Below are 141000 nucleotides of genomic sequence, written 5' to 3'. Positions count from 1 at the left end.
GCAAGGCCTCCATAAAGAGGCTTTTAATTTAACTCTAATAGGGAGGTTATTGTATGTTAAATAAATACTAATTGATTATTTAATATATATGCGTTGAGGGTTAACTGCTATGTAATGAGCTCCTCTCCATTAGTGGAGCTGCTAAACGTCAATTAATATGGGTTTTATAATCAATTGATATTTAACATGCCCTAACTTCCCTGTTTAGACTTAATGGGTCAGCATTTCTGAAGCGGCCAATGCCAATAGTTTCTTTTAAAAATTAAAAAATATTTGTTGGAAGATTTATAACAGGATGGAAAGTTATGAATCTATTAAAAGCTCAGCAAATCAGCTCCACAGAACTGGACGCAGCAGGGTTAGTCTGTCTGATGCCAAGACCTGCATGTACCAGAAAGCTCTCAAAATGGGAGAGGGAAGACGCATGCCCTTAACTTCTGTGGGACTTGAACCTTTTTCTATAGACAGTTTCCCAGAAAATGCTCTGTACTATATCAAGGCTTTGTAGTGTTACGCTCTCTCCTTACTCAGAACATTAAGCAGTATATGGCATAGAGCTGGGCTTGGCCCCTGTGTGATCCTGGTTTTACTGTCCAGTTGCACTTAGATACACACTAGAAATGGGATATGGAATGCCCCGGTTGGAAATGACTGCAAGACGAATACTAGGGACAAGATTTTCAAGGATGACCAGGGGATTTAGACACACAGCTTCCATTTGTTTTAATAAGCATCATGTCTCTAAATCTCCCAACTGCCTTTTTAAATGTCTAATGGCTAAGACTTTATTCCCTTTGCCTCTCCTCCCCAAACACACACAGATAAATCATGTGCAAGCTGTTTGTGGTGTACACCAGGGAGAAAACAAGGAAGTTTCTAATGAAAGGAGTGATCATAACACATTTACAACTATTTCTTACTAACACTATTTCTTTTTTAATTTCTTTACTGGCAGCTTTCAGCCAGTTTTTGTGATGTGGCAGAGTTTAGCTTTGCTTGCCAAAAATTCAGGCTGGGAGAGAACATACACAGAAGTACAGGATCTTTTCCCATCTGAGAGCATCTTTCTCAGGTTTGCCCTCTCTTGTACACAGCTAGACCCCTGCACCCTAGCAGGCCACTCCAGAAGCTAAATGCTCCCTTTAAGTATTACTGTATTTCTAATCAGCAGGGCTGGGTGCAGGATGATGGATTCCCATTTCACTGTTCTCACTCTGGTATGCAACAGCACTTATTAAAGGCGACTCGATCACTTTGCCATCGTGGCATGCAGCTCATCCTACCCACACTGAAACAGGTCAGTCCATACAGATTGTCTAACCAATACTAACATTGCAGCCTAAATCCCCGTCTAGACAAGGTCCCCGTCTCCCATGCTTGCTTAGTAGGTTTTGTAAAACACGTGGCTGCTTTAAGCAATAAAAGACGCTGTGCAGAGCAGATGAAAGCATGGAAATACCTTCTCTCGCTGCATTTGTGCAGTGCTAAGACAATGGAGCTTAAAGCATCATTGCAGCTTTCAGGCAGTGTTATGATGCAGATAATAAAGATGAAGAAAGAACAAAGAGGAGTACATGGCCAGATCATGGCTTGAAGTCTACAGGCTGATTTATGTCATCTGAGGATCTGGCCCAGTTAGATCTAATTTTAACATCCTTGACAAATTCCCCTTAACAGCAAACTGTCAAAAGGGAATCTTTTCTCCGCCCCTCATCCTTCCATCTCCATGAGCTGTTCCCTGTGACAACACTGTTCTCCAGCAGTAATTGGCAGTATCATTCTATTATCACTTATTCTTAAGGCCTGAGGATTTCATTCCTTGCAATTTTCCTGTTGTACAAATTCATGTCTATTAGTTTAACACATGTGCATGCATTTATTCCCTGTGAGTGTGTGCATGTGTGTCTGGGGAGGAAAACAGTACTTAAACCTGAAAGGGCCATTGTCTTATAAAAAAATCTTAAGGAAGCAAAAGAGCTAATTACTGATGACATGTAGTTGTGACTTGCAGTAGGAGGTGCCTCTGGCGTCTCCAGCAAACAGTCTCAATTCTCCTTATAAGCATTTTAAATGGATGATGATCCTAATGAACTTAATAGCATCACTATCCAAGGACAGCATCAACTCATTGCCATCCTGTATTTCGCAGAAATAGCTTCTCTTTAAACAGTGCGCCCCTGCTTTGAACAGTAATGGTTTTTAAAAGTGTCTTAGCACACAAAGGCAAAATCTTTTTTGAAACAGGGTGGAATTGGTTGGTGATTATCACTGAAAAGCTGGCAGCCACCAGCTAACCTTCTAACAATGAAATATGGGAATTTACCTTCATGCTTCAATGCTTGCTATTCAGCTGTCTACCAGGGTCTAAATCAATGATTCTACACCCTCCACTCAAGGTTTCTCTTTCAAATGCTGCAGATATGACCTTAAGTTCATCATCTAAACAATGCAGTTCACGTTTAATTTCATTAATCTAAGATCTTCCATAAAATTGCAATATGGCACCATACCTTTCAAGTACCTTCATTAAAATCCATGTTATTTCTAAATCCTATGCATATCTATGAGGTCATATGGTGTTTTATTAAAATGGATTTTTGAAAGGCTCAACTCTTTTATCACCAATTGTCATAAGGTAGTTTACAATAAGAAATTTTGTAAAAAGAAATCCTCTCCTATCACTTAGGTGATGAGCAGATCACCTATTTCTGCAAATTACCCCCTTTCCTACTTTTTAGCCTTTTTCCAGGGATTTTATATGGGGGGGGGGGGGGGGGAAAGAAATTATTAAACCCTCCTTATTCCTGTGTTTTCCACTGTTTACTCTGCCTAGTGCAGTTACCCTTTTGAAATGTGTCATGCCATTCAGATCCAGTGGACATTATTTCCAAGATTTTCCCCCAGATGTCTATAGGGCACCATGTTCTCAAACCGCACATTGAAGTTTTTTGCTATTCTTGGAATAATACATTGGCACAAATTTATTTTTCTACTGCATCCCTTTCTCTATCTCTTGTCTATATTATATATGACTTGGCATTGTGATAACACTTTGGAAAGCCAGTTGGAGCAGGGACCTTATGATAGTAGATGCCAAGAGCACAAAAGACAGACCCGGCCCCCCAGAGCCCCCTATCTCGCACTTCCCACCCATTTAGAGCAGAAGATATTCAAAGGAAAGAATTTTCCTCTTTATTTTGTGCTTGCTGCAAGCAAACTCAATTTGTGCAGTAAAGTTCTTACATAATTCAGGCTTATGTGCATAATAATAATAGCAGTAATGCAAAATAAATAGATTAATCATCTTCCTAATAAGTGTGCCCTGATTCTGCAAAGGCCCCGTGCACAGCTGCTTTCCTGCACCCCAGATGCCTGCAGACTCCAGACCCTCCTCCAGGCCGTTTGCTCTTGACAGGATTATTTCCAGGACCAGGAAACTAAATCATCCTGCCAATACCTGAGCTTACCTGAGCCCTGCTTGACTCTGGGCATTCGCAGACACCCCCAGCTGCTTTAATAAGCAACATCACAGGAGGGAAGGAGGGCTGAGCCCCCTCAGGAAGCATCTCAGATGTGGGGCACATTCCCCTAGCCTTGCACAGGAGTTGCCAATTCTGCCTCTTTATTAACACTTGCTTTATGCCCTTCCTGTAATGAAAAGCAAAATAAAGTGCTACGCTCCACCATTTATTGCAAAGCCACCAAAATCCGCTTCCATAAGAAATCAAAGCAACAACAAGTTCCTTAAAACAAGGATATTTTATGTGTCTCCCTGTGAACTGGGGAGCAAAAATACCAGAAAAGACTGGGAGTAAAAATCTTCTGGAGCATCATAGAGACTTAGGAATACCCACCTTGCTTCCGAGTGACACGAGCACACCTGGAGGCACCCAAGTGCTATGAAACACTCAAGTCAAACTTTAAATTCCGTCCCTACCTACACATTGAGGCAAACCCGCAGAGTGGTACTGCTGTCCCACCCCCAGCAGTCAGGGCGTCCCACCCCACGCTTGGTGTGACACCTCGGGGAATCAGGCAACAATCCCAGCCTCCCATGTTTTCCCTGGGCTTCACTGCACTTCTGGTGGTTTCCACCAGTGAAGTTCACAAATCTGGAGCCTACTGAAGCCACCGGAAGACCTCTCGGTGTGTATGGGCTTGGTTTAGATCTCATACTTTAATTAATTGCAACTGAGGCTGCATTGGAGCAACCATTGCTCCCTCCTTAATTAAACTTGCCACTTAAGTGTAAGTTCAGCGCCCGATCTATCGATCTCTTCTGGAAAAAATAGATCCCTGGCAAAATCTAATGCAAACATTCAAGTACTTAGAAAGGTAAAGAGGACACAAGCGACGATATCTGTGCCCAGAGAAAAATGATGTTCCACAACGTTTTCATCTCTTAAGCTAAATATTAAGCAGCCTGAAGAGACAAACCTGTCCTGTGGTCCTGCCCTCATCCTCTGCACTATTTTACTGAGGCTCCAGCAGGAGACACTGAGACACTGCTATTGAGATGTCATTTGTGACAAACCTTCCACAGTTAATATTGGTTGATGACTTCAACCTCGCCTTCCTTCATCCTTCCATAAAAACATACCCCGGCTGCAGTACCACGCTTACGGTGTAACATTACTCTGAAGAAGCAATTACAGCGAGCAGAGCAAGGAACTAAAGACAGGTCACCTAAATGAACTGAGGGAAAAGTACATGAGAAAACAAGAAAATGTCTTCATCACTTTTCAGGCTTCAAATTGGAAAAACAGGGATCAATACAGTAGAACTTCATTTAATGGTGTGAAAAACAATCCACCCCAAGACAGGCAGGAATCACTTATTGCAAAACAAACAGGCCAATTAGAGCCGGGCAGGGCGCAGCGGGACGCAGGCGCCATTCCTCCAGCCTCGGCCGCCCGAGACGCGGGCACAAGGGCCAAAGCCACCAATGGAAGATGCTCTGAGGCCACACAGCAAAATACCCCCCCAAAAAGGGCCACGTGGCAGCAGTTTGCTGCATTTTCTCCCCTAATTTTTTCCTCTGCAGTACTTTCCATTCATTTTAATGATCACAGGAACAGCATGCAGCGCTGGCTGGTACAAACCCCAAGAGACGTGGGCTGCGAGATGGGGACATGACACGTTCCCTATGTGCTGGGGTTTGGCCAACACGATGTTATTGAGCCATGGCTTTATGTTGTCCATGATGCTGGGGACGTGCAGGAGAACCCCTTCACCATGGCTGTCACCATTAATACCATTCCTCATTGAAAGCAGCAGACCCTGCAGAGCCACGCTCGCATCCTTTCTGCATCCTTCCTCCCAGCTTGGTCCAACATGGCCTTAAAACTCTTGGTATCAAAGTCCAGCACCCTCCTCAGTCAACTCATTCTGCAGGATGACTGTTCTGCGTTGGAAAGTTTTTCTTCATCTGTAGAGAAATGGCAGCTCCCCTCTCCAGCATGACACTGTATGCGAATACAAACATCTGCCACGTGAGGATTTTATTGCTTTTACTGTCACTGCCACTGCCAGGTCCTGTAGCATATTAAACAGATTAATAGAAATGATGTAGAGGGAGTATAAAACCTGCCAGTCTTCACTGTGGGCCAAGTGCCACTGAAATGGAGAGAGAGAGAGGCTGGAGCTGACATTTGCAGAAGTAACGTCATGTTATTAAAACAAATTTGGCATGAGGGCAAAATATGTTTGCTTTGCACTTAATAACAGCTACAAGAGCATATTCAAAATCAAATATTTGTAAGGCAGTAAGTTAGCATTTTCTCCTCCCCTTCTCCTCCCCCTTGTCAGTCAGAACCAGTCCTTGTGCTACCAAGTCACAGGGCTGCTGTTTCAAAAGTACATCAAAATGCAGAGTGGACATCAGGCCTAAATCTCAAATGTAACTTTGAATTTATATTTGTCTGCAGAGAAATAATCAACCCCAAAACATGTGGCCACAGTCTCTGGATGCATTGACAGAAAACTGCTATGCATTGCAATTTTTCTCTCTCTTTTTTTCCCCTTCTGCCGAAACAGTGGTTGTATTTTCTCCCTTTATTTATTGGAGTTCTAAATGGATTATTTCAGTAATAAATCAGGCCCTTTCATTACATTTTTTAAGGTGTTGTCACTGTTATGAAGTACAGTGTGCCATCAAAATTAAGCTCAGATTGCATTACCACCTATTTTATAGATAGAGAATTACTTGATGGATTTTTTTTCCAGCAGTCTAAGCACTTTGTGTCTTTCCTTCAAAGAACAACCAGCTCCCTAGTTTCACAGAAATTTTCCTCTACGAGTTACAAAATTTTCGTTCAGATTGTCTCACAAATACCTTTGCATTATGTTTTAAAACAGAGGGATGATATTTCTTTTAGCCCAAACTAACTATTCATGTAAATGCAAGGAACTGTTAATGGGTGCAGGCAATGCTAGAGCAGAATTACCCGCGTGTCTGCCTCCACTCTCACTTCCCAAGGTATAAATCAGAAGTAATTCCACTGAAGTCAGTACAGTTACCTTACAGCAAAAAAAATTGCCTCAATGGCACTGGAATGAGGCAGCCCTTCAGTTTTGCTGTGTTTGTAACAAAGGTGACTGAAGGAGATGCTGATTTCCAGGGTAATTTCTAGCTGACTTCATCTGAGCAAGAGTCCGTTCTCCTGCCCACTGCCGGCTTTCCCCCAGCTGAGCATACGGAGCCGCTTCGTCGTCCCCCCGTTCCACGGCTTCGCTGCGGAGGACAAATAGCATTACTGGGGCTTATTTTCCAAACAGATCTCCATCTATGAGGGTTTAGTATTAACATTCTCTATTTAGCAATGGAAATTTCTACTTGGGTGTTTTAGTATGCAGTAACCATACATGAAGTTATGTGAATCATACACATATTAATATTAGTAATTGCAATTCTGCATGTGTGCATGCATGCAGGAGTCAGAGATGGTGCAGGGCAGCTCAGAAAATCCAGATTTAAATCTGAGCTGACATATGTGACGGCAGTGAGCGATGCCAGATCTCTCCTGGCGGAAGATGGAGCAATCCTGCATCGCTGTCTCCAAGGTCTGTGTGGAAATACAGTCAGAACTTCCAGAAAGCTTGCAGGGGTGAAAGCCTGCATTGCACTCTGTGTTCTCAACACAGGAATTGTACGTGCACAGCCCTTTGTCTCCCTGCTCAGGCTCTCCATCAGACAGAGCACGAGGAGGCCAGGGTGGGAAGGACCTGTCTGAGCCCCCTGTTACAAACCCAAAAGTGAAGCATCTCTTCCATTAAACACTTCAGCTGAAAGGAGCATTAAACTGCTGCTCCGTTAAAAGTACTAGAACTTGAGCATATGTTTAAAGTTAAGTGTGTTATAAAAGGCTTCCTGAATTGCATCTTTATGAGTATTATATTTATCTTAGATGTAAGACTTAGGAAAAAAGATCCTTAACACAGTCAGCGTGCTGTGGTGTGGCCACGTTGCACCGGGGAACAGACTGAGATGCACAGCTCGGGTCAGGTAGATCAGGTGGACGGGACTTTTAGTCACATAGGTTAAATCAAAGCACTGACCTGCCGTCTCCTTGCCACCACTGCTGTGATGCTGCTGGTTTTAAGCAATAGGTGGCACTTCAGGAAAGAGTTTCTTCTAAATGTTCAAAGCAAGGAGTTTTTCAGCATTCTTCCTCTGTGCCTTTCCTTTAAATTGTCAGTAGCATTTTTGCCAGGATATTTAGAAACCAGAATGTCCCAGAAGAAATGAATAAAGAATGTCTCACCTGCAAATTATACAACCCCCTCCAACCTCCGCTCTGCCTGCTCCTTCTTCCACTCCCTGACACAAACTGGGAGCAATCAAAAGAAATTAGTGACATTACCCTCCAGTAGCCCAGTGACACTTATGTTCCAATCTTCAGAAAAGTGACTGCAAATCTGTGGACGTGTCTGCCTAGTGCTGCAAAAGTAATTTTAGAAAACTAGCTACTGCACATTATGGGTGATACTTTGAGAGCCGTACGTGTCAGTGACCCGCTGCTGCATCCTCTGACAGAGCTGCAGAGCATTTCATTCGTCTTCCCTTTCTGGCCACAGCAACGGCAAGACGAGAGCCTGAAATCTTATGTATTATTTAAACCTTCCTCTTTTTTTTTTTCCTCCTCTGCAGCATCGCTGATTGTCCAATTTGGGGGTAGCCCCAGTGTAACGTGCTGCATCACCGCTGCCTCTGCAGATCCTGATCTAGAAGCTGGCTGCTGGCCGCTGACCGCCTCCAAGCGAGGTGAGGCTCTGTGGCTTTGCAGGCTGCAGGGCTGGAGCAGAACTTTGCAGCTTCCAGGAAAAAGCAATAATTTCCCTTTAGTGCTCCGGGCTGACTCTTCCTAAGTGCCGAGAGGATGACGTGTGTGCTTGGTTCTCGCAGGGAAGGGCCAGGCACCCTGTGGCTCTGGCCATGATAAAACAACTATTTACAACTCAAAAGTTTTCTTGTTCATTAAAGACATAGCAGAGAACTGAGCTGCTCAAGGAGTTAAATGTATTAAGCAATTTACAATTAATATAGAACTCATTCCAGAGATATCTACTAGAGAGTACAACAGGGCAATTAACCCACTAATACACTAGGCTATTACATCGCTATGTCTCTTATTTTAGCCTGAGGTGATTTGAAACGCATTGGATTAAAGGATATTACAGGAGATAGCATGAAAAATAGCTTAATGTAATGAGCCATCCCGTGATGTCTGCTATTAAAGATGATTTGCAGTTGAAAACTACAACATACAGTAGTTCAGCCATTTAGAAACATGAGTATGTTTAACCCTTTTCTAGCCCACGTCCCTTAGATGAACCGGTGCAAGAGTTTCTCCCTCTCCTCCCCCACCACTTTCAGTGCCTTTATCTGAGGATTATCAAATGCACCTTATTAAAGTACAATAGTATCTTTGGGAGATTGGTGCCTGAGGTTGATAGAAAACCAGTAATCTGCTAATAACTTTTAAAAATAGATCCCCGAGAGAGTAAATAGGCTCAGGCGGAGGGAGGCTATTTGACTGGCGACACGTTTGCGAAATAGAAACTTGGAACAAATTTCTATACTAGCCTTAGGCCTGTCATATCAGTTTCAAATGGTAACTCAGACAGAACTGGGAAACAAAAGCACCTTATCTTAAAATCTATAACTCTACAGCTTAGCATGGGAATAGCAGCACCCAGGGAGAGGAGGGATCAGTGGTTGGACAAGTGACTTGCCACAGACACCTCTTTGACAGCTCGGGCACATTTGCTGCTGGGTTTGGACTGCAGGCAGCCGTGGGTCATCAGCTCCTCTTTTCTGGTTTAGTCTGGCTTTGGTCAAAAAACCAGCACCAAAAAGTCTGGGCATTGAATAAAGGCATCTAGAAGGCATCTTGTTCCCAAAGAGGAAAAACACACCTGAGCAAATGCTTAGCTCTTTGCACAGAGCTTTGGCCATGGGCTTTATTCATCCTTGCCAGCAAGGGCAGGACTGTGCCGCTGATGTGCGAGGTGGACGGCGAGCATGTGGAAGTGCCGGGCGACAGATCCTGCCCTGCAGCCAAGGTGGCTTCCCACAAGGAGCTTTAGCACAGTTACGCCTTCGCAGCCCTCTCTGCCAAATTATGCAGCTCTAAATTACCTTCCAAACCCAGATCTCCTCCACGGACAGGTGAGGGGGCGGCAAGCAAGGAAAGGAAGGGAAAGCTTCACCATGCTCCTGCAGAGAGTTGCTGACGTCAAGGATAATCTTCCTGCTCAAGGCCACCTTCAGATGAATTTTCAAACTCTCCAAGGATGGAGATTCCCTCACACCTCCAGGCGCCTCTTCCTGTGCTTGGTCACCATCATTAAAAAGGTGTTTTTCTTACATCCAATCTGAATTGTATTTGCTGTTGCCTCTTCTTTTGTTTTATTTAAGACCAGGTAGAAACACTTACAGAAGACCCCTCCAGCTGTTACATCTACTGATCTTGGAAGAAAGGGGAGAAATGAAGTATTCAACAGGAGCAAGTGAATTCAAAGCAGATCCATCCCACAGCCTCTCCCAGAGTCTGGCATCAGTCTCCTCTGCAAACCCACTCAAGCCAACAGCCTCTGCCCACCTGCGACTGAGCTGGGGAAGCAAACCCCAAACCTGCCTGGGCTCACGTACCCCACCGAGGAGAGGGAGCCTGTCCCTTGGTTTTCTGCTGATAACATTTTATGCTGTGCTTCTAAACATAACACAGGTTTCATTACTTATATCTGTGGGTATTTTAGCCCAGCTTGCCACCTGCGAACCGGTGTCCTTCAGCCCAGATGTCTGCTGCTTGCAGCTCTCAGAAAAAATAACAATGCTGGGAAAAGTTTCCACCTGGACAGCACGCATTTCTCTTTCTCTTATTTCTGCATTTTCCTCTGTGACTCAGAATGCAGTAAAATCATTGAATTCGTGCTGTCAGTCATGTTTTTTGTCTATGAAACAGGTAAGATTCTACACATCCCATTTTTTAAAAACCCCATTTACTCAGAAATAGAGATGAACAAACCTGACACTTATTTTTCCACCAGAAAAAGGTAGGATTTTTTTCCCCCATGTTTCCTGTGAAAAAGTTTTTCTTCAATAAACAGAGAGAAAGCAAAAAAATTCCGTAGAGCCCATTAAAGACTTGGAGGAAAGTTATAAGTTAAAATATGGTGAAAAGCAGATAATTTTCTGGGTAGCTTTACAGCTGGGCGAGGCATTACAGAGCTGGGTTATCTCATTTGCCTGAACAGAGGCAATCCCACAGTCACTTCTTCTCAACTTCCCTACCTGACATCATCTCCCTGCCCATCTCGTTTCACGACAAGGTCCTACAGATCTGTGGCAGATGATGGGCCTCACCTCTTCCACCTCAGCCTTTCCCCGCTGAGGAGCTCTGCATTCGCACTCTATCCTCAGACGAGCAGCAGCCCGCTTTGGCCTGGGTTTTCCAGCCAGTCCCTCTACCCATGGTACCGGCAGGATCTTACGAACAAGGCTACGCAGACCAGTACTCTGAGCATGACTATTTCCATCATGTGCCTCTGAAACACCCCATGGCCCCCTTGCCCTGCCAGCGCTCATGACAGGGCTCCGCACGCTGCATCCCTCCCCGCGCACGTGTGTCCCCAGCATCCCTATGGACATCTGCTCACGTCAGCATTGCTGCAGGATTCAGGCTGCCGGCACAGGTTCCTGCTGATGGTGAATCCCTCTGGCCTTCTCAGAGCTTTCTTCCTGAAACTGAAATAAAAGCGCTTGGTTGTAAAATAATTTTTTTTAGAAGGATTGAATGAGGATTTTCATGCAATTAACAGTGCAAAAGAGACCAAACTGATCACACTTCTTATGGAAAGCACTCCAGTAAGGTGCTTTTTACACAAGGGGTAACTTCAGGGGGGTCAACACGAAGAACTGAGCAGGATGGTTTGTAGGCAGGAGGACACAAATGCTGCCTCAACCCACACCTCCCAGACATCCTCTGCTGTGGATACAGTTACTTGTTTCTGAGGAGCTTCTGTCGCCTGCACCATCACTCCTCTTGCACAATCTTCTCAAAATATGTGTAGACAGAACAAACACTTATCCGACAACTAAAGCAAATAACCACTAGTGACACAAACGCCACCAAAATTAATTCTCCACCTGAGAAAACACGACCTGGCGGCACTCGCCAGCTCCCAGCCCTGTCCCAGCACCAGCCACCGGGACAGTAGATGTTGCCCAAAGTAGGGTCAGTGCCTACTCAGGGGTGCTGCCGCTGACTACGTTTGCTTTTGATTGTTAACCCATGCCCTGGGATTTAAAAGGTGTGTGCCAGTTTGGCTGAAATTATGAGGAGGATAGATGGTATCATTATGTTTCCTCCCTTGAAAAATTTGTGAGGGATGAGGAAAACAAAGAGAAAACCAAAAAAAACGGAGAAAAGTGAGATTCTCCTAGGCCTGAGCTGAGACATTTCTGCACCAAAGTGGAAACAGAAAACAAAAAAAATGCCATTTCCCCAACTGAATCCCCCCACGGCAGCATTCAGCAGGGATTTTAGGCAGAGGGTGGTGCTTTCCGCAAACCCTTCCGCAGGGGCAGGAGGGAGGAGGTGACGGGGACCTCTTTCTAATCAAAGAACTTGTCACTGTCACTTTGGTGTTAGCAGATGCCACAAACAATAACCAGGATCCTGTGCCTCTGAGATGCATTATTAACAGGCTACATTCATTGCTATCCACCCCTACTCCAACCAGCTTTCCTTTTTGTTTTACTCTGGGCTGCCTGCGTCCCAAGTGGCAGGGGAACCTGTCATTTCTCGTTTCCATCCAGAGGAACAAGTGATTTGGGAGAAGGGGAGAGGATGACCAGGGCTTTCTGACCTTTTCTCCTTCAATTTCATTCCTCTCCTCTGTGAGGAGAAAATGGCAATCACGCTAGGTGGAACCGACAAACTCATCTCTGTGTCACTCCCTTACGCGTACAATAGCCATGTCACTCGGCATCAGGGATGAGGAGGCAGTGATGGGATTACGGGCCCATGATGGCCCTAATCTGAGCAGATTTAGGCCTTCCCGCTGTGCCCCATGCGCTGTTGGTATGGCTGGGGTTATTTAATTGTGAGCACGGTTATATGAAGTGCACCGAAAATCAACACACTCTGTCCTTTTTCCCTTTCCGAGTGAGATTGGTGTGTCTCTGTACCTGCAAAACTCCTCCTCGAGGGGGTGGCTTCTGACATCACTAAACTCTTACACTTTGTAAGTTAAACTGAAGATATCTCCAGGGGCATACTATAGTGGTGGAGAAACTGAGGCCAGGACAAGTAATGGGGCTGTCCCAAGGCTGCGAGGATACCACGTGCCCAGGTCCCTGCCCTGCTCCCCCCAGGGCTGTGCTGCAGCCAAGGCAGGCAGGGATGGACAGCACAGGACACCCAGGGGCAACCTCTGCTCTGCGATGCCCACCCTGAGCCACCCCCAAAACCACTCTGCCCGTGCCAGCAGCAATCCCGCGGGGTGAAGACGAGAGACATCAACGGCCCCCGCAGAACCGTCCCCAGCACCTTACGGTTACTACACAGAGGAGAGGAGAGCCTGGAGCATCACAGCTGCTTCCACAAAGAGCCAGCCCAAGGCACTGCCAGCGTGCTGATGAACAGAACGATTAATTAATAAAAATAATAGCAGTAAAAATGGCTGAACAGGAGGACTCTGTGCCAGGACTGGCATCGCTTCACCAGGGCTTTGCAGGTCACTTCCAAGCCCAGCTTTTTGGCTCTCCTCTGCCTTCAGAGCGGAGTCCTGGGACATAGCGCTCAGTATAATTTATTTGGCTGATTTGTTACCAAACACGATCATTTGGCACAGGAGCTCAGCAGGTTGTGCCTGCCGGAGGCCATGCCTCTGGGCCTGCCAGGGCCCCGGTGAGGTCCCCGCCAGCACCAGCCCAGCTCAGCCCCAGCACCGCTCTGGCAAAGGCGGCGCAGCCACCGCCACTATGAAACAACCAGGTTGGCGCAAACCCCTGGATGGGGACTGACAATTCACATTTCACCTGGTAGCTGAGTTCGGTTTGCAAACACACCTTGATTTGTGAGGGGGGATGGTTTATGGTAAATTAGAGATACCACATTAAAAAGGGTTTTTCTAAACTGTTCTTAGCCTCAGAAGAATAGAGCTTAACACAGAACCACTGGACACAAGAACAAAGAACAGCTATAGCATCATTTTAGTCAATTGTAACTAGTTCTAGATGAGATACGGTGTTGCAGGACTATATATTCCTGGTTGGCACGTTGCAAACTGGCTGATTACACCTAATACTTGAATGGAGAAGCACAGGAAGGCAAAGGGGGGGAGTGGAGACAAGCAGGGGAGAAGGTTTTGTACAGAGAGATCTTCTACAAGAAAACTCCCTTTTTGGAGGGTAGGAGGGATATTAGTTGGTAACAGCAAGAGCATAGATTTTTGCACTCCTATAAATCATTATTACTGGAATGTCCCTGAGGGGATGAGAAGAATGAATCAGTTACACACACACACAGCCAAACTTTTAGATGGAGAAAGAAAAAAAAAAAGAGAAAGACAAGAAAAAAGATAAAAGGGACGGGAGAGAAAAAAGAAGGGGGGGTGGAGAGGAAAAGAGAGAGAAGAAAATATTAGAGGGGAAAAATATAAAGAAGAAAAAAAGAGGAAAAAAGAAAGAAGATAAAAATAAAAATAAGACAGAAAGAGAAAGAAAAGAAAAAAGCAAAAGAGAAGGAGACAAAGGCAGGAGAAAAGGAGGAAGAGAGAGAGGGAGAGAGAACAAAAGCAAAAGGAGAAGAAGGAAAAGAAAGAGAAGAATGAGAAGAAGGGAATGAATGAACTTTGGAAGCAATTTATAATTCCTTTCACCTACATCATGAATTGAACATGCGAAAAAAAAGAAAAAAGGAAGGCAGGAAGGGAAAATATTCCGCCTAGCATGCAGATTATCATTTGAAAAGATTCTGTTGCTATGTTTTTGTCCCTGGGTGATGAAAATGAAATTGTCTGATGTGTGCGCCGTGTTAGATTTACCTTTGCAGGGTTCACCCACAATCAGTAGAGAGGGGTCATGCCACAATATGTCATCTCACAGCTCCATCACACCAACTCCAATTTATACGAGGAGGTATTATGCATTTCAAAGGAACCCCCTGCGCGTGGCTCTTGTTACTGATCTATATCACAGCTCAGCTGAGGGAAGATTAGTTCTGCTGCAAGGGCAACGAGACTTATTTGTTTATGATTATATTCTCCTTAAAGACGCACTATTCCTTTTTTTAATGTCTAATTTAAAGTGTGCATTAAAGGGGTTGGGAAGGGGGTGGGATGTAAAAGGTGAGAGAATTCTGCACTCTCCCACAAGGAAACCTAATAGTCTTAGTCTCCCATGCATCCTGCTCATTAAAAAAAAAAAATCTCCATTTAAATGCAAATTTCAGTTTTAGCTGGGGACTCCCCCAAAAGCTTCTCTTGGAAGCACCAGGGAAATAGGATTCAGAAACCTAAAATGGCTGACAGCAGTCGAACGCCCGCAGAAAACGCTTCCCATCTAAATACCCTCGTCCTTCCCCCTCCACAGCCCGATGCCCCCGGGTCCCCGCGCCGCGTCCTCGTACAGCCCGGCTGGCTCAGACGCAGCATCACTTATCACCGCTCTCCGCCGCAAGATTGTTTTACCTCAGGCAAACACCACCCCAGCGAGCTAAAACTGATAATATTAGCCTTTCAACTCCTGCTCGCTGTTGCTTTAATCAACGTTTTCCCAGAAAGTCGACGGTTTTGTCCCTGATAAAGGCTCTGAAGGATTTAATGAGGCCGCCGAGCACTGCAGACCCTGGGAAGCCCCGCGCTGCTCAGCACATCTCCCTCCATGCTCCCAAACGTGGCTCTAATTTTGGGGGGCTCCAGATGATGTTGGGCACCCAGGACATCACCAAGCAGCCAGCACTGATTCAATGCGGTCCCTGAGCTTGGGGCGGGGGGGCTGGGTAACCCCGGCATTAAAAAGCCGGTGAGTCCTAGGAAGTTTTCACGGCGGAAAAGCTGATTTGTTTGATGGGGGAAAGATGCAGAAGGAAAGGGCAGTTGTACTCCGTGGTCCTGCCTACGGCGGTGGGGATGTTCAAAGGTGCCAAGGAAACTGCCAAGCACAGGGAACCCCGGTTTGCGCCCCCCCCAAGAAATGCCCCACGCTGTTGGGCAACCCTCCCAACAAAAAAAAAAAAAGCCAAAACCAGATTCAGGGTTTTCTAAAGGAAAAAGAAAAAAAAGATGTGGGATGAGGGAGGTGAGGACACCTGTGACCGTTCTCACAGCAGAAGGGCATTTGCCTTCACAGCGAGACCAGGGCAGGATTCGTGCTGAGCTCTCACACAGAGACACTTTTGCTTATCATCGCCAGGCCTGTTTCTGACTCCTCTGCCCGTGATTAACGTATCACTGGTTATAATAAATAGGCTCATTCCCATCTAGGAAATAAATGGGTCCAGTGGGGACCCACGGGGAGCTGAGACACCGAGATGCTGCTCTCTGGCCCCATCTCTCGGCACCTCCCACCCTCCGCAGAGCAAAGCCGGCAGTGCTGGCGGGTTCGCCAGGAGCAGGGCAGCAGAGGTTGCATGGGCACCTCCAATATTTCTTACTGTTTTGTTGAAGCATTTTGCCAAAAAGTTTGCCACATCAACACAGAATTGGAAGCTGCCGTCCCCTTGGCTTCAAATTGTCGTCAGTCACGTCAATTAGATGTGCAAGACTGAAAGCGATACCCGTCTCCCTTTGCAGTGCCGTTGGTGTCTGGAACAATAGATGAACAGATAAATGTATATAGAAGAAAATGAGCATATTAATTATGACTGGAATTGGCTCATATTTCACTTGAAGTGTACCTTAGGTTTATGTGGCATTTCCCCTCACCCAGGGTTTGAGCACTTGGTGGGACAGCAGAATGGTTGCGGTACCCGCAGGGATCCCGCCCCAAAGAGCTTCCAGTCCTACAACAGGTCCCTCTCACCCCAGGGGCCTGACCCTGCTCATCCATGTGCCAGGGAACACCCAGGGAAACCCCCAGCCTTACTGAACCCCTGTCCATTGACACGAACGGCCATGCCGGGGAAGAAGTGCTCCCAGCAGCTCACACCCAAAGTGTTAAATATTTTCTGCTTAAGTGCAAAATCTTTACAGTACGGCTCATTGAGTTTCTTCCTACACCAGACAAGGAAAGCCTGAGATGCCAAGGGCCAGTCGCAGGTCCCTGAAACCCGAGTTTATCCAAAGAGACTTGTGGCCGTCAGGCTTTGGCCTGGACAAACAGCCCGTCTGTGCCAGCCATGGCATCACCTGCCACCCCGCTGCGTGAGGAGCTGAAAGCCTGGGGCAGGCGGGGATGTGTCCACCGCTGCTACCACCCCTGGTCTTCCAGGAGGTCCTCCTGGGAAGGGAGCCAGCCTTCCCTCTCCCTGCCATTTCCTCCCTTGTTCTTTGTAAAAACCACACTCATTTCACTACTTTGAAAGCTCATAATATGATGGGTGAAAACAATTAAATGAAATAGACTGGTAATACCCATGGGAAAACATTTTTAGATATGATATTACAATCTTGTTTCAAAATTGGATTTTGCCAAGAGGAAATACAGTTTATTATAAAACACATTTTCTTTTAATTTAATTATATAATCTTTGGCTTCAGAGAAGGGATGCTTAAATCAGACCCATTTAATTTTCAAGTGTATTCACCCATCACCTAGGGCAAATTGGTTTAAATTAGTAGGTGACTATATAAGTTCTAGATATGTGTCAGACAAAAATTTATCTGCAAACTCTGTATAAAAGACCATCTACATCAACAGCACAGCAGCAGAAATTACCAGGGATGAACAGACAAGTATCTGAAGAGTAGTATTTGCTCTGATTTCAATGATACCCACTACAAAACCCGATGTAGGATTATTTTTTTTTTATCTTTGTTAATGTTTTGCCAGATCAGTTCATCACACTGCATGTCTGCACTATGCCAATAAAAACTGATGACCTGCAGTTAGTTTCTACCAGGTGCATTAAATTCCCATAACACGAACAGATCTTGCTAAGTCTACCATAGCCTCTTCTTTTGCAGAGATTACATTTCCAACCTAATGACAAGAGCGGTTTGTTCAGACGCTGCAGTCACTGAACTCTTCCTCCGATCCGTCATGGTGACCCGGCACACGGCGCTCGCTGCGCTCTCAAAAACCAGCTCAAGACGGACAATACTTTGTCAGTTATATTGCACAAATCTCTTCCCATCCCATGCTTTTTCCCCCCCATTGCTGGGTTCCCAGAAGTCAAGGGTGAGCCTGCTCACGGTTCACTGGGACACAGCGTTTAAAAGTGGCCAAAGAAAATACCTCCAGACCCAGCAGCTACACATGCAAACCTGCCTTGGCACAAGCAGCCGTGCACTCACAGATCCCAGAGCTTAAAATCTGTGGTTTACTGCTGCTCGCTGTGGTTTGGGATAATCACTCGCAAAGACAAGAGAGGAAATTCCTCAGCAAAGGGAAAATACTGCAGTGCAGTCAAGGCTGACTCGGCGAGAACACTACGGTAATAATAATACGTGGGACTTGGAAGGTGTTTTTCAACCCAGGTATCAAGATGCTCTCCACAAGTGCTGACTGGGGGAGGATGAGCCGCCCACGCTGCCACCACCGCTCCCCGGCACTGCCACATGCCAGCCCAGCCCGAGCCCCCAAACCAGCCTCACCCCGAGCGTCCCTCTGCCTGAGGGGGCTCCCACAGGTGGGTCATGTTTTGGAAACCCCCCTTCTCCAGCAATGGTTCTTGAGACCCACCTGAGTGCCCAGGCGGGTTCACCCCCCATCAACCCTCCTGTATTTCTGCTCACCTCAGCAAACATATCTAGTTTTGTACCCTCCAGAAAAACTATCTAGGTGATGGCACCAGCAACAGGCACAACAACCCTCGTGTTAAATAAACCACAAAAAGCAGGTTTCTGCCCTTGCCTGGTGACACTGGGGCCAGAAACGCAGCCAGCATTAGAGGACAGAAAACAAAAGCAATACCAAAACACAGTTTGATTATTACAATTCTTGCAAAGCTGTTTTGTTTTTAACAAATGACAAAACACATATCCCAATTCTCATGCCGGGCAGCAAGCACAGGTCTCTGTAAGAGCCGAAGCCTGTGAAGGCTCCCACTGCCGTGGCACCAGCAGCATCTGTATATATATATATGTAAATATAAATATATACATGCATCAGTGTAGGGGAATTCTGAAAAGGTGATTTGAATGAACTAAAAGCATTGCTTCAAAGACAAATAATTGCTAAACTCCATCCAAACCTTATTGGCAAAAATAGCTTATTTTAGAATACAGATCACAGATGCAGAATTCCCACAGCCAAGGTCTAAACCCCTCACTCCAGGTTAGACAAAACTCTGGTGTCTTCAGCAAGGGGCCATCAGCACACCCCTCACCGGCACCCCATGGCACGGTGTTTGCCTGTCGGGGAAGCTTGTGGGTGCCGGTGCTGCACCCATGGGTGGCCCTGGCATTGCCCAGTGGCTCTTCCTCAGGGACATGCTGCATCCCATGGGTAGGGAAGGTCGCAGCTCTGGGGAACATTGAACTTCACACAGTTTTGCCACTGTTTGTGAAATGTTGATGGGAGGATGTGGTTGCCCAACACGCGTAGGTGTACATGGATGTGTGTGCAATCATACTGATATATCTAGGTAAGCCATGAATAAATATATATGATTATTTCAACAGGTGTTGGACATACCCCTACTTCTGGGTCTTTGATGCTCTCCCCCTTGGCTACCCAGTTTGGAGAGGTACCGGGTCCATCCCACAAGACCAAACCCTGAGCGGACCAACGCTGCCAGCTGCTGAAATGCAGATGTACTCCAAGTGTTATGAAAACATATGATCTCAACCATGTCTGGCAAATAAACATTACAAGGGGCTGTTTCAAATCTTTGTAGTAGCAAATCTCAGCACTTAACTAGTAATGCAATAAGTCCTATCAAGAGCATGCTGAAAGGTGGAATAAATTTCCCGGAGAACAATGCGGGTGATGTATGCATATGACCAACACACAATAAAACTGTAGAATGGGAGGAAAAAAATGCATACAGTCAATACAATAAAATCAGCACAAATATAGGCTGTGTAAGCAAATAAATCTAACAATCCAAATATTTTACAACACACTCACATGCAGAACATTTTTCCCCCCAGAAATCTTAGGGTAAAAAAAAAAATTAGACTGTTTTGCATCTTAGTGTATTGTAAAGGCATCAGCGGCTGTCTGCACAAATTACCATTCATCTAGGCGTTGTTGTGGAAATTTTCAAGGGATTTGCAGTAATTATATGACAAAATGCTTGCAAATCTCACTCATTGCTGAATAGAAACACACGGGTCAAAGATTGAACACTCTCAGCTTGGTAATTTGTAAATGTCAATCAGACGGGGGCCACGGGAGGCACACAGGCGTAAGCAGTGAAAGGCAGAGCGATTCCGTAGCAACCAGAAAAAGCCTTTTCAATACAGATTATAAAAGGCATGGGATAGTTTTACTTTCCACCTTTTTTTTTTTTTTTTTTTAAACAAACTGATCACCTTGCACCAAGAGGAGGTGGAAAAGGGGGGAGATAGGAGGAGGGAAGTAAAGAAAGGAAGGAAAAACAGTTTAAATAAAACTGGTGAGATTAAATTAACTGATACATACATTCGCAGAGGTAGATCGTTTGCTCTGTAATAAATATGGACTCCTATCTTCCCTTCTCCGAGACAGCAAGGAAAGCAAAATAAAATTAAAAGATATAACAATAAAAATTATAAATGCATTGCGGTCCTGCAGACCAACAGCTTGTAATGAAGGCTGCTGCGGAGTTGGGTGGCATGTTATCTCTTGGGATCATAAATAGGTAAGAGGGAGGCAAGGTGAGGGGGTCCCATGTCCCCCTCCCAAACTGCCGCTGGCCTCCTGCAGGGACACCGACCTGCTTTGAGAAGTCAACTCCATCTTTTACCATTTTCCAGAAAGTGGGATTCAGAATTAGACTGTTTTAAACTATACAAAAGAAATAATCCCAGCATCTCCCACTCCACAGGGAATACATTAAAGCAACCTGATTTGCCTCTAAAGAGAAGCATCTCTTCTCCACAAGGGCTATTTGAGACACAATTACAGCCCAGGCTCACGGGCACTGGGAATTTGTGGCACTTGCCCTTGGGGGCCTGCAGCTTTTCTGCAGCTTGCCCTCTATTTCAGTACTAGCAAAAATAACATTTTTGTTTAAAAATGGTGATGTTTGGGAGCTCCTGAGGTTGGTTGCCTTTGTTTTTTAAAAAAGAAAAGAGAAAAAAAAACCAACAGGATGACAAGATGCTGCTATTTTTGTCCTGGAGACTACAATTTTAGAACTGAAACCTCATTGCAGGAGAGCTGCAAACATCCCGAGAAGCCGTTGAGCCGGTACTGTGGGTCCCCCATGCCCCAGGGTCTGGCTGGTGATTGGTGCCTCAAGCTTTCACCTTCTTGCCACACCGGTGTGAAACCACGGCCAGCCCAGGCTATGCCAACAGGGCTCCTTGTGCCACTTCACCTGCTCTGAGTCACACACAAGTTTTCTTAAATTTTACATCATTTTGAGTGAGTTTCAAGTCCAGAAGGAAATGCCAAAGCCAACAAGCTGCAGAGATATTTTTTCCATACAAACGGTCCCCATGACCACAGTGAGATGCCATCACGCACCGGGAAGGGCTGGCATCAGCCAAACTGCACGGTAAGGATTTAACACCAAAACCATTTAATGCCCTCAAAACATAGAAATGTCACCTTTGGTCTGAGGCATCTACCTATCCAGAAAGGTTACAATAAACAGAACATGGCAGAGCTGAAGGTTAATGCAGAAATCAGTGAAATTCTACAAAATTTTGTCAATACTAAAGCCCAAGTTGCCAAAATACCCCTTTGATTTAAATGCAAAATTTCCCTCCCCCTGCCCCATGGTTATGGAAAGGAATAAGTGGTTTAACTAGTTCAGAAGAGAAAAATTGCCCGAACCCCGCCACAACAGGGGCCACCTGTGAAATGAAGACGCCAAGGAGCACGAGGAACATCATCGGAGCATCCCTTGCCCGCCCGGCGCATCCGTCCTCTCCCGGCCCTCCTGGGAGACCCCGCAGGGTGGCTGCAATAGGCCAGGGTCCCTCCCGTGCCTCATCCTGGGCATATTGGGGAACTGGGCCCTGACCAGCTGTTTTGGTAGGATGTAAAGCCTAAATGATGCCATTTCTTTGCTGCTGTCACAGAATGAGCTCCCAGCCCAGCCCAAGCCTGGGTGCAAACGCACCGCCCTGCATTAGCGAAGGGAACGGTGTCTAAATGCAGCTGTAAGCAAATATTTAAGCATCGCCATGCAGGGCAGTGACTGCTTCTGCCAAGACTGGGTCATCTTCACCAGCACAAGCAGGCAGCAGCTCCCAGGCTGGCCTCAAGCTGCCTCCAAGCAGTTGGGTGTCAGCCATCGCCACCCGCTCCATCCTTCCCCTCTTCCACCCGCAGCCCCAGGTCATCTCACATGGTGTGAGCTCATCCCAGATACAGCTCCGGCACTTTGCAGGGGGATTACGGACTGCTCCATGGCCCTGGGAATGCACTACCTGCTCTGCCATTAGCTCCACCCTCAACTGGATTTAATGAATCTGAGAAAAATTATGAAGTACCATAAAGCCACAAGTATCATAAAAAGTATAATAAAATTGAGAAAAGCTATTAAGTTATAAATACAACCAATACATGCAACATCACTCAGATGGCAGAAACTAGCTATAAAATAAAGTCATTTAAAACCATCATTCTACAAGTTACCAAGTCTCTTAATTCACAAGTCACACGTCCCTTTATGGCATCCAATCCTATTGTCTGTATTGAGAGCTTTATAACATATATCTTCCTGTACTGGTTCAACATACACATGCCCTTATATATAACATAGGACAAAGGACTTCAGCCAGTGCTGTGGTACCTCTTGCAGCCTCCCAGAAAGTAGTTGTGCAGATCCCCATGTCGTGCCTATGCGATGTCTTATTTAACCAGCTCCCTAAAAACACCTTTGGAGTTATTACCCCAAGTGAGGATGCTGCAAAGAGAGGGTTTGGGGAACAGGGAAAAAAAGAGGGGCTCCAGGCTTCAGCCAAAACCCCCAAACCGGGTGGTTTTACAGAAATCAGTGACCCTGTCTGTGTTATGAGTTGCTGTGGCACAGCATCAGGCTCCCAGTGCTTCTCCTGTTTAAGGCCAAAATTATTGCAAATGTACCTAGTGTCCACTGAAAACAAACGACTCTCTTAATAAGTTGCTTAGTAAGAGGTGTATTTATTCCTTAAATATATGTATATATATATAGCACCTGAAAAAACGAGGGTTTACAGTGCAGGCATATTTTATTTTGCTCACTCTAAAGTAAAGACAAGACTTTGCTTATCAACCCCCCCAATCGCTGTGGAACAATTTCTTCTCTTTATTTACTCTAAAGGTCCTGTATGTTATGAATATTCATTGAAATAATTAAACACCCTGTTCACAGCTTGTTGTGTTTACTGTTAGCCCAATAAAAACCAAACAGGTTAATGATGATCTTTAATACGGGAATTTAGTATTATTTCACCTATATATCAGCTAAAAGTTTAGCTTCCCCTTTAAGCCTCATCAATTTACTGAAAATAAGTAACCACCATAAAAACATGCTGCGGACTGTAAGTCAGAGGTACATGCCACTATATATTTGTCTTCTGTGCTTTCTTTGCTGAATTTCTCATTTAGGTTTTGGCTACAGTATTACTGAAAATAAAAACAAGGTGCAATTTTTCCCCCCTCTAGGAATTATTTACACGATGGGGAGTTTAGTGCAGTTGGTCAGTCACAGGAGAGGTGGGGGAACAGCGTGGCCTGACAGTGGAAAAAGCAGTGATCCTGCAGTCATTAGAAAAATATATTTACCAAAGATTGTATCCTAGTGAGAAACCTCTTAAACAAAAATGTAATTTGTGGCTCTGCTTTGCTGTGGGATGAAGAGGCCGTGGGCGCATCGTGGGCTTCCTTGGAAGGTGCCACCCAAACCAGGGCTGGGATCTGCTAATTAAGCTACTCCACCAAGACCTAACAGCTCCCTATTAGCTATTTAGAACAGGCTGTCAGAGACACGCAGCGAGAATAGAAAGGCCCAGCACAAATCAGGAGAGTTTATGAGGATAACTTACATTAATTTTATCCTTTATAGGCAATAAACCTTTGCTGGTTCATTACTGGCCACTGTTAAGTTTTAAAGGAGGTTTTTTAACACACAGGGGAGGTGCTGCCCATCCCCACAGGCACTGAGTGCCGTCCCCACTGAGGAGGGGGGGTGGGTTTTGGGGCCGGGGGAGCGGTTACCGAGGTGCAGGGGAGGGGACACACGCTGGTGTCTCACCTGTGGGCACCAAAGGGCCCTCCCTGACCCCAGATGGGGACTTTCTCCCCCAAACTGAGGTCCCTGACGGTGTTGGCCCCTCTGGTGGCAGCACAGGATGGGGTCCCCTGTCAGAGCTTCGTTTGCTCAGTTTCCTGCAAGCCCCAGCTCAGCACCCCTGAAGTTTGTTCTCTTCTTTTGGAAAGAGGACACTGGCATGATTAACCCTTCCCTTTCAGCTTGCAACAAGACTTCAACCAGCACCAGCAACCCAGGAATGCCACTGCAGTGCCCCAACCCATGACCAGGGATGGTCCTGTAACAAAAATACAAACACCAGGGCTTCCCATTCCTTTCCCCTGTCCTGTGCTGAATGTCTCTGTCAGGAGGCAGGCAACACCTGGTGTGATCAGAAAAGCACCCCTGCAAGGCTGGGGGCAATAACTGGCTGTTACAGCCCATCTCCTCCTTGGCACTGGGCACCGGCTTCACACAGCAGACAAACCTCGCTTTCTTTGCTGCTTACCTTGTTCAGCTTAAACACCCGGTAAAAGCAAGTGCCATTAGGTCGGAAAGAAATTACGGAGCAAAATATCCAGCTGCAAGCAAAAATGATACTAAAGGTGCAAAGCTGGAAAATAAAAAAGAGGGACAGGGAGAAACCTGCACACACCACCACTGCCTTATCTGTAGTTTCATGATGATTAAACAGCATCAGCTTGGCTGGAGACTTTCCCTGGGTCTTGAACATTAGAGAAATATTATTCTCAGAATTACCTGAAGTTTTATTTAACGCAATAAAAGCTCATTTTCGATGGGAATTAGTCCTGAAATAGATGACTATTAAGAAATGCTGGATGATGTATAGCTCAGCCCTCTGAACTAATGAACTCCCAAATACCCAGCAGTGAAGCGCAGGGGAAGGGGCTGCGGGGGTGTTTGATGCCTTTTGGTCGGAGAGGTGGCTAACAGGATAAACAGTTAGGAAAATATTTAATTTAGCACACAAAATTAACACAGGTCTCACAATTTATACCAGCTAAGAAGCTATTCCCCTAACAGAGCTTTAGTATTTTCACAGATTGAGCCTAAGCAAGCTTCCTCCCTTTTTGCAAACTACTCAAAGGAGACAAGAAACTAAAACCAAACCAGCAAACAACCCCCACCCCAGAAAAAACACAAAACAAGGGAAAACCAGAGGTATTACCTCTCTTATGGGGTTTTACGAGGCATTTTCTATTAATAGAATTGTTAGCATCATTTAATGAGAGATTATTCCCAGGGTCCCCTCCAGCCTTAGCCAAAGGGGGCTACTGGTAATTTTAAGAAATGACATCAACTGACTTTCAGTTTATTTCCTCCCCATTCTTGGCACTTATTTAATAAAGTGAAGGAATTCAGGGCAAACAAAGGAGAGCAGCTGGAGTTGGGGTCTCAGAGGTGCCTCTCATGTCCCCAGTAAAACACCTCTTTGCAAGAAAAAAAGAAAAAGAAAAGGAGAAATCAGTAAAACAAAATCAGTATCAAGGAGACCAGACCCCACCCCTGCAAAGACAACAACAAACCTCTAATTCCCTTTGGAAAGCTCCAAGCTGAGGGTAGAAAATAGAATGACTTAAACAGATGAGCTGCATTTCAGGTATTTATAATCTTCAGTGATCCTTACCTGAAACCTGGTTGGGGGAACTGAGGTTCCTGAGGAAAAGCTCCACCAGATTGATAACTGGGAGCACCTGAGCGCTTCCTCCAAAGTTCTCGCTAATTAAGGGACAATTTCATTTAGAAATCATTTGTCTCTCTGCAATTTTATTTAACTTTGCAGTGGTTCTCAGTATACCCCCCCCCCCGCCCCCCCCTGCCAGCAGCAGCCAGGGCAGCTCTTTAACAAGTTCCCTTGAATATTTCTCCATATAAGAGGAATAATCAATCCTGTTTCCAGCAGAAAGCAAGTAAAAGTTGGGGAGAGAGGAAGTCAGAGCTGCACTTTTGGGCAGTTTGACCCTGAATTGGCACGTTTGACACTAGGGCTGCCTGAATCATCCCTTTCTGCCCCAGCTTTGAACTGAGGGGCCAAGCAGAAATTCGGAGATCCAAACTAGGTGACATAAAGCAGAAAGAACCCAACCTAGGAAGGCAGCTCCTGTCCCCCGGGTAAATGCCGTATCCTGTGAGGTTGTCTTTTTTAGCTGTCTATATAAATAAAAAGGCTCCCCCTTGTCTCCATTTTTTTTCCGCCGAGCAGCCTGTGTTCATTGTAGCAGTAAATGGAGTTCTTTAAAAAGGTGTACGGGAGCTCTCAGTATTATGGCTGTGATGCTGATGGACACCATAGATCACGCGGTAACACAACGCAGGGTGAATGTGGGGCCTGATCCTGCTCCCGTGCCCGTGGGGATGCGGAAAACTCTGGGAACCTGCGACCCAAATGTGGGGGGTGAAGCCACCCCGAGAGCCTCAGGGAGCCAGAGGAGGACTCAGCTCCTGCCTTGGCAGCATCCCTGACCTCCTTTACAATTAGGCACGAGCTTTTCCGAACAACCAACCCGGTCCCCAGTTCCCAACATGCGGCAGCATCCTCCAGCTGCGGGTACCGGCCTGAGGTGCCAGCCTGCTGTCCGCTTTTTTGGGGTTTTAACGAGGGTTTTTTCCTGTTGTGGGTTTTCATAGCCATTTACAGGAAACCTGGTGATTCTGCATACGACAGTGGTGGGGTGGATGGGTTGGCATGAGCTGTTTGCTGGTGGAGTGGGCACTGTGCCCCCCTTAGCCCCACAGGGAAGGCGGCCATGGGCTGGATCAGGCCCCCAGCCCGGGAGAAACAACACCTGCTCAGACACAATGAACATCCCCGCCAGGCACACGGCTCCCTGGGGCAGCCCGCAGCCTTAACCACTGCTGATAGACAACAAATAGCTCTGGGATAATATACTAATATACGGCAGTGTACAGCTGTGAGATACACTGCAAGTGCTGGGAAAAAAAAATATATTTTACCAAGAGACTGTCATGGCGATTTAGGGACATGGGGGACTGCGGAAGGGTGGGGGATGCTGCAACCAACCGGCCGAACACCAGCCCATGGGACACACGTTCCCCACAGCAACAGGGAGGGCATTTCCCCCAGCAAAACGGTCTGCAGGTTTTTTATTTGGTGTTCTGCTGGGCAGGTGGAGCCCAGTGGCTGCCCTGGAGGAGATGGGGATACAGGGCCTGAACTCAAACATGGATAATCCAGGATGCATTTTCTTCCTTGGTCCCTTGGCTGTGCAAAGATGAGCTGTGCAACGTCCCAGCAGCAGAGCTGGCTGTGGTGGAGATGCCAGGGCTTTCCTCCATCCCACCACATTAACTTGCCTCTGCTTGACATGCTCCTCCTTGGATTTGCATCTTCTCCCCAGAAAACCCCCCTGACCACCCATCACTGCTCTCCATCATCCTTTTGCTGCTCTTCTATCATTGCTGCTGTTGGCTCATCCCTGGGTTCACCCAGAAGTTGAAGGCAAGACCTTGGTCTTCTGGCACGTCCTGAGAGCAAATGCAGCTGCACGGGTTCCGTTGGCACCAGCACCACAGCCAAACCCGCTGCTGAGAGCCCAGAGCTCAAAGACCAGCGGCGTTTGTGAAATAAAACACAGCGAGGGCTGTAAACGTGTCAGGGTGACAGGATGCTGCCCAGTGAAGCTCTGCCCTCTTGCCAGCTTCCCTCTGATGTCTTGTTTCTGTTCCCACAAAACAAAACTTGGGGCTAAGCAGCAATTGCTGCGCAAAATAAATTAATAAAGAAAAGCGTGCTGCAAGGTGAAATTGGGACTGGAGTGACGGGTCCAGGGGGTACCTCCTCCGGGGACAAGGGCATCAGCCTGCACGGTGCACCCGGTCCTGACACGCAAGAAGAAGGAACAGACCCTTGAGTAGCAAACCTGCACCTGCAGCGGGAGGGGAGCAGCGCTGGCCTGGTGCCACTGGCATCCCTCGCTGCATCCCTCACAGGATCCCTTGGAGCATCCCTCTCTCCATTCCTTGGAGCATCGCTCACCACATCCCTCACAGGATCCCTTGGAGCATCCCTTGGAGCATCCCTCGCCGCATCCCTCGCCCAGCCGCCAGCGCAGGAGATGCTTTGGCTGAACAGCCCCGCTCCCCCCTTTTCTGCCGGCGTTTCTTGCCACCTTCTCTGTCTGCACACGGGGCTGCAAAGGGAGAAACCAAAAATGTTATTTCCAACCTCTACAATGATGCCAGATGATCATTTACTTAAGTGAGTTCCCATTTTAGGAACTAAAGCGGACGTGGTGGTTGGCAGCAGGGACAGGGACCTGCTCCTGTCTGGAGTTTCCTCACTCTTCACCCGGCCACATTGTAAGGAAATTATCGCACGTGAGGCTTGGCCACAGGAAAGCAGAGATTGTGCAGATTATGTTGAGATTTGTTTAAAGCGCACCTTGTAAAATCACACATGTTAAGGTAAAACAATCTGGAATATACTACTACCATTAATACATTCTTTTATATGACAAATAATAACGTTTATAAAAAGCTGTTGCTGCACAAATAAAAATAGTTCTAAAAAAAGAAGCCTGATATAAAATAAAATTATTTTTTAACTTTAGAAATTCAGCTGCAGTCGTGAGAAACAATCCATTTCAGACAGTAACAGGAATTTCTTTTTTAAAACACCAGCCAAGCACCCAACCAAACAATGAGCAGGAGCACAAAAGATCCTTAAAATGACATGCAGAAGGGGAGGGAGTGCCTCAAAATTTCTCTCTCCTCGCTTGAGGACTGAGCAGAGAGGAGCAAACGGCTTGAGCTGGAGATACAATGATCCTGGCTGCCCTTTCTGGGCACTGTTCTAGGCTCAGGTGTTTCCTTTAGGAAACCAGAAGCTGTGCATTTTCAAACCAGCTGATTTAAGAAAGGAAGAGAAGAATCCCCTGTGTTTTTGGAAGCCCAGCTATTGTATATACATACTTATATTTTTCATATATATATTGCTTCAAGAGGCATCACAAATCACTGTAATTAAGGTTCCTGTTCTATCTCTTCAGGCCAGCTAAATGTCACTATTATTACACTGATCACGGCTGCCGCACTCCCAACGGCCTCGGCCGCGATACACGTTATACAGAGCGGGATTCCCAGGCTCAGGGCAGGGCTTCACGTGGCGCTGGGACACCCCATCCGTCCCCAGCCATGGCGGGGGACACAGCCGCCCCGTGCTGGTGCCTGGGGACAGGGACGATGCCACCATCCCGCGGTCCCAAAGGAGAGTGGCGCTGCCCACACGGTGCTGCCGGCAGCGAGCGCCTGCCTCCCGTTTAGCCGCCTCCAAATACCCCAAAGCAAAAAGTCAATGAGTGCACGCGGCGTTTTTCTCACCCAGCTCTTCTCAAGCCGCTGCCCAGACCAGTGTCTATCACCCATCCCCAAAACAGACCCTCCATAACTGAGGAATGACCAAAAAAAAGCATTTTTCCCCCATTTCCTCTGCCTTGCCCCAGCAGGTCTACCAGTGCCGTCTCCAGTGGCCACAGAAGAGATGGGCAGAGCTGGACCATGATGGGAGTTTCCAAACCCAGCGTGGCTGGGTCCTACACCCCAGGGGGACCAGCCAGGCCCTGGCAGCTCTTGCCCAGCATCCCACGGCTGCTGCAGCCCTTCCCCAGGGGACTGCTGAGCCCTCGCCTGCTCATCACACATCACCCCACCACCACCTTGCAGCAGGAAAACAGCAAAGCAGTTTCCCGGTGTGCTCCCTGGTTAACTTCTGCAGCCGCTGGACCTCGACGCTTGAGGTTTCCCCTCTCGCTTTCCATCATTTTGGCCTTCTGGGAGACAGCAGGGCCCCAGGGCTCACCCGTGGGTGCTGGGTGGGTGCCCATGAGCACCCATGCCTAATATCAGAGCTCCACCTAGTGCTGCGCAGCCCCTCCCGCCGCCAGCCCGGCCTGCCAAGGTGAGGGGGAAGGGGGGGGAAAAAAAGGGAAAAAAAAAAAAAAATTAAAACATATTAAAGGTGTTAATAAGCGACTTATTTAAACGGAGTATCACATATTGAACATTAATCACCTTGCAGTAAAAGTGTAATTAAGGAGTCACTCTGCCTTCTGGGGAAGGCTCGCTTGGAAGCCGAGAGAAAATGGTCTCTTTATTAACACAAATTATTTTATTTGGCTAAAGGTAATAATTCTAAGTGAGGTCAACGGGACTCATGCACACGCGAGCGGCGCCGGGTCCCGGCCAGCGTTTCCATGGCGACTGAGCCAAGTTCATCCTCCGCGGTAATGGCTTTGCTCTCCCACCACCGCTCGGGATTGTTTCTTGGGAAAAAACAGCTTTCGATCTGTCAGCAGCATCTCCCCACTACACCCCGCTGGAGTCCACGTGGGAGAAGCCCCCCAGACCTTTTGAGGAGGTTTTTTTTGCAGAAGTGCCATGTTTAAAGGGTGGCAGCACTGTCCCCCCCCCGCTGCCCAGTGCTGGGGCCTCATGGCACAGCACCCACCACATGTTCTCCACCTGGGAATGATGTTCAACAAGCAGGACCAGCACACGATACTGTTTTCCACATTTTCTAGCGCACCTACAGCCCAGGACAGTTGTAGGATGGTTGTAGAACCACGTCCATCCCGGCCCCGCATGGCTGCAGCCGGGGGAAGTTTCCCCACCGCCTTCCCGCGGGGGAGCCAGGGCTTTATGGCACTGCAGCTTCCCCAGGAAACTCCAACAAACTGCAAATCCACAAGGAAAGTCATGCCAGGGATGTGCCCCCAGGGGTTTTCCAGGCAGAAACACATTTTCCTCCCCGTTTTAGCACAGCTCTAGTGAACATATTTGGCGTCTTAACGGGCACCAAGTCCCAGCGAGTCATTTACCTGTGAGCATTTCCAGGCTCTTACAGCACTGAGTGCCCATTACGAGCACAGAACAGCATATTTAAAAATATATCTAATTTCATAAAATTGAACTCTAATAAACATCCTAGTAAGAATCAGAGAGTGTTTGGGCTGTAAAACCCCATTTTCCTGAGCACATTCCTACACTCGGAGAACTCATGTGTTATTCTGTCTCCCGCAGATTATTGTCTGAACACAGCGGTGATTTATCTGTCTCCCATGTCATGTCATCCGTTTATGTACAGTATTATATGTAGAGTACGGCATTAACATTTTACTATTATTCTTACCTTTCAATGCAAAAAGATAAGAGCGTAAATCTGGGAGACAAGGGATGTGTCAACAGAGCTGAGCCAGCGCTCCCGGGCATGCGGGGCCGGGTGCTCATCCTCCTCCTTCCGTGCACCGAGGCTCCGCACCCAGCCCAGGGACCCCCGTGGGGACATTGCCATGGCCAAAAAACGGCCTCCCCCAGCACCCCCGCAATGATGGGCGTGCTTGCGATCCCCTCCCCGAGAAAACAAACCCCCTTTTACAGGAACATCCTTTTTGAGCATAAAGCATCCTCCCGCGAGGCTGCGAACATAAACCACCCCCCTGCCACGCCAGACGGAGCAACAAACAGCCTGTTCACAACTTACGGCTGGGCCCGCATAACTTATTAACACCTAGTCAAGATTAATCAAGCAGGGAAAGCTAAAGCAGGTCCCTAATTAGTTGCTGATGATAACTATATTTGTCATCCTCTCCCAATTAGTCTACTGTACATTTTGGAGTTTAATTGCACCTTGTTCTTCATTTAAATGTCATCATGTACATATATTCTCCTCATTCTTTAGTAAATTTGAGAAAAATTTGACATTAAATATAGATTATCTTTAGATTTTCATAATTAACACAACTGAACTGTCTTCAGCCTAAATACATCTCCTTAGGCTATAAATCTGGCTGCTCTCTTGGAAGCGGGTGCTTCCAGGGGTGCCACAGGTGTGGGTCAGCACTCCCCTGGCACTGGTGACACTGGGGCCATGCATAGGTGGCACTGGTGGCCATGGTCAGGACACAGCCCCGGGGACCCCCACAGAAGGAAGGGAGGGGGCAATCTTTGGGTTTTTCTCTCTGTAGGATTTTTTTTTCTTCATTTTTATATCTGATAACATTTTTAGGAGTCTGATTTGCAAACGGTGGGTCAGGTTATGCCCCGCTCAGCCCTCCCATCCTGCGTCACCCTTAGGACAAGACTCGTCTGCTGCTCCACATGGGTTGCACTCGGTTCCCACAGATCCAGATTAGAGAATATTCAATATATTGATGTACAAGAGCAAGCTCCGACCAAAGCTGCTGCCCAGTGACCTCTGCCTCTGCATCCCACTGCCTTTAACCCTTCAGCTGCTGCACAGAGCTCCGGTGGAGCTCAGTGCCCCCCAGCTCCCCCCCACCCAAGCAAATTGTCCCTAGGGCTGGGGACATCCAGCCCTGTCGCCCACCTGCACACCTGTTTGCTAACCCAGTGTGCCAGCCCGGGCTCCCTGCACGCCGTGGCACCTCGGAGGGAGCGAGACCTGGGGAACAGCGGAGCAGGAGCCATTTCCCACCATCACGGTGAAGTTCAAAGCCCCGTGTGAGCGTGGAGTCTTTCTCCTGCCATAGCCAACACACCCCAACCCCAGCCGAGCCCCCAGACCCGTTGGGGCCAGGCCTGCGCCAAGCCACTGGTGCAAGGGCACGAACTCAAAGCGATGGCCCAATGCACCAACGCTGCAATTGGAACTCCGGGGTGAGGGCATGATGGGACGAGCTGGGATGGGGGTCTGCCCCGTGCCGCCGACGTGCCGGCCCCCCCAGTGCCAGTCTCCCCCCAAGTGATGCTGCTGTACCAGGACACGGCCATCCGCTGGGCACAGGCACACGGGAGCTGCTCCACAGCCAACCTGCTGCTCACGCTGATCAGTGGCAGAGGCTGGGACCAGCACCAGCCCCCCCACCGCCCACCCCAGCCCCCCCATGCCAGCTGGATTTGGCCCGTAGACCACCTGCTGCTGCCTCCGGAGCACCCGGCGAGCTGGAGGGGACGCTGGTGGCCAGCAGCTCTGCCCACAGTGATGCTGGCACTGAAAACAACGGTCAGGCTTACAAAGATGAAGTGGAGGGGAAGGGGAAAAGCAATGAAGGAAGCTGTACAGTCCTACCTGTCCCTTAGGAAGAGGCTCAGCGCACAGATCATCCCTACGGCCTATTAACAGCAAAAAAAGCCACTCCAGGCTATGCATTTCCTAACTGCTCCAGGGCTCAGCGTGTCCAGCGCGGGGACGGCAGCCGCTCGCTTCCCCGGGAGGAGGTTGCTGCTGCATGAGTGGACGGGGGAAGGAGAGAAGAAAGGAAAAGTGGGAAAAAAAAAAATTAAAAAAAAAAAAATCAAGTAGTAGTCAAAAAGTGTATTAGAAGCAAATTTGCAAAGAAATCAATGGCATGTAATTAGGTTTTATTTTTCTTCACGTTTTGTTTGGCTGGGGGTTATGTATAGACTCTCTATATGAGCAGAGCAGAGAGATTAAAGCGCAGAGAACAGGTGCCAGATCACGAGCTGGTGGCCACCAAAGCATGACAGCTCCATCACTGCTGTCAGGAGGCATGGCAAAATAAACATATAAATAAATAAAGGGGAAACCATGCAGGGAGGAGACGGGCATTTGTTTATTTACTATTTTAGCTGCTGCTCCCCCTACCCACACACAAACCGTCCTGTCAGCAGGAAAGGGGCCGTGCAGGGAACGGGGCTGTGCCCAACGCCTGCTCAGTCCTGCTCAGCCACCCAGGCTAAAGCCCTCCCAGTGCTGGGGGGGACCCAGACGAGTCCTGCCCAGTGCAGAGGGTCACATGCAATGATAGCGATGTCCCTAAAACCATGTGAAGGGGCTCCCATATCCCCACTGGTAGGGATGGATCCTACACCCCCCCCCCCCAAATCTTCACCATCCTGCTCTGGACGTCAGTGCAAGCCCGACACGGGTGCACGGTCACCAAGAAAAGAGAAGAGAGACCACTTGTGCCAACTCATCCCATCTCCAGAGAGCACCGACACACACTTTTAAACCCACAGTTGTTCCCGTTTGAGGTTTTAGTCCTCTAAATGGGAGCGACCTGTATGGTGCTTGGAAAGCGAAGCTGAATCCCTGCTCTGCCCGCGGGGACGCTGGCACGCGTCGCTCTTCCTTAGGGAAATACGGGCAAACACGAGGCTGAAAACGTGCCTCCCGCATGCCACGGCGGGATGCGATAAACCCAGGCTGGCGGTGAACCTCAGCCCTCCCCACCCCCCAGCAGCACTGAGAAAAAGCTGCCTGTTTCTTTTTTATCATTCCTAAGGAACCTTCCTACAGCTGGAGAGTCCAACTGCACACAACAGCGTTTTCCAGCCAAAACTTGGGAAAGAGGCTCAGTCTATAGGGAAAGAGGATGGGAAGCACTGAGGGACCTGGAGGGCTCCAGTGGGAGCATGTGCGCAGCCACGTATGTACACACACACAGAGGCTTGGATACGTGTGTGTGTGCACACACACATATAAATATATATACACCCCCTGCACAGCTTTCAGTGTTGAGTTGCCAACCATCACTCCTCATTTGACGAAGTTGTGAGCTATTTTTTTTTACCCTTTAACCTTGAAAATTAACCTAAAACACAGGGTGCTGTACACATGACTTACTCAAATAAATTGCATCCTTAATTATGAACACCCTCCGCTCCTCTGTGCTCCAGGCCACGCTGCCCCAGCGGACACCTCCCTCCTGATGAGTGGTTATTGAACACGCGAACAACAATCAACACTAATTAAATACTCAGCTGTTGAGAGGAGACAATGTTTATCAAAAAATGCAAGAGGAGGGGAACGCATCTTCTGTTTTCTATAATTAGTTAGCAATATTCCCCAGGCAGTCTTGGAAATCGAACTCGGGTTTGTTCACATCTGTTTGGCACAGGCAGACAAAGGCCACCGTGGCCCTGGCCCCCCCCCCCACCCCGGATTTACACCCCAGTGAAGCACACGGGGCGCAGCACCCACACAGTGCCACCGCCGCATCCCTGGCCAGCAGAGGAAGGCCACCCGCCCTCCTCATCCCCTCTGCGGGTGCCAGCGGCGAGGATTAGGACCTTTAAGAGGGAACAAGATGCCGGAGCAGCTGTTGGCTGATGAGATCCCATCCCGGGCAACCCCAGCACCACGGGGTTCCCATTCCCCACGGCTGACCCCACAAACACAGGAGCTGCCGGGGCTCGGAGAGGAGGGAAGGGGAAGGGTGTCTACACCTTCCCTCACACCCAGTTAAAACCAAACCCCTCATCAGCAGGAAAATAATTTGAATGCAAATTTATACCTTTTTAATTCTTTAATTCTTTAGCAGTTTTCAGCCAGGGAAGGGGCAGGACAAGGCCGTTAATTTCCCTCTGTCTCACGCTATTACCGGCTTAAAGATCTACTCAGCAGCAGAGGACAAGAGTTAAAATTTCCCTGAAGGAGGGGAAATAAGGCGATTAGTGGTTGCCAGGGCTTGAATACTGAAGCCTGGGACAGCTCCAGATAAGAAAACGCTGGTTTCATAGTTTGTACATGAACGAAGAACAACAGGAACAAAAAAAACCTCTCCGTCATACCCTACACTGATATTTATCCAAGGGCTGCTGAACAGCCCCTGTCCTGTAGGCCCACACCATCACCCACCTTCCTACACACCACTAATAGCACAGACGAGCCTTGCAGCCAAACTGGGTTTGCTGAAAAACCAACCTCAGGCAACTCTGAAGCTCCTACACTGGCAGGCGCCGTGCTGCACCGGGAGTAGCGCTGCGAGCCCTTTGCGTACGCTCTTATAGAAACTGCTAGAGCCATACGACACGCTTCCTGCTCGGCGTAGGCATCCCCCTGCACGCAGGCACATCCCCCTACACTACCCAGCCAGATGGACACAAGTGCCCTTCTGAAGTCTATTCCACTACATTAACAGTTCATCTTTCCAAATACTGTACATAATTCAATATTAACGAATATTCTCCATGCAGCGTCATCCCAACCCCGTGCTGAGAGGATGTTCGGGTGATGCTTGGCTGCCGGTCCAGCGGAAGCATGAGCCCTGGGGACACCCCCGCAGCGCTCCCCTCCTGCTCCCCGCCAGCAGCCGTTGCTTCCCAGCCTCAGCCCCACTCGTCAATACTGGGCACAGTCGCCGGGAAGGGCAGGCACGGTCCCAGCCCTGGCCCCGATCGATCGGCACAGCCGCCGGCCCTGTGGGTGCTGCACTTGTTGAGTGAGGCTGCGGTGGAAGAAAAAGAAAACACATTTAATACATTCCTCCTCCATACAAAGCCAACCCCAAACGTGCAGGAGCAAGCAGGGGGGCAGAAACATCTTTTAGTGTCTTGCAGAGGCTGAATAACAGCAGCGAAAGCAAGTGCTGGGAGCCGGGGAGGAGCAGCACCTCGAGCCTGTCGGTCTCACCGCTCTTGGGCTTCACCCATTGCACCTGACACCACTAACGACATCCAAGCTTTGGTAGTAAAATACACTGGGAAAAATAGATTAAGGTTCAGCACGGCTCAGTGGTAGCACTGGGCTCCCAGTCCTGTGCACGTGCAGGTGACAAGGGCTTCGCCCCCTCTTTTTGGCCCCTCTTGCTCTAATTATCAAGAGGGAAACTCGCTGGAGATCAGCACATGGCTTCTCTTGGCAAGTTTGGAGGTCACAATAAACAGCAAATGATACTTTCATGGTACTTTTTATCCCAGGATCTCAAACCACTTTAATACCAGGAATTAATCTATACTGCCTCCCTACAAGACAGAGAAGGACCGGTATCCTCCGCTCACAGACGGGACAACGCTGTGGGGAAGGGGGGTGGCACTGGCACCCCGAGCTGGGACAAGATGGGATGAGCCCGGATGCTGGCAAAGAATCAGCTGCCACTCTTGCGGATGCACTTTCTGACTCACTCGGCTCGTGGCATCAGCACTGCGGGTTTATGTAACCAGACTCGGAAATCAGTACATTGCCCTTACACTCCACTGTGATCTACCCTAAATACCTACAATATTTCTGGTAGTAAACAATCTCCAAGACTCATTTCTTAGAGCAGCAGCAGATGGTCAAGAGCATTTCCTGAAATTGAATATTATAATGAATTTAGGATCGAAAAAATTTACATAATAATCTGTTTTAGATTCTGATAGTGAAGAAACCTACACAGAAACTGCTTCTTTTCAGCTATTTGAATTAAAGTATAAATCTTCAAGTACTTTAATTATAAACAGACTCTTTGCTATTCCAGATCCATGAAAGAAATTGAAAAATTAACTACCCGGTGAGGCTCAAGGCCACATGTCAGGCTTAATTCATCGGCGAGTTTACCTCTCATGACCCAGTGCTGGGCTCACCGACAGCGGCTGGAACGGGATGTTCGGGGGCCATACTCAGCCAGGGTCGTGCCTGTTGTGCCCGAGTTGACTTGAGATTTGGCTGATCCTGTTGAGTCCCCATCAAACTGCACGGCCAGCATGATCCCACAACATCTCAGCTCGGACTGGAAACCTGCGGAGCTGCTGAGGGAAGGCAAGAGCTCTTGGATTGGGGCAGTGTTACAGCCTTTGAGCTCTTTGCTGCCGGGGATGGGTGGGGTGAAATAGCAGGGGAGGGATGGGATGGCATGGCATGGCATGGCATGGCATGGCATGGCATGGCATGGCATGGCAAAGGTGGGATGGCATGGCATGGCATGGCATGGCATGGCATGGCATGGCATGGCACAGGATGGCATGGCACAGGATGGCCAAGACCATGCTGCCCTGGGGATTAGCCATGCCCAGGTCCCGGTGAGGAAAAGCGCTCTGGAACAGTCACAAAGCCCTGTCACACACATTTGCTGGGAACCAGAGTCCCACTGTGCCTCCCCCCACCCGCTCGGGGTGCCCGCGGTGACGCGGTGGCACAGACACTGTGGTGAGGCTGCGAAGCCCCTCTTGGGGTCATCTCCCCATCACGGCACCCGGCCCAGCCCTGGCGAAAACCACTGTGGGCAAAGCGCATCCCCAGGACACCCGGCGCTGGGCTGGGACGAACCCGCCGCGGGGCAGCCGGCGGTCAGGGCCCCCGGCAGAGCCGCCTCCAGCCTCCTGCGGTTGCTGGACCACAGGAAAATGTCACTTCCCACCCTTGTGCCGGGAGATGCAGAGGGCCTTCCCTTTTAGAAAAGCAAATATTTAGTCTAGATAAAAAACCCCAAGAGCGTTTTCCCCAGGTAATACTAGTAACTAAAATAATCACATTCACTTTGCTGGTTTAATTTTATATTTCCATTTCTACCTTATCTTTTTTCTGCAAGCATCATTAAACCACACCATAACAAAAATACATGAACTGTTATTCTTTCAAGAGAAGCCATAAACCACCTCAAAGCTTTTCAAGTTTATTCTTATCTCGTACATCTTCCTCTGGTTCTTTTTTTTTTTCCTTCATGCATTTCAGAAAGGTAGTTTTCCCTAATGTTAAGAATAGTTGCATTGAAAATGAGATGCTGCCTCTGAAAAGCCCCTCTGGAGGATTAAATAAGTAAAATATAGCCAGAAAATAAACTGGAACCTCATTAAAATAATTTTGCAAGAAGAAATCCTACTTTACAATAGGTTTTCAATATCACTTAGAAAATTCTTAGAGTCATATATATATGTTCTTAATTCAGGACCTTCCATTAAAAAAGACATTACAGAGGGAACTGAAAGGCCATTTAGTACCCTTGTTTATATAAAAATGCATATTAGGCACAGATGCAATCTCCAGCAAAAGACTTGTGATATAGTTTGAATAAGCTCCGCTTTGCTGAAAGGTGCTAATGAGGGTTGGCAAAGCTGCGAAGGCGCCGCCAGACACCACCACCTCATTTATTCTGCCGGGTAAGGCGAACCCTCGCGCATCGCTCTCGCATCCCCCTCGCTCGTCACTATTCTCCCGCTCGCCGATTCCCCCGCGGCGCCGCAGGGGAGTGGGGGGTTCGCCCGGGGTCGGCTCAAGAGGGTTTTACGGCACCGACTTGCCCCATCCTCAGTGGACAGGGACAGGGCTGTGCAAGCAGCTTGGTCCAGGGTTGCAAAATGGCTCAATTCCCCCCCAGCAGCTGCTCATGGGGTGGAGCGTGTGTGCCAGGAACGATCCCAAATGGAAAAGGGGTACCGCTCCTTGCTCTAACACCACGTCACACCTATTTAATGCGTGATACTATCCCATACCTTGATACAAGTATGCATAAGGGTGCTCTGCTGCAGCAGTGGTGGGACAACTTCCATCCTGCCCTGCCCGCAGCATCGCTCCACTGCTCCTTGTCCTCACCCCTGGACCCCCTCGCTCCCTTCCCCACGTCCGGCTCCCCCCTGCCCCAGCCCCGTACCGGCCCCTGACCGCCTGCCCCTGGCAGCAAAGCAGGGAAAGAGGCCATTTCCCAAAGCACTGGTACCTGGTGGCAGCGAGGGGTTGCTGTGGGACCGGGTCCCAGCCCCCACTGCGAACAGGGGCGTCAACCCACAGCACCCCGACCCCGGGGAGGCTCGAAAATACGAAGGAAAAGGCACATCTGCAGCAACAGCTTTCAAAACAGGGAAAGTGACTGCAGATTTGGGCAGTGGAAAGAGGAGAGGAGGGAAAGCATCATTTTACTATTCATTGCCTCCTACAGGAGAAGCAGGCAGCGATTGCTCCCATAATTAATTAAACATTGGAACAGTGCTAATGAGTTATATAGGCATAGAGGCTTCGAGGCAGCGCTGGTCACCCTGAGCTGCCCCACGGGGCTGAGCCTGGCTCCTCTGCCCGTTTTCCCGTGGGCAGTTTGGTGCTCAGACATTTTGGTAACACCTCGCCATTTCGGTAAGTCCTCGCCCTGAACCCACAAGGTCGAGTGGACTTTATATCTTCTGTACAAACCTTTCAAAGGCAGCTTTAAAAATGCTAAGAAAGGACATTTATACCCAACTGCAGGCACTACAGCTGCTGTCCTGTGCAAGCGGCCGTGAAAAGGGACCCAGCAGTCAGGGCCAGATCCGTGGGACACGCAGGATGCGATGTTCAGGTCTTTGGAGAAAACAGCTGAGCTGCCGCTTCCCAAGCGCAGGGGAAACTCTGCTGAGTTCGCAGCTTCTAAAACAGGCCAGCGGAAAAAAAAAAAAAAAAAAAATTGGCAGGTTTAACTTTGCATCAATTCACAGCATATTGTTACATTTTTAAAGTATATAAAACTATTGATCATAAGCAAAGCAATTACTTCTGCTCATATTTAAAGCCATGTGGCAGGCGATAAGGAGTCGTCGCTGAACCCACCCAGCCGTTTCGCAGGAGGGGGCAAAAAACCTTCATCAGAGGAAAAATCCAAAGTGGAGGCTCCTTGCACGTGAGCCCATGCACGCCCATGGGGCTGGAGGTCTCTAAACCAGAGTCATGGTTAAATTGTGAGAATTGCTAAGATGGGAACAGTTTTGGACACCCTACTTAACAAGAGGCTAAAATACAGGTGACGCCCCAGTGTACTGACAAATACTTTACCTCCAAAGGCTTCAAACCCCATCGTACACGTAATTACTATTCACAGTCCCACTGAAAACACAGCGAGAACTTCTTGAGCTGCCTCCAAACCTCCATCACTTTGAGTTGGGCCTCAAAACACCTTTAATAATCGTGAGACTGAAGCCCAAGGGAGGTTAAAGCATCTCCCCTTGAAGCAAAATAACCCCTTAACCTCCCGGTCAGAAACCCTTCCAGTGCTTAGGCTGATACCAGTGCAAAACCCGAGCCGTGCAGGCGTTACACACGGCACAGCCACTGCACAAGCGCGCGCCAAACCCGATCGTACATGATATTTGGGTAGCAAGTTTTGTAGAGAATAAATATCACACTTCAATTTCATGGTAACTTAGGAGGGTTTACTGGCAAATACCATGGCTTTTACATGGTTCTACCAATTACCGAGCAATTACATGTAACCTAGATCTGGAGGACATACAGTAGCGATATAATGTATTCCTCTCTGTGTTAAGAAGAAAACGGCAGTTAATAGAAAACACTTTTTTCATATATATTATAAAACCCTCCACAATATTCCTGTGTGACATTATTAAAACTCCACATCAATATCAAACCCAAAGCAAAGACTGCCATCTCATTAACACATCAGTTGTGGGATGATCAATAAAAATTTACTTTAAACTGCACCATATGTCGCTCCCCACAAAGTTATATTATTCAGATTCATCAGTTTGTACCTCAACCCTCGTGCAATTAAATCCCATTTAGCAGCACTGACCTTCTGATTTGAACTTGTCATTCCTACAGCTGGTTTGGAGTTTAACAGCACTTTTAAATAATGAAAACAAAATGGGGAGCCCTCCGCCGGGAAATCCCTCCCACGCCGCTGCCGGTGGCACAGCTCCCACGCCAAAACAGGGAGAGGGGGAGAAAAAAAGGGAAGAAAAAAAAAAAAAAAAGAGTGCCGGCACATTTTAACATGTTGTAGCATATTTGTAAACATCGTTAATCACGGATTAGCAGATGGTAATGTTAATTGCACCTGTGGAAGTAACAAGACCTCAAGGTTGATTACATTTACAAACGTGGATCGGGGCTGCGGCGCGGTGGAGGATTCCCCGCCGCCGGTGAGGAAGGTGCCTCTTGGGTGGCGTTTCCAGCTCTGGCTGCTCCTGCCCCAGCCCAGCAGCACCCCACACTGTTCCCTTCAGCCGTGGCACCACCGTGGGACACGTGTCCTCTGTCACAAAACCCTTCCAGCCTCAGGAAACCTCATCAGGACCCAGTGATGGATTTGATAGAATGGGATTTTTTCGGTCGTGTTGATAATCTGTGCACAAAAGCGAAATCTGGGGCATGAGCTGAGCTTCCCTCGCAGCCAGTTCTCCCCGGAGTTGATTTTTGGGGGATGAAAAGATTTGCGTTCGCCCTCGTCTGAGGATAAAAAGGCCGAGGCGCAGAGCACGTCTTCTGAACCAAGGAGGACAAATATTTTGCCACTGAGCTTAGAGACACTTTGATTATTGAGAAATCATTTTGGAAGGGCAATTACTAAATTTTAAAATCAATTTGGTAAATAAGCCTCTGAAAAGAATCCATGACAAGCAGCGGGGAGGGAAGAATTGACTTTCAAATTACACACACACTTTATTCATATCTAAATATCAAAGAGATTGTATGTACAAACAGAAGTAATCAGGAAGCATGTTTTGATCTTGCTGATGTACACAAAAAAATGACAATTAATGTCCTCCTTTATGATATAAAGCTGGGAGTTTTTTACAGTTACATTACAGGGGCGATTATAGTCAAGCTTAAGGCTAAAAATAATGAAAGACTATAAAAACTACATTTTAACATTTAAAAATATCCAGGAAATTAGCTGGAGAAGCAGGCAATGATCCAATTAATGGATCGCATTTATTAGATCAGGGGCAAACTGCACAGCACAAAGCTCCATCTCCAAAGGTGCGAGCGTGCAGAGGTCTCTGTGCTCCTCGCGGGTCTCGGCCCGGAGCAGGATGGAGCTGGGGCTGGAGAACACATCGGCTGCAGCAGCTCCGTCCAAAGCTGCTGAGCGATGGCCGAGGGGCATCCCAGTGAAATGAAGCGGGGCCAAAACCTACCACTGAGGGAAACGGGCTAAAGGCAAGGAGCAGAGATGTCCAGTGTGGGATTTACTGCTCCCACAAAAGGCTGTATTGCAGTTCTCAAGCCAAAAAGTCTGAGCTGCAGCCCTAGCTGGTGCTCAAATTCCTGTCTCTTAAAATTCCAGCCTCATGCAACTCCGTACAAGCTTTGTCTGCTACTCCAGCACCAAATCAAGGTGCCCCGTGGATCCAGCAGCTCTACGGGGAAATTCGCAGGGCAGTCGTCTGCCGGGCTGACGGACTGCGGGAACTTTGATCTACCTCACTCACCCCGTCGGCAGAGCCGCTGCGGGCACTGAGGTTTCAAAGCTTTTTGGGAGCCTTCCAGAAGTAGCTGCTCCATCGTTACTCACCTGCCTCCTCATTAGAGGGGGTGAGCCGGCATGGCTAAGCACAGTCTGCCGGTGCCCGGCTTTCCCAAACACACGCAAAGCCAGTGAGGTGTCTGCTCTACTGAAGTACTGCTCAAATAAATTAAAAAGAAAGGAAAAAGGAGAAACCGCAGTTCCTACGAAATCAAAGTATACATACTTACCTATAGGTCAAGAATAAAGAAATGGCTTTATCCTCATCCCTACCACTCGGAAGGAAGGATTCAGTTAGCCCCAAGCGCTGAATCTTTCCTCTGAAAAATGAGCAAACCTGAGCCACGGGCACCCTCTGCTGGGGCACCCACGGCTGCGGGAGCAGCGCCGGGGGGAGGCCTGGCCTGCAGCCTCCCTGGCCCTGAGCCTTCTGTTTCAGCATTAAAATTAAAAAAAAGAGATATTCAGCCCACAAAATGCAAGAGCCGTCGCCCCAGCAATGCACCAGCTCACCGTTATTCAGTGACCAGCTCACCTTCACACTCGGGCAACAAAGCCCCGACAGCTGCCGTGTCGGAGGGATTTGGGTTTTGTCCTTTTCCAGCGGAGAGGGCGCCGGGGCAGCCGCAGCTCAGGCACCTTCTCCATCACAGCCACACAAGTGAGTGCGACGCTTTGCAAGAGCTCCATGTCCTGTCCTGTCCCCCTGCTCCACCCCGGGCACCTGGGAGGTCCCCAGCCCTGCAGCACCCACCGGCCAGGCCCTCCCAAGGACGCATCTGAAAAACCTCCACATCCACAGACCGGTTTACAGACTTCATTTAGCTCAAAGGAAAGTCCTAATTAGTCACTCTGAGTGATTTACTTGTTCATTTGGAAGGGGAGAAGGGGGGGAGACTGAGCTGAATTGTTTGAAATTATCCCTAAAGGGCACTGTAAATTAAGTGTTAATGAGGAATCCTATGCAAAGGGCCACAGTAGCTAAATAAAATAATTAAGGTGCTAAGTGATAACATTCATTTGGTTCTCAATAATTTAGCCAGTCTGGTTTTCAACCAGGATATTTGCAAATGAAGCTGCCCTCACCCCACCCACCATGCCATCAGTGGGGACGGTGGTGCTGGGGCAGCTCAGCATCCAGTAGGATCAGGCCCACCATGGAAAGGAAACTGCCCCGGAAGAAGAGAAAAAGCTCCCAATTCCCCTTCCCACCTAAAGGAATTGCTCTGTTCCACTAACCACGCTCTGGATTTATATATGACACAAAAAGGATTGATTCGAGCCTACAACCAATCTTTACAGAGGCTTTATTTCAATGGGCCGTGTTTTTCCCCACTACAGCCATTTTCTAACAGCTCGTGTCCGTCCCTGGGCAGGGCTGCAGACCTGGTTTACAACCAGATACAACACAGTGTGGTTTTAGACATTCAAGCAGCAATATGGAACAGAGAAACCATCTCGTCGTGAAGAAACTGCTACCAAATAGTCCCAAATCATACCTGGCTCTCACCAGCACCCTCTCGGCTGCTAAGGGGGTGGGGGGCTGGGGCACGGGGGGGCACAGCTGCTCTCAGCAGTACTGGCTCTCGCCTACAGCCCGAATTCTCTCCACAGCACAAGCGATGGACAAAGTCCCGAGTGATGTATGAAGTCCCCTGAGCAACAAGCACAAAGCTCGCGGCCATCACCAGGTATTTTACTGCCAGAACTGAAGGATTTGGCTGTCTGCTTTTAAAATCGAGCTTTGTCTCCCGTTCAGCTGCTCCCCCGAGGTGCCGGTGGGAGCTGTTACCTGTGCAGGTATCCGAGTTCGGCATTAAGCCAGGTGCTGGTGGTATCGTGCGTCAGCCACGAAGCAGCTCAGGTCAGTGGGAGACTCTCCCCATAACTTGCAGCGACGGTGAAGACTCTGGAAAGAGCACTTCCATATCCACACCGACAGAGCACAGCCACGAAACGCCGAGCAGCTTCCCCCACCAAATAAAAAAAATTTCAATCGCCGTGCCTCAGCTTTTGGCTGCAGATGGAGTGAAGGAGAATACCTGTAGGAAAGCAAAAATAAATAAAGAAAGATCTTACTTTAAACCACAAGAAAAATCGTTCTGCGGGCCTGAATGTTTGTTTGATTTTTAAATACAGAAATTTGGACTACGATGCCTTTGTGCTCAGAACTGTTTTTACCTGTAGCAACAGAGACGTTCAGCGACTCGATGCCGGGGTGAAGCGCTCTGCCAGGGGGTATGGCCAGCATCCGATGGCACAAGAGCTGCGTCTCTAAGGAAAGTCCGTCACCTTCACTACCTGCAGAAGAAAGACACTGCTCAGGCCAGCTCGCAGCCGCTCCCACGTCCCTTTTCCCCTCTCCCAAGTACAGTTCTTGCTAATGCTCTGTCACAACTACACCCTTGCCCCTAAGCTCACCAGCAACCTCAGCAGCTCCCACGCAGCAACAGCCAAGAACTACCAGAGGCGAGACGGGCACCTTACCTGCCTCTCCTTCCTGGCCTGCTCCAGCCTCCCTGGATCTGTTCTCCAGTATCTGAAGTGTTTTTGGGGACTACCTGTGCAACACGCCTGTGTGCATGGCGTAAAGCCTTGTAGCGTGAGCGCAAAGATCCCCCATGCAAGCAGCCACCGCGCCCGCAGACGGCTGCCCACGTCCGTGGGCTGCTGCCAGAGGGACAAGGCAGACAAGAGGCCACAGGCCTGATCTGGTCCAGCAAATCCCACATCCCTATTGATAGTGACGGGCTCAGCCTTTTCAGCAGACAGTACCACCAGCTGGGTGCAACTTGTGAATGCAGACAGTTTAACCAGAGGCTTCAATTGATTAGTTGTTAAACCATCCAACAGCCCTGATATGTTTGGGCTGATACACTGGTGAAACAGAGTTGAAATCTATCCCAGGTCATTAGTAGTTGTTTGACTCACTCTGTCACAAAGGGAAATGGAAAGGGAGAGGCTTTAAACAATCCTGCGCGCAGACAAGTGAAAATGCAGAAGACCACAGACCTCCCAGCCCGCTCGGCTCCCCAAAGAATTCTTCCACATTCATTATTTGGAGTTACACAGACAGCTACACGGCTGCAAAAATACCCAGCTCATTTCAAAGACGGGCTCACCCTCTGATTAAACAGGCTCAGCATGCTGGAAGCCAAGCGTTCCCCTCTGACAGCCGTACCCCGACCCCGGCTGAACCCCAGACTCGTCCTGGGATGGCACCGGTGGGGCACACGCTGCCTAACCAAGGGCTTCTGCACCTCTGCCTGTGTGACCAGGGTGGTCGCCAAGGCCTCACTCAGCTCACCTAAATGTAGACACTTATCTGACATGGATGCTTTAGGCACTTTCTGGAGACTCACTCCAAACGAGCTCCTTGCTGGGCTGAGCTGCCACAAAATTCTGCCCCTGGTGTCTCCTGACACAGGTCCCTACGTCTCGCAATATCCCTCTGACCACACAGGGTAGGAACATGTCATTATTCCCATTTCATAGACGGGAAGCTGAAGCCCAGTCTCATGTTTTGCTGGCCTGTTCTAACTGGCAAGATGCATTTTGTGTAAGGAAAAGAATGCTTTGGGTAATGCATCTTGCCTCACCTTCCCACATGAAATAAGCCATACAGGTAAAAGCATCCTTTGGCTGGGGTAAATGAACCTTCAGAAAACTAAAATCCCACCCTAACCATTGCTTCCCTCCTGCTGTAAGCCAACAGGGTGAATTATCCAAGGTCACAGGGAAGCCTGGGCAACACAAGGAATCGAAGCCAGGCCTGTCACAGCCCGGCCTGCCTCTTCATCGCTAGACTGGGGCTCACTAGGGATGCTTCAAGACAAAAAAAATTATCCTACTTTTTCCTGATTCAACACAGAAAAGTTTTACAACTTAAAGTCACATTTGCCTCCTGAGCCTCTCAAACCACACTCTCGTGGGACTCTCCAACTGGGACAGCAGCTATTGCCAGAGGTGCAACAGCTCCTGGAGCAATCCTCTCCTCTCCCTGATAAGGGTCTTACGATTCCTAATAAAGGCAGCAATTTTGCTTCCAGCTTTTACAAAGCTTTTTATGGCTCTGGCTGCTTAAAATAATTAGGAACCATAAATTCAGGGCAAAAAGACTTGCAGAGTGTGACACAAGGGAGGGAGTATTGACTGAATCAGATTAAATCCTAGTTTATACTGGTGAACAAAACACTTCCCACTTTGACTTTGATCTTTGACTTCCATCTCTTAGCTTCAGTCCTCACTGACAGGCCTCAAAGACCAGAGTTAGAGCTTGACTGAAATGATAAAACAGGTTTCCTGCCCTGTTTACAATTAATACCATTGTAACAACTGCAGTTTCCAGTGCAGGCAGTTCAAATCCAGGCAGAAGCGGCCATGCTGGCAGTTCAGAGAAATATGCAAAATGAGCATCTCGGTAAAACCACCAATTCCATGAAAACTTTAAACCTCCAGCTAAAGACTGAATGCGTAAGAAGAACAAATTACCCAGAAACTCTTCTTGCTCAGACATCTAACTGCTCCCAATCTGCTCCTGTTCGGACATGGCTCCCCGTCTTCACGGCAGCCAGCCTGCCTGTCACCTTCAGCAACGACTCCAGTGCAGACAACATTAAGCTGGACTGTCCAAATCACTCTCTGCCAAGCCAGCGAGGCTGCCAGGAGCGTGAATCCTAGTCTGCAAATGCTTAACTTACAAGACAATCTGTGCAATGCGAGGAAGCTCACTACCATGCTAAATTATCTCTGCTGCTCTCTGCAGCTGCAGGTACGCTACATATTCAGATCTAGGACGTTTCTTCAAACAACCCCAGCATCAGACGACTGTAATGTTCAATTTTCTTTTCAGCAAAGAGTTAGTGCTCAGCAGAGAGTTGAAATCATTACTGCTGCAAGGTCCGGGAGCTCTCCTCATGCATCTACCAATCAGCCTCCAATCTCCCTTGACAAAAGGATATTTGGACTTTTTCCTGGAGAAATCTCTCATAATTCAAGGTAACGACACCACTGCCACTTTCACCCCCTTCCTTTCTCCCGGTGTTGTCGTCGTTTCTGGGATGCATTTCTTTGTGGTCCATCAGCAGTGCTGCCAGCCTCCCTACTCCCTTTATAATAAAGCTCCACACATCTTGTAGAGATGCCAGATTTGCGGCGTTGTCTTGTCAGTATTTCTAGGAGTTCAATAAACATTTTAATTAAAGGAATGTCTTCTGAGCCAAGAAAACCGCAGCACAGGGCAGGATTACAGCCCCTTGACGGCTCATCACCAGCATGACACTACTTCCAAGTGTAAAAGCTCAAACCAGCTCTTGTGACAGGTGACATAAAGCGGGGGGCTACAGCATGGCCGCCCAAGGGTGCCTCGAGCAGCACTCCTGGGTGAATTTCTTTCTCTATTCACCACCAGGCCGTTAACTCCTCTTCACCTTCTTGGAGGCTGCACCACCCCAAACTCTGCCTACAGAAGACAGCGTCCTTTGCAAGTCTCCCCTACACAAAGAGAGGGGAGAAGTGGAGGGCCCTGGAGGAATCACCCAGTTTAGGGGCTCAGGAAAGTGTCACCTGTTGCTCAAACAGCGCACAGGTCTGGCAGGGAGGAGGTTACACCCGCTCCTCCTGCAAGGACCGCGGCAGCCAACTGCTCCCAAGCTACAAAAGCAACCACTGGCTGGTCTCCGTGCCACAAAGCCCAGCTTTGCGTTCAGACCATCCTCAGTGACAGCTCCTCATGCTTCTTTCCAGACCTGGGCACAGAGATGTATTCCTGTTTTGTTTTTTTTTTTTAAAGAGGAAACATGACAGAGCAAAGACACGGCACAGCTCACCCTTACAGCCTCAGTGCAGCAAGAGCAAACACGTACCTCCTGGCACTCTCACTCAGGTTTGTGGTTCACCAGCACAGAAAATCCAGGCTCAAGGGCTCTAGGATAGGATCAAACACACCACAGAACACAGCGCAAACCAACACGCTGTGGCTACACTGACCCAGACCTGTCCTGCCACTGAAAACTGCCATCTAGAGCCTCTACAGCTAGTAAACTCCTTGTTATCTACACAAACTGCTTTGTTCTTGCAGTTCCTACTGGGAGGCTTCTCAGTTCTCCCTCTTCTTCTGGGTCCCTATTTCATTTGCAGCCAGATCATTCTAGGACTCCTTGCTCAGCTTTTCTTTTCCAGACCAAAGTGTGATGTAATGTACCAGACCTGCAACAAGCTTTGGAGTGAAACATCACCCTGATCGGTCGCTCACACAGGCCCTTCCGCCAAGCCCAAAGCTCTGTAAATTGAAATACCTATTACTATAATAATGGGTTTATTCCACCGAAATTCCAAGCAACTGATGACAGGAATATTTTCTGCATCCTCAGGATTGCTGACTGTTCCCACAACTTCCCAGCCTTCTGCAGTTTTAGCCTACAAAGGGAAAGTAAACAAATATTTTAAAATTGCCTATTTTTCAAGCCTAAAAAGAAAAAATACATCAAGTACGCAAACACACTTTTTTTTTTTTTTAAGTTTTCAGTTAACTGACTGGCTTTTCTCATTTTTTTGGCATCCTTTGAATTTTTACCAGCAAAGTCCTCCCAGTACCAACACACAAACCTTGATTTAAGGGGGGGGAAAAAAAAAAAAAGTAATTTCCCTTCTGGTGTTTATTCCAGTTCAGCAAGCAAACAAACAGCAACTGAAAAGCTTTTTTTTGCCCATACAACAGTTCTAGGAAGGTTTTTGCCAGGAAAGCTTACAAAAAGAGTAGTGTTAAACAAATTAGCATAAGGCTAATCCACAGAGCAATACAGTGGAAGTTCTCAAGTGCAGGCTCAGCCATCAGAAGCCCACAGTAACGTTTTCAAACACAAGTGCACGCTTTCAAACTCAGATGCCAAAAATCAGCTCGTACCAAAAGCAGGGCACTCAACACTCAGTGCCTCCTGGAACCAGCGAACCAGCCGTCCCTCCTGCACCCTGGTAAAAAGACCCTTAATTATTTGTCTTGGAAATCCATTTTAACAATAAAAGAGCTGCTGTTTCTTGCCAGCTTCATTTCCTGCAAAATTGGCACTTTTTACATTACGTTATATCAAATTTACACCAGCCAGGCAATACCAAGGGTTAGGCCAGTGAATCCGGGTGCAATTAAATGAACTGCTGCAATGGCTCAAAATGTTAATAATTCAAGCTTTACAGTAACAAAGTGATTCTTCCATCTGTTTCAATTAAGTATCAGTGTATTTTATGTATCTTTCATTTCACCATCATCCAGAGCTCCAGCTGCCACAGACCTACTGTACAGCTGGACAAAGATTTTCTAGCACCAAGTGGGAAGAGTCCAGGCTTGCCTCTGCTCGGCCTCCTCGCAGTCACCCCACAAGCTCTTCCTCAAAGGGACACAGGCACGCAGCGACCCCGGAGCGCAGACCGGGTGCCTCCGTTCCCCTGAGGGTCTGCAGCCTCTGCCCTCCCACCCCGTGCAGAACCCTCCAACCCCACTGCTTCCCGAATCGTCTGGGGGATCCTACACGAACAGGGGAGGGCAGATGAGAGCCTGCAGCCCCCTGCTCTGTGTGAACACAATATTCGGCTGGTCCCCAGCCCAGCCAAGGCAGATGGGACCTCCATGGGGAGTTGGGGCAGTGCTATCACAGGGGATGGACACGCTCTGCCAATTCAAAGCAACATCCCTGGGTTTGTTTCAGTTTAAATCACGTTTTTCCACGTGCATTCTCTTTCCTTTGGCAGCATGTTCTGCAAAGGGCCCTATCTCACCTCACCGCATAGGTACAGCAGCTCGCACCAGCCCTGGTTTCTCCTCTCTCCCCTGCTCCAAAGGCTGCCCAATGCTGCCATCATGTGCCTGGGCCCCGGGATGCTGCCTCCACCACACACCCGGCAAGACCCGCTGCAGGCAGCAACGCTAGCTCCGGTCCCCACGGAGAGAAGGGGAGACGCACCCCGTCTTACCAAGTTGACAGCCTGAGCATGGGAGATAGACGCAGCATTATCCTACCACCATCTTCCAGAAAAAGACCCACAACTCAGACCTGTTACCCCACCCGATGGGAATGGGACTGGGGGTGTGCGCCTGCCAGAGGTGGTCCGACAGCACAGACCACTGGCAGCAAACAGGAATGCAGAGCAGGAGCACAGGACACTGCAACTAACTGAGTCCGTTTCCTGTACCTCCTCTGTGCTCAGCAAATGCAATATTTGAGGTTTCTTGAAAGGAAAGAAAAAAGTGGATCATCCTACCTTCAAAAAGCTCCGGAGATCATCTGTGCTGTAGACGTCGAAGACTTCCATAGCTCCAGAGCTAGCTTTGCTCACTGTTGGAGTCAAGGGGCAGCTGCAAGGAAAAAAGAAAGGAAAAGTGTCATATGAGAGCAAAAAAGGAAATCCGGGAGAGTTTTTGTTTCTGTATTTCCTTCTCTTGCCTCTGCAATGCAATTCCAACTAGTCCACTAAAGATCTCGCTCACTATACGGACATATTTTCCTATGGAGAACAGGAGGGCTCAGAAATTAACCCAGGAAATAGGTTACAGCATTTTGTGCACAGATGGACAACTGAAACACAAAACAGGTTAAAACAAACAGTAGCCAGGGAAGCTCCTTACCAGCCTGGAATACCATGTCCCACAGCCTCCCTGCAGAGCGCAACGCAAAGCAGGAGCTAGCCAAATTCAGCTCTCAAGCTCAGTCCTAGAAAGCCCTCTAAAGAAGCTGTCGAGCAGTGCAGGCTTGAAACCTCTTTGGGAGCCAGCAGGAAAAGAAAGAAGAAAGCGGAAGGAGCAGCTACCCAACCCCATACCTGCTCCTCTGGCTTGTCACCACTCTGTCCACCCCCAAGAAGTACGCAGAGCGCAGCAGTGCCCCCAGGTTCATGGGATCCTGGATCTGCTCCAACGCCAGCCAAACCAGCTGTTGGTTCGGACTCTCTTCATGCCCCACATCAGGCTTTTCAGCTTCCTCCAAACTCTTGAAACGGAGAGGAGTGGCCTCCAAACAAACTCCCTGGTGGACCTGACCTCTGCAAAGTGCATCCAGCTCTCTCCTTTTGACGTGGTGCACAGGCACTCCCCGGGCCGTGGCCTGAAGGACAAACTCACTCATAACAAGCCGCCGAGAGCCGCTGCTCTGCTTCAGGAACAACCTGAACAGGTCCCTTCGTGACTCAGAGAGGGCCAGGGAACACGGTGCGATCCCAAATAAGATCTCTGAGCCTTTAGTCCTCTCGATGGACAGCGGCTTTCGCTCCGGCCTCTTCCTGGCCTTTAAGAAGTCGCCCTCCCACGAGCTCCGCGACTCCCTTTTGGCTGTCGGACCCTGCCTGGCCCCTCTCTCGTAGGACTTGTGCCACGGTCGTGGCTGGCCCTGCCTGGCCAGGCCCTCCTGGGGGGAGTCACCCCCCACTCGAGAAACCACCGGGAGGGCTGGTGGGGGAAGTCGACTGCCGCCATCCGCACCTCGGGGTGGCCCTTCCTCATCCCCACCTGCGGCTGGTGGTGCGAAAGGCGGGGGCTGGTGCTCCCGAGTGCAGCGATACCTCACCCCCCGCCACCAGCGCCCGCAGTGCGCGGGTGACAGCCCCACGGCCCTCCAGATGCTGCCCTTGAGCGCTCTGAGCTCCATCGGTGGCCTTTCCACCGGCAGCCTGCCCACGGGAAGCGGCTGAGCTGACAAGAGGCGGCCCCACACCACCCCACGGGCACGGGGGACGAGCGCGGCGGGGTGGAGGGGGTGGAACACGGAGCTCAGCTCTAGAGACAGCCCGGCCGCAAAAACCGGGATGGCGGCCGGGGCACGGACACTGCGGAGGGTCCGCGGGGCGGGATGGAGGGAGCTCCCCGGTCGCGGCGGACACGTGTGGGCCCTGCCGCCCCCCCCCCCGGCCCGCTCCTACCGCCCGCGTGCGCCGCGCCGCTTCCGGCGGGCACGCGCCGGCACAGCAAGAGGCGCCGGGGAGGCCCCGCCCCGCGCGGCAGCGCCGCCTGGCGGGGGGCGGAGGCGGGCCCAGCCTCGTTCTCGCTGAGGGGAGCGGGCGGCCCTCGCGCGCCCCGCCGGGACCGGGCTGTGCCGGGCGGGGGGAGCGCGGCCTCTGGGCTGAGCCGCGTCACCCCCTGGGTGAGGGCTGCCAAAGGGCAGGGCTGGTGCTGCCCTGAGTCAGAGGGGAGCCAGCCCCCTGGCCCTCACTGACAGAGCCTTAATTAACCAGAAAACTGCTTTTAACCGCTTCATTAGGGCTTCTCACAAAGGCTGGGGTGAGGGGCTGCCTCCCACAGGCCCCAGACCAACCAACCGGCACCACCCGGGTCCAACAAAAGCGCCAGCGCTCTGGAAAGTCCCGGCCCTGGCCTAGCCCCGATATTTTTAATATTAAAAAAATGAGTGGTCGAACTGCAGTTACCCCAGGGAGTGGGGATTTCTCCCTGACCCCATTCCCAAAGGCTGTGTGTGCTCAGGCAGGATGTAAAAACCCACAGACAATGGGCTGGCAACGCACGTTTTGAGGGCGACCTCCTGGCCTAGTTACACCCAGGCACGGAAAGTGCCATGTGCTGCGCCGAACGCCAGCGGAAAGGGCTCCGCGAGCTTCGGGCAAGTCCTGGGGCCCGACTCACTCCCAGCCTGTAGCTTTAAACCAAAACACTGCTCTTCTGATTCCATGATATTGGGGCAGGCAAACGGAACCAGGTCATTCACAAGAGGTTTAGGGCTTCCAGGGGTTTATCCCTCAGGCAAATGCACCTGTGTGGGCCATGGGGGACAAACCATGGCTATATTACTTTAAAAGGATTTTGGAGAGAGAACCAAAAGTGTTTCAGTCCTTTTCTATACTGTTAGTCCGAAGCATTGACAAGTTACATCAGGCCTCAAAAATATAACGGAATTGTTTTTGCAGGTTCAGAGATCTCAAGTGAAATCATGTTTTTCCTGCTGCTTATCAGAGACAACTGTGCTCGTGGTTCCTCCCCGCCAAAAAAATGAGAGCTGAGACTATGAGACCACATAATCTGCCAGATAAAACTGCTGTACCTGCAGCAAACACGTTAACATAACTGACAATATATACTATATAGAACAAAAAAAAAAAAAAGCACAAGAATAGGAAAAAATCATGGTTTTAATTCTACAGATGCTCTCTACCTATTTACAAGGTATCCAAAATACCTGCCTCAAACCCAGCAATCCAGCCAATTCAGCTATTCATTACTTATTTGCAAAAACCTTATCAGCAAACCTGAGCTCAGGAACGTGCCTCTGCGCTTGGACAAGCTGAAAGGGGACTGGGGAACAAAAATGCCTTCAGTTAACGCCGACGATAATCTATCTTGCTTCGAGGCAAGCACGAGAGACTGAAAGAGTTCAATATCCCAGTCCGAGCAGCAGCAGCGGCTCATCCCTTGCACAGTTTAGTCAAACCCAGCCATGCCCAGCAGCCTACCTGGGGATTTCAGTGAACCCCTGTGAGTGCGGCTTCATTTGAACAAGGATGGGTGAGTCCAACCTCCACAGGTTATCTGCGAGACGACCAGATGCTATTCTGCTCTAGAAAGCAATTACGTTTTTTCTCATGAAGAACCAAAACCACATGTTTCTGTTTGAACTCTTCACAAAAGAAAGGTTTAGCTGTGAACAGTAAAAAAAGGACGTTATGTTTTAACACAAAAACTACAATTTACGCAACAAAAGAACCACGGTGTGCCTCTCTCTTTATTCTTTATTTTACAGTTCACAATTAGAAACCTACTGATAAATTACACAGCTCACCCTCCTGTTTGGGGTTTTTAAATGCCTCAGAGTCGTGCCGCCAATCCCATCTCATCCCAGGAAGGTGGCTCAAGGTGCCACCAGGTTACACGAGGCAGAGTGGCCACACAACCCGCAACAAACGCCTCCAGGGCCGCGCTTCACGTGGGAAGTTAACGGGCAGCAGGAATTATCCCCTAAAAACACATTTGAAATGGAAAAATATACTGGGTATCATTTCAAGGTTATTTCATAGACTTGCAAATGTTACAAATGTTCTTGGAGGGGAAAAAAAAACCCAGACTTCCAGGGCTGCAGGTCAGCCAGGTTGTGTTTTCAGGCAGCTACCCAGACCAGCCCTTTTTCAAGGCCCTCCATCTTAAGCAATTCTCTCCAAAGCCTCCTTTTACGGAGCAGAAAGGTAAGGTAGGCCCCTCCCCAGCCACAAATTTCAACACCTGTTTAACTTTGTACAGAGTTGCAGCCACCATTCAGATGTTTCACCACTGCTGCCCGCATCCACAGAATCATCAAAGTTGGAAAAGACCTTGAAGATCATCTAGTCCAACCATTAACCTAACACTGCTTATTTTTTTTCTGCTCAGAAGTTCCTATTTTTTCTTTTTTTTTTTTTTTTTGGCCTCCAACTCCTAGTTCAACCATCTTCTCTTAAAAAGATGGCCCACACTGCACAGTGCATCTGCTGAATTTCAACAAGCTCCTGCAAAAGAAACCCTACGGAAAACACCGGGAGTTTTCATATCAAGTCTAGCTGAACATTGCAGGGGCATTATAAACCTTGAACCTTCCTTAGCCAGGTGGCTCCGAATTGAGGATCACGGTGGCACGGAGACTGAAGCACTTTTCCAGCTGGCGCAGGCTCTCTGCTGCAGTGAGGATCGCCGGCTGTGTGCAGACCTGGACTGACTGCTCCTTGTGGGACACGATCTAACACGACGCTGCGGGTGAGACCCAGCTCCGTGTGAAGAGCCCCCACAAAGCCACCGCCTCGGCAAGGCAGAGGAGGGCAGTGCGTTACAGTCGTACAAGGCTTCACCACGGGGCATGAATTTCCCTCACAGTAAATTAAAAGGCCAAATCCAGAGATGAGGCTACGTGTACTTGCCAGTAGAAACTGGTGACAGATGAAGAACGGACAGAACACACCATGAGCACGTATTTATAAAGAGGAAAAAAAGGAGCAAATTGCTTTTGTTTTGCCATTACTAGGAATGTTTTACCAGTTTTCTCCTTGTATCCTTCTACAGTTGCTCACCTTTGGCACAAGGAATTCTATGTATCACAAGATTTAATTAATAATAATACTTCATATCAACACTCAGCACTTACATAGCGCTTTTCATATTCAAAGTGCTTTACAAAAGTTTGTGAGTCCTCACAACACCCCTGTGAGGTAGGTAAGTATTATTATCCCCATTTTACAGATGGGGAAACTGAGGCAGAGAGGTAAAGTGACTTGCCCAAGGCTTTATAGGGAGTTGAAACTCATGATGGTAGTGGCCCACTTCTGGTCTCCCTTACAGTGGTGTAACACAGATGAACTCCCACAGAGCTACACTGGTGTAAGCAAAACAATCCAACCCACGTTCCTCTGGCTCCTGATCCTTTGCTCCGACCAACTGACCATACCCGCTCCACCTAAACCAACAGTTCCCCTTCCAAAACACTACAGAAAGTCCAGAGCGCAGCAGGAGCAAGTCTGCAACCTTAAGGCAACATCTATGTTAACAGCTCCTTAGCTCTGCAGCAAGCTGGACGACACCCAGATGTGTTTCTGCCACCCTGCGAGAGTCTTAAGACAACTCAAGTGGTCTCCAGGTCTGCACGTATCAGCTTTGAGGCTGATTCTCTTCTTCCTCAAGACAGAATAAACCCAGAGCAAAACAGTGGGGCTGCAACAGCCTAGAACTAGTACGAGATCTGAACCAGACCTTTTACCTGCTGCTTCGTAGGCAAATGCCCCTACTAGTATCTTTTCATTTTGGACAGCTTCGGCATGGTTCATTTCACTCTCTCTCTCTGAGTTCACATCTCTGCATATAAACAAACTTTCAACATTCCCAACTCAGCAGCACCAGCATTTAAACAGCACCATACATCTTTCTAAGACCGATCAATATTTCCAGAAAAGTGTCAATGCATGCAAATATCACATACAAAAACATCAAGAGTGCTGGGAGATGATACCAAGGATAGAGGTGATCACAAGACAGCACATATTTAGTTTTTATTAAAAATACCAAACAACTCACTCTTACTGTAACTATGCCACTTAGATGATCATTCTAACCTGCAGAAGTACAGGTACTTTTCCTCCAACTATTTACCTACCTACCTAGAAAGAAAGAGAAACAGCAAGCACACACATTTATACTTCCTCAAACTTGGCAGGCGTGATTCATGTGAATGGGAAAGGTGGGTGTGGGGAGGTGGGTGAGATTGTACACTGGGTTTAGGGCAGTGGAGTATGAAAGAAATAGAAGATACCACATGCATCATTACCATCAGTAATCAATCTGATAAAAATAAACCCAAAAATTAGATGGATACATGTATGACATCCACTGAAAATCTCAAACCCTAAGCATACTGAAGCTGGCAAACATCTTGTGCCACTTCACTTATGTCCAGACACAGCATCAGCAAATAATATCAAACAAAACTTGAAAAGAAAGCAAAAGGAAGAATAAACCAGCCTGGGGACAACAATCTTCCACAAACCACTTCCCTGCATTATTTTCAAATACATTTTACTCTTAAGCAGTTTCAGAAAGGAGTGGGGGAGAAAGAGACCCACTACTGTTTCTTTTTAAACTGGCTCAGCACCAGCACCAGCTCAGAGAGAGGGAGAGAAAAAGAATTCTTCAAACACGATCCTTGGTACTTGATTAAAACGTTGCTAGCCAGCCGACGACACCCTAAATTGCCAGAGGGTTCGAAGTGGAGTGGATATACGGTGCTGCTCACAGTCCTCTTCATTTGCTATGATATCTGCTCCGTGGGCCTCATCTGTATATCTCCAATCTGGAAGAGACCAACATAGGATTTTACTGGTACACTGGAGTCCATTTTAAATCCCGCACTGGGCACTTCCATGCTGCACCATTACAGTGGGAAGCTGCACATGAAGAAAGTTCCTGTGACTAGCAATAAGCCAGCTTAACTGAGATATTAGAAAGAAATAAAGGTGTATGTGACTGCTCTGCCTTTAGCGGAAGGGATACAGGCACAAACACGCGCAGAAAAGAGTACAAGATGAGGCCGATTATAAACTCTTATGGTTCGAGTCTTTAGTTTGGTCCTGCTCACAGAGGGTCAAACAGAAACACTGCTTGATCAGCCACAGGCAGGATTTTTTATCCTCTTAAGACAAGGCGGCCATTATCACAACGATCCAAGGTCGAGATGGCCACATCTTGCCCCAGGGAGCAGAGTTCACGCGAGGGGCTGCTAAACCTCTCATGACCGAAGCTTGCTTTTGCAATAGAAACTTTTATGTTGCATATACTAAACTTTGACACTGCTCCTGCCTCCTCCTGGCTCCAGCTCAAAGCTGGTCATTTATTTCTTGTTTCACAGGAGGAAATCCCTCTGGCAGCACAAGCACCTCACACCATCCGTGGGGAAGTGCACAGCGCTCGGCAGGATCAGACAAACACGTTATTTGGCAACTGGCAGAACCTGACCCAGCTGCAAGACTGTCTGCAAATCTCAGATGGCACCATCCAAAAGGGCAGAGTGTGCCCATACCCCTCTGGTTCCCCCTGCCTCATGCAGTCCTTCTCTGGAGGCAGAGCAGCCTTTGCTGGATCCGCAGGGCCGTGAGCAGCGCAATCCCATAGCTGCCGTAAGGGAAGGGTAAACAAAACGTGATCACTGCTAATCCCCAGCCCAGGCTCCGCTAAGCACACAGCTGATACAGCGCCCGCAACGCTGATTAGCAAATGTCAGGGCAGCAGTTGCCCTCTCCACCTTCAGCCACCCACCGTGGAGTCCCCCAGCCCAACCACAGCCTACCTGTACGTGAGGTGGGGCACTGAGGACATATATGACAGCGTTAGCCATATCTTCAGCTTTCAGACACTGGAAAGACAGGAAAGAGATTCTCAGTCAAAGGGCAGAAAGTTAACCACAAGATCACTCCTTTCCTAACCATCAATAATGAGTTTCGACAGTGTCACTGGGGCATGTCAAAAAGATGCAAGCAAGCAGGAAAAAAATAATCCATTAAAAATTTAACAAAGGACGTGTCTGGTGCTGATAATTCTCCATTTGCTGTGAATAATCTTACTACTGACACAGGAATTCTGTCAGGTCGGGCATTGCCATCCTCATCAAAAATTACCGAAGAAGCACAAGAAATCCTGTGCTAGCCACCTGCAAGACAACATGCTCTCGCATTTCTTCCTGTGTAGGCATGTTTGCTTATTATATCTTTCCAATAAAGAAGCCATAGCCTGCCAAATGTCAAAGCTGACTGATAATTATTTACAGGAATGTCAAAATAAAAGAAAAATATAGGGAGTCAGAAACTGAAGTGGAATGAAAATCTACAGTGTGTAAAAATCAGTGCAGAATCTGAGGTCTGAGTGCTGAGACTTGGGGGATGCTGATTACATCCTGGAAAGCACTGGGCACTCAGCAAAACTAGTTCCTTGTGCTATTAGCCAGCAGAGAGACTGTTAAACTATAATCAAAGCCACTTCCCTCCGTCTCCATTTGTCCATGTCCTACCCGAATGCTCTCATAGGTTGCAGCAGCTCTCTCAGGGTCATTATCATGAAGTTTAAAAGCAAATCCTGTTTCCACCAGTCCCGGAGATATACACTGGAAAAAAGCAGAGCACATCCTAATAGGATTTGTAATTCCCCTTCAGTAAAAGAATAGAAGGAGAGAAAACATTTTAGCACTGAAAAAGCCAAAAAAATCCAGCCCCCTTTCTATTGTTCTCCTTCCCCACACTTTTTCTAGGGGAACAGTTTAAGTGAGCAGGCTTTGCCTTAATGATTGTTGTGGCAGGTACCTCTGGGGAACCGCTGATGGGTACTTCCCTCTTCATGCCCCAAAGGGACAGAGAAGCAAAGAAAATGATGGAAAAGCTTGCAATGCAAATTAACACACATCACTCCCTAGATGCAAGCTCTGAATGAGAGCACACAGCCCAGCTGTCTGCGTCCCTCTGCTGCCATGAGCCCCACTCGCTCCCAGAGAAGCAACCGCCCACTTTGTGCACCCAGAAAGTTTATTCCCTGACACATCTCACTGCTGCCGTGCCTTCTGCCCCCAGTCTTCTCTACCTGGGAAAGAGAGGTGGCCAGGGACAGCTGGCCCCAGGACTTGAATGTTCCCAGTTTCTGCATTTCCTCACCTGTTTTCCTCTGCCCCATAAAGCCTGCCAGCTCTCTACCACCCCCAAAAGCAGGAGAGAGGAAGAGAGCCCACAGTACTCACTGTAGCTCGTATATGAGTCTTTGCTTCTCTGAGTTCTTGCCTCAGCCCCTCCGTGAGGGCTGTAACTGCGTACTTGGTGGCACTGTAAAAATGCACCACTGACTGTGGCACAACGCTGTGGCCGTTCATGCTGAGGAGAGAGCAGAAAGGAAAGTGCTGAGAGGTGGGGAGGCAAGCAGAGTCCCAAGAAGGAAAAACCAGGATATTCCAACCACCATAATGAACACAGAAAGAGACAGCGACATGGTGGCTATGTGAGGAATTCCCCTCTCCTGCAGGAAATGCACACCACCTCTCGACAGAGCTGTTTTCTGTAGCTGGTCAAGAAGTTTCAATCTTCAACCTTACACCACTGCAAGTGATTGGCATTACCCTTTTCCCCCCGGTTCAGTCTTTTTTGCATTTAGACCAGCAGAGGTTAAAAAAGTGGTTTGAAAATCAGCTGTTGCAATCCTTGGAAAACCCCTCCTGGGCACCATCAGCGCGCTCCAAGGTCAAAGCTCCACTGCTTAAATCCTCTCTGCGAGGCGGGGAGGAGGAAGCCCACGTGGCTGATTCCCCATTTCCCCCACTGCGTACCTGTTAATGTTAATAATATGCCCATCATCGATGTTTCTCTCTTTCATGGACTGGTAAGCCTCTCGGGTGCAGATGCTCACAGCCATTACGTTGACCTGAGAGAAGAGAAAAGAAGGAAATACTAATACCAGCAGCCCTGCCTGGCACCCTTTGACTTGTCCCCTGCACGCCCGAAGCCGTGGACGCAGGTTCCAGTCCCTGACCCACAGTAATTCCCGCAAATGCCAACAGAGGGAAATGCACATATGCACCCCCTACATCACACTGCCCACGCTGGGGGCTGCAGTCACAGGGGGTGTGGGCAGGGGGGTCACAGATACCTGGTTTTGTGAGACAGCCTTGGCCTCTGCCAGAAATAAACAGACTTAAACCTTTTATGGGCAAGTGTGAGGGTAGAGTGCGAAGTAAAGGAGAACAAACCCACTTCTCCACAGTCAGCACTCTGTCCAGGAGACAACGTTGTTTATTTTGTACAGCACTGAGCACACTGGTGTTTGGGCAGCTGATAGGACACTAACAGCAGGTAATTAGGTCAGGTAGTTAATGAGGAAATCCCCAGATATTGCCTGTCAGAGAGCCAGGCACTCAGAGGCACTGCAAACCACATGGCCAGCAAAGAGCTCCCCAGGCACAAATGAAGCCAAAGATCACATTGTGCCATGGGGAAGGCCAGAGTGGGTAAGTAACCCTGCAGATATGAAATCTGTCACACTGTCCACTGACATTTTCCTCAGCCCTAACTGGATAGGCCAAGGAAGAAAGGACATGGCAATTTATCCAGTCCTTTAGCACAGGATCCAGAGCTTTCCAGAGTCTTGCTCTTTGGACCAGCACTTCCCAGCACACCGTGGCTTGGTTAGACTCAGTTGTATCTGCAATGTGCCACCATTAATGCGCAGATGCCTTGAGCATTTGCTGACCATAAAACACAGAGTCAAAGTTTCCAGGAAGACGGAGGTACGGAAACTCCCCCAGCTGGAATACAAAGCACCCAGAGGTGTGTGCAAGACTGTTGAGCAAGCTGCCTCAGCAGCAGTGCTAATTGCTCAAATTTATAGTGGTTTAGATTTGGAAAAGTGGCTGAAAGGTGGAAAGCATTTGCTGAAGCCCTCTGGAAAGGCTGTAACCATTTCAAAGCAGGGCATGCTGGCAGCTCCTACTTAATGGCACGTCACTTTGCTAACTAAATGAGCGGGCCAGACAGGTCTAAAACCACTGCTGTGAACGAAATATCCAGGAAGAACTAAACTTCTGATGAATCAGATGTCAGGTGCAACTATAAACGGGAGGAGCAGCAGGAACAAGACCACGTGGACAGCGAGTGAAGGATATGCTGGCTATCATCGCTGTGAAACTCATAAATGAGAATGGGGCAGGCTAATTAGGACTTGCTAGCACAAAAGGACATGCAAGAGAGGAACATTAGTTTGGAGACCAGAAAGTAAGAGGCAGAAAGGGATGGATTTGAGAGATATCATTACTGAGCAGCACACAAAGGATGAGTGGGGTCAGCTGAAGGATATTCCAGTCACTGCTTTTGTCTCGGTCATTATTTTCTGTTCATTACTAGAGGCCATGCTTGTGAGTTTTTGTCTTGGCGATAGATAAATAGCATGCTTATCTGATCTTGGAGTACCCAGGCAACACAACAAGTAGAGTCATCATCCTCATCTGAGTGCACTTTGGTTGAGCACACGGTCACTGCCGGATACCTCAGTCATCATACCTGGAACTACAGAGGTAAATTGCCTGGCACCAGGTTGAAGATTTACCTTGGCTGTGCAGGGAAGAAAGTTAGCAGACATGTCAGCAGAAGTGACACCTCAGCATGGAGTGAAGCCCAGGGCAGGCAGGGCATCTGAAGGCTTTTGGATTTCGCAGTAAGGTGGGCAAGGAAAGCAGGAGTAACCCACTCCAGTCTGATCTACTAACCAAGTGAGAAGCCAGTCCTTTCAGATATGGATCTGGGCAACTGTTAGTATAAAAAACCTTTGTGACAAGGAGCATCCCCGCTTTCCTCGCTGTCCCAAGACACCCTGAAGCCACCAGGCAACCGTGTCTTTGGTGCGGTCGCTCCCTGATTCCACTCCATCTCCGCAGGCCACTAGAGGGTAACATCAGCCTAAAGCCTGAGACCCGGCTCCAACGCCGTGACTCACGCTGAGCAATGCTTCCTTGCGTGGGTAGAGTTACAACATTTTGACAACTACTGGCAAAGCAAGATACTAATCAACCAGCCACATGGGAAAGTCCAGAGCCTGTACGATAAGACACTCTGGTACAACAAAACAACTGGCTGGAAGGCAGCTGAGCTGGGATTGCCTCTTCCTGATAACACCCACAGGATTTTTGGGTGAAATCCCATTTCAAAACATGGAACAGGCACTCAGGAACCTAAAAACGTGCCTGGAAAACGAACAAGGCTTAGGGCTGTATCACTTCGAGAAACAATCTAAAGGCTGTTGTTACAAATAGCCACACAAGACATTTTTCAGCCTCGTTCCTATTTTAAGAACAAAAGGTTCAAAGGTCCCTTAGCAAAGATGGCCAGCACATCTGCGCTCTGCCTGCGCACAGCGTGCTGCACAAGGCAGCTGGTCCGCGACTGCCGCGGGTGTGCGCTAACGCAATAGAAACAACGAAGGCACATTTTCTCGTAATTAATGAGTTCCAATTGCCAGGTTGGGAGAATATAAAAGATCCTGTTCCTGGAAGTGCTGAGCATTTCACTTCCCAGAATCAGCCTTTTCTAAGGCATCAAAATGAGTATCCCAGCTCCTAAGCACATTTAAAAACGCAGGTTACAGAAAACATATCTCTGCACAGATGGTATATAAAAGCAAGAAGAACAGAGCCTTGCTGGTCAATGAATAATGCCAAGAAGAATCAAACCCATTTAGCATCCAGAGGAGCGAGAGGATGTGCGCTGCAGTCCTTTGTGCCCTGAACACTGCAAATGGAAAGTTCAGCTTGAATTCCCAGCTGTAAAGGTCAGTAGGTAAAACATGAAGGAGCCGTTCAAATCCCAGAGCCTGGAGTCAGTGTGTACACAGCACCCAGCCCTGGCTACTCCTGTGCGGATTGGGGACAGCTGGAGGACTTTGCTCCAGCCTCGTGTCAAGCACAACCTCACAAACAAGTGGAGAGAAAAAGGGGGAAGCCGTGAACCAAAAGGTGATGGGCTCAGAACCTGCCTGCGGTAACAGGCTCCCTCCTGCACACATACTGAATTTGCTGGCTGGGCTCTGCGCTGCTGTTAAGCAACGGAGACACGATTCTAAACATGAGACTCCTGAAGCCCAGGGAGAAGCAGCTCCCCCCTTGGGAATAAATAGCAGACAATAAGGAGCTGGAACATCAGAAAAAGAGGAGGAATAAGTAAACGATAACATGATTTCGACTGTTAGATGTGTAGCAAGAAATTTTATGGAATAGGTATACTGAGAGGGGAGCCTGGAAGGAGACAGAGCCTCAAAGCTCATAAAAAATGCATGGAAACAAAAATCGATTTACCAAAAAGAAAAAAATGCCTTTAATTTAAGGCCCTAATGCCTCCTAAATCAATAGATCGATGGCTGTTTAGAAACTTTTCCTGTCTAGCAGCCCAGAAGCACATTGAAACTCTCCAACAGCATCTCGAATGGTGTTGCTCTCTAACACCTTTCTCCGAGAGACCTTTGGAAGAAGCCTCCCTGCTCCCGCTCAGCTCTGCAAAGACCAGTGGCCCGTGAAAGGTGCTGGCAACCTTCCCCCGTCCTGACCCTCCGAGAGCTTCAGAGCATGTAAGAGAAATGGGCCTGGCGAGTGTTTCCCTGGGGCTGGCTTGCCACAGTGGGGAAGAGAGCTGTCTCTGTAGATCCCTCCCCAGTCCCCACTGCCACACCAGCGCCTGCACAGCCATGGCATGCTTGGAGAGTAGATTTCCAGGCAGGGAGGTTACAGCTACAAAACAGGGGCACAGAGTGAAAGGAAAAACCCTGAGCTATTTCTACCGCTTACCAGCAGGCTAAAAAGCAAAGCCCAGGCTTGTCAGGCTGCCTAGGCTGAGGTGGGTGAAGCGTTTGGCTCTGGAGCATCCCAGGGCTTCACCTTTGCATTAGAGGTGTGAGTGTTATTTAATTACACACAAGTCAAGAGCAAACCCACCAGCTGCTGGGGAAGCTGGAGAGAGGAAAAAATCTGCCAGTACAGGAAGAAACCTTGGGTGTCTCAGTGTTCCCAGTGCTACAGCAGCAGTTTTGCCAAGCAATGAGAGCAGATAGAGCCATACAGATCACCTCTGGGAATAAAACATGTCCCTGGCCTGGTTTCCTAATGCTGCCCGTGTGAAGCCACCACCCTGCCTCTCCTCTCACTCCATCCATCACCCTGAAAGACCTCCAAAGGGTGCACACAGCAGCACCCACAAGGAGGGGGACCCCACAGTTCTCCCAAACTTTGAGCCACTGTAAATACCAACACTGGAGCATCTCATACAGGACAATCCCTGTTCCAAAATCTTTCTCCCTAAAAGTGGTGGAAGGTGACATAAAGGGAGCGCTCCCACCTGAGCAGCCGAGGAAGGGAGCATGGAGAGGGGAAGGGCCTTCAGCTGGCAAATGCTGTATCCCCTGCAGCCTGCCCACCTTATGAAGAACAAAAGGTCAGAAGAACAAAGACGAACAAGTGTGAGGGACACGCAGCATCCACAGGGGCATCCACACAAGGCACGATCACAGCGACCAGGACAAGGAGTTTACAAGGCGCAGGCGACCCGCAGGGCCAGGCTTGCAGTGAGACAGGCTGGGAAGTGCCCTGCGTTACACCAGCTCAGTCTCAGCTACACTTCACTTAATTTTCTTTAAAGATTCCATGGCAACCAGGGACTGGGAGATGCGGCTGTGCAGTGACCCAGGCTGGGCAACCCACAAAAGCCTGGCTGGGCAGACAAAGCTGAGCTGAGCTTACTTTGGCTGCAGTCACAGCAGCCAGCAGAGCGGCCAAAATCCTAACAAGAACTTAATTAGTCAGGAGATGGCAGCTCTTGCCCTGGCAGCAGGAGTCTGAGGCCTCCATGTGCCCCTCTGTTTTGCTTTACGCAGCCCCTGAAGCTACTGCTGGATGAACAGCCACTGGCTGCTGCAGGAGCCGACAGATCCCGGCTGACTCCGCTGTCAGACGTAGCGGCCCCAAGCCTACAGCTTCAAGCAACTTTTCAAATAGACATGTCTCTTCCTTCACTAGGACTAGCTCTCATAGCTGCTGGAGGTGCTACAAGGCTCACTCAAAGCCACGAGTTCGACTCCTGTTCCTATGAGGATAATGCTTTCATGCACAAAAGTACAGGAGGGGAAAACCATCTTCATGAACAGCTCCTGTTTCAGCATCTCACCAGCCAGAGCTGCAGGAAAGCCAGTACAAAAGGGCCGTTGCAAGGGCACGCAAACTGGCCCGGGGCCCCACGGCTGAGGCTGTGTGCAGAAAAGGGCCATCACATAATGACAAAAGATGGTGAAGTCCCCAAAAGATGCACAGCAGCACCTCAGGACAGCAACACCCAGGGAGAAGCGTTGTTGGGAAATGGCATGGACAATTTGCACAAACTCCCAGTTCGGCATAAGAAATTGCCTCGTTCACATCCAGCTCTAACCAGATTATGGGCAGAAAATTAAGCTATAAAGACAAAAAGCATTACAGCTTTTTAAAACAAAAAGAATCTGTCCATTTTACAACCCACTGTTACCACTAACAGGATTAGCTACAAAAGCCAATGCTTGGCATTCAATTTCCTATTTTATTGAAGAAAAAAAGAAAAAGTGAGGCTCATCACCATTTAGAAGGCCATTGAGCTAAAGGAAAAAATGCTACTGAAGGTATTGAATGTTTTCCTACTCCAAGGTGAAAGCACGTGGCTCAGCAGTGCATGATGTCTTTCCACTTCCCAGTCAAACCTGGGCCATGTCAGAGCCAGATGGGAAGCAGGTCCTGAGCTCTGCACACGTGAAATAAGTACATGGGGACAATGCTGCTGGCAGCCAGAAGAAATAAAAATCTAGCACAGTTCCGCTCTCCCAGTGGCACTACTCACGTCTATCATCGTCCGCCAGCCCTCTGTTTTCCCTGAGAGCAGGGGCTCCGGGCGAGCCAGCCCCGCGTTGTTGATGCAGACATCAACTCCTTGATGAAGCGTCTTGATGGCGGAGAACATTGACAGGATCTCCTCTTCGTTGGAGAGATCGCACTTGTATGGGATGAGGGTCCCCGGATAGCCAGCACTCTGGCATTCGGCTGCCAATTTCTAGGGAAGAGAAAGGAAGGAAGAAAACAGACATCAGCCTCCTCTCCTCGTGGAGCAGCTTATCCAGCCATTTGCTTAAAAACCACACCCCAGGGCTAACAAAACACCGCAGGCTTCCCGTTGAGCCTGTCTTAAAAGCAGGCACTAGGGAAGAATCATTGTAAATGCTAATGAAGAAAAAAGAAATATCGATATACATGAGAGTCTGAGCGCTTCAGCCTTTAAGTTATTAAACTTGAGGACACACTCTGTGCTCATCCATCACCCCAGGCAATACAGGTCGAGGTGAGCAGGTGCTGGCAAAATACAAATAAATACTGCCATGGCACCAGGCTGCAAGGCTGCCCCACTGCTGCGCGGATAAAGGACGTGGCAATCGCATGCCTGACAATTCCTCATTAGCCATTACCAACAATTATTCCAAACATCCAGATCTTTTATCAGACTAGATGATATAAAGCAAATGAAAGGCCAAGAGCTGCTGCTGGCTGCCTGTGTTAATGACGCTGCAGCCACCACACCAAATCCTCTGGAGGATGCCCTTTACCCCCTGATGCTAATGAGAAGCAGCATCTCATCTCTGATGTGTCATATTAGCGACAGTGACAGCTTCCAGCGCGAGGCGAGAGCCACGTGATGTCTGGTTTCTGCGGAGAGATGGACTCTGGCTACAAACGTCCACCAAATCACTCGAACGCCGTCGCTCACGGCGGTTTCACCAACGTGACATTTCAGCGGGTGCAATAAAGCTCTCCTCCTGCCAGAGGCAGCTTTCCCACTCCTCCGGCTCCTCCCTGCATACCAAGGCCTGCAATTCACAGCCGTTTATAAAAGGAGGAGCAAGGCCCAGCACAGGACTGCCTGGCTGGAAGCAGAGGACGCGGGACGGTGACTGCACATGAAGGCGGCTGCCGAACAACCCAGCTCCATCTGAGCCCGGAGCAGAGCAACTGCCCCGGAGCTCACCCAGCCTTGGTCACAAATAAGGACTTGGGGAAGCCGGGGCACCAGCAGCAGCACCCAGGGCCGCCCAAACCACCACTGGGAAGCTCGCACTGGAGGGATGCTGACTTTTTTTGCTTGCCATGATGTGCAGCATCACCTCCCAGGCTGGCCCAGCCCTTCCTGGCTCTCCAGGAAGACACATGGAGCAATTCCCACATTTTGGAGAAGGCAGATGCTGGAACCAGCTCCACCATCTGTACCGACGTGGAGAGGAGCCTGGAGAGCCACACTGGTCTTGGACAGAGCTCACTCCCATGAAAGCGGGCGTGACAAACCAGAGCACTGAAGGTGTCTTTCTCCCAGTGGAAGTGAGCAAGCCCCAGGGTGGCCTGTCCCTTTCACTTAGCAGAGCTGGTCTTTCAGCATCCGCCGCAGGGGCAGACTTGCCCCCCAAAACACCCAGCAGAGTGTGTCAGCCAGCCCGATGTCCAAATTCTGAAATGAACATTAGACAAAAGAAAAAAACAAACCAAACCATGGAACATAAGGGAAAGTGGAAAGAGAAAAAAAAATCGGAGACAGCACGGCACCTGCTCCCCGGGTGCAGGCTGGCAGGACCGCTCGTGGCGCTGCATCAGTTCACAAACACCACGGGACCTGGCGAATGCCAAACCAAAGCACAGGCCCAGCTCCCACCCAGCTGGCCTCCAATGCCTGCCATCCCACAGATCAGATGCCAGCACGCCCAAGAAACCTGCAGGTTCTGATTCCTGAAGTTTTGCTAGAATTGGCTCTCTGCTCCCTGGCCAGCACAACACAGGACAGCTGCGTGCCTCAGGGTACAAGGAGGGCTGGCAACTCGGTTAGATGCCACAAAGTCCAAAAATGGGAAAAAAAATCCACGTGAAGATGTGAACTGGCTCCCAACTCCAAATCATAAAGTGTGCTCTTCACCAGTGGCTTTTTTGGTGACCACTTTCTCTTAGGCAAGTTTTACACAGAGCAGGGCTGAGCATCCTCACTGGGAGAGGGACAGACAAGCCAGGACCTCCAAATGCCTCCCTGCACCCCAAGCACATTCATTTTAGTTACTCGGGGGCAAGTGGATCTGTTCAGTAAATAATTTTCAACCTTTCTCAATACCTAAGACCACTGCAGAGGTGGGCCAAGTCCCTGAACAGTGAGTTTAAGCTTTTCTGATTTGTTTTTCACAGCTTTCACAGACCGCAAGCCGAAACCAGCCCAGGTCTAAGGGTCTGGTCCAGAAGCTGCTCTCCTTCCTGGGTACCACTTCAGTGAAGGCATTGCAGCAACACAAGAATTATTACTGCTCTCACAGCACCAAGCGAGAAGGGGACGGGCATGCTGAGTTCAGCCTGGACATCGATACATCCCGACAGCATCATGCTCTCTGGAGAGCTCTGCTTGGGCTGAGCTAGACAATGTTTCTGCCCAACAGAGAACAAAGGTGCCTCTGGGACTGAATTGTACCTCTCTGTACCCTCCCGGGGCTGGTTTCACTTTGCTACACATGCAATCTTGTTGATTATGTGCTGATAATAGAAAAATATATACTTTTTAAAGATCAGAGTACACATGTGAGAAAACAGTTGGGGGAAAAAAATCTGCAAGAGCAGCATTTAGAAAATTAAAAGCAGTATGAGGGGCTGCTGGAAGGTGCTAAGCCACTCCAGGGATGGGGCCATGTTCCTGCAAAGACACAGGAGGGAAAAATGGGCAAGGGGCCTTCAGCCATGTTCTTCATAACCTGGCACCAAGGTGAGAGCTTCAGGGCCCTCTCCATCCCACTGCCCAAACTCGAGCGCTCCGCTAAGGGATCCATCCCGTTCAGTATTTGCTTGTAAAGTACCACGGCTCAGGTCTGGCACTTTTTCTTCCTAGTTCACCAGGTCATGGCCAGGAGTATGGTCTTAATTTGCTCTTGGATGAGGGCTGGTGTGCTGGCACCTCCTGCAATTGCCAGGCCACGCTTAGTTTGCTTGAACAAGAGCTGGGTTGAGTTCTCTTTCCAGTGGTGCCTCTAATTTTCACTGCGGGTGTCCGTGCTCGTTGCAGGCAAAGCGGGGTGCTGTCTTTCAAAGTCAGCGTACTCACAGGCAGAAAACAAAAGCAGGGCACCCATCGCACCCCGAGGCTGAGTGCCATGGTGCATCCCAGAGCTGCGGGGAGGAAAGCTTACAGCTGACGGCAGGAACCTGTCCAGCAGAACTCAGCCCTGCTGAACTCTAATCAAGCAACGCCAATGATTTTGAAAGATGAGAAATACAAGCACGAGGGATTGGGATGAATCTCCCAAAAGAGGACTTGTGCCAGGAGAGCTGGCTGGAAGGAAGAACGGCCCATCAGCATGGACAGGAAAGGACAGACAAGCTCATCTACAGCCCAGAGGGAAATGCCGAGTTCAATATCTCCGTTTCCACGTTCAGCTGTCACTTTTTGCTATTCGGTGAAACCCTTCACTGTTCAGTACAGCTCCTCGATGGAGGCACACAGGGTCTAAACACCACGGGCTGCAGCACAGCAACCCAGATGAAGGAGCAGCTGAAACAAGGGGTGCTCTGGACAGCAGTGGTTGTCGTGGTGGAGCTGCCCATCCTGTCTTCCCAGCCAGTCTCCTTAGCTTATGTCTTAAATACACCATGAGAAAGCTCTTTCTCGCTTGGAGAAAGGCTTCTCTGCCACAACTGACCAGAGAAATCAAATATCTCTCAAGATTCTTCTCTTCCTGTCTGGTTTCTCACCGCCTCAAACAAGACTCAACGTGGATCCTTTCATCTTTCAGGCTACACTTGTGTTAACAAATTCTCTTTGAAAATGAAGTGCTGAACACCACTGACATCCAGGCGGAGCTGAAGGTGCTTCAACCATCTCTAGATACAGAGTCATCACAGGCTCTTCAAAGAAACATCAACTGCGGGCAAGTTTGCGAGAGAAGACTTATGTAAAGCAACTCTGAATTAGAGAGCTTGCAATAATTTTTAGAGCATCCGTTAAGTCACTCAATTAATGCTCATTCCACTTTATGCACACCACATGCACAAGGAGGAAAAAAAAAAAAAAAGAAAAAAGCTTTTCCAGATTTCATAAGCAACTTGAGAGTGACTACATAATACAACACCAAGACAGACAAGTGCCAGTGCACCTCCAGCAGCAGAAGATGAAGATCTGAAACAAGACCTGAGCATCTCTGTACCACAGTGTTATCACTGGATGCTCGGAAATGGACAGTCAGATGCTATAGCTACTGGTACAAACTGGGATAATGCAACATAAAGAAGAAATAGATACCCTACGCATTAAAACATTTAACCTAGAGCCATTCACTGCCATGGGTGCAAGCCCTTGCCCCAGTAATTCCAATACAATTCCCAGCATGAACATAGTACCCAGCAAGTTCTGCAACGTGAAAGACCGGCTTTCCACGATGGGCATCTGAACTACCCATGTGATATGGCGAGCCAGGACAGCAGCATGTACTAGATACATGGGCTGCGATGTGTCTCTTGCTTAGGCACCAATTTTTCCACTGACATCACTGATTGATTTATCTCAGCTTCCAGTGGTGTTGGCTGAATGCATGAGCAAATGAAAAAAAGCACCTAACACCCACCTACGTGTAAAAAAGACGAAGAAGAATGGTCATGATGCTTACTATATATTACTTAGTTGTCTGTTTTTAAAGGTCTAAAAGGATACCTCACATTTATGGGACATTTTCCACATGTTAAGAATACATCAGTTCTCCCAAGAAGGGGTTAATGCTCTTTGTGCCTACGACTCTTGTAAAGGGCACAGTGCCATGCATTTAGATTCAGTCTTGGTGAAATGGTTTTACAAAACTAATTGATATAAACATTTAAAGGGACTCTTAAGGGGAGGAAAAAAAGAAGAGAGTCACGTAGGGCTTTATTTGGCAAACCATCCTATTAACTTCAGACACATTTAGTTCAGAGAGATTAAAGCCAGAAGAAACCATTAGGTAATTTTTAATCTGACCTGCCATTCATCACAGGTACTTGCATCCTACTGATTTAGCTTATGCTTAAATACATAGCTGTACCAAGAAACCAACTGGAAAGAAAGCAAAGTCACCCCAATTACTTTCGGTATCTAAAGGAAATGAAGGAGAAAAACCCTAACGAACGGCATCACAGTTGTTAAAGAAAACTGGGAACTTACAAATCCTTTCATTTTACTGATTGGCAAGTTTGAAGCTTCTTTTAATTAAGCTTTAATACCACTGCAAAAGCATAATAGAGAAAGAGATATATAGTGAATAAAGCACTAGACGGGTTTATTTCCACAGTGTGCTCTGCGACCACGAGCAAGATTCAGAAGCTGTTTCCCCATCTGTAAAATGGAGATATTCACAATGAGCCCCTTCCTAGAGCAGCCTGAATCTTTCACACCACTCCAGAAACCCACCCACCTCTCAGCACAGGCAAAAGAAAAAGTGATCAAAACGTGGATGAAATTTAAGTCCCTGTATGTGTTTTTTCACCCAAATGTACTGACTTTGCTGTTCCTTGCAAAGACTCACAGGTAGCACACAGAATCAGCGCTCATGTAATAAATAGCCCAGACAAATCAGATCTCATTTTGTGGAAGAGAAGGGAATAAAACCCCGGGGAAGCTCTTGGACCTCTTTGCTGATAATCAACTTCCAGCAGCGAGAAGCAGACTGATGAGAGGTAACAGGGGTAACAGTCCCAGCCAGGTAGTTGTCACCGTGGTCACCATCAGGGCTGCAGAGCACAGCACAGCCCGGCATGGCATGGCCTGGCACGGCACGGCAGCCTTCCCTCCCACTGGGCTCCTCACACCCGTGGAGCTGCCACGATTTACCAGAGACCATGCAAAGTTACATCTTGGCGTATGCCTGGCATCAGCTGCCCGGGGTGTCTCCCGGATGCTACCCAGGCCCTGGACACTGAGCGTCACCACGGTACCTGCCCTTTGCCCAGCAAACCCACCCTACCAGCTCTGTATGGGCCACCTCCTGCCCGTGGGTGCAGTGTGGCCCAAGGGAGCCACTCAGCTGGTTCCACCCCTGGCGTTGAAGCCAGACTCCCGGCCACACAAGGGTCTGGCTGAGCAGTCATGTCGTCCTGGTACTGGCAACTGTCCTCCCAGACTGCTCCAGACTCACGCTGCTTTTTTCCAAGCCTTCTCTCCTCCCTGCACTTTTTCAGCAGTTAAACATCCAAGACTATTTTTTTTCTAGCTCGCTTAATTTTGAATTTCCACCATCATACATACAAGCCAAATTGCCCCATTTACACCGCCTTGAACGTCTCCTGCTACCTTAAGTCGTTCAAACAATCGCTCCTTACATCAAAGCTGAAGGCACTTTTTTTTTTTTTTTTTACTGCTTGCTCAGATCACGTTGCTACGGGCTGGCGTGGGGGAGGAGGAAATACGCTGCTCCTACGATGACAGCTCATTAGAGCAATATCTCTTGCTTATTCTGAGGTATGACTATCCTAAAACAAGCATCATAGGTGCCTGCCTGCTCTTCAGCTCCAACACGCATAAAGCAGGTTCCCACGCAGCCAGGCACGTAGATGCTTTCCTTCCTCAAAATACCCCAGCACTCTTATTAAGACTGAAGCTGCTGTATTGCAGCCACCCGTGGTCCTCCACCAGCCCTCGGCTGCAGGGTTCAAAGACCACACAGCTCCAGGACACCCAAGTGCCAGCACAGAGCAGACCCAACAGTCGTGTGTGACAGGCTGGATCACCGCCTGTTCACGCATGGATTTCCAAGGCAACCTGCAAACACACCACTCTGAGGGCAGAGCCGAGCCTGAGCTTCAGCCTGCCACCCTCAGATCATGGCACATGCCTTCTGTGTCATCTCCACCGCAGGCGAGCACACCTCCACTATGCTCAGGGAGTCGAAAAAAAAATATTCATTTATTTTAATTAAATCAAACTCCACCTAAGGTGGAGACGCCTGGCAATACCCTGAAGATCTAGGGTGTGATCAGAGGTCCATGGAAACCATCAGCACATGCCCACGCTGAATAACATATGTTGTAACCGAGTATATCGCCGTACCTTGTGGGTGAGACTCGGGAGCACTCCTGAGGACAGACAGGACCCGCTCCCAGCTCTGTCACAACCTCACCAAGGGGCTTTTTTCCCCCTTCCCAGCCCCAGCATCCCCACCTGTGAGACAAAGAAGCAGTAGATGATAACCCACCGGTGTGAGCTCTGAGCTTGGGGGCCCAGGAAAACCTGAGCATTGATTGCGGCTGCTGCGCTCCAGAGCTTGGCCAAGCCCCACACCTCGCTGCGACACAACACGCAAAGCACCCGCCGCTGTCACCCAGAGCTGTTCCAGAATAGCAGGTCCCCACCATCAGACCAGGAGATCGGTCTTTTCTCCTCTCAACACCCCACAGCACAGTCCTGGATTTTCTCAAAAGCTCGTGGAGCTGGGTGTTTTCCCGCTCTCCCCCAGCACCATCCACACAGCAGCAAGTGTTCCTGCTGCGAGGGCAGGGCGAGAGCCGCGCTCCCCACACATCTCTGCCTCATCAGCTCCCGTGTAATCCTCAACGAATCCTCTTCTGAAAAGACAGATTAACGCATGCTGGGAGAGGAGCAGGCCTCCCCCCCAGCTCCCAATGCTCCCCAGAACCAAAATTCAGATGATGGGTCCTGAATTTTAATACGCTGCAGATGTACAACCCACCGACAAGAGCAACGAAGGCTCCCACGTGCCCCAGCCCAGCCGCGGCCGGAGCAGGCGGCAGCGGGGATTAGCGCTTCCATCCCCGCGCAGCCGCAGGTGCCGCAATTAAACATCTGTACCAACGCCACTGGACACGGCAGGCTCAGCGCCACTCACATCTATGCCGATGCTAATCCCCACTTAAGCTGAGCAGAGCTGCAGCTGATCTGCACGAGCCTAACTGGGAGAAAAGTCGGGCTGAAGGAGCAAGACCACCAATCCTGCGAGTCCTCTGCTCCTGCAAGCACCCTGGTCCCATCTTACCCTATAGACCCAGGGTGGGCGTAAACCCACCCAGAACCGACCAAGGCAAAATAACGATATTGTGAGCCAGGAAATTACCATTATCACTTCCCACATGGATGCTGGCAGGAGCGAGGGTTAAAGCTTGACTTTAGCACAACTGCTACTTTCTGCGGGCCTTAAACTATTAACAAGCCCTAGAAAAACCACCATCATATTTACTCCCCAGCACTGGCTGCATCCAGACCTCCCTGCCCCAGGACACTCTCCATAAACACGAAACACAGGGCAGAAACCCCGCTCCGTGTCTGAACGCTGCTCCCGTACAGCTCCCCCACCTCCCCAGAGCAGCAGCTGCCGGATCTTACATGGGGAAACTGAGGCACGGGACAGTGACCTGATCTGCCTAGTTACACAGCAAGGCAGAGCCAGGACAAGCACCCCACCATATCTCCAAAAATTCCAGGAAAGGCTCAGTTATTACTTAGGGCTGCGAGCACAACATACCCCAGTATCGCTACTCTATTACAAAGCCAGAGGGAACAGAAGAGAAGCAGAGAAGGGAGGCTGCTGTAATAAGACATTTTTAAAGCATGTTTTGGGGGAAAGGAGGATGAATCCAACCTGGTTTAAAAGCAACCCTTCCCCCACGCACCTCCTGAGCTTCAAGGCTGAGGAAAACCATTGGGACAACGAAGCATTTGTTCCCCCTACTCAGGACAGCAATTATGGGATCTCTTTCATATTTATCAGGAAAGGATCTGGTCAGGGACAAACGGCAATAAAAGCACCTCAGAGGCCTTGAGTACCCACCACCCCCGAGGGGAGGCCTTCGCCAAACACAAAACAAGACCTTCCAGAGGCCAAGGAGATTCTGAAGGTCATCCATTTACACGGGGACTGTGCCTTTGGATTATCCTGCCTGAAACTGCTCCTCCTGCCTTAAAAAAAGAATTCACTGGGGTATTGCACAGCCCAGCAGCTTTGCAGCCTGCATGCTGGGAGAGCGACGGGTCCAGTGGAAGAGGAGATGGGGAGCAACAATGTCCACGACGAGCGTTTGGGGACAGCGGCTCATCCACCTTCGCCACAGGGAGGACGGGAGCCGCAGAGCCAGGCACCAAAATTCACACCTCTTGCATTCAGCCATGAGCACGCTGCTTTAAGTCACAAGATTAAGACAACACAAGCACAGAGATGAAACCTGTGTTTTCGGGAACGCCCCGTGAAACCCAGCCCGGCTGTAGGGGAGAAGGACAGACCCCACCGTGGATACCTGGCACCGCAGGGACATCCACAGCTCGACCCCATGGACAAGGCACCCACTGGGGGAGGCCAAAATTTTAACCAGTTGACCTCTAAGCCATCAACGTGATCTGCACACAACGTCATTAAATTCCACATTCAGGTACTACGAAACCATTTTGCCATTAATTAACCACCTTGGAACGCCGAAGGGGTCGAGAACCTCCCTTGCACCTTAAGGCCCAGGCAGCGATCGGTGAAGTGATCAGCCAGCCCACAAATGGCTACTGGGGATGCTCAGCTCCCACGAGGAAGGCTCGGCTACTTCTTCCTCCTCCCACACCGTCACAGCACTGCTTGACGAAGAGAGCACTAACCTCTTCAGAGATTGGACCGCTCCAGCCTGCAATCAATAGCCCAGCTTATCAAAGGCTATTTCTTGAGCAAGATCTAACCTTGACAATGCAGTCCCTGGTTATAAATGTTACCTTTGATCAATAACTGTCACAAATGCATTAGAATTAATCTGTTAAACCTTGTATTTTAAACCATGTTTATTGCTTCCTGCACAGCTTGCTCTCCACACCCCAACAAAGAAAAAAAATATTTTTTTTAGAATACAATATCCATGATTAAATCTCTCCAATGCCTTGAAGCAGGCCATCGCCCGAAGGCCCTGATCTCACAGCCTCGCTGCTCTGGGAGGGCAGCAGGTTCCCCCACCAACATCCTGCCCCTCGGCAGAGCAGCCAGGTACTGCTGCTCCTGGGGATACTCGTGGGTCTCCTGGGAGCAGCCGGGCCCTTCGTTATTTGGCTGCAGCGGACACGAGGCGTTCCCATTGCAGACCAGGAGCCCAGGGCGAGCTGTACAAGACGAGCCGGCCGGCACGCTGGAGTCGCGCAGCTCTGGACACTCCAACCCAATGCCACAACCCTGCCAGCTCGGCTGTTTCCAGCAGCGATGTGAAGGACTGCGGGAGCCAGCTGACTTCCCGCACCTCTCCGGAGGAGTCTTTTCTAAGTGATGAATTAACAACACTTGGAAGGACTTGAATCAAAATAAAATTTAAAAAAAAAAAAAGAAGAAAAAAACCCAACAAAATAAGTGACAGATGTGGCCGACACACTGGAGGGAAGGGATGTGCCATCCAGAGTGACCTGGTCAGGCTGGAGAGGTGGGGCTGTGTGAACCTCAGGGAGTTCAACAAGGCCAAGAGCAAGGTCCTGCCCATGGGTCGGGGCAATCCCAAGCACAAATCCAGGCTGGGCGAGGAGTGGACTGAGAGCAGCCCTGAGGAGAAGGACTTGGGGGTGTTAGTGGATGGAAAACTGCCTGTGAGCCAGCAACGTGCGCTCACAGCCCAGAAAGCCACCTGTGTGCTGGGCTGCACCCAGAGCAGTGTGGGCAGCAGGGCAAGGGGGGGATTCTCCCCCTCTGCTCCGCTCTCATGAGACCCCCCTGCAGTGCTGGGTCCAGCTCTGGGGGCACCAACATCAGAAGGACACGGACCTGCTCGAGCGGGGCCAGAGGAGGCCATGAAGATGCTCGCGGGGCTGGAGCACCCCCCTGTGAGGACAGGCTGAGAGAGTTGGGGGGGTTCAGCTGGAGAAGAGAAGGCTCCGGGGAGACCTTAGAGCGGCCTCCCAGTGCTTAAAGGGGCTACAGGAAAGATGGGGAGGGACTCTTGATCGGTGTGGGTAGGGATAGGACTAGGGGTGATGGTTTTAAACTGAAAGAGTAGATTTAGCTTAGATCTAAGGCAGAAATTCTTCCTTGTGAGGGTGGTGAGACCCTGGCACAGGTTGCCCAGAGAAGCTGTGGCTGCCCCCTCCCTGGAAGGGTTCAAGGCCAGGTTGGACGGGGCTTTGGGCTTCCTGGGCTAGTGGAAGGTGTCACTACCTGGGGCAGGGGGTGGAACTCGATGAGCTTTAAAGGTCCCTTCCAACCCAAACCATTCTGTGATTCTATGCCCCTGGCCACCCTACAGCAGGGTATAAAAGGGATGGAGTGGCTGGAGTACCAGCTAAGCTGTGGCAAGTCATTAAATCCCAGCAAGTCTCGCAGGCTGGAGACCCAAGTGATCAGCGAGGGGGTCCCTGTGAAGGTGGTCATCTACAAGGAGCAGCTTCCACCAAAGCCTGGTCCTACAAGCTGCTAAAAACTCTTGGCTAATTCATTAAAGCACTGATGCTCGCTCCTGACTTGGAACGCGTGGAGGTATCTGAAGAGCAGGAAACACTCAGCGAGAGCACATGCCAGAAAGACTATGACAGCTGTTAGTACCTCCAGGCTTCTCATTTAAAACAAGCTTTCAACCCAAATTATCTCCTGGCACACTAAAGTAAAACACAGCCATTTTAATCATATTTTATTCCTCGAAGTCTGACTATTGTAAAAAAGTTACTGTTGGACAACGCACACAGAGTGTCCACTCACACGAGCAGCGGGACGAGCGGGGAACACGAGGCTGCCTGTGAGCACGGACTGCAGCAGGGTCAACCCCGCGGTTTAAAGGGTCACAGCCAGATACGATTACCGAGCGGAAACCCAGCCGCCGGAGCCCGCGCTTGCCATGCCTGACACACAAAGATGTGACAAAAGAAAAATCAAATCCAATTTTGAAACGAGAGCACTGAAGTCAGCCAGAGCACTAACTCAAGGCAAGTCGGGTGCCTCTCCTTCTAGAGAGCCAGTGGAGGAAAAAAAAAAAAAAAACACAACAAAAAAACTTTCACAGGTTTTGTAAGCCATTAACATTTTTATTTCAAAAGTCAAATAAAGAGCACTGGAGTCGCGACACAGGTTTAATACCAAAACCACAACTTTGCAATTCCTTCATTATCTTGCCTCAAGCCCTTATCTGATCTTTCAAGAGATTAAGAAATCTTGACATAGCATTTATTGCCCGAGTTAAATTCCCCACAAGACAACATACTCTTTCAGTCACCAGTTTACAGTAGGTTATAAAACCACCATCTAGAGTGGTTGCAGCCACTTTACCTTAAAAAATGGATGACTAGTGCATAGCATTAATGAAAACATATGCTTTTGTGCTACAAAATGAGTACTGTATTCCTGATTCCTGGTTTTAAACTGTACCGTTTGCACTCATTCCATTTCAAGCTGCCTTGACTTATTTTTTGGGTTTGCTCCTCTGTACACTGTTATCCACAGGGTATTTAGCAAATTATTCCATTTTATACAGCAACAGGATTTGTCCTGCAGCAATTACGGCCGCAATGCTCTAACCTCTCCTTTATTCACATCTGGCAACACCAAGCCCTCAGCTCCTTCATATTTATTTCCTCTCGTCCCTCCATCACCGTGCCCCAGCCCTGAACACCAGCACCACTTCCCCCATCCTGCCCCTTACGCGTGAGCCGCTCTCCCCGAATTAGCGCATCCTTCGAATCCCCACCGCGGCTTCCTGCACGTCCTCCACCTCCCGACCAGCCACGACTTGGAAAATCAGCAGCCGGAGAGAACAGATGAGTGTATTTTGTGGATAGATCTGGTTATACAATAACTAACCAAGGTAACGACACGTTCGCGAAGCACCGATGGCACGGACCTTCCCGTTGCCTTCCCACCGCTCGGAGCATCCGAAGCCCCTCCAGAGGGCAGGAGCCCCACCAGCAGCTCCCGAGACGGGGCCTGGTGGTGCTGTGCCAGACACAGCACCCTCATCCCCCGCACGCAACGCCAGCTCCCGCTCCTCCAGATGGCTCCTTACAGCCGTGTCCAAAGTCCCAAGTCCCAGCGTGAGCTCAATAGTTTGAAGCCTGAATATCTTCCTCTTTTTTCTTTTTTTTTTTTTTTTTTTAAAGAAAAAAACCCACATGGTGAAACTCCTGGAGGAAAGCTTAATTATCATAAACAACTCTGCTCTGAAGGCATGGCAGGAGTTGGTAAGAAGCCTCATCTGTGCCGACACAAGAGTCCCTGGCAGCCAGTCCGAGGTGATGGAGCTGTTCCCAGAGCGACCCCGGACCACCTCACGCTCCACCACCTTCCCTTCCCTGAGTGAGCAGCACCTCTGGGATTTTCCTCCTCTTTAAGGCAACATGCTTCACAAGAAATAAAACCAGAATAGCCATGGAACAAAACGCAGTCCAGACACCTACCAAAACAAATGACCACGCGCTGCAAACACAATCCGGTCCTTCGAGAGGACGGAGGAAAAAACGAAGCTGGGACAAACATTAGCTGTGGTGTTAAACACCAGTTTTTGAAACACAACAGTAACAAGAGACTTGGAAGATGCCGAGCAGCCAGCACTGCTCAGTACACGTGCGTACCGTGCAACCCAGATAAATCACCCGTAGAAAATGTGATTGCATTCCGTGCAGACTCAAACAAAAAGGCAAAGCCTTTAAAAGACCGCTCTTCCTTAAATCTATACTGTATTTTCACCAGAAAAGTTTCAGGAAGGAAGGCTTTCAGGCTTCAGAAAGGAAGCAAACTCCTCTGCAGCACTGAAGGAAAATACAAGTTTCATTGAGTTTCTTTACTGAAGAAAATCAAAAGATTTCAAAAGAAAATCCAAAGAAAGGGCAATATCGGAATCGGCAATATTGGCAATGGCTTTTCTGTCCTTTTTGGAAGGGAATGGGAAACAACAGCATCCTTTACAGCATCTTTTACCAGGTGGCGTGAGGCTACAAGAGCCTCATGAAGCCAGGCTATGGAATTACATTAAACACCGTCAGTGGCACGTGGGAAAGCCCTTGGAGAGCTCGGCTCTCCCTGTGACCCACACTATCAAAACGTTGGGAAGTCCAAAATTAGAAGCAAGCCCCAAAGGACAGTTAAATAAGTCACGTTGGCGTATTTTCTCCTCTCTGCAAGTGGTATCTGTCTGATTCATGATGAAGAATGGAAAAAGTTTTGTTTCTTCTGAGTGTTTCTTTATTTAACCCCATTTCTCAGCCACAGCAGCAATGTCAAGCCTTGTTTTCCATGATTTTTTTGGACAATTTATTCTTCATGTGGTCAACTGTGCATAGTAAGTCCTTATCACCTTTGCTAAGGAAATACGAACGCTGGATGTTCATACAGATCTCCTCTGCCTCGGCAGGCACCAAACAACCAGATGACAATATTTAAGCTGACTATAACTCTTTTCCTCCCTCAGAGGAAACTCCCTAAAAAGTAAATAAGCTTTAGCCCGTGCCATTGCGACGTAAAGCCTACAGACACATCCAACTACAAAAAAGGGTCCCACAGGAGTGATTTCTTTTAAGCATCTAGTTTTAAGCCAACGCCGCGAGGTTTTTGACCTGGCTCTAGAGATGCTTGTCCTAGGGGTAAACAGCACGTTAAAGGACTGAAACCCTATTTTAGCGTTATTTCATAAAAGCGTCCCATCTCCTGAGCGCCAGCGTGCGGACAGAAGGACGTTACACCCCACCCTGAGCGGGGTTCAATGTTACCCTTAAACACTTCCCAGCCCAGACCCGCTGCTCAGAGCGCAGGGTCAGGCAGCCAGATGCTGTATTTGACCTCGACAAGAGGTAGCTAAAAAAAATAATTAAAGAAATAATAAACAAACACCCAAACCTGAATCTGCTCCTCGGACAACTTCCAACCAACCATCCCTGCTCCTCCGGGAGGGGGAAACCCTCCCCCCAAGGCTCGGTGACAGCGCCAGGGCAGCCCCCCCGCAGGGCTGCGGGACCGACCCACGGGGGGCCGGGACCGCCGAAGGACCCCCGGCCCGCCTCCCCCCACCCTTCCCCGGCCTCAGGCAGCCCGCGGGCCCGGTGCCCCCGGTCCCCCGCCCCGGTACCTCGATCTTATCGACGCTGCGGGCGCACCCCACCACCTTCATGCCGTGCTGCACCAGCGCCCGCGCCACGGCCGCGCCGATGCCCACGGAGGCGCCGGTCACCAGCGCGACGCGCCCGGTCCAGCGCTCCATGGCCCCGGCCCGGCCCCGCCGCCGCCGCCGCGCACAATGCGCCGCCCGCCCGCGCCCGCGGACGCGCCCCCGGGGCCCCGGACACGCCCCCCGGCCCCGCCCCGGGCCGCCCGTCCCGCCCCCGGACACGCCCGTCACACGCCACGCCCCCCCCGCCTCTCATGCACCGAGTTTGCGAGGACTCAGCCCGCGGGGAGGTTGGTTTGGCACCGCTTGGCACCGTTTGGGGTTTTTCCTCGCCAAAACGTCCCCGGCGAGAAGGGCGAGTCCTGAAATCGGGTCGGTGAAATGCCATGAATTGACTTTTTCGCTTTAAAGGGGGAATAAAAATGTTACGTCAGCTGGGTAACAGATGGAGCAGGGCTGTTTTAAATCCAAAATAGTTCATTAGCGGCAAAGGGACTCATTAACTCCTCTTCTCTTCAACCACGTAGTAATTACGCATGGTTATAACCCCGTCCCTGATGGGATTACCCATTCACTGAGACATACGGCGAGGAGGAGTATTTTATTTTTTATTATTTTATACAGAAGTCAAAAAGCATCCAAAAATGCAATACAGGTTCTAAAAACGAGACCACCGGGGGATTCTTTTACCTCTGTTTTGCTGTTTCTCTGCAGTCGCCCCAGGCAGGGTCCCTCCCGCTGCAGAGGAGACGCTGGCACCCATCCACATCCCGAAAACCCGCAGCCCTGGGTGCAGGGAGCCCGACCACGGACAACTGTAGCCACGGGCATTTTGTGAGCAGCACCTGCCGACAGCCGAGCTGGCCGCAGCCGCTCTGGTACTCGCCCCTTTCCTCCAGGATGTGACCCTGAGCACTAAATTACTCGAGCGGTCTGCGGTAACACTGCCTTTAAAACATTTCTTATGATTTCAGCTCATGGTAAAGCTCCAAACAATAAATACCCCACTAAAAAGTGATGGTTTCATCAATTCCCAAGGACATCAGCCCTCCGAACCAGCTCCCGGTGCGTAAGCAGCGCGCGGCAGCTCCGCTCTGTGAAGTTAACTGCAGCTTTCCCACAGCTGACAAACGGAGGATTTGATGAAAGAAACCACCATGCCAAGGACTCCTCTTCCTCGTTAGAGATGGAAGCTTCTTCCTTTTGCAAAATTAGCCTTTTGCCGTGACAAACGCAGGGGCCGTGTGGCTTCGGAGGAAGCTGAAGGTTCATTTCCATGAAGCCAAATTTCACGGTGAGAATCCGGAGCGGGAGCGCTGCCGGTGCGTGTCCCCTGCGGCTCCAGCGACCGAACCCTGGGTTCATGGAGCGCCCTGGGCGCATCGGGCACCACCCCGCACGCTGCCTCTTTGGAACGTGTCTGAAGCACGAAGCAAAGCCAACAGAAATCACCTCTTTCCCTTTATTGGAAGCACGAAGGGACCACAGTACAGAAAATGAGGCAATTAGAAATTATATTATGGCATTCTGCTCCTGCCCCCCCCAGTCAGAAAGTTTTTCTTTTAGTGACAGCTGCCACCAAAACCTGAGCATTGTTGTATAAAAAAGAACATTCATTTTTATAGTTTTCTTACGTGTTTTGTAATTGAGTGAAATAATTGGCAAATATATCTTAACTCATATGCAAAGGGACTATTTATCTAACTTGGAACAAACTATGAAGCTGAAGCTCACTCAAAACCATATTTTTTACACCTGATTTTGTAAACCAGCTTTAAAATAACCAAGTGGGGGAGTGTATCCACAGAGCATGACCTCCTTTAAACCTAGAAGTTAGTTGAGGCTTTTTTATTACGACAAAAACATTTGTATCTTGGTTTCAGTTTGCAAACGTAATTTTTAATTCCTCCATTTTCTGAGTTGCGCCTGTACAACAAACAGCCTCCATCTCTAGACACACACCAACACTAACAGCTCCCAGGCTGAGCGCCGCAGGAGCCAGCTCGTGGCAGCTGAACTCTGACACTGCAGAACCTACCACCACCTCCAGTCTTGTCGATTTAGTACCGGGTTTTAAACTGGTTTTTTTCTTCACCTTCCCCACCCCGTATCTTGACCGCTTGGCAGATCACCCTCTTACAAACCAGCCATGCCCTTAGATACCCTATTTGTAAGATTCTCCATGAAGCCACGCAGAGAGGGAAGCGACTGCCGTCCACCCCGGCAGCAAGAACTCAGGAGGGCTGAAAGCAGAGACGCGTACGCCAACTTTTACTATGCATATTAATAAATATTCTTTATTTAAATTTTGCACATTGCGCTTTAACATATTACATCCAAAACATTTTGCAAATGGATGTCTACTTTGTAAAATCTTATATTCAGCTCATCGTCATTCTGTACAGAATTATAGGTACAACATTACTTTGCCACTAGTTTGCTTTTTGTAAGTCTCACAGTAAGAGAAACATTTAATGAAAAGAGATGGCTTAAATTATAAGAGAGGCTTGCACAGCTACTCAACTAAAGATACAAGCCTGAAGAAAGAACAAAATTAATGAAATCACCTCCACCAGCCTTCCCAAAAAACCAAGAAAAAAAAAGAATCACATTAATTTAAGATAAAATTTTGCCATAAGTCACTAAATTAAGTTTTTGAAAGAGAAGGCGCAGTAGTCATCTTGAGAATTTCAGTGAAAGACAGAGCTACTTTATTGTATTTAGTTCGCTCCAGCTGTTGTCAACCAACCGTTACAAATGGGCCCCTTGTGATCATTTAAGCGGCAGTATTTATTAAATTTCTCCTTCAGATGCTGTCGGTATTGTTCTCTATTGCTGTAAAAAGACTTGTTGTTTGCCATAAAGGACTGTATTTCATCTTGTGAGATAAAGATTTCCTCATCAGAAGTGCATTCAGACTCATCCTACAAATGAAAACAGGCATTTAAGAACACGAGCATCGCCCCTCCTGCGCAGCACAGCCGGCCTGCGGCTGTACACATTGCCTACAGTCGCTCGCAAGGAAGGTGTAGCCTCCACATCACGACACCACGAGGCTTAGGCGGCCAATCCACTCACCCAATCCCCACACAGGGCTCTGCTATTTTTTGGGGGTAAGAGGCACCTATGCAGTCACGAAATCTAACAGAATAAGCTTCAGAGTCTTATACGTTTCCATTGAAAGCGGATGGCTTTTGTCAGTTTAGGAAAAAAAAAAAAAAAAGAAAAAAGGATGTAAAGCAAGGGGAAGAGAAGGGAAGGAGACAGAAGAAAGTTGTCCAAGGAGCCTGTAGTGGGAAGTAGCATTTGAGGCATGAAGGCAGCAATAAAGCACGCTTCATTTCATGGAATAATGCAATCCTTGATAATGAATACTTATAATACAAGTTCTGTCACTCGCATTCCAGTGACGGGCAATTTCTCCTCCTCTGCAAAGCGTCTCAGCTATATACTTTACAGAGAACACGGAAAAGCAAACAAACTGCTGGGAGAGCGAGCCACGACTGAGCTCAGTTACAGTCTCTCTTGTAACAGTTCTCAGCGGGATTTGAGTTCTAAACCCCATCCTCAATCCCAAGGATTTAAAGCAGTATGCTACAACTGAAAATTCAAAGGAAGTGGTTACTTACAAGGAGTTCCACTAAGCTCTTGGCACCTTTTCCAGTATCGGGAACAAGTGACATTTCTGTAGGTTCTGCAAACTGTGACACACTTTTCATATGCTCAAACCAAGGCAACTGCTGCCCGCTTTTTTCTGAGCTACAGCAGCTTTCAGCATGTGTGTCTTTGGTCTTGTCGCGATGAAATTCTGTGTGCATGATATTTCCTGAGGTCTCTCTGTTACCTGAATCTGCCATACAGCTTCCAAGTTTCTGAATCTAAAATGGAAAATAGCCCATAATGAACTACTAGCAGCGTTAAACCTGAAGCACTCGCGTTTCAGATGGAAGCAGGAGGGAAAGGGGAAAGGAAAGAGTTCAAAAGAGCGAGGATGTGTGTTTTTAAAAATGTGTGTTCCCAGGGAGGAGGGGGGAATGGCATGTTAACTCACTGAGAGCACACAAAAGTGCTCGTGCTTCGGAGCACAGGGGAGGAGACTCCTTCCACCACAACCTATTCTAGGAAGGACCTCAATTCCAAAACTTGGACGGAGCGGTAACAGCAGATCCTTGTTACCCCACTTACAGCATTAGTCCCAACTGAGATCTGAAATACTTTTGTAACTACTTTGAAACGTGTGCATTTAAATAAGCATTCTGGAATAGCTGTGTTCCTTACATGTTCATTCTCACACTTCAAAGTTTTACTTTTCTTTTTCTTCTTTTTGTTTTTGCCTTTTATGTTATTCTCTTCCGAATTAGCCCAACATTCCACACAGCTGTCTCCATCCTCCTCTTTGTCGTCACAGCGATGGACACATGAATCATCTCCTGCAAAACACAGGCAATTTTCTTCTCAGATACTTAAGTTTTGCAGATACTAAACCGATATCATATTCTTACCAAACCTACCATTTTCGTCATGGTTGCAAATGCCTTCGGTGCAGGCCACATCTGATCCCTCCCGAGATCCTGTCTCGCTGCCCTCCATGCTAGACGAATAGCCACAATCACTACCATTACAGTGCGGAGATAAACCTGAGACAAAGGGAAAAGTTACCCTAATCTAAAGTAGCTGGTGCATATTCTTTTGTTATGCCTCCAACAAGACAGAATTCTTAAAAAAAAAGTTAGTTTTAAAAATAGCCGAGCACTGTTTACTCCAAAACCAGCAAATGTTTTTAAAAGTGAAAAATAATGACATTTAACATACCTTTCTTAATTTTAGGTGAACCTAATAGGGTACCACTACTAGGACAGGTGCAAGAAGTGCTTTCATTAGTAACAATTACTTCTACACAATTGTTAGCTTCTTCGGTGCTACCACAGGCTTTGCAACTACTTTCCGTGAAGTTCGAGTTTTCCTTAAAACAAGAACAAAAAAAGACTTGCAAGTACTGAAAGGAGCTCAGCCAACATCTTTATAAAGGATTCTCTTTCCACAAGAAAAAAAACAGCTGACACGGACTGATAACAGGCACAGTATTGCTTAAAATTCTTGAAGTACAGGACAACTGAAAAAAAAAACCCAACTACTTTCCCCACAAGAACACGACCTACAGTTAGCCCATTAGGTTCAGTCAAGAGATCCAGGGTAATAATCGCACTTATTCAATTAAAGCTTCCCCCTCTCCAAAAACTCAATGATAATTGTCTGCCATTAACATTTGAATTCCCATATTCTAAGTGATCTTTAAGAAATGATTGTTGAAAAATATTCTAGCATAACCTGACCCCCTAGATGTAGGATTTAAAAAAAACCAAACAAAAACAAACCACCAAACCCCCAAAAGCTAAGGAGTTCCAGGCAACTACTTACAAACAGACTGTACTAATCTGTGAAAGTATTAAATTCCACTAGTGATCAAAAACTAGTTCCCAAAACCAAAATACAGTAAAAACCTCTCGAGAATTCTAACACAGAACAGTGAGCTGATGAATGAGGCACCAACTTAGAAATCTAGTTATTTAACAGCAGCAAAAAGCCACAGCTATCAGTGCTTACCTTTGCTTGATTTATTTCCTTCTCTTCTGTTGCCTGCAAAGGAGTAGGGATCTCACACACACACTTATTTTTCCGCCTGTTCTTTCTTTTTTGGCGCTTCTTCTCTTGTTTAAGTTCTCGCACTCTTTCTTCTTCTGAAAATTCTTCACAGAGCTGTTCCAATCGACTAATACCCTGCACTTTTTCCACAGCCATCTGTTTATAAGAGGTTAGATCTATTTATAGATGTTAACACAATTCAAGCTTTTACATTTATAAAAAAGGAGGAGGAAAATAGCTGGTAAGTACTTTTTTTATGGCCCAGATTTGCAATTTTCACTGAAAAGTTGCGGAACTGATCGCATTTTTGGATCTGTTTACGTGGTAGATACTCTTAACTATTTAACAGAGCAGCACAAAAACCCCACATTAGAACTACTGCCATGGAATTCCTGCAGCTCTTTGTCTAGGGTAACCAGTGAAAAATCTAACTCATTTTCTAAGCAGTTCAATTTTGAAGTGTAGATGTATTTCAAAATATAGCAAGTATCTAAATATGTTCCTTAATATTAAATTGAGAACAAATATCATAATGGCACATCTACCTACGAAGTTACAAGAATATAGTTAAACTAGTAAACTATTCTGGATCAATGCTCCTACAGAGGTAAAAATAAATTCATGCGTTTTGGGGTTTTTTTTGGTTTTGTTTTTTTTTTTTTCCCCCCCAGATCACTCTGGGAACTCCTTAAGCCAAAATGAGACATCATCATCCCCACTCACCTTAGAAGAGGACCCCATATAAAGATATAACAGTTTTGTATTTCAAATTCATAGCCAACCTTGCATGCCAGTGTAATTGCCCGAGTTTTACAATGTCAATGAACTTTCAACACCGTACTTCACTAGATTAAAAACCACCACAACAAAATCTGACAAAAATGCCACAGCATACCACGTCCAATGCCACTTCCATTATAGGTCTTTAAAAAAATTACTTGTAAAAAACCTCCAAGGACTAACTAGATTAGGGTTCCACTACGTTCTTTCCCAAACTGATTTTGATCAGATTCTTCTCTGATGTTGTAGAAGTTTTTAGAGAGAACTGTCATTATGAATGGAAGATAAACATAACAGAAAAGATCTCTGTCATGCCGAAGGGGAAGGATACTATTGGCGTACGTTAAAGGAACTGCACGGCTTGTGTCTGAAGTTCCAGATCCCACAGGATTACAGAGTGCACTCGGAACACACTGAATGCAAGAGTTAGCAGTTGTGTTTGTAATTCAAAAGCACATCCTCCATTTTTACTAATAAGCCAAATAAAAACTATTGTAGCCAGAGCTACTTCAAATGCTCTCAGGTAGGAATACCTTCACTGGGAATTAAAAACGTAGAAGATCCAGCGTACTGTAACGTGCAGCTTGGAAAGTAAAAGCAAGCCTCAATCTTTTAAGTTCCCGTAGAGGTCACATCGGAATGCAACTCAGTTGTGCTACACATTGACACGACACAACTGCTGCTTGCAGCGAACAAGGGACTGAATGCAACCCCCTTGAAGCTCCTTCCAGCCCAACGTTAGTAGAAAGCAGAAAAATAATTTTAGTGTAAACGCACACAGTTACTATAGCAGTTCAAATACAAGTTAGATAAAACTTGATTTTTACCTCAAAGCTTTTGCGTAAAGCATCAACACCTAGGTAAAAAAGCATCTGCCACGTTTGTTCCTCAGCCCGCAACTTTTGCCAGATTCGGTGTAATCTTTCATAAAGATGAATACCCAGGCAGGTCAAAACTTCTTCTTGGGCTATGTCTATTGTCTTAGCATGCCTTTCTCTTCGTCTAAAGGAAGAGTTGAACCAAAGTATAGTACAGTTAAAGTAGCTGGAAGTCTACCAAGAGATCAAAGCAGTTCAATGACGTATTTTCTTTAGGTACGACTGAAGATATGTTTGCGTGAACAGCTTTTTAAATCGAATTCTGCTGTGCTGCATGCGGATGCAAAATAGAAAGGACCAGGTCAGAACCACTGCTGCGTTCCCGACACGTTCATCTGTGCACGGCGCCGTTAAGCTGCGCTGTGCCTTCCAACCTGCGACTGCTGGCGGCGTTGCCCCATCGGTCTCTGCTTGCTCCTACTAGGAGGGATCAGCAGAGTTTTAATGCCAACGAGGTGCAGCCAGTCTTTTGTTTCCTAGATTTTGTATTTCATTTATATAGCAAATATTTCAGCTTCCTAGACATTTATGTGTCAGTTAACTGAAGCTGAATGAACACACATACTTACCATACAAAGTAAAAATATTTCAGTATTAGTCTATTGTCTATTAAGGAAAAATCATTATAAAAGGATTTACCCTCCTAATCAAACAGTTATGATTGAGCTTTACAGATATTGAGCTCAGAATTGTATTTTTTCACTGGAAGATTTTAAGATGCTAAAACAGGTTCAGAAATTATTATAATATACAAATGGCGACAAAATTAAATTGAACCCTTGGCATTCAATAAAACTGTCCAGGAAGGTTCTCTTTCTATTTCGCATATTTTGGACACCTCAATGGAGAAGCAGGCAGCCCTAGGGAGTGAACAAATGAACTAGAAGACATTTGGCAATTTCTTTCAGTCTTGCCTTCAGAGTTAAATGCCCTTTGAAGTCGGAAGCACATATAAAGTCTTTGCTACTTGGAAGCACTATCCTGAAAGTCTACTTCGATATGAATATTCACAGTCGGAAGTTTATTATGCAGCAAGGAGGCAAAAATCACTTTTGCAAAATACATTCAATAAGAAAATAAAGAAGCAAAGCGCTAGATAGCCCACTCTAGCAAATTACATACTCATACCCTCCTGCGAACTCGGGTTCAGCGCGACCCAAGAGGTGTGCGATGAAATCTGTTTCGCAGCACACGTGTATGTGACGTTCGTGGGGACAGCAGCGCAGACCCTCGTACAGCGCAGCGCAGTAGCCCTTTTCTTTGCTGCAGTCTAGCTCACCGATAAGAATATTGTATGCCCGAAGTACTTTATTTTTGCAGTCAGTGCAAAACCTGTGTTAAAACAGAACGTAACAGAACTGACTTCTTATTCAAACAGAAATTTAGACCCGCTTAGTCTAAGTTATAATATACTGAGCTATTTCATAGTGCATGCTATATTTAAACTAGGTCACACAAGGTTTATGTTACTTCAAAAGGTAAAATAGCAAGACTTTGGCTGTAAGCCATGTAAGTTTACTGTATGTATTATACCACCTATCATATATATTACAAGTCTGGATATCAGCTTTCATGCTCCAAGGCATAAATCAGGCTAATTGTTAATATGAAGAAATTCCTATATGGATATACAATTCCATATTCGTTCAAAGATCAGAAATCTAATAGTGAACAAACTGAATCATTAGTACAAGCCAGGGAAAAAATGCCTCTCAAGTAACACACTTCACGTTACTTTACAGCAATTATTTAAAGTATATTCAAGTGAGTGATGAGCAATAAGAAAAAAAAAGTTTCCTCTGTTGCCTGCTGTATAAGAGCAATGTTTCCACTACAAGCACCTTTAAACGTATTTTGAATTATTAGATTACTGCACAGATAGCCAAACAAGGTTTATTTATAACACAACGTATTCAATTTAAACACGTGATAGCTCAGATAACTAATGAGAAGAGTATGGTTATGAAGTCCGTTACAATCAAAATACAACCAAATTAAGCTCATTCTATAAGAGGAGTAAACTTCAAGAAGCTACAAAACCTCTTGCTGTATTATTCTAAAAATGCAAGTCAGACAAGCTGCTCACATTTCAGCTTTCAGCTTGAAAAGCTGGCTCTTCATGCCATCTCTGGATGGTGTTTTTCCCTTTCCTAGTTTGTCCAGTCACTTGACAACACTAAGTCAAACATATTTTGATGTTTGATAGAACTATGATAACTGGCTAGTTTCTGTGGTGAAAGGAAAGAAAACAGTAATATTATTGCAGGTTAGCATCAGGAAGGCTGCCAACACCATGTTTAATGTCACAGGAGATTAAAGTTATTTTGTTTCCAAAGTGTTATTTCCACACCACCACCACCCCCGCACCCATCTGTGCCCCCACAGTTTATATCAGAACCTTGAGAATACTGGAAATTAAAACTTTTTAATCAGCATGGTAGCTACCATACACATGCAACAACAGTTTAGTGGCCTATTTTTTCCCCTGCAAGAGAGACCTAACAGCATTAGCACGACTAAGTCATAAACAACTGCTTTAAAACAGCGATTTACAAGCAGCACCAAGCCTAAAATCTGCTGCTGTTAGTTTAGTTCACATTATTTTGAACTTGCACATACTCCCCGAAAGCCTAAAAGAAGGCACAGTCCCAAACACAGTAGGCTACTTGTGAAAGAACATACACAGTTTTAACACATCAAATTGTAAATCATAGCTTTTTTGGTTAGGATTAAATTAAGACAAGTAGCTATGACTTCATTTGAGGTCTCCACAGTTCCCCTACCATAACCCAGAACAATAGGTAAAACACAAAGAATATTTCACCATCTTAGTCTCATCAGCTGTTACAATGCAATCTGGCAAGGTTCTTCATCACCATGAAGCTTAGATCTTAAAAATTTTAGAAGGGTATCAGAAGAATCCTCTATGCTTTTAAACTTTTGTGGGAACTCTACATCCATTGCAATTCACAAAAAAATGCAGCACGTATTCCTCCAAACGAAGGTGTGTCTTTGCTCTTTTAACATACCTGTGTTTTCGTAGATAGGTTTCTAATGTTTCTAAAAGACAACTAGAGTCAATTAGAACTACTTCATCCCTGCATTCCTGGGACATGAGCTCCCACACATCCATCCAACAACCCCTGCAAAAAAAAATGTAAGAAACAAAAGACTGTACGTTATCCTGTTAGGGGTTTAGAAAAGCAGCAAAATAAAGCATCATTAGTTTACCTGACTGCTCCCTGAAAAGGTCCATAGTGGAAAGTGATGCTACACTTGCTCTCCTCCTTCCTGCTGTCTTCACTATTTTTCTTATCTGCACTTAACTCTCTGTACTGAGTGTGCTACTGCTCCCTTCACTGTCACACAGTATTAAAAAAAACATTTTTTCTGAACTTATACCATGTATGTTATGACTTACTTATTCTTCCTAAACAAATGCTATGAAAATGCTACCATGTTCCTTAATTTACTTTGGGTCCTGTATAGGATAAGCCTTAACTTCCAGTATAGTTAGGGTCAGACATGAGATACAAATTTTGCTGTCTGTGTTCATAAATCCAGATTCATAATGACTTTTTAAAGTTACAGCTGAAAGCCAATAGTAATTTTTTCAGAATACTACCTTAAGTATAGACTTATGCAAGTTTTAATACTCCTGGCAGATTAAATTTCATGACAACTTACTAAAAATCAAAACAAAAACCCAAAGAAAAAAGCAAACCAAAACCCCCAAACTTCCACACATCTACCACCATGAGAAACCATAAAGACACCCTACATTAAATTTCCAAAATTTGTTAAAAACTCCAAAGTTTAGTTTTTTTTACACACAGTTGGGTATGCTAAAAGTACACTTACAGAGCAAAGAACAAACTTTCAATAGCAAGTCATGTTTACTTACAGGCTTGTCTACGCTTGACATTTTATCAGAACGGTCATTTCTGTTTAAGCTCATGTATGGATACAACAGAGCAAGGGAACAGGGGAAGCAGCACTCCTATTTAATAATTAGCTCCTCAAGAGTATTTATGTATGCTGTTAGATAGTTTGCCAGATCATATGGCTTGCATTTATGAGAGGTTAAAATGCTCCTTAGCCCTGAATGGAACCCAGTAGCCATAAACCAGGCACACTGAAACCAAGGACGTCAAATAACTCTCAAGTGGTATTAGCTAGTTACGTAACTTGTATAATTAAACACACAATTGCAATTCAAAGCCTTTTCTGGGTGTATAAAATGCCTTACAGATGCAACTCGTCTGAAGAAGTTTCTTGTAATGAAGACAACCAGAAGCTCTAAGTTGATAAATAAAATTTGTTCTGTAAGACAATTCTATTTGACCCCTCCATGTCTAGGCTGTTAGTGTACTTGCTTCCACTCAAGGCAGTGGATTTATTTGGAAAAATATCAGTACTGATACACCCTGATCACTTCTGTAGCATAACAAATGGGTATCGACTGAGCAAGCAGAGCCCAAGCCAGGTTTCTTTAGCGAACTACACTGATTGTCCACAGTTATCAGATAAAGCTGAAAGCTTTACTTGCAGTATATTAAAATACTGCTCTTCCACATATTCTCTATTAACCTGCCAACATTCAAAATACTAAGGGGATTTATTCCAGCATGAATTGAGGAAATGAAGGCAGCATTTTCCTCTCTATTCATTCAGTTTCAGAATTGTTCTGCCTTGCCAAAATGGTAAGTGCAGGTTCCATGATATATGTTCTTACACAGAAGAGATTAATCTTACTAAAAACAAAGAAAAAAAAAAACAAACCCACTTACATAACGCTTTGAATTTGCTTTATTTAAAAAAATATATATCCCTATGATCTTTTGCTTGTGTAACATAAGCTTTGAACTAATTATATGAAAAGCCTGTAACCAAAATATAATAGGACATAATGATTAGCTACCACTATCCTCAAGCAGCACAAGTAAAAATCAAGTGTCAAATTCCACATGCCTAGCATCTCAGGGGATTTATCTAAACCCAAAGAGACTCAAGTCTGCACAGAAAAATACATGTCCTGTAACTGGAAACCATGATCAAGCTTTTATAGGTTGTGTGCTTAACCAGAAGCGGAACACAACTGACTAAAAAAGGTCCAGGACACTCCAACTAAGCATGGTAGCCTAATTTATTGGTCATCATAAAAAAAAATAATTATGAAAAACACTCCACAAATGAGAAAAGCCCCCAAAATCCACAACAGATTTACCAGGTTAACCAGCTGGAAAAAAACATTTCAACTTCAAGATAGAGAGGCATATATGCATTTTACAGAGTTATAGTTTTAACCCTGCAGCCCAACCACAATAAAGCCCTTTATTAACAGTTGTGCAAGGCATTTTTAATAATCCCAAGCAAAATGATGTATATTTGTTTAGCATGTACCCTTTCACCTCAATGTGAGAAAAACTGCTGATCAATCATTTTGCTGTAGAGCACAAAAACCAGTTTGTCTTTCTGGAGCATTGTTTATATCACAATGCAGAAGCCACCATGCCCTGAACAGACTATATTCTAAGTTATGTCAGACGAGATATGAAAAGCTCAGAGAGCACTGGTTTGTAATGGCCAAGTTGCATTTTGCAATTGGTTTTGAAATTAAACATGGATATTTTTTTATACAGAAAAAAACCCAAAAAAACCTAAACTCCCCACCACCAAGTAAAGAACCCAAAAGCCAAGAGGCAAAAATGGAACAGCTAGCATTAACAAACAAGTTTAGGGAAACGCGTGATTTCACATCATTGCCTTAAACTTTGTATGAAAGCATCACTGCGAAGGAGCACAGATCTTGCGTTGGGAGGTCAGAAGACCTTAGAGCACTAGTTGTGTCCAGCCAAAGGGTGAGCAAGGGTGGCGGGGAAAGTATTAAACATCCTACTGATAAGACTGTCACTCTTACTGCCCCAAAAAGGGCTAACTACCTTCTTATGAAAACCTGTGGAGAAAGGCTCATGCCCTACAACACACGCTGACCAAAACTCCTGGGTGTCTCTGTTCCTCTCCCCCACAACTAGCTGGGTCTACTATAACCCAGGTAGCTTGGAGATGACTACTCTGGCAAACAGATAATAGCATAAGAATTGACCTCAATGATTAAAAATAAATTACTATCAATAGTCTGGCTCCTTAAAATATTTTAGATTGAACTGTGCATGTTAAACACAAGCTTACCCCAAAGGTTTTGGTTTGTGTGTGTCCAGGGAGTGTAACTGGCATCTCTTGTTCTTCTTACTTTTGGGAATTGCATCAATCATATCATTCAGTTTGGACCTACGGAAAAAATGTAACTTAGTATTCTGAAAACACAGTTACCCAGAGAAGTTTTGAAGCTCTTGATTTAGCTCACGTACCAGAAATAAGTATGCTAAAGAACATTAAATCTAAAACTTTCTTCCTGTCCCCCATTTTTACTTGTTACGACATATAATCCTGCAGTACACAAGGAAAATACAGTATAGATTTTTCAAGACAAATCCTAGCAAGCAAGATAAAGATAACCCACATCTAAAAGGCTATTGCATAACTTCGTAAGTAACAGACCTCAAGCAATGACACCTATTTCAAAAGTGCAGGGAACCGCTACGACCACTTTATCAAGTTACACTACCTCACCCTCCAAACCTCAACACCCCCAGCTCTGCACCAGCCTTTCCTACTTCTCACAGGCCTGCTAACTGGAGCAAGAAGCAGCATGAGCTGAAGCCAACTGGAAGGCAAAGGCACACTGTGGTGAGCAGCCATTGTTTGGTCTGCTGACAGCTGAGAAACAAATGGCACTGAGGCTGAGGCTATTTATTGTGCTAGCCAAACCCAGAAGGTTTCACTTTCTCACTGTTACCTTTCTACCCAAGAGTAGAAAGCGTTTTTTTGGGAGGTGTTAATTTTTTTAAATTATTTTTTACATGCAAAATAGTGGCGTGAAGAAACACTATTCTTCAAGAGATCAGGAAATACCCAAAGTGCCTATTTCAGATTAATGACTAAACATTTTAATATTCGTATCTTTCAATTGCAATCATGGCATTGTAACTGATGATAATGATATAAAAGATTAGGTCTTTAGGGTTTGTTTTTTCCCAGTTTAGGCAGTAACTAGTTTAACATGGCTGTAAAAGACAAGTATGTACTATAAGATTCAAACTTGCGACAATTTAGTATCACCAAGAAAGCTGCAAAGTCAAACGCACAGAAGCTAGCTCTCCTTTCCCCAGGTAACAATAATCTGAGCAGTTCTAAAGCACTTACCCATGCACATAAAACAGTGTATAAAGCTTTTTTGCATCAGTCATACAGCTTCGAGTTACAGAAAGAACCCCCTTTGGCCCTACTGTTAGGGGCTCCAGTGCTGGATTTCCAGACTCAACAAGTTGAGAAAACAAACGCTCCACACTACGACGACAGCCAACACACGGGACCAGCTGAGAAAGTGCACTCAAAACTTCACGGGATGTCACCATCATGGCAATATTTAGATCCTGCTGTTTAAGCATGCTATGTCTCTAAAAAAGAACAAGAAATTAAATAATTTAAAAAACCAAACAAACACAGACCAAACCTCCACATCTTAAACTGTTCAAGATTTCTTCACCTTCAATAGCATTTCCTTAACAAAACACACATGTGGAAACTGCTTGCAGTGCTCAGTTGGAGGTCACTGTCTTAATGTAGATCACTTAAAACACTTACTGTATGAACAAAACCACACTTGCTAACATCATAGGAGCAATTCTGCTCCAAGTCTTACAGTCTACCCTCTGGGAGGAAGCTAATATTCTTCTCCTCTTGTTCCCTCCTCCTACCACTCAAATCAGCAAACGCTTCTGAACAAACAGCACATCTCCCTGTCCTTATCAGGAAGCCCTTTTTTCTCCACCTCAGCACAGATGTTTTAATAAAGGGTCTCGCACACAATTCTGCAAGTTCTCATCTTCTACTCGCACCCGTTTTATCTTTGGCACATAGAAAGGAAATTCACGGATGCTCATCGGCATATATGGAAATCTCATTTACAACAAACTTGTTCTGTTCAGACCAAGACAATTTAGTAATATTTTTCCTGGAAGGCTATATGCCCCTTTTCCATTACAATTCTAATACCTGAAATTAAAAGAAGCACACATTAGTATTCAGGGTGAAACATTTTACTTCAGTAGTGAACATTCAACGTGCACTAACAATAGAACATTAAAGAGAACACCTTCTGATATTTCTTATGTCAGTAAACAATTCCAGGGAGTTTCTCCTGGTTCTTCTGTCAAACCCATCCAGGCACACATACACAGAAAAAGCACATACCCTTCTCTTTCTTCTTCTAACTGCTAAATTACTGGCTTGGACTTCAACCCTGAACGGCCACTAGCACAGTATGCAGAGGAGAGAAAGTCCCTCACACAGCAACCAACACATCTACACTTCGAATATCAGCACTACTGGCACTTTCCAACATCATCTGTAAACGCAGAGTCCTGTCAGTATATTAATTGTGAGCCTCATTTTTCCTTGGTTATACAAAGTACAGCATTGTAAGTGAGTTGTATCTATAGAGGGGATGTTTTGACACGACAGTATTTTCTGTGTTATTGTCGTATTGCACCACTTAAACACTCCTAATGGAGGAATGACTTGTCACAACTGCTGGGGAAAGAAAGAAAAGACCATACAACACAGCAAAACTAATCAATCCCATGGAACGTGTAAATACATCAACTGAAAAGAGAAAGTATTTTCAGCTCATTTTATGTAATACGTGTTAGGAAAAGTAAAGCTATTATCAGATAGCACTTAAGATTTATGCTCTTAAAGGCAGGCACATTAAATAATCTGACGAGTGATATCACTCTACAATAATCCTCTTTCCCGTAATTAATAGTACTAGTCACAGCAACAGCAGGAATGAGCTATTTTCACAACACAGCTATGCTTTATATGCAGTGTATGTCTGAACTGCTGCTGTCAAACCACACGTGAAGTGCAAGCTGCCTACCAGCAAACTGGCCTGTTCCTTTGGACATCAAGTGGCACAATTTTTCAGTTGCTACAAGGTGTTACAGCGCAACAGTTATTTGCCAGGGCCTTAGCAGGGAAGTTTCTATTGCTAAATCTTCAGGGGTACCACAAAACCATCTCTCGCTATTTAACTATATGTAATCTATAAGCTGGCATATTAAATCTATCTTGGTATGGTACTGATCATAAGAACTCCATCTTAAGCACACTTCCATTGGAAAAAGCAGTTCAAAAGTATTTAGAAAAAAAAAAATCAAAATGCATTTAGAAACGGTAGTTTCCGTTAGGTATAAACTGGCAGTGACCGGAAGATACATTGGTTTTACAAGTTTTCAATTCTCAATCAGTATGCAGCAACTGCCCCCTGACAAGGCAACAGTGGATAAGTGCTGTGAAATACAGAAAACTAATGTACCCGCTGTACTTCACCCCCAATACGTAACTGCATGTCGGTGCTGATGTGTCTTTTAAGTCATTCCAGGAGCGAGAACCTCCTAGAGAAGCGAAAGTACAAATCTAAGGAAAGCAAGATCTGGTATGTGGCCTTCTTAAAAACACAGAAGGATGTATTTACCTGAATGAACTGTTTTAGTTGTGCACTGTTATTCTGATGTCCGTCAAGGTTTAGCACATTATCAGGAAATTCCATCACCATCTATACAAGAGAGGGGGGAAAAAAAAAAAAGAATATATTTCGGAAAAAAGTCAAACACAGAGGATTATTTTATTTTACTTTCTTGAGGGAAATAAGACAAACTATGTTAAATGCTCATTCTTTTCACATAACTATTGGAAGCTTGGGAAAGGATAAGAGTAACAGTTTAGTACAGTGGATGTTTCAGCAAAGTAACTGTTTCACTAATATTATGTTCTAGAGGCAGTTTATAAATGGCAACTCTTAAATAGCTGTTATAGAGAAAGCAAAAGTTGCTAAATGGATCATCAGTACTTATATTACACTATCTACATGACTTGAGACTCTGTTTCAGTTAAAAAAAAAAATGTACTTCAACACACTGACGTCCAAATTGATCCAACAGCCTAACTCAATTTATAAAGCTATGAAGAAACAGTCACAACAGTTTAATGACTAAGTTGCCTCCTTCAAAGGCTAATTTAAAACCGTATTAACCCAACAAGGTACTCCAAGGTATACTTTGTTTTGTACGATTGCAGCTGCAACTCTTAAGAGGCTCAAAATAAAATGTTAAGCCTGCAGAACAATGTGATTACTCGTAAGTAATTAATATTTCTTTTCAAATTACTGAGCAACAAAGTGGGTAATTTCTTGGGGGGGGGGGGGTGGGGAATCAGTAAAATAATTGTCAGTCAAAAATCCATCTTTACAACCATTGAGAAAAATTAAACCAACTAGAAAAATGTGTACAGACTGGCTTAGTTGATCTTGTCCAAACTGAGAAATACAGAATTTCTCAATAGGAATACTGAAAGTTCACTTTAAAATCGGAAAGACAAAATAACAACTTTGATTAATAACTCTAATACCAACCAACACCAAATGAAATTGTGCAATTCACCCCTTTTCCTCTCTCCACCTTTCCTCAATTGTCCAGTAAAGACAGAATTCCCTGCCATCATCTGAATTGCTGACACTACCTCCAAAGAACTCATACGTTTAATTTCACAGGCACTCAACATTGCTCCAAAATAAATATCTATTCTCCAAGGCCAGAAAGCAAGGCAATATTTTGATCTCACATGTGCTAGAATGGGAACATTAGCACAGCTGTCTTATCTTCGTGCAGAAGTGTGCCACGGTCAGTGCTAATTCTGACCTCCCATGTATTTCTTTTCCAGTTTCCCATGCCTCTGACCCACACACGCTAAGCAGCAGCACAAGTTTTTGGTGCAGAATTACAGGTTTCCTACACTGCTCATTGATGCTTCTGTGGGGAATGAGCTACATGCAAAAGTAAAAGCTCTATCTGCCAATAACAGAGAGAAGAGATAAGTCTGCATATTTTTTCTCCCCTCACCTTCATCTCCCACTATCAGACAACACCCTTAGGTGTTTTGTACAACAGAGTGGAATTATCAAAGACTAAATTAATTCATGTGTCTGATGAGATTTTATTAAGTGGTTAAACATCAACCACCATCACACCCTGAACTGGAAGAAAAAAAATTCCCGTAATACCACATCAAATGGAATGTCTTCTAGAAATCATAAGAGCTGCTTAAGAAATGAAAAGGGTTAAGTATTTAAACTTCCTTTAATTTCTAGCTCAGCCATAAGAAACAGGAAAGTGTGATAGTGAACAATTCATTTAGAAGAGTAGAAACACATTGCACCTACAGAGCTTTCTATGCTACTACAAAACAATGTTACAAGCTTAAGAGCATTATAGGCCATTCATTCACTAATTTGCAATCACTGCTTCACTATTTCTAGATTTAAGGCATAGATTAAGTCTTCCAAACTGACTAACAGAACTTAAGTAGTCCCATTATTTGTAAAATCTGAGTTTTAAAAGAGGTCAACAGAAGCCAGTTACTATCAATAAACACTCCTGTTTTTTAAAGATAATGCTGCAGATGTACAATTATGTTTCAAAGACAACTGCATGGTTTGCAATAGCTCTCATTAAGAATTTAAAACATAAATTATAGACGACTGAGACAAGGAAGCTAAGAGTACATTCACTTGCTTCTGCAGATTTATTTAATAAAAGCCTCCAGAAACCACCTAGAAATCTGAGTACTTTGTAACAGTAACAAAATGGAAAAAAAATAAAAATGGACCCAAGATAAGATTTCTTCATGGTGAGGATGACTTGCACTTGCATAAATGCCTTTCATCCAGATGGATACAAAGCTGATTTAGAGCTATAGGAGCCTCTTCAATCATGAGCACGGCTTGCCTCTGGTGTAAAAAGTAGAAGGACAGCGACTACATAGTGTAATTGCACAAAGTTTGGGCCTGGTGTTAAATTCTGGAACTAAACCACAAATGGAGTTTTCGGTCAGTTGAAGTCATCTACCTGACACCTGGTATAGCTGAATTTTCACTCTCATTCTCTCAACCTATTAAACACAACAAAGGTAACAAGAGCATGGTAAATCATCTACTTAACACAATCTAATGAGTAATTTTCACTAGGGAGTCTGGGGGGGAGAAGAGAAACCTTAAGATTTTAAAACTACATAGGAAATGGAGGGGCAAAATAACTTTCAAGCCATGGCCAAGACATCAAAAACCCTCAAACTTACACTATTCCTACCCAGTGCTGGGTTCTCCAGGTAATCAACCACTCTAGGAGAGCTAGATATTGCTTTGGACAACTTAAGGGGAAACTTTGCCTAATGCACGAGCACAGCTAACCAGAGATGACAGACTATATAAAGCCCCAAAACCAGTGATGATATTTGGTAAATTAATAATATGCTGTCATTTAGAACAATCAAAACTAAAATACAGCAAAGACCCCATCTTCAAATGTAGCAAAACCAGATGGGATTAAGATAGATAATTTTAACAGTGGGATGCAGGGTTAAGAGGCTGCTTGAAGATACTCAATTGTTTTGTTCTGGAAGATGGAAGAAATTATATGATGAAGTTGATCAAGTTAGCTGATGCAAGTCAGGCATTCTTCTCCCATTCTACAACATGAGATTAGGAATTTAAAGTACACACATTTTACACCATTTAAAGTACCAGCAGTTACTGTCACACCACTGACAGCAACAGAAATCAAATACGAATAATTTAAGATACCAAATTACACAAAGTCCATTTTTATTTTCACCCCAACATATCCATGCCTTAAAACAAACGACAACTGGCTAGTTAGGGAATTTTCTTCTGTTTGCTCTGTGTTCACCTACGATGCAATTTCTGAGCCTTCCTCTAAACACTTGAGGAAGAGACTAGAGAGCCTCCAAGCTGCATTTAGTTCATTTTTCCACTGAATCTTCTGGAAATGGCAAAACCCCCATGTTTTTCAATTCAGAATAACACACTGAAAGGGAAACTCGCTCAGATTTGTCACTGTAGATACAGCAGGACATTATTACAGCCTCGATAACCCTTACTTTAAGCCAAAGCTTTCAAAAACACCTTTAGCCTTTTCTTGCCTATTTAAGGGCATAATAATTACCTCGTTGTAGACGTGGGTTTTAATGTTAATATGGCTCCCTTCCTTCAGTATTAACTGAAAAATGGCTTAGCTCCACATTTGGGCTTGGGCACCGAGACGTGCTTGTCACTCGAAAACAAGTTATGCCCAGGCCCCAATACAGCAATAACTTTCTTGTTATGCGGTTTGCATGTTTTCAGAGCTGGGCATCAGATAAAAAAGTTGCCACATTAAGCGCTGTTAACCCGAAGTGTTGCAAAGTCCCAAAGATTAACGCTGCAGGAGCAAAGGAGGAGCCTGGGCGGCCTGTCTGGGGAAAAGGCCTCGCCTGGGAATTGCAACACGCCGCCCGCACACGTTGCAAGCGGGAGGAGCGGGGGGACACCAGGCGCTCCGCGGGGCGCAGGCACTCACCGTGAGGGTGTCATCGATGTAGAGGGGGATCTGCCTCTTCTCGAAAGGGAATTCCTCCTCCCCGTCTCTGCAAACCGCGACCAGCCGCGCCATCTCTGCCCGCTGTTGCTGCTTCCTCCCCGCTCCAGCCTGCGAGCAGCCAAACCCCCGGGGAGGTAAATACCCGCCGCGCTTCCCCGGCACACTTTCACCAAGCCCGGGAACAAGCCTGCTTTACCCCATCGCCTGATTCACCACGCCGAGCCCCGGCCCCGCCGCCCAGCCCACGCCCGGGCGCGCAGCCTGCCCGCCGCTCCAGCCCTGGAAGGGACTCAAAAAGACGACGGGCCGGGAACGGGAGAGGTGGGCAGGCTGGGAAATGCGACAGAACATGGAAGAAAGGGAGGGGACGGCGGGGAGGAGCGCACCCGGCCCTCCACCGGGCACCGCCGGCGGGGGATGGAGCCCGCCGCGCTGCGGGCCGCTCCCCGCCCCGCCACCGGCCCAGACAGGCCGCCGGGGGACCCGCCCAGCCCGGAGCGGGGTTTGCGGCTCTCCGCCGCCCCCGTCTCGCCCCGCGGCGGCTGGGGAGGGAGCGGAGCAGCGGCGGGGCGAGGGGCCGCCTCCACCTGCGAAGCGGGGCCGCCTCTCCCCCCACCCCGCCGCCCCCAACCCCCGCCCGGGGCGACCCGCAGCCGGCGGGGAGGGGACCCGCCGCCCTCCCGCTCCCCAGCCCGGCGTCGCTGGGGAAAAGGGCGAGCCAGGGCGTGGAGGAAGGGGGGGCGGCGGGGGGGCTGCAGCCCGGACGACGCGGCGGGCAGACCCACCCCTGTCCTCACCCGGCCTCCAGCCGGCGCGGGGCGGCGATGGCGGGGAGGCAGCCCCGAACGGAGGCCGGGCCGGCTCCCGGCCTCCCGCTCCTCCCGCCTCCCCTCAGCCCCGCCGGGGCTGTTGCGCTGCCCCACGGCCCACCGGCCGCCTCCCCCCTCCACCTCCTCCTCGGGCCTTTACCCGCTCCTCCGCGAGTCGGCGGCCCGGGCGCTCTGACAGGCGGGCGGACACCCCGAGCTCCGCCACAGAGCCGCCTCCTTCCTCTCCCCCTCCCCGGGCCCTCCCCACAGGCGGTGGCCCCGGCCCGGGGCCGCCCCGCCTTCCTCTCGCGAGAAACCGCAGCCCCGCCGCTCCCCCGCCCCGGGCCGCGGCCCCGCCTCGCCGCCCCCGGGGCCTGCCCGCAGGAGGCGCCCGCCCGTTACCTCCCGCCCCGCCTGAGGGGCAACTCGGCGGCCCCTGTCACCGGAGCGGCGCCTTCGACCTCCGGGCCGGGGGTTCGCGCCGGGCGGGAGGCTGAGGTAGGGCCGGGAGGGCGGAGGGGGGGGGGGACACGACGCTAGAGGCCTGGCCTCGGGGGCGGGGGGAGCCGGGCGCGGGGGCTCCTCGGGCCTTCCCCTCGCAGCCGCCACCTTCCCGCCTTCCGCCTTCCCGCCCTCGGCTCTGAGGGACACGGTGGGGCGGCGGCCTGTACCCGGGCTCTCACCCTACAGAGGCGCCGCGACCGTGGTGGGACACGAGGAACTGGCCCCAGGGCGGTTTGTGGGCGGCCCCGGTGAGGTGCGAACGAGGGGGGGCGGGTGGGGTTACACCCCAAAGCGTTGGCGGGATGAAAACCTGTCGCTGCCCCGAGTGGGGCAAGGCCGGAGCGTATCGGGGGCCACGGCGCGGGTTTTACCATGGACGCAGAGCGAGGGGAGCGTACGGTAGCAAAAAGGCACCAACACCTGCGCTGCAGATGAAGCCCAGGCGTCAAAGTGCAGCCTCAGATTTCCCTGCCCCGATTACGTGCCAGGTAGGGCAGGCTTGAATTGGACTTACGGTCTCTCACTTAAGGCTGTTGGCTTCTGCAGCATCCTAGAGCAACCAGCTAGAAATCCCGTGGCTGCTTAATTGAGGCAGCCAAAAAAAACCTCACAGCCTTTCTTGAACTATTAAATAATACAGTTGATCTGTTCATTCTTGTTATTTATGTATATAGATACTAAAGTCCTCACAAGAAAATGCAGGGGAGGCAATTAGGGAGCCGGATTTTTTTTTCCTTGCTTCTGTGTAAAAACCATCTTTAGTGGAGGAGTTAATTTACTTGAACTTATCATGCAACATCTTCAACAGAAACATCGTGCAGAGCCACATCGCTGCACAGTTTGCAGTTTGTGTATTTTCATGGTCGTCGTCTTCAGCAAAAAAAAAGCTGGCATTTTGTAACGGGGGAGTTTCTCGCATTAGAGTATCGTGAGCGCACTGACTGCGATGAGCAAACGCTGTCCTCACCGGGTCCATTCAGCGCGTGGGCTCCTGTGTCACTGCTGCCCCTTCACTCCCACAGTGTGCTTGGATCACATCGACAAAACAGCAATGCCCCAGATTTTGTGTTCTCAGCATGCACATTGATAAACTACGTATGAAAAGCACCATTACATTTCACGTAATTTTTATCCATGGAAAAGGGTTTTTTTTTAAATTGCTAGAACATGCATCTTGCTTGTTATCTACCAGACAGTGAAAAGACAGACAGCCCCTTCATGCTGTTCATTTGCATGCCCCTCTTTCGCCTGGAAGAAATACCTGTTCTTTAGGACATAGCAGCTTTGAAATAGGATACTGCCTGAAATCTTTATTGTAACATTTGACTTCAAAAGAGGCACCGCTGGGTTGGAAAAGAAGGCATACTAGTGAGTTGATCCTTAAAAACAAAGAAATTTGGTAAGAAGCTCCTAATGTTTAAGAAATAACAAGGTTAAGGATAAATGTAAGCAGCTCTACTCTCCCACCATATTTTTTCTATCCTGCAGCCTTACATAAAGGTCATTCGGTGGAAGCAAATACAAAACAATTTATGTTTTCCCAGTCCTCTGCTTTACTATTGTTATTGAAGTCAGTGGCATGCTACAGTTAAACCATTTTAGTCCTACTAGTTGAAGTATCTTTTACTAATTATGTAACAGCTAAACCAAAGTTTTTGATTTTTTTAAAAATATATCTTTGATCTGTACAAGCTTACTCGTCTAAACACACCCCAGAGAGGTGAAATGCAGCGTTCGTGTTCCTACCAACCACTGAACTAACAGCCGTTGAGGTGTGCGTGGAGAAAGTGTCCACAGCAGTGTCGTAGTGTTGCTTCTCTTGCATCTTTTCAAACTCACTACGGTGCCGTTTGCTCGTACGGACTCTGTGATCAAAGAACGCTTGCATTTCTTGGTTCTTTCAGAGGCATGGTTAATTATCTGTATCTATTCATAGTCTAAACGTTCAGCATTAGTAACTATGCTGGTTGCTTCGGGGCAGAGCTTGCCACATTTGTTATCGACAATAAGCAACGAGGATTAATTGTCTCATTAATTCAGTGGTGAACAACTTACTTGGTACGGCTTTGAAAGCGGGAGACGGCCTCACGATGCGGTGTAGCGCCGTCGTCGAGAGCGGCGGGTTGTTCTCACGCTCGTCGTCACTCGTGCACCACGGTCCCCTCGGTTTGCCAGCTCCGTTGCTGCAAACCGCAGCTCCAGTCCCGGGGTTGGTACCCGCCAGCCTGCGGAGCGACCGGTGCTCTGCACAGACACAGCAGACCTCCCACGTAATTTTTGCTTCAACGAAACGGAGTTGGCATCTAGATAGTTTGCTGCTTGTCCAGACACAGCTCTGCTTTGTCACACCCAATTAATGCCTTAATTCTGAATCACACTGATAGACTTGTGCTCACAGGCAGAACTCATTGCAGGTCTTGTGCTTCAAATATTTCAAAAATTAATATCCATGAGTAATTTTGCATGAATGAGTAGCGCCGTTCAGTTCATGATGGAGGCCCTTCTTCCCTAGGCAAGGGTAGGAAATGTTTTAAAATAAATACATACAGCAGTTCCCAGAAAGCTCTACTATAAACTGTTCATGAGACATTGTTGCCAATTAATTGCATTTGTCCCCAGGATAATACAGGCTGTTTTTCTTTAATTCTGAGGACTCTATGGCTATAACTTGGAAGGAAACAAACATGAAATCAGCACGGCCACAGCCTATAATCCTCAGACTTCACCTTTCCATTGGCCAGCAGCTAAGAGAACCTCATAAAGTTAAGAATATTCCACAGCATGTCTGCCTTAAGGAATCTGATTTAGAGGCTCAATCTCCATAGGTTTTATGAGTCATCACATTTGATAGACAAGGAGAAATATGAAATATGGCCCATATGCACTGCTGTAACTCCACTGACATTAGACATCTATCATCAACTACCATTTGTATTCTACTTCTTATGTATTTATAGCTCCCATTATTGAATTCCTCACAATCTTTAAATGTGTTTCTCAACAACTTAATGAGGTCAGGAAGAACTGTCACAGTTAGGAAAGTGAACAAAGAGGGTGTTCTAGAGGGTGATAGAGAAACTGAGCACATCTCTTGTCAATGCTCTGCCGGTACCCTGACCCACTGCGTCATGCTTCTTTCCATTTGCACACTGTTTGTTTGCTAATAAAAATTAATACAGAACGTTCCCACTTGAAGACATCTCAGCTGCCAAAATACAGTACTAAATGAGCTGCTGTTTAAGGTAATTTTACAGACAAGTAAGTGGGCCTTGAGTACTTTTAAAGTAGAGCTGAAGACCATATTTTACAGTGTTCCTAAAGATGAGCTGTCACAACAAGTTGGTATGCAGGCTGGGGGTGAATTAGTTTTAGATCTTTGTATTTTCTTATACAAGGCTGTGCTGCTCTTATTATCTGCACCACAAATTCCAACGACTGCTTTATGAATTCATCTGCAGTTGAGTTTTATCCTTCAGAGCATCACGCTTTATCTAGGGTCTTCATTTATATTCATCAGTGAGGATGAAAATAAAATTTAGCTTTAATTCAAAGGCTAATTTAGATTTCAGTATATGATTAACATTCCACATACAATTACTGCCATCAAAGTCAAGCATATGCATAAATCTTTGCAGGACTGGGGCCAAAACGTTTTTAAGTATCCACTTATTCAATGCATTTTGTATAAAGAATTATTCTTATCTGTTATTTATGCAAGGGCCTAACTAGGTAAATCTTGACACAACTAAGTCTCTCTCTTCATAATTATTCATTTTCTTACTTTTCATCTGGCTTCTACTCTATATGTTGTTATCTAATTCTACCAGCACTTGGGTATGAACAGGGTTCCCTAACTGTAAATGCAGTGTTAATCTTCTGCATGAGCATTTATAGGAGCAGCAGGAGCATTCAGCAAACAATCTTAAAAACTAAGTTTCCAGGAAAATGTGTAACACCTCCAACAGGTAACAGCATTGACTGTATAATTTGGTAAAACAAACCGTTAAAAAATAACACTAAATCATAAAAAGCTATACTAAATTATTGCAAAACATATGGGAAAAATACTAATTTTTCCATTAAAATACAAAGTTTAACTAGAGTGCTTAAGACAGTGGAATCACCAAAACTTTAATACTATGTTTTTGGCATGCAATAGATACATAACAAAACAGTTAAAGAACATATACAAGTGTAGTATACATAAGGTAAATGCAGCCTTGCTGTGGATTGTATCTATCAGTATATTCACAGCACCAGTTGTAATATTTGCTAGCAAGAAAAACAGTAATTGATTTTTATTAATAGCACTAATCAGGCAAATGGGCGGCAGCTTGCCTCCCCTGCCGACAGGCACGCCCTCCGTTTCAGGCTTTTTACAGGCGTTTGGGAGCTTTACAGCGTCCCAGCAGCAGGGCACGCTGGAGCCCTTCACGAGCAGCTTTGTGAACACCAATGTGAGATCAGTCACCACGAAGCCGATAAAGAAAGTCAGAGAGTGAGCGAGCACCCATATGCAGTAGGACAGATTGGCCATCCGGCGGGACACGGGGTCTGCATATGCTTGTGACACGTGAAGGAATATGAAGAGCAGGAGAACTGTCAGCAGCAAGAAGCACACTGCTTCGAGCCAGTCTTTGACTGAGTTTCTGAACTGCAGCAGGCACAGTCCCACTTGAACGCTCGCCATGTATATGGCTAGGTAGCCAAAAAGAGAGAGCAGCCCTTCCCTGTTGGCGTTTAAAAAGCCATCCCTCATATCTCTGCCGTTGCTCCCATGCAAGATAAACATCTTCAGAGAGGTAGTGTTAAGCACAAGCTGATAAAGTACAGCGAGATTTATAGCAACAATCCAAGAAGTATTTCTCGGAAATACGGCTAAAAGTAGAGATGCTGCAAGCCTCACAAATGCTAAGGTAAAGAAAAAATTCCAGTGCACTCCATACTCTGAAGTATGTTCGTGATACTCTATAGATTTTACACTAAGCAGTCGTCCAACGCCAAGAAAAATCAACGGCCAAACGGAAACAAACTGCCTGGCCAGACTGGAAAATTTTGGTTGTGTCACAGGAGACTTTTGTCTGACTTCAGGACAAACGAGAGCATTACCAAAAATAAAAGCTCCAACCCCAAAATCCATAACTCCCGTTCCATAGGTCTCAGCTTTGGCGAATCGCCTTGGGTACTGCGGGAAATCCACTGCTAAAATGCTGATTGATGTCAACACATTGACATAAACGCGGAACACAGTTATTGCTGGAATGTATCCTGGATCCAAGTATGTCTTCTGGAAGTCTTTCACAATTTGCCTAAAAGGCACTCTGGTCTCATGTTTTCTTTGGCTGTATATTTTAAAAAATATTCCGGCACAGAAGGCTGCAATGATAGCTGGCATGAAAAAGATGATTGGAGACAGGACTGTGCAGGAGAACAGGAGAGGAGATACGAGCACAAGGAAGTCTAGCAGCAGGCTGTATTTCCTTGAACTTAAAGGTTTCCCGTAGTGCAGGTAATATAAAACCAGGAGGAGTCCTCTGCAGAGCAGGCAGAGCGGAGCGAGAGACAAGCCCACTGTAATTTCCAGCAAACTAGTTCCATTTAAGTTGCTGATAAAAGCTTCTTTCAGCTGTTTTTGTGACATTTTTCTTCCTCTGAAAACACAAACGTGAACTTGAGTTAGTTTTGTAAAATGGGGCTCTTCGACCTTCATAAAAAATGGATTTTACGTACCGGTTCATTAAAACATGGATTATTTTCGGAAGGCACCTGTTTTTTGGTAATTCTTCTATTTAAAGAAGAGCCCGGGTGCTGCAGACACTGGCCCCGGCCTGGGAAACTGGGCAGAGGCGCCGGCCCAGCACGACAGGTCCAGCTGTGTGCCAGTCTTAACCCATTGCCACTGAAGATCTCGAAATATCAGATACTCGGTTGAACATTCACGTTGTGAATAACCTTACTGCACGCCCTGCTCCGTAGAATACACCCGGTCATGTTCTCTCTGGTGTAAATTAAACGGGTGTGTCAAAGTGTGGCCCTGATGAAGTTCCTGTTGCCTGCTCAGCAGAGAGGGGCTAAAACCCGCAGCGAAAACTCCCACTTGCAACAGAAATGCCTTTTTTAAGACGCCCCAGTCCCGCAGTGATCCTGGGGCTCCTCTGCCTCGTGCGGCCCGTTCCAAGAGAACATCTATTCAACGCAAAAAGCACTAATTAGTCAGAATTACCGGGTTATGTGTTCAGCGCCGGCAGCGCCCGGCTGGGGACACCCGCGCCCGGGAAATGGATGTCGGGAGGGGAGAGAACAACAAACCCGCGTTGCTACGCTGCCGTCCCCGCAGAGGCCGAGGTGCCGGCGGGGCGAGAGAACAAGCCCCGGAGGTCGCCGGTGGAAATGAATCTCTTGTCCTCGCCGTCGCCGGCGCTCCCGGTTCCGTCTCTCCGCCCCCGGCGGCAGGTAAATGCGGGCCGCGCTCCCCGCCCGCACTTTCGCCAGCGGGAAGCCGCCGCCTGCTCTTCCGCAGCGCCCGATTCACCGCCGGCCATCGCCGGCAGCCCCCGCCCCGGCTCCGCCTCCTCCTCCTGCTCCCGCCGCCGCTCCGCGCTGCCCTCCGCCTCGGCCCGCGGTGAGTGCGCGCTGCCCTGCCCTACCCTGCGCACCCCGCGGCGGGGGAGGCCCCGGGAAGGCGCGCTCGTGCAGTGGCTCGGTGGCTCGGACCTTTTTTGGGGACACACACACACACACTGGGAGCGACCTTGGGGCCCGGGCGAGCGTCCCTGCTGCATCGGCGGGGAGCTGCGGTAGCCAGCGTCCGGCGGGGAACTGGTTTCACTGGCCCAAAGGGCTCCTCTGCCGGCTGCGAGCTGCGCCTGTCCAGGAAAGCCCGATCGTGCGACTGGGTGAGAATCCCCGAGAGGGAGGAGAGGGGCTTGGTGAGGGTTGGGGGTACCGACAGCTCGGCGCGACCCACTCGGGGGCCGGAGCACTCTCCAAGTGGTAGTTTCGTGCTGGGTGGGAATGGAATAGGAATAGACTAGAATAAGGATAGACTAGAGTAAGGGTGGGATAGAGTAAGGGTGGGATAGAGTAAGGGTGGGATAGAGTAAGGGTAGACTAGAATAAGGGTAGACTAGAATAAGGATAGACTAGAATAAGGATAGGAGAGAAAAGAGAGGAGAGAAGAGACAGTTTCAGCTGCTGGAAGACGGCAGAATTCTTCCTGGCTATCTGACTGGAATCTCTGGGTTTATCATAGAAATCCAGAGGGTAAGCTTGACTCACCATGGGTTGGCTCCCACTGAATTTGAGAGGAAACAGGAAGAGGACAGCAAGCAGGCCTATCTGCTGCAAGACAGAACTTAGATCTGAGTCACTCCTTTTCCAAAAGCACTAGCTGCTCTGACGCCATCAGACCCACAGATCTTTCCTATTTGTCCTAACAGGAGGAATTTAACAAAAACAAAGGTGCAATTTCTAAGAAACCTCCCTTTATTAATTCAAGAGAAACAAAGCATTTTATTCCTTGATTTAAGGAAAGATGCGTTATTCCCTCCAAATAAGCTTTATTTGCAGGGGCAAACAGAAGGCACGACTATTGCTGATAGTGCGGGTAGGCTTTCTAGCTCCAGTGTTACTGTCGGTACTTCTGTCTGAAGCCTTTAGGCTCTGCTTGTGAAACCCTCTGGAGAATGACATTTCTGGAGTTATTTTGTTTTAAATACTTTATTTTTTTTTTTTATTTAAGCGTTCTCCAGTCTGATTTGCATGAGTAAAGGCCCTCTCCAGCATTCCCATCCAAAGGACTGGACAAGATGCCAAAGCAGGTAAAAAAACCCCAGGAATTGTGTGTGCTAGTTAAATCTTACTGCCAGGAAAGATTTCTTGGCTTGTTTCCATGCAGTCAAGATTAGGTAACTACCAACATATATTCTCCCCTACTTCATGAATTGACTGGACCTATTCACTGCGTGGTTTTTGCTGTGTTACTACCAGCAGGTAGTGATTTTTGTTATGCCACTGGCTTTAACAGGGCAGGTGTTAATGCATGTAGCCAGCACATCTGTAAGGGCATTTTTTCAGTAAAATTAATGGATACAGGAGCTATGCAGTGTACGTATCAGAAGTGATTGTGTTTTAAAATATTTTCTTCTGACTAAGCGATCACCATCTCTTCTCAAAAGAAGTGATGTTGAGATGGGGGTGCAGGGGAGCAAAAATTTCTCAGGTTTTGCAATATCAGCTGCAGAATGGACTTAACTCGGCTGGTGCCAGCGTAATACTGAACACATGGGAGGGCACAGGAAGAACAGGCAATTGGCAGAAACTCATCTTGTCGTGGAGTATTTCATAATTGTGCGTGTCTGTTCTCTGTGACAGCAACAAGCTTCTTATCTTCATTCAGAGGAGAATAACAGAAATCGCTTTGATGGCAATGCCGAACTGTGTTGCTAAGCTTTTTTTTTTCCCCTGCTGTGTAAAATTTTGTATTACTGGAAATGAACGACTTATGCTGTCTGCAAAAGGTAATAATGCTCCTAAATGAGTACATTAGTGTAGCTTTAGGTTTTTTTTTTTAGGAATGTGTTAATGGGGTGTTGCAGTGTATTTTCCCCTTTATTAATGAGCTTAGCTCATGTAGAGGGAATGCTGCTAACTAAATTTAGCACTTTTCCTGTATAAACAAGGTGATACCGTTCATTCACTTGGTTAACTTGTAAAGAATTGCAGATTTATGCTAGTAAATACAAATGAGGAGGGTTACTTTGGAGGACTTTCTGTCAGGGAGAAGGGGAATAGAAAAGAAATATCCAGAATGCAAAAATCAGGACTGGCATCTTTTCCCTTCTTCATTTTTCCTTCTAGCCTCTCTCTTCTTCCCCCCCGAAATGACAAACAGGACCTGAAATCTCTCTTCTGGCTAAGTTTTCCATTACGTTTGTACAACAAATGTGTCCTTCCAACTAATATTGTCAAGGACGTGGGAGCCCAGAGGCTAAGATTTAAATACTTTAAGTGATTCAAAGGGTGCAAATCTTCACCTAATGCAGGCCAGCTCTTACAACGAGACCATTTCTTTCCCCTGGCTGCAACGTGTGCCCTCTGCAACTTCACTCTTGGGGCCCTCAATCCCTGCTCTAAAAATGAAAGTTTCTGCTAGGAAAACTGCATCTGTGTTGGGCCCCAACAGCTCTCAGCTCTGCCTTAGCCTTGCAGCCAGTCCTTCCTGCTTCCCTCTGCCCAAGGCAGTGTTTGCACTAAATGAATGACGTTCACAGGCTTAGAATATGCCAGCTGAGAACATTGTATAAGTGTGTGTGTGCTGAACGACCTGCAAATTGCAAGTGCCAGGTAGTGTGAGTCTAAGGACACATTCTTCCTGAGTGCCTTTGCTTCCAGCTACAATTACCAGTGATGAATTCAGTTTACAGACAGTGTTGTCAGCCTGCCATCTCTCATATGCTTGGTAAAACCTTTCTAAAAACAGAGCACCCTATGGGAACCATCGATGCAGGAGAGGGCAACTCAAAGGAAGAGTAGCTCAAATGTACTAAGTTATGACTCCTGCTGAGACTGAACTTCTGTTATGTGGAAGCAGTAAAAGAGCTATAAACTATAGTGGATGAGGTGAAAGTCCAGCTATATTCAGCTTTTGACTGGTGCTGATCTGACATCCCCTCCAGGAAAATGGCCAGAAAGAAGATTCTATCATCCAGAATGACCTCAGTGAATCATTTGAAGAAGAAGTTAGAGCATTCCTCAGTGATGAAGAGAAACTGCATCTTTTTGATGACCTCACAAAAGTTAATCCGGTGACAACTACCACAGGTAAGCAGCCAGCCAGGGGAGGCTCTCTTGAGGAGCCACTTTCCCTGGTGGCTACTAATATACAGTAGTTACTGTTCCCATTGCGTTAATACTGTCATGAGCACAGTGGTTAAAAATTCAAAGCCCATTAAAGTCTATTCAGAGCCTTAGAACGTCACATTTGTTTTGGTTGATTTTTTTTTTTTTCAAAATACTTCTGCTGTACATTCTGCCATGCTGGTCTCTTATCACGCTCTGCACGCTGAGCTCACATCTGGCTCAGGTAGCCAGGGTGTGGTTGAGAGTTAATGCTGTTGAAGGACTCCTGTGTGACCTTGTGATTGCAGTTTGGTGTTATATGAATGTATCAGAAAATGAGGCTCTAACTTAGACTGAAAATATATCCATGAAATTCGTTTTGGAAAGTAAATTCCTCACTCCTCTTTTAAAGATGATCCTGCTAAGAGAAGCTAAGGCCTGTTCCCAGTGCAGATGGGGAATTCTTGCCTCTCTTTGTTCTGCAAGTCAACAGATTTGCTTTCTAGGACTGTGTGAAACCTCATAAAAGCCCATTTAAGGATTTATTGAAAGGAATAGTTAGCAGATCCCTTAAGATTTTTAAAAATAAGGGCAACTCTTAAAGTCATTGTTATATATATTAGACCTATATCACTCTCTTGATCACCTCATTCTCTATTAAACCTAATAGGTAACATATCTGAAGATTTTTGTTGCAAACAGGAACAAGAAGAGTCAAATACACTTTCCAAAAGATGCTAACAGAAGGTGTGTCTTTCAGTTCTGAAATGTCTTCAAGCAAGATACACAGTAAACTTGTTTTATACAAATGCTGGCTGCAGCCTGGTGGCTTTAAATCCCTTTCAGCCCATCTCCTGCCTCTATTCACCCGAGCTTATGAGAGAGTACCATGTTGCACTTCGGCCTCAGGTAATCCTTATATTTGAAATAACCGTCCTTCCGCAGAACCCAGACGTCAAGTTCTTCAAAATCTTTATCAGCAAAATAATCCTAAAGGATAACACCCATTTCTAGTGAAATATGAGTTCTGGTAACAGAGCAGTACTGTTTTCAGATAAATGCGAGAAGACCTTTGCTGTTTATTGCTGTTGAACTGTGTAATTACTGTTCTCTTAAATATGAATATTCTCTTTTACTGCCAGGATTTAAAACCTCACATCTTTGCAGTGGCTGAGCAAACCTACAGAAACGTCCAAAGCCAGCTAGACCCTGTAAACCAGTCTATAATTGTGAGTGGAGAAAGTGGTGCTGGGAAGGTAAGGAGATTTTTTTATGACATTGCTCTTAAGGTTTGAGAATTGCTAGTGATTTGTAGTGCATAGTATTTCAGCGAACAAGCAAAGACGAAGGAAAAAAAAATTCTGACAGAGCACGTAGCCAGTCTGCTCTAGCATGACTCTTCAAATACGCGTAAAGCATTAAGTGATTGCTGCAGTTAAATAGACTCTACTCAATATAGCTGCTCTTTAGGTGACATCTGTAATTTCTGGGAGGGCTAGATTTGAATCATTCCACAGGAACTGCACCTGAGTTAATGTCTGAGCCTCGGCTGTTAGGGAGCTAGTGTGGGCAAACCCTAGGTACAGAGTTGGAAGCAGCGGGGAGTTCAGATCCTATCCTAGGCCCTTCTGTAATGGGCCATCCCTATTCAGGAAGATATTGAGGATATTTTTAAGCCTGAGAACAAAATGATTTGCTGAGTGTTAATGACTCAAAGTCCATTTATATTCAATTCATCTTAAGATACGAGCAGTTAATTCTAGCTGAGTTTCCAGATGGTTGCATCTTGATAAAACTGCCATTCAGCAAAGCACTCCAACAGCATTTAAATGTGTATCTGTTGCACGTAAGCATATGCACAAAAAGTTTCCACTGAACTAGAGCTACAAACCTGACATAATTACTCCCTTTAGCATCATCGCCAGCTGCATGCTGTGTTTTCAGAAGCTAGCACTGTTTCACTAACTGACATAACTAATAACGTGGTGAAAACAATGGCCTATTGTCAAGCCTCTCTCTTGCAGACCTGGACATCTCGCTGCCTTATGAAATTCTATGCTTCTGTTGCTGCTTCAGTTATCTCCCCAAAAGGCAATGAAACTGTGGAAAGGATAGAGAAGAGAGTGTTGGATTCCAACCCTGTCATGGAAGCATTTGGTAAATGAGGCTTTTTTTTAACAGCAAAAAGAAGTAGTGGCCACTGTGGGAATTTTCTTTGTTAAGGTCTAAGCTAGCTCTTGGTCCTCTCCTTAAAAGACCAACTCTTCAAATACTGGAGCTATATACAAATCACCCTTAATATCTATATGTCCTACATGGAGGAGTGGAACCACTCTGATTATGCTGTATCTGTCACTGGCAATTTCACAGGAAATGCATGTACCCTGCGGAATAACAACAGTAGCCGTTTTGGAAAATACATCCAGCTTCAGTTAGACAGGTAATAATTACTGTGTAAAAACCTTATCTATTGTCTTGTTCCTTTAAATCTCTACAAGCCTGATTCTGAAGTCTGCCGTAGAATATTTTATCTGCCTTTAGAACATATTTTGGTTTGCTAGAGGCTTATATCTTACTTTTTTTTTTCTGCAAGCTCTCACCCTGATCTCTAAAAAGAGCAATGCAAAAACAGAGATGCAGTTAAGAACTCTGAAAAAAATATCACATTAAGCTTGCACAAAACTGAATGTGAACTGCAAAGCATTCATAGTCAGTTGGTATCGTAACAACGCAACATCTATTGGATTCTGTGAGGAAGTTTTGTTAAAGTCTTTGCTTTTTTTTCCCCTCTAGATTCCACCATCTGAGTAGTGCTTCCATTCAGACTTTCCTTTTGGAGAAGACCAGAGTTGCCTATCAGGCCCCCAATGAAAGAAACTTCCATATTTTTTATCAGGTTTGCCTTCTGTTAATTTTGCTAGATGTTTCTGACAAACAGTGGGGATGAAATCACCAGATTTTTGCAGCTTTTAATATTTAACAGTTTTCCTGTCTGCCATGCTTCCAAAATAAATCATGCTCCCAGTACGTTATTCTTCATTGTCTGTGAGCTGTAAATACCAAAGGCAGAATTCAGTTGTTACCTTGTTTTCTGTCTCCAGATCACAAAAGGTGCTACTGCAGAGGAGAGGCTGGAATGGAACCTTCCAGAAGGGGCTGACTACCGCTGGCTGCCAAATTCTGAAAGAAACTTAGATGGTAAAGATTAGTTGCACAGACTGTCCACTAATAACGGCTGTGACTTTAAAGGGAGGCAGGCAAAAGCCTGTCTGTCCTATTAAATCCCCTGACCCAGGTTGGTCAGCCGACAGCAGAGACTTTGCAAAGCCACCTGCATTAATGTGATTCTTTTTAAGTTTCAGTTTGCACTATTAAGAGTTTTCACCTGGCTTAAAGCAGCGGTTTCTGGCCTGGCGAATTTGCATCTCTCTGTGGCTATGTTTAGAAACTGTCTTGTCTTTGGATGTGCTTCAGCAACCCGCTGCCTAACTTCAGAGCCCCACAGAGTCAGTATTAAGTCAGTGACTTGGTTCTCCAGCTTGTACTCTGGGATTTACCAAATTCCTTGATCTCCTTTGGCAATTCCAGCCAAACTGGACATGGTGTAGAGTGTTGGGCTCGCCTGTGTTTGTGTGCATGGCTTTCTTTAAAATAGCACTTGTTTGGCTTTTCAGAGGACTGCTTCGAGGTGACCAGAGATGCAATGTTTCACTTGGGCATTGACTGCTCCACGCAGAACAATATTTTCAAGGTCAGGTACAAAGCATGGTCACCACGAGGCTGCTAATGATGTTTGGGATGTCTTTTTAGGGTGGGATATCTGCAGAAGTAAATCCGTATCAATGGACAGAACGTGGGTTGTTTGGTGCTCCGGACTGCATAGCCAAATATTAGATCTCAACTAAAAGCCTGCACCTGTGAACTTTAGTTTTCCTTCAGTAATTGCAGCATTAGGAATTAACATAGAAGCTTGAAATCTACTTGGGTTTTTTTGTGCAGAAATGTTTTGACTTGTCCTGTTTGTGTGGCTAAGGGAAGGCTCAGAGGACACTGCCTTGGAGGGGAGCTCTGCTTTAGAAAACTCAAGGATTGGTTACATTTCAGGTATTGTCAGGCCTTCTCCATCTCGGGAATGTTCAATTCTCTAATCCAGTGGATGAGTCTCAGCCTTGTGAACTAGAAGACAAAACCAAAGGTGAGGCAACAAGCATGCCATGCTCCAGAGAGTCTTGTTATCTTAGTGCAGATGCCTCATGGAAAGGATTGCTATGCTCTCCTGCTTGATAGGAGACTATCAAGGTCATGCACAACCCAAAATTTAAGTGTGCTTTTGTTCGGTACTTCACGGTTTCAAAGTACTGAGCAAACGAAAACCTAATGCTCCCCTGCTCGGAGAGATAATATCCTTCTGTTACAGGTCAAGGCAACTGCAGCATTAGACAGTCATTTTAGAAGGATTATTGGCAGAACTGTTGCTCGTGATTGTAATCTTATGCTGACATCACAAGACTTACAGAAATCTGACCCGGAGTGAAGAGCAGCGCTCTTAAAATTAAAGCTTTGATGTTTTTATGATAAAGCCTAAAACTCCACTTAATAACAGCAAATCTGTTAAATTGCAGCACAGAACATAAGTTGTTCTGCATGTCTTCGGGAGGTTTGTGGATCTAGGTTCCCTTCAGAACTACAACGCTGTCCTGAATAGTGAAGTTTCCTACTATTATTTCACATGCTCTGAATTCACACTACTTAATATTCAAATAGTTTTGCATACAGCTCAGGTTAGCAAGATCTTAAATGCTTTGTTAGCAAATACTCATGTTTCTACGTTTCCTGACTATCCTCCAAATCCCTGTTTTTTCTGGTCATGACTGTTTGATTTGCCTATCTGGATTTAGAGGTCTCTGCTCAAAAAAGGTGAAAAAGTAACAAAGACATAGCTAGAGAGTACTCTCTAAAATGCCTACTTCAGTGTGGCAGACTTCAGACTTTCTTGGTATTGTTTCATTTGAAATAGAGTACCTAAAATTCTAGAGGTAAGGTACATCCAAATTAAGAGCCTGGTCTTCCAAGTTTGGGTAAAAAGATCCAAAATCCACATTTAAGTTGGTGAGTGCATGGAAGCGTCATTTTTCTATACGATCTCTGGACCTTCCATAACTTCAAAGGGGCTGCGTTCATTTGACATTCCAGATAACCTTGCAATGTTTTTTTTTTCCTGAACAAGATTTTGTGAAGACTGCTGGAGATCTGCTGAAGATACCTGTCGAGGAACTACTGGAATCATTAAGAATTCGAACAATAACTGCTGGAAAACAACAACAAGTCTTCAAGAAGCCATGCTCCAGAGCCGAATGCGAGACAAGAAGGGACTGCCTCGCCAAAGTGATCTACGCTAGGTAAGGACACGTAGGCCCAGCTGCTGTGCTAATCCGTAGAATTTTTGTGAGGGAATACGGAGGCCAGAGAGATTTATTTTCCCTGTCTTTCTGCTTGGACTCAGTAACGGTGTAACTCTCCCTTCCCCTCTCAACACACCCTTGATTCAGTTGTAGATGCAGACACAGCTGCTGTATCCGATAGAGAGATCTTCAGAGAACCGCTGTTTCATGTCAGCAGGCAGCATGTCACAATTTTTTGTTTTTTCCATGTGATACTGGTATAAATGGCAGTAAAAGAACACTACTGGGATTTTTATAAGCAAGCACTTTCCAACTAATCCAGTTGTCATTGCAGATTGTTTGAATGGCTCGTTTTGGTCATAAACGAAAGCATCTACGCAGACCCGTCAGTGTGGACCAGCTTCATAGGTATGGTTATTTAACTGGTTTAAGGGAGTAACCGTAACTCCTTCCAGCTACTCCTAGACCAAAGTGCACTGTCTTCCTACACTCCTTCTAGGTTTGCTGGATGTTTATGGTTTTGAAGCCTTCCCTGAAAACAACTTGGAACAGCTTTGTATTAACTACGCCAATGAGAAACTGCAGCAGCACTTTGTAGCACACTATCTGAAGGCACAACAGGTAATACCACTAAGATCAAATGTTAAATATCTAATTTTAAAATGGCATCTTTTGTCCCTTTAATTGTATTTCTGTGCCTCTGGTCAGATTGCAAGCTTTAGTCGAGTAAGTAACGCCACAGAAATCAGTAGGATGTGAGTAACAATTGCTTTTTTAAAGAGGAGAGTGTGGGGCAGTTGGAATGAGACAGTTGCTCTCTTGCCTGCTGGAAATCTGTTCCCTATTACACAGCTCCATTGGCTCTGTGGCCTATTAAACTGCTTTCCCTGAAAGAGCTGAACACTTAAAACTAAATTCTTGAGGTAAGCGTAGCCTAAATTGAGATTCTCTTGAAAGCTGCTGCTTATAGCCACACTAATTCTCTTCACCAAGCATAAAGTACCTAAACGGGCGGGGAGCTTCTAGACCTGAGCTTAGTGTGAAGGCAGAGTGCCCAGCAGAACCTTGTAGCCCAATGGCAGCAGCACGTGGTACCTGGCGGAGGCCTTCTGCCGCAGGAGAGCAGCTTCAGAAAGCCACTTGTCATGCTGGTACCTTTAAAGACAAAACCACAGTGTGCATCAGCTTTTATTTTTGACTGAGGAGGTACATGAGTTGTTGTTTCACAGTAGAGAATGTATTTGCACCACGCTAAATGCATTGCAGTCACTTGCCTAACTGGTCACACACGGCTAATTCCAGCTCTCATCTGAGTGCTCTGAAAGCTACAGAGTCCCTGCCAGGCCTAGGCTGCTGCTCTAACAGATGTCCTCCAGTCCTCGCTGAATTCCTCCACATCACACATACATTACCACAATGCTCTTTGCCATCAACTGGAATCTGGAGAATTAATTTCTTTATGGCACTGACATCATGGTACCTTCTGCCTCATGACCTAGTTTTATCAATTTATTCAGGAGATAAATATCTCTTGGACCATAATTTGTGCTTTCATATGCCCAGCCTTTTTTTTTTTTTTTTTTTTTCCTGCCTGCCCTCATCAGTATGCCAGGGGTTAATGGGCAGTGAAGATGGAAACCAAGTTCAAGCACACAATTACTTTCCTTGAAACTGATTCACGACCTCTGTTTATAGTGCCCCTCCCAATTACTGCCTGCCCTCTTGCCTCTTTTGACCTGGCCGTGTCCCAAACCACTTAAACGCCATTAGTGGCTGTGCTGAGCAAGCTTTTAGCAGGAGACTTTTAAACTAACTGGCCGGAGCTTGTGCTTGTTAAACACTCCTGACGGTTTGTTCTGTACATCAGCAGAAATATTGTACAAATTATTTCCACCGGTATCTTTCTCCAGTTCCTTTTGGATCAGGATTTGTTTTAAATGGAGCCCAGCTAGTAAAGTCTGGCATGCAGTGTCGGTTCAGGGCTATGTCCTGATCTAAGGAAGGAGTTCTGTGTGTTCCCTGCCCTTCAGCGCAGAACTCGGTACAGCCAGGAGAGCCTCTGTTTACTCTGCAAAGCAGCCTTGCAGATAAATCTGTGAGGTTCCCAAGTAATACTTAAACAAATTTTTCCAGCAGGATCTGCTACATACTCCAAAGCTACCTGGGGTAGAATATCCTCATTAATGTGTTTTTTTTTTTTCCTCAAGATTGCTGTTGAACATGAGCTGAGCTTTGGATGAGCAGGCTGAGCCTGGGGTTAACTTGTTAAACAGTAACTGCATCAAACTGCGAAAAGGGACAGAGTTGTTTGAGCTCTAGTGCCCTCTGCTGCAGAATAACCAGTTTCTCTCTTACTTCAGGAAGAATACGCAGCTGAAGGCCTACAGTGGTCTTTCATAAACTACCAGGACAACCAGAACTGCCTCGATCTGATAGAGGGCAATCCTCTCAGCATTTTTTCTTTGCTGAATGAGGTACGTGTGGATCTAAACCCCTACTGCTTTTGGCCTAGTTGCCTTTCTTCTGTCCCATGCCACCAAAGAAAACATGAAAACTACATTAGGAAACTTGTCAGCTATGCAATTTCTGCAGAGCTTATTTTTCAGAACAATCCTGTCTTTTTTCCTCTGATCCTGGATGTTCTGATTCAAATATAAAGCCTCAATTACATTTTTTACCCCCCCCCTCCCCCCAAGATTTCAGGGCTTGCATACTCAAATCAACTCTAAATGTAAAATTAATTTAAATGTAACATGTCTTAGCTTTTAAAGACAGTTCTTTATGAGAAATAAGAGATGCTGCAATTTTGTCTCGTTTGCTGTGCAGGAGTGCCGTCTGAATAGATCCTCTAACACTGACCTGTTTCAAACTCGGATTGAGAAAGCCTTGTCTAATAATCAATGTTTAAGTCGAAACAAGTTTAGTAAGAAGCCTAACTTTATTATTTCACATTATGCTGGCAAAGTCTGCTATCAGCTGGCAGCAATGGTGGAGAAAAATAAGGTAGGTGTTTTCAGAAAGAGCTGTTTAAAAAAACAAACCAAAAAATCTTACAGACCAAAAGCAATTTAAATCAAAGCATCACTAACAAGCATATTCAGTGGTGCTTACTGGATTATACGTACCTTGCTCCAAATAAATCCTTCAGGCCACGTAAAACTGGGTAATGTTCTTGGTCTGATTTTCACCAAACCATCACTGGCACAAGCAAATGCTTTGTTAGCAGACCTTTCAGCTGAGGATTAAGTGGACCATCACTAAATCAGGGCTTCTTCCATTCCTGAAGAATCCTGAGACAATGCAGGAGGGTTAATGGCATCAGGGCATTTCTATAACCATAAATAGAGCACTTCATATACCCCTAAAGTTCAGATAAGTTTGTGAGAAACAAGAGCAACTACTCAAAGACTCAACTACTGAAAGTACCAAAAAACTCAAGTTTTGGCCTCGATTTGCCATCAGGGAATAAGTGAAATAGTCTGCAGATATGAGGGTCCCTTGTCATTTCTGACATCACCAGCAATTATGGCAAGTGGTATTAGGTGATGCAATAAGATACCATCTCTTAATTAAAAGGAAGACTTTCTAATAGCTTTTCTAATGTCTGCTGCAGACTGCCCTATGGGGATTAAACTAGTCCTGAGACTTCTAGCTCACTTACCTTGTATAACGAGAACGATGTTAGGAGCAGTCGTACATTTGACTGGATTTGCTAAATCTTCAGCCAAACACTGGTTTTTGTTCCTGAATCTGACTATGAATGAATGTATGCAGTCAGATTTGAAACTACAGCTGTGGTTTAATCAAAGTTGGCTTCAGAAATACAGTTCCATCTATATATGTGGAATTTTTAGTCATTTTCAAAGGTGGCAGGTTTCTGCCTAAGTCCAAATACTAATGAGTCATGTCTGTGTTTGCAGGACCCCATTCCACCAGAGCTGGTCCATGTTTTGCAGAATTCTAAGGACCCTTTACTTCAAAAATTATTTCCTGTGACAGAAAGGAACCAAAATAGCATCAAAACCCAGAACAGAGCAGCTGTTGTTACAGTGGTGTCAAAGTTCAAGGTACATCCTATTCAAGTTTCTGCTTTCTACTGCTATCTTCATAACTAAACAAGAAAAGAGAATCGTTGGACCAAGATCAGTAAATATTATTAAATTGAAACAGCTGTAAACCAGAAATAGCTTCAGACTCCTGATATTCTCTAGGTTTTAACTCACTCCTTTAACAGTTGGGCCTCTGCCTTTTTGAGGCTTCTTCCTTCCTCTTCCTCATGAGGGGTTAGCTTCAACTGATGGCCCTGCTGTAATTTTGGAAACTTTCTGAATTTACTATCAATAGTTTTACAAAAGCATCCATAGAGGGGATTTTTTGCTTAAGCTGTCCTTACAGAAGAGCTCTGCTAATTCTGAGTCTAAGGCCATCCTTGCAAAAAACAACTTCATTGTTTTTGTAGACCACTCATTAGCTAAACTACCTGTGGAGGAGGAGTCCCTAATTAAACCTGTATTTGTTTTCTACAGGGTTCACTGGAACATCTCATGCAGATTTTGAACAGTACCACCCCGCATTACATCCGATGCATCAAGCCCAATGCTGACTGCAAGGCAATGACTTTTAACAGAGAAGAGGTAACTTTTCAAAAGCCTTTCCTCACTGAGTCAATGAGAAGCTTCCTAGAGACTGTGTGGGACTTTGCATTGGGGCTCTTACAATCTTGAGTCACTCACAAAGCTCTTTTCACAGCACATTTTGAAATAGTTTTTTCTCCTTTGGCGCTTCCAAGATAAACATCCAGAATCAGTGATAATGTTTGTCTAAAATGGAGCTAGTACGCACAGCAGCTCTTCCAGGTGCAACTTACTTGTCGCTGTATGAGAAGTTCTCTTACCAGAGCGCTCCTGGGTTATCTGAGGTGCCACCATCCCAGCCCTCAGAATAGATAAAGGTGATCTGACAGCTCAGCAGTCCTGGTCACACAGATATCCTCGTGGTGAATGCCCACAGCAAAACTTTGCTTGCTCCTGGAGTCTAGTCTAGGACAAGTGAGATGAGATCAGCCGACAAGCACGTCCTTGGGAGCAGAGTACAGCTATCACTAGAGAACCTCATCTGATGTAAAAACAAGCAGCTGGAGTAGTGCTGCATTAATTTTAAACACTCAGAGAATTTGCTGATTGCATGCAAGTAGTATTAAAATACCAACACTGGGTTTTCATAATCGCTGCCTTCGGGCAGCGCGGGGTGTGTGGATACCACAAGGGAGGGCACGCGAGGACTGTCCCTGAATTAGCACTACCTTGACCCTACTCCGGGTATTACTCAGAGCAGTAGTAACTCCCTCGTTCCGCAGCCTGGGGGCGCACAGCAGGCGAGCTGTGGCGCTGCTGCGCAGGCCGTGGCAGCAGCTTCCCCAAAGGCAGCGCTTACCTCAACCAGCTCAATTTATGCCTCAGGTTCTCAACCAGCTTCAGGCGTGTGGAATAGTCGAAGCCATCACCATCAGTGCAGCGGGCTTCCCGATTAGGTAAGTCCGAACTTCTTAAGCAACATCTTTTATAATCCATTCTGATGGCAATTAGTGGCATATTAGTTATTCAGAAGAGCTCATAAGCAGGAAATCTAAGTATTTTGCAGTCTGTTTCAGATCACCAAATTACTGATTCTTTCAAAGCTATCTGAAGAGTTCTGCTGACTGCTTGCTTTTAAGCTTATTTGGGCACCTCTCTTTCATGTTTTGGAGATAAAAAAGCTGTCACAGATCTGGACTGTTGTTCTGTGTTTTGGATAATGAGACTCTGCTCATTCAGCCAGTCCAAAAGCGCAGTAACAGCACAAGCAGTGCTAGTGCAACTTATATTCAGGACCAAAAAAAGAAAAAAAAAAAAATCAAATACAGAGTCCAGATGTGTCTATAACCCACCCCTGGTCCAAGAGCTCACTGTACCTTCCCAGTCTGAGAAGCTGGGCAAGAGATGTTTTGATGTGGACTGTCACGTAGTAAAACTTTCTAATTGAATGTGGCTTCACAGGAACACTTACAACGATTAAAATTAAATTTTAAATAGCATTCATCGAAGTGTAGTCATCTCGAAGTTGAGCATCTCATCACAGCCAGTCACCTCACTGGGCTTTCTTGCCCACCTTCGGCGGATGGAGGAACAAGGCCTGAGCTGGTCACGTTTCTGACAGCTCAGTATTGATGGGGTGAAGCTCACTGTTACCATAAAGGAGCACAATTCCCATCCAGTCTTTGTTACAGGCAAAAGTCAGTTACTGGGCAATAGGCAGCCTCCTGAAGTTTCTCCTGAAAGTCTCTATTTTCTTGCATGTTGGTGACTACAGAGGCATCAGGCTGTGTGCATTCTGTGCAGTGGATCTTTGAAGCCATTCTGCCATTTTCCCCCTCAAAGGACAGGTTATTTACCATGTAGTAACTGATACTTGCCTGGAATTAACTGTACGTTTGTCTGTCAGGATCCCTTTCCAAAGTTTCACTGAGCGCTATGAAATACTGAGAAAATCACGTGGGCCCAATAAAAACAGAGTGTGTGATAAGAGCAACTATCATACTGCTGAGAAAAAAGGTACGTTTCTTTAGCTAATCCCTCTGCTATCAAGTAAAATTATCACTGCACCAACTTGGTATCACATAGATCAGGTACAATTACTCAATTACTGTATTCAGCACCAGGGACACCACTATTCTCAAAATATTTTTCTAATCTATCACCAACCTGAGTTTCTAACTTGCCTAATGCTTACAGCAGGCTCTTTTGAAAAGGTGCAAATCTTTCATCTTATTGCTGTTTTTCTGTGTTCCTCTTGGGTAGAACAATTAGTTACAACAGTGTTTGGGGTTCCCCTCAATATCATTTGATTTAGAGTTGGTTCTTGAGTAGACTTGAAAACCACTTACCTTTTTGCTTATATTCCTTCTCCTTCCTTTCTTTTTTTTCTCCCACCTTGTTTTCTTGCCGAACACACTGACCTTCTAGCTTACCTGGATGCTGCTGCTTCTTCTCCCTTTTGCAAACTTCTGTATGCGATTCTTTTTTCTAAGCAAGAGTGAGGATGGACTTTAAAAAACACAATCCAATCTACAAGGTAACATCTCTGGTATGAACCCCTGAGAGGAGTTCATCAGGTGGTTATATTTAGTATTGAAAGTTACTGCAACCCCCTTCTGTCACCCAGATTAATCCCATCGTCACCCAGTGGGTCTGCTCAGTAACCAGTAGATGTGGAAGCAGGACTGATAAGAACCAGCCTATGTCAGATAAGTAAAATGGCTGGAAATCTATTCACCTTGTGGAAATGGAATGAAGTAATGAAGTACAAGCTTGAAAATTACTTACACGCCATATCTTTCTCCCTCAATTATAAACCCATTAGCTGAAATGCCTCTTTGTGATAGGTCGCTAGTCCTTTTTATCTTTAGCAGGTAATAAGCTGCAAACAAAGCAAAACAATTTCCTAAACATGGGGATAAGCTTTTGGTTCCCTTATCAGCCCAGCCCCGTGAACACCATCATAGTCACCAGATGTCTTCCTGTAAGCAAGAATTGCTTATATTTGTTTTCAGTACCTTAAAATGCTCTCATCTCCTTAGAAATATTTATAGCAGAAAAGCAAACAGTATCCAGGATGGAAAGATACAAAGACCATCATGTACCCGCATTGGGCATGCAGAAACTCATGCAGCATTGCCTTGAACACCACAATCTCTTTCAAGGACAGGTCTGAATTAAGTCTACCTCTATTTCCAAATAGATTAATCTGGCTAACGTGTTTGTCTCATAATGTAAAATATTGTGTACTATGTCCCAGAAATGGTTTTAATAACCTTTTATTGCTGCAATAAACTCCTGCTTAGTACACGTCCCTGTAGCTGCTTCTGATGCCCTGTGAAGGCTGTAGAATTTTCTGTTCCTGCATCTTTCAGCACATTAAGGCTACGAGTCTAATTCCTTGCTTTTTGTTCTTTGTTCCCAACTGCTCTGAGTTTTGGGTAGTTCATCAGATTTTTCTTAGCTGCTCAAATCTACTCTTAATTGCATTGCTGTCGCTTTCTAACGTTTCCATGTAGGACGCTGTGAGAGCAGCTGAGCCCCCCGTCTGTTTCATTGTCTAGATCTACCCAAACCAGCATTTGTTACCTGCGGATGGGTTAGAATGGAGGTGGTAAGACAGCACCCCAACTACATCCTAGTTAAAACACACCATGCTGGGTTTCTAGGCTGTCACATTTTTCCTTTGAACACAGCCAGATCTAGTGCTGTCTCAGCCATCGCCTCCTCCCCTCTGGGTGCAGGTGTATCCCCCCTAAACAGCCAAGAAATCTCAGTGTAAAGATAATTACTTGGTCCCGATTCCCCAGACTTGTGACACCTTCTCTTCAATGCTTCACCTGCAGGCGAGACTCCGGTGGCGGGTGATGACAAAGCATCACGTTCTGTTGTTTTTGAGATCCTTCAGAATGTTGTTACAGAACAAACTACTGCTGAGCAAACAGGGAACAGAGCAGGAAACGCTTCGGTGTACTGTGGCAAAACCAAAGTATTTATGGCTAATTCTGTGGTAAGTGCTATTTCCTTGGCGAACAGTTCTGGAGTGTACTTGCACACTGGGGATTCTGGCACAGATTATCCTCATGGTTTAGGTAATACTCCTGCTAATGCCAGTGTGACCAGAATTTGGCATTTTCCTTAAACTAAATCAAACAGCCATCAGAATCCAACTATCAGAAGCGCTTTGTTTAATGGCGTCCTTCTTGCTAACGGACAAGGAGCTGCACTTGTGTCTAGTGGTGCCGGTACCCTCCCAGTTCCAGGAAGGATTGGCTTTCCTTAGCCTCAGCTGACAGGCCTGGCTACTCTGACAGGCCTAAGCAGCTTCTTTGTGAAGGAGATGAAGGAGACAACAGCACTTCTGCAAAGCTTGTGCACTGGAGGATGCAGCCATAACAGACCCCTTCAACTGAGCTAGTTTTAAGCCAGCTGCTACTGTGACCACTGTGAGTGGCCACTTTTCCCCCCCAACACTCTCTTCCCCCTCAGATACTTATATTTTCATTTGATATGTTATCTAATAAGCACTAATGAAGTGCTCTTACTTCTAAAACCTGACCCAACACTTCACTGAAAGGCACATGTGGTTTTCTGACAAACACCGAGAGCCTGCAGAAGAGGGAAGAGTTGTGAAGACAACTCTGTCCTTGAGTGTTAACTGCAGGCTCGTGTTCCCAATGCAGCTGGAGCAACTTGAAGTGAGAAGAGCAGAGGTGTTAAATGAGAAAGCATTTTGCATTCAGTGTTGCTGGAGAAAATTTAAACAGAAGAAACTAGTGAAGGAGCGATGGTCTGCAACTGTCATCCAAGCAGGTAATTTGATAAGGGTGTGGCTGAACATATGTAACAAGTAACATTTCCAGTTACACTGGATGTTTAAAGTGGCAGGAGTGGTTATGTTAATTAACAGGGGGAAGGCTTAAGTGCCATCTCTCTTACTTTGTGTGCAAGAGCTTCTGACATTCTTTGTACTCAGATTTCTTTTAATTAAATCTTCAGCTATTCGCTCCTGGTTAGCCAAGAATCGCTTCCAAAGGATGCGCAGGGCTGCTAATGTTATTAAGCACAGCTGGAGAAAATGGAAAGTAAGTACACTGGTGCAGGAAAGCATTGAAATTGAGTGACTCAGGCTTAGTGTTTGGGAAAGAATCTACCTCTGTCAGGTAACTGTACAAAACCATCAATTCTCCAGAGAACTCTTCTCAAGTGCAGAAGATGGATGCCAGTCCTCTACAGCTGCTTCTACAGAGTGGCAGCATAGCGCCTTACCTTCATAAAAGGGGAAAATGTCCCAAAGGGTGTCCTGTACCTTAAGATGCCCTCTTTTTTAGACTCTTAATTTTGCAGTTTTAAATTTTGTTCAAGATGTTTGAGAATCTTGTTCAAGAATATTGTTCTCCTTCTCTTCATCAGGCAAAAATGGCTGCGTTAGCAGCAGCAGAATTGGATGAGGGTGATGAAAAGGCATTCTTGGTTCCTGGAGCTCCGGTGATCTCGGCCAAACCACCTTGCTCTTTGGAAACAAGCTGGCCTCTGCACGCAATAATTCAGTTCTGGCCTCTTGGCCTTGTCCTGGCTGCTGCACCCATTACCGTAACGGGACTTCGGAGGGACCTGTCCCTGCTGGCGAGCCTCAGAGTACGTCAGGGGAGCGACTGCTGCAGGGTGGAAAGCTGTTCCTTTGGCTGTGGCATCACGTCCATCAGAGCTCTCCCACAGGTAACAAACCTGACGGTAACAAAGCCACCGGTAACAAAACCAGCGGCACGGCCAAGCTGCCGTCAGCACAGGAACCTGAACTCTGCTGTCGAGCACAGCAGCCACCGAGCCTGCCCTCACGCTGCAGCCTCCCTCCTAACACGGGCTTAGGTGTGCGAGGATGACTCCGACGCCGTTAGGTCAAGCTAGACACGGGGCTGAGCTGAGACTTTCAGCTAAGCATGAAAACTCTCGTTAATCTCCATCCTAGGAACAAACTGCTCAAAGCTCTGCTTCGGAAAGGCAGAGCAGAGCATTCCCACATGGGCTCTGCTATGACGCACGAGGTATTTCTTCTGCTTAGGGGATTCAAGTTGCACAACAGGTGAAGACATGAAAAAAACCTCTGCTTGGGGAGAAGCCACCAGGTGTATTAATACCCCAGTAATTCTGTATTCACTGTGCAGACAGCTGCGCAGACCAGTTTGCACAGAGGATTTTCAGGGCAGAAAGCAGGGAGCAACCCTCAAGTATTCAATCTCCTACACACATGCAGAACAGTCTCAGATACCATTTACTACAAACAAGCCCCAACCCACACTGGCTTCTCTCAGAAACTGCACTCTGGTTACAAATCGCCCTGCACCTGTGCTGGGGTTTTTGTTGGTAAATTTTTGAGGTTGCATAAAATTATGCGTGCAAGAATGTAGCCTGTGCCTGGTCACAGTTACTACAAGTAGGAAGAAGCAGTACTACATTTGGTACTGACTAAATACTCCTAAATACTCAAGTCCTCAGAGTTTAAGCTAATTTCAGTTCAAATTACAGTATTGGTACTCTCTGTAGTAATAATTTCTCTTAAATCCATTTGTACTAGGAGTCCTTTGGAGGTCCTCCTCCATCCTCATTCATATTCACTAGTTGTTTATATACTAAAGCACTTCTTCGTTTGAACAGCAAAATTAGCTCAAAATCTGGCAAAAACATCAACTGACCTCTCCACCTTTTTCTTGTAGGGCTCCATCAAGTTCCATTGCAAGAAGTCTCCCCTGCATTACGCAAATGTCAGCCCCCACACAGATGCCTGTTCCGTCACTGGATTTAACCAGATTTTATTGGACAGAAAAAAACTCCTTCCGACATAGGTTTGGGCCATCTGCATACACTGTACTTTTGCCTTCAGGCAAGGACTGTCTGCAAGCTGCTGCTTTCAAATTACTCAACGTCCATACCTGCAGCTACCTCAGAGCTTTCTGTATCAATGCATTGTACGTACAATATAATATACTTCAAATTTAGAGCGTGTTGGGGGACGCATTCCTCCTCTCACACGCACATATTAGAGGAAATATCAGTACTATGGGAACACTCAACATGATTAAAATAGATCAAGGGCTTTAAGCAATATCTACTTGAACTGAACACTTGTGGCACTACCTGGGAGAAGAGGCTGGTGATGAGAGAGCAAATAAGGCTGGATTCTCGTTGAGAGGTGCAACTATATTTGGACTGACTGTGAGCGTTCAGTAACGTAACACCTCTGACTGACTGCGGAGGCGAGCAGCAGTCAGCTCCAACACTAACAGCAGATGTCTCAGGGAAAAGTGAGCCTGGACTCTTGCTTTTTATCTACAGGACCAAAAGATACGTACTCACAACTGCCACACGTTGCTAGCGCTCCCTACAACAGCGTTACTGCTGCCAGGGTCCTCAGCAGAGGCGCTCTGCACCGTCTCTGTTGCTCATGCGGGTCTGGAAAATGTTCAGCTCTTTTGTGTATGCCACTTGAAAATAAACTATTAAATACCTTGTGAAGGTGTCTGACCATCTAAGGTTTAGTTAACAAAAACATTTAAGATCAGCTTGTAGATTAAAATAAATGCAAATATATTTAATGTTGTCATTGGGAAGCAACGTTTCCCATGGTTGACAGTATTTCTGTACCAACAGACAGCAAGTCCACAGAACGTCAGGTTTAATTCCTAGTATTCAGAAATCTGCCCAACACTATGGCACTATTTATCAACTCTAAATTGAAAATTAGAGCACTGACATCCAAGCAAAGTGTGACCAAACCTTGAGGAAACAGACAGAAGGGTGCTGACGAATCTCTTCTGTCAGAGGGAAAAAATCTCAAGGAAAGAAAAATGTTCCCAAAGTAGCTCACTCGGGAAGAATGTTCTCCTTCTCGGGAGGCTCAACAATTCTCAAACAGCAGTCTGCAAACTCAACGAATAATGGCTCCTGCATGTACTTTTTCATGAGAGAGCTTTTGTCTTCTGCTTGATCGACTGTCAGCAGTAGCTGCCTGAGATGTGGATTCAGAAGCAAGTCTCTCAGTTCTTCCGATTCCCCTTTAAAAAAAAAGATAAGCAGTACTAATTTGAAACAGTTACAGATGCGGTTTTGCAAATAAACTTTCAAAGAGACGCGGTGAAAGGGCAGGTATCTGACATTTAAACCTTTAAGACCTTGCAGCGAGCTGCACAACGGGGATCACCTGCAGCGCTCCATGAAGAACTCATGGGGACTCTGAGTGTCTCCGCTTGCTCTGCCGAAGGCCCGGCCCCCCTGCGCCCCCGGCTGACTCCTGACTTCCCGAGATTACCTAAACGCTTGAGTTTCTGCAGCGGGACGCGGTCCTGCTCGTCATCTTCTGTCAGGATGTCCTCCACCGACCAGGGGCTGGCTGCGGGCGAGGACGGCCGAGCTGCAGGGGGGGCGGGGAGCCCCGAGCCCTCGCAGCCCGCCCGTCCCACCTACCTGCGCGCTGCCCGCCGCGCTCCGGCCCGCCGGGGAAGGCCTGTCCGGCCGCCGCCCGCTCCTGCTTCGGCTCCGGCGTGCATCGCTCTGCGGGAGGACGCGGCGTCAGCAGCGGTGCGGTGCAGCCCGCCCGGCCCCCTCCTCCTCCCTCCCCGGCCGCGGCCCGGCGGTCACTCACCCCTGTGGGTCCTGCAGCACGGCACGGAGCAGCTGTGGGGCGAGAGCCGCGCTGAGAGGCGCCGGGGAAGGGCGGGAGGCGGCCCCTCGCCCCTCACCGGGCGGGCAAGGCCGCGCCGCCCGCCACCCGCCCGCCACCCCCCCGCCGCTGCCGCCCCCCGCCCCCAGCCGGTGCCCCGCCGCCCGCCGCCCCCCGGCCCGGCCCTCACTAAGCGGCGGCGCAGCGTGGGCAGCGGTACTTGGCCGCCCCGGCCGCACCGCAAACGCCGCACGGCCGCGAGCTCCGCATGGCGGCCACCACTGCGCCAGGCGCGGCCAGCGGAGCGCCGAGCGCCTCCGCGTAGGGTCGGTAAATCCACCGCCGAGCGCAGGGCGGGGCCGAGCGCAATCCGACCCGCGCCAGGGCCTGGCCTTATTTTTATATATATATATATATACACACACACACACTCTTCTCTTGAGGGAGTTCTGGCTGGATTCCAGCTGTCACCTCGCTTTTGAAATGACAATCACTGCGTTAAACATTCTGGTGGTTACATACCACTGATGTCAGTACAAAGGAAATCGTACCCTACAATAAACATCACATCATAAACCCACCCAGAGGTTGACCTTTACCATCTGCCCTGGGGTAAATTTTGGTTGAATCTCCTGGTATTAAGTTTAGGTTGAAATACATTCAGCAGGAGACAGATGCTCAGTGTCTAGCCAAACCCAGCTGGGGCTGGTGGTGGAGTTAACAGAAAACACTTCTGAATGGTTGTGTTCAGAAGAAAAAAATGAAGCCAGATTTATCTTGCCTGAGTTACATTATCCATTTAAATAATTCATTTTAATTATGTATCATTTAGTGCCCTCTATTCCCTTAAATGTCTGAGTTTTAATTCGGACAAAAGAAATTCTCCCAGAGTTCTTCAATGTAAAGTAGCACAGAAAAGGGGTTTTGCAGCAATAAACATAAACCACTAAGTATCGGGTTTGTTAATGTAATGGCATTGCCCATTTCTTACGTTAGTGGGTGAACCCATTTCTTACACAAAACATGTTCTTTTTCTCATACCCGCTCAGGAACAGATCAATGGGATTATGTTCTTTGTTCACTCAAGCCTTCTGAAATGCTGAAACAATGACAGCAAAGCAAACAAACTGGAAAGAAATCCCTGAAAGCTCCAAGCTGGACTGGAAGGGCTGATTTTGGCTGGACTCTGTGTGTGTTTCATGAATGTGAGACCATTATCGCAGTACGGATTATCGCATTGATGCGATACCGTTGAGCAGTCTTTGAGCCTACTTTAAGATCAGAATGATGAGCTCATGTCACCAGGATCCATTCGGTCAAGGCTTCTAGGTGGGTAACTGGGCAAGAGGTAAGAAATTTAAGCATTGTCTAGACAATATCCCTGTTCAACTAAGAATAAGCTTTCGTCTCTGCTAGGATCTGACAGATTAACTATTCAGTAGGCAATTGCTTTTTTGGAGAGGAAGAGGTTAAAACCTTTTCCTTTTACAAATTACTCGGCCTTGACATTTTTATTTTGTTTTGTTTTAGTACAGGCCACTGGACTGCAATTCTGATACTAAAGAATTCAGGTGAGGTTTTCTCCTAGAACAGTGCAAATTTCAAAAGCTGTGGACTGCCTCTATTTGTAAGCAGAAATACGAAAAGTGTCGTCACAAATATCTCACAAAACCATGTAATCCAGCTATGTATTGCAGTTAAGATTACCACGGTAAACCAGTGCTGAGTGCCCCATTAATAGATTCATCAAACATTCAAAGATACAATTTGACCGACTGTAAACGAGAAAGTAAAATTATATTTTCCCCCAGACTGCTGACAATTTTCTAGCCATTTAACTGCCTTCGCCACCATACGACTAACACTAACACGACAGGGTTGTGCATCCCAGCAGCAAAGCGAGCACAACAGCAGCCTGTTTCCAAACGCAAAGCAAACACGGCTAATGGAGTTATTTTTATCTCGCGCGCAGCAGCTCTCCCGTTCCCAACCCAGACCCCGGCACGAAGAGAAACCGCAACAGGGCGCCCCGTCCGCTCGCTGACTCGAAGACTACAAAAGCTGCTGAGAGAAGCCACAACGCTCCAGGCGTGTTCCCCCCCAACTCCGCGCCCGCCCGCGCTGGTTTCCGCGCCCCGCGCTGGTTTCCGCGCCCGGGAGCTGTCCGCCCGCTGGGTGCTGAAGCGGCGGGAGCGGGCGGCATTGCCGATCTCTGCCTGACTGCACGGCCTAGGGCGGGGATAGCAGCAGTCCTGCACCAAGGGCGGCCCCGGCTAGATGTTCTCAACCGTGCAGGCTCGGACACGGTTGGTGGAGAGGCATTTCAGAGCCTTGAGTTTAGCCCCCAGAGTTTTGGCTTTCAGGGTATATATTATGGGGTTCCCCAAACAGTTCATGGTTATCAGCATAGCTGTGCAATTTCGAAAGATGTAGACGCCTGGGTAGAGATCGATGTGGCACTGATGGTTAGTGGCATCGAATATGACTCCTGCGAAAAAAGGAGCGTAGGAGATCAACGTCAGGAGCCAAATAAAAATACTGGTTCTGGCAACCTGGATTTCAGCTGATTTGTAGGTGCCAGTAGCTTGTCCACATGCTTTCATTTTCAGCTTTCTTTTCCTCAAGATGATAATGATTCTAAGGTAAGTGAACAGAGGTACAATAAAAGCCACCACAACATTGGGAATGGCGATGAAGATGAGGTAGTCGACGCAAAATGGACTGTAGAGGACAGAGAGATTTTTTTCCATATGCAGGCAGTTCCACCCCATCAATGGCAAGCAGCCCAAAAAGAAAGCAAGGACCCAGTTAATTAAAACTGCAGCTATGGAATGGTTTCTAGCAACCCTGAATCTTGTCCTCATGCTTTCAGCCACAGCCAGATAACGTTCAATTGCAATGCTTACCAAGTTATAGATGGTAGATAAAATAGACATAGTATATAAGGCATAAGGTGCGAGCATATCCTTGGATCCGAAGATTGTAATGTCAGGATTGGTGATGAACAGCATTGAAATCCAAAAGCCAGAAAAGCTGGTGAAGAGATCGGAAAATGCCAGGTTGCAGAAGAGGACAGAGATAGGCTTGTGCAGATCCTTTGTTGCCATTCTGGTGAAGATGACCGTGCAGTTGAAGATCACAGATGCTACGTTAATGGTCAGCTGAGGGATGCCCAGTGCAAGTACTAAATAATGACTCCAGATTTCGGTGTAGTTAGCAGAGCAGTTTGGGTATCCATTCATGGTGGAAAATCCTACTTTCAACCGTTAACAAGGTCTGCTTTTCTCATCCCATATTCCGTAAGAGACCATACTACGTGGGCGTTACCACCACCTTGCTCTCCCAGCGAAGAATGAGTCCTGACAGACAGCGTCTATTGCCACATCACCATCATGACAGTGGATTAAACTTTAACCACTCGTGTTTTTAAATATTTGGGTTACCAACTCAAGGCCTAGCCAATTACCTTTAAGTTGCTAGGACAGGTAAAAGTGGAAAATGTATTTACTACTATACAGATGATCTGCTTAAAGCAACCTTTATCAAGAGCAAAATCTGGCCAGATCTTGTGAACATGAATGATCACGTCAGTAGTTTAAAAGTCTATAAGGGTATTCTAAAATGGAATGAATTCAGCTTTAATTCACAAATAAACTAGGTGGATAAAAGGATTAGAGAGTCAAAAAAATGGAGAGCAGTAATTTTTTTGTTTTGGAGGGGGGGGGTGTGACTGATGGATCTCAAAGACAGTGACACACAACTCACTGTTGTGTCACTAACCTGGACACTGGTTCGGTGAGGATGTAAATTCTAATTTCAGATCAACTCTAATGACATCACAAAACTCCTAAAGTGCTCAAGATTGAGCAAGAGACAACAGAATCTACTTGTTCACTGTGTCTTGCTTACAATTACAAACGGATGCCACCAACAGTGTCTGTTTTTCTAAGCACAGTTAGCTCATATCTACAGAACAAACCCCAAACTTACTTGTAAGCAAAAACCATACAATGAACTGCAGCACTTCAAAGGGGACCCAAAGAGGTGGGAGTCTTTGTCTCCGCAGATGTTCTTGTGCTTGGGCCCACAGAAATATCCCCGTACATTTTTTCCACCTTAATTCTTGGATGAGAACGTAGCTAGAAAATGAAAGACATCTATACTCATGCCTTTGTTACAGGATATTTTGTGTTTGCTTATTTAAAGTTACTGTGTAACTTATAGATTAATAAAACAACTTAATATCATTATATCTTTTCTTTCTCTGTCTTTTTAAAGGTAGATGATTTTTGAGAGCTAGATTTAAAATACTTGAGATGGGGGGCAAAAGCTCTTTGGACATACAGTCAATGCTATCAGACAGCAGAGGGCACTGCTGGAACAAACAATACAGCGTCCAGTGGGGAATAGGGGGGTTTTAATCGGCGAGCAGTATATCAGTGCATCAATATGAACAGCACCATGGATATTCTTTCTATGCAGAAGCAGCTGCTTTTGTTTGCTGATGCTGAGTGTGGGTCGTCTCTGAGTCACCCCACGTTTTATTCAAAATGCCCAGGTACAAGGAGAAATCTCCGATGTGCTCTGGCTGCTACCTGGCATCTATCTGCAACTGAGCAGCTTTCCTTTAGCAAAATTATCCAGGTAAAGCCATATTACCTACAAAGTTATTCTGATTTAATTTATTTTTTACTGTTATCCTAACAAAGGATTAATTTGCATTAGTAACGGTTTTATACCATGATATTTCAAAGCAGCTCAGCTAATTTTATGGGCTTTTCACATTCAGTGCTGACATCTGATCATTACAGCAGCAATTCCAGCTCTAGAACTGTAAATCTGTGAATGGCAGCTCTGCCAGAATATACAACAGACGAAATTTGTGCTAAAATGTTGAGCTTAGAAGGGAAAATCCTATAGCTTCTTTTTTTTTTTTCTATTAAAGTTGAAGTGTATGAAAGTAATAGATATTTCAGATGGTCACAAGGCAGTGCAAGGAATGATTATATCGAAATAAGGGCTGAGAATTGATTAATCAAGTCTGCTGATGTATTAATATCCTATAAGATATTCTTCTCAAAGTGTCACAGATAAATCATCCTTTGTGCATCCCATAATCCACCTCATGCAGAGCTGTCAACCACACCTTTGGTGTGAGGTTGCTGCTGAACAAGGGCTCTACTATTTCCGTCACCTTGTCAGTGCCAGCACCACAAGTCAGCAAGTCCTTTTAATAAGAGCAAGTACGTCAGCAGGCAACATCCAGCCCAGCTGGACATCGGTCAGGAATGGCAGAGGACACCCGACCAAGCCACATGCACCCCCGGCCTCTTCTGATTGTGGTTTCCATGGCTCTGGGAACCGAGGGAGGGGCTGAGGGCTGTGATGGGCAGCAGGCTATCCACAAAGCAAAACATCTTTTAAAATATCCTAGTTACTAGGAAGAGTATATCCGTGAATATGGGGTCCAAAGTGCCTTAGATATTCCTGAAAATGCTGCTTGAAATTTCTCTAATTTGAAAATTTAGTGTTCAAGCATGAAACACCAAACAATATGAGATCAGAATGGAATTAAAAATAATATCAAGTAGTATAAATAGCTCTTCACAAAAGCTTTGTAATCTTATTTCCCTAATATAATTGAATAAAAATTAGCATAATATTGCTGGATTAAAGGAGACAATATTATTGTGGAAACTGGTTTTTTAGTGGGCTTCGGTATACAGAAAAAAACAGATTTGTATATTCCAACCCTCTGTAACAAAGTTTGAGCTCTCAAAGCCAGATGTAAAGTAGTTTGAGTTGAAAACACTGTGTGAGACAGAGGGCTACTACACAGCCAGATCTCTATGTATAACAATCTCGCTTCAAGGGTATTCTTATCCTCCCATATTCTGGGAACTTTGCAATCTTCTTGTGCTTACACCCACAACACGCCTGTGAGGAAAGAGTGTTATCTACATTTTACAAATGGGGAAAGAACAATCACGTTATTTGCTTAAGATCACGCAGAAGTCTAGTACGGAGGGAACCGAATCTAATCTCCTATATCTCAGGCTAACACTTTAAACACTGGCTGTACCTCGCTGTGACAAGCCTTTGACTGATATTTATCTAGATTTCACCTTCTACAACACTTTTTAGTTCTGTAATTGTTTTTATATTTCTTCATCTGAGTGGCCAAATCGCTATTGTTTTGATATTTGTCATGCATACAAAATGACATTATTTTGTATAGAATCTCAAAGTTCAACAATAATTATCTGATTATTATGGCTGTGGAAAAACACAATAATCACTGAACACGTTGAAGAGACAGAGAGAGACATGAGGAGCTTCAGGCTGAATTTTTAATGACCATTCATTTCAAGTGGCTGTTGTGGAAAATGTAACTTCACACAATTGAGCTTGCAGTTTCAGAAATGCCCATAACCCGCAGCTTCAGACTTCAAGAGGAATCACAAGTGCTCAGCAGCTCTCAGAACAACAGGCCCCAGCTGTGACATGCCAAAGTTGATTTCAAAACAGGAAATTAAGTTCAGGAGCTGAGAGTCTTAGTTCTGTGCAGTAACCCTTGGACAACAGACACTTCTACCATAGTGTGATGCAACAGCAGTTCTCTATGATGTTCTTTATGCTGATAACACACCAAGAAACTTGAGTTATGCCTGAAACTACAAGAGAAAAAGCTGCATCCGTGTAATGAAAATAAGAACTCCACAGCACAATTAAGCTACAGATGATTTGGTGTTCCTTTCAAAGTCATGTACATACACTCTACACACGAGAAAAACAAGGCACTGAAAGGATGAAGGATTTTACTGTTCCGGTTTCTTTCCTGTCACACTCTCCCTGAACTCATGTCCAATTCCTACTCTCATTCTTGAAAGACCAGACCTTGTTTGTTGTGAAATGCAGCCGTTCAACTTCCTCCTCAGTTGCCCCTGCACTCCAACTATACGCTTTACCAAGCCGCAGACAGCACACAACCTCACCCAGAAAATGGCAAGTGACCTGCAGCTTGGCAAGTACTGAGGAAGAATAATTCCTGCTTGCCGTGACCTTCAGCAAAGCCTTCAGACAAGAATACCCGTCTGCTCAGTCTTTCAATGGACATCATGAGGCCTGCAAATAAGGAACATTCAGGAAAGGGAGTAATACAAATAAGGAGCATATTTAGTCAATTTATGTTTTAATTTATGCAGATTAAAGTCTTCCTCTTTGGAGAGGAAGACACAAATGAGATGTATGATGTCCTTCCAAGATTTTTTTGAGATGTTTTCAAAACAGAGAGCTCTCTGCTCCTCCTCCACCCGCTCTCTTTGAGGAAATTTTGCCTCACAGGTTTTGAGTTATCTGACATCCCAGCTATGCTTTCATGGCCCTCACCAGGAACACAAAGCGAAAGCAATCATCAGGCTTGAATGTCTCTGACTGCTGTTTAGCATTATGCTAGCTACAAGCCACAAAATAATGGCAAGGACGGCTTGTTACAAGAACACTCTCACAAACCAGGTCCTCGCCCTCTCTATGTGGAGCCTGAACATTTCTCTGAGATGCCGGAACTGTTATTTTCACCTTTGAGGAACAGATTATGCTGTCTAAAGGGAGACAAACACTGACAAATACCTGAAACCAAGGTTGTATGGTAAACGAAGCCTTCCATTGATAATTTATATCTTACCCCTTTAGACATGAAACATTCCACATAAAGGGCATCTTCCTTCTGAGCTAAGCAACTACAGAGGCACAGGGGGGACTGTTGTTATGGAAAGCAATGGTCAGAAGCGTGTGTGCTTCAAAACCAGGGAAAGCCACTAGACAGGCTGTAAACATCCACAGCTAAATATACCGCTGAGAGGCACACATCCTTCAGAGCACATCATAATTCTAGGAAACACTGAGCTGCACACTGCTAGTGTTTCATCACTCACCACATGAAGACTGTTCATCCACATGAAGAGTAGTGCTTTACATGAATACTGGGAAAAGGAGGGAAGTTCAGATTTCCTAATAATGACATCACCTAATACAGGGTCTAATCCTCAGGTACAGCCTAAAATAGATAATGCACCAGAACTGAGCAGAAAGCCAAATAAAGAGCCACTGCAAATGTTTCTAACTATTCCATGAAAATGACCTTGTATTAGAACAAGGTTCCCAATAGAGCAGACTCAGGGAGAATCATAGCCAGCCCGCATTGTCATGTGAAAGGTGAAGACTTAATGTTTCTGATACACCAACAGCTACGAAATTCCAGATTTCCTGTTCAGCAGTGAGGCAATTCTTATGAAGAAAATTACAACTAAATGAAGAGAACTTACTGTGTTCTCTCACTCTGAAGGGTAGGTTTCCCAATCAC

General features: G+C 46.6%; 7 protein-coding genes and 1 long non-coding RNA gene across 16 annotated transcripts; 1 reads left to right on the top strand and 7 right to left on the bottom strand.

The window, feature by feature from the left end:
* Window positions 1-28154: 28154 nt before the first annotated feature.
* Window positions 28155-52766, bottom strand: MRM1 (mitochondrial rRNA methyltransferase 1). Of its 3 annotated transcripts, none has more exons than XR_012631659.1 (6): window positions 51704-52766; window positions 51146-51239; window positions 49189-49309; window positions 45074-45193; window positions 44685-44934; window positions 28155-28174 (listed from the first exon to the last, which is right to left on the bottom strand). XR_012631659.1 is itself a non-coding variant. In XM_074890209.1 (5 exons), the coding sequence occupies exons 1-5, from the start codon at window positions 52522-52524 to the stop codon at window positions 44885-44887; spliced, it is 1206 nt and encodes a 401-aa protein (XP_074746310.1). In that variant the 5' UTR covers window positions 52525-52766; the 3' UTR covers window positions 44183-44884. The 3 variants fall into 3 exon arrangements, 1 of the variants encoding a protein (XP_074746310.1); XR_012631658.1 differs by lacking the exon at window positions 28155-28174 and adding an exon at window positions 39323-40056; XM_074890209.1 differs by lacking the exon at window positions 28155-28174 and having other exon boundaries at window positions 44183-44934.
* A 4098-nt stretch (window positions 52767-56864) lies between these two features.
* Window positions 56865-82086, bottom strand: DHRS11 (dehydrogenase/reductase 11). Its single transcript, XM_074889913.1, has 7 exons — window positions 81955-82086; window positions 66761-66970; window positions 60694-60788; window positions 60115-60244; window positions 59398-59490; window positions 58681-58746; window positions 56865-57687 (listed from the first exon to the last, which is right to left on the bottom strand). The coding sequence occupies exons 1-7, from the start codon at window positions 82084-82086 to the stop codon at window positions 57646-57648; spliced, it is 768 nt and encodes a 255-aa protein (XP_074746014.1). The 3' UTR covers window positions 56865-57645.
* A 2176-nt stretch (window positions 82087-84262) lies between these two features.
* Window positions 84263-102955, bottom strand: GGNBP2 (gametogenetin binding protein 2). Of its 2 annotated transcripts, none has more exons than XM_074890440.1 (13): window positions 102833-102955; window positions 98896-98976; window positions 96561-96814; window positions 95487-95585; window positions 92324-92437; window positions 90417-90626; window positions 89244-89418; window positions 87598-87792; window positions 86806-86956; window positions 86505-86630; window positions 86272-86423; window positions 85623-85871; window positions 84263-84917 (listed from the first exon to the last, which is right to left on the bottom strand). In XM_074890440.1, the coding sequence occupies exons 1-13, from the start codon at window positions 102923-102925 to the stop codon at window positions 84714-84716; spliced, it is 2103 nt and encodes a 700-aa protein (XP_074746541.1). In that variant the 5' UTR covers window positions 102926-102955; the 3' UTR covers window positions 84263-84713. The 2 variants fall into 2 exon arrangements, with proteins under 2 accessions (XP_074746541.1, XP_074746542.1); XM_074890441.1 differs by having other exon boundaries at window positions 90423-90626.
* Window positions 102865-131494, top strand: MYO19 (myosin XIX). 5 transcript variants are annotated; one of them, XM_074890435.1, is made up of 26 exons: window positions 110605-111062; window positions 111908-111986; window positions 112540-112685; window positions 113844-113988; window positions 114767-114915; window positions 115149-115262; window positions 116031-116163; window positions 116377-116446; window positions 116800-116902; window positions 117108-117204; window positions 117681-117757; window positions 118111-118201; window positions 119234-119405; window positions 119743-119816; window positions 119908-120029; window positions 121769-121882; window positions 122235-122411; window positions 123329-123475; window positions 123935-124042; window positions 124868-124938; window positions 125889-125998; window positions 127828-127991; window positions 128665-128794; window positions 128981-129066; window positions 129395-129700; window positions 130696-131494. In XM_074890435.1, the coding sequence occupies exons 3-26, from the start codon at window positions 112659-112661 to the stop codon at window positions 130822-130824; spliced, it is 2916 nt and encodes a 971-aa protein (XP_074746536.1). In that variant the 5' UTR covers window positions 110605-111062; window positions 111908-111986; window positions 112540-112658; the 3' UTR covers window positions 130825-131494. The 5 variants fall into 5 exon arrangements, with proteins under 5 accessions (XP_074746538.1, XP_074746536.1, XP_074746537.1 ...); XM_074890437.1 differs by lacking the exons at window positions 110605-111062; window positions 112540-112685 and adding an exon at window positions 102865-102987; XM_074890436.1 differs by lacking the exon at window positions 112540-112685.
* PIGW (phosphatidylinositol glycan anchor biosynthesis class W) lies at window positions 108273-110600 on the bottom strand. The gene is made up of 2 exons (XM_074890442.1): window positions 109897-110600; window positions 108273-109817 (listed from the first exon to the last, which is right to left on the bottom strand). The coding sequence occupies exons 1-2, from the start codon at window positions 109902-109904 to the stop codon at window positions 108287-108289; spliced, it is 1539 nt and encodes a 512-aa protein (XP_074746543.1). The 5' UTR covers window positions 109905-110600; the 3' UTR covers window positions 108273-108286.
* On the bottom strand, window positions 116027-123046 carry LOC141952700 (uncharacterized). Its single transcript, XR_012631695.1, has 4 exons — window positions 122534-123046; window positions 120504-120563; window positions 117090-117196; window positions 116027-116106 (listed from the first exon to the last, which is right to left on the bottom strand). It is a non-coding gene; the product is annotated as an uncharacterized LOC141952700 (long non-coding RNA).
* A 48-nt stretch (window positions 131495-131542) lies between the features above and the next one.
* On the bottom strand, window positions 131543-132954 carry ZNHIT3 (zinc finger HIT-type containing 3). 2 transcript variants are annotated; one of them, XM_074890443.1, is made up of 5 exons: window positions 132829-132954; window positions 132621-132652; window positions 132443-132529; window positions 132288-132368; window positions 131543-132033 (listed from the first exon to the last, which is right to left on the bottom strand). In XM_074890443.1, the coding sequence occupies exons 1-5, from the start codon at window positions 132906-132908 to the stop codon at window positions 131843-131845; spliced, it is 471 nt and encodes a 156-aa protein (XP_074746544.1). In that variant the 5' UTR covers window positions 132909-132954; the 3' UTR covers window positions 131543-131842. The 2 variants fall into 2 exon arrangements, with proteins under 2 accessions (XP_074746544.1, XP_074746545.1); XM_074890444.1 differs by lacking the exon at window positions 132288-132368.
* Window positions 132955-134911: 1957 nt separating this feature from the next.
* LOC141952721 (lysophosphatidic acid receptor 1-B-like) lies at window positions 134912-136002 on the bottom strand. The gene has a single exon (XM_074890483.1). The coding sequence runs from the start codon at window positions 135878-135880 to the stop codon at window positions 134912-134914; it is 969 nt and encodes a 322-aa protein (XP_074746584.1). The 5' UTR covers window positions 135881-136002.
* Window positions 136003-141000: the final 4998 nt, after the last annotated feature.

This window comes from Strix uralensis, chromosome 20 (assembly GCF_047716275.1).
Source record: "Strix uralensis isolate ZFMK-TIS-50842 chromosome 20, bStrUra1, whole genome shotgun sequence".
Taxonomy (NCBI): Eukaryota; Metazoa; Chordata; class Aves; order Strigiformes; family Strigidae; genus Strix; species Strix uralensis.
This window is presented reverse-complemented; position numbering and strand designations above follow the sequence as displayed.

Excerpts from the sequence above, each read along its gene's own strand:
- ZNHIT3 (XM_074890443.1), bottom strand. The coding sequence starts at position 132,908 with ATGCGGAGCTCGCGGCCGTGCGGCGTTTGCGGTGCGGCCGGGGCGGCC. Across the intron at positions 132,530-132,620 it reads GTGCTGCAGGACCCACAGGG|AGCGATGCACGCCGGAGCCG; the intron begins GTGAGTGACCGC and ends GTCCTCCCGCAG. Across the intron at positions 132,369-132,442 it reads GCGCGGCGGGCAGCGCGCAG|CCAGCCCCTGGTCGGTGGAG; the intron begins GTAGGTGGGACG and ends CCTCGCCCGCAG.
- MRM1 (XM_074890209.1), bottom strand. The coding sequence starts at position 52,524 with ATGGAGCTCAGAGCGCTCAAGGGCAGCATCTGGAGGGCCGTGGGGCTG. Across the intron at positions 51,240-51,703 it reads GTGACAAGCCAGAGGAGCAG|CTGCCCCTTGACTCCAACAG; the intron begins GTATGGGGTTGG and ends TTTTCCTTGCAG. Across the intron at positions 49,310-51,145 it reads ATCTCCGGAGCTTTTTGAAG|GCTAAAACTGCAGAAGGCTG; the intron begins GTAGGATGATCC and ends TTCCCTTTGTAG.
- GGNBP2 (XM_074890440.1), bottom strand. The coding sequence starts at position 102,925 with ATGGCGCGGCTGGTCGCGGTTTGCAGAGACGGGGAGGAGGAATTCCCT. Across the intron at positions 95,586-96,560 it reads ACACTGTTTTATGTGCATGG|GTCCAAACTGAATGATATGA; the intron begins GTAAGTGCTTTA and ends TTTTTTCCGTAG. Across the intron at positions 86,631-86,805 it reads TTCACCTAAAATTAAGAAAG|GTTTATCTCCGCACTGTAAT; the intron begins GTATGTTAAATG and ends CCTTTGTCTCAG.
- MYO19 (XM_074890435.1), top strand. The coding sequence starts at position 112,659 with ATGAACGACTTATGCTGTCTGCAAAAG. Across the intron at positions 117,758-118,110 it reads CGCAGAACAATATTTTCAAG|GTATTGTCAGGCCTTCTCCA; the intron begins GTCAGGTACAAA and ends GTTACATTTCAG. Across the intron at positions 129,067-129,394 it reads ACAGCTGGAGAAAATGGAAA|GCAAAAATGGCTGCGTTAGC; the intron begins GTAAGTACACTG and ends TCTCTTCATCAG.
- DHRS11 (XM_074889913.1), bottom strand. The coding sequence starts at position 82,086 with ATGGAGCGCTGGACCGGGCGCGTCGCGCTGGTGACCGGCGCCTCCGTG. Across the intron at positions 66,971-81,954 it reads GCAGCGTCGATAAGATCGAG|AAATTGGCAGCCGAATGCCA; the intron begins GTACCGGGGCGG and ends TCTCTTCCCTAG. Across the intron at positions 60,245-60,693 it reads CATATTATTAACATTAACAG|CATGAACGGCCACAGCGTTG; the intron begins GTACGCAGTGGG and ends CTCTCTCCTCAG.
- LOC141952721 (XM_074890483.1), bottom strand. The coding sequence starts at position 135,880 with ATGAATGGATACCCAAACTGCTCTGCTAACTACACCGAAATCTGGAGT.